Here is a 142,941-nt window from a genome sequence, read left to right on the forward strand (position 1 = left end):
GACCATCAGAAATATGTGTTTTCTAATGGTCTTTGGCGACCCCTCTGACACCCCCTTGCGACCCCCTCAGGGGTCCCGACCCCCAGGTTGAGAAACACTGATCTATGATATCAACCAGGATTTTAGGGGTCTTTGCCAGGAGGCAAAGACCGGTCAGACCCACCAAAGAGAGTCCGGTAGCCCTGGCGAGACAAAGAGAAGCACCCCAAAAAATTCCCCTGATTTTTCCCAATAAAAGTCTCACCAAGTTGAAAAAAAAGCCACCGAGTTGTTTTTATTTCATCCCAGGCTGGTACGGATGTCAAACTGCAATCCTTTGCCAAAGCTAATATGCTTGGCAGGGCAAAACAGTACATATTTATAGAGATACAGAACTGTCAAATTCAAACTTCCCGCCCTTGCCCCCTCTTACCGGCTTCACGCTGATTGGTTGGAGTCATCAGCTGGAGGGGAGGCACAGCTGGCTTAGGCGCACCTTAGCCAATGGGAAAGCCAGTGCCGCTTTGGCTTCTCAACCAATGAGGAGCGAGGAGGCGGTACAAGTGGGAAACAATAAACCGGCAGGAAAAATGAGTGGATTAATGTAACTTAATGTTTGTCCGATTGCCAGCGATAATCTGAAGATTCCTCAAGCTAGCCTTGTATTGTTCCATGGGGCAGAAATATACAAAAGTGGCTGGCGCGGATGCCAAGCCCTGGTAGTCCTGGCTATGGGATCAATTGATGTTATCTGGTCTTTGGTTTCGGCCAAGGGTATGAAGACAATGGGTGAGTCAGTTGGGGCACCCAGATCCTCCTGAAGGCAGGTTGTCCCCTTTGTTGAAGAGTGATAGAATCTCCATAGGATACTTCCTTCAGGTGGCCATGCTCCGAGGCCTGAGGATGTACCATTGTTCCTGTTCATGCAATAAGTCTTTGTTGAGTCCTTGTTAATTAAGGGGAGAATCCATCTCAGGAAATGAAAAAGGCTTTCCTAAGATTTTGGTATGCTGGGGTCACGAAAATGTGGCATTTCATATTTTTATAGACACTTATATGGGATTTATAAGGCATACATTCATAAAGAGGGAAAAGAAATTCATATCAGCCCATCGCACCCACCAAGAGTTTATTTAAATTCTAAATGAAATCCATGAGGTTTGGGGAAGAAAAAAAGTTTCTAAAAAGTTTCCAAAAGTTTTAAAAGTTGATAAAAGTTCAAGAAACATTGCAGAATCCATGGGGGCAAACTGGGGAAGGTTCCCCGGAGTCCATTGGGTCCTTTTAGAAGTGATTGTGAGCGCTGGAGGTCGAGATCCACGTCGAGAAATGAAGAAACTATAGATCCCATCTCGTCAAGGACCAGGATGGCCCGTCAGTTTCCTGAAGGTGGATTTTGAGGGGAATTAACTTGGACATTTTGGAGTTGTACGTACTTTGATTTGTAGTTTACTTGCAATCAATGAGCACTCTGAACACCACCAAAGATTCAGTGTACATTACAGACAAGGAATTAGACCAAACTTGGCACACAGAGCCCCCATGACCACAAAAAAATACTGGGGGTCTTTGGGGAAAATTCACCTTGATTTGGGGGAGTTGTAGTTCAATCCAGAAAGCACTATATACCCAATTTCCAATGGATCTGGACCAAACTTGCCACACATACCAGATAGGCTGAATTTTTATTCCTGGAGTGGTTTGGGAGGAACTGACCTTCCTTTCTGGGAGTTGTAGTTCACCCACAACCAGAGAAACTGTGACCTCCACCAATGATGGACCTGGACCAAACGTGGTACACAGAACCCCCATGACTAGCTCAACTTACTGGAGGGGTTTGGGAGACTGACTCACCATAGTGGGACTTGTAGTTTACCCTACAGCCAGAGAGCACACTGAACCCCACTGATGATGCATCCAGAGCAAACTTGCCCAACATAACAAACTTTAAGTACTGATGGAGTTTCCCAGGGTGAATCTGGCATGATGGGAGTTGTAGTTCACCCACAACCTTATGCATTTTGTACAATTAAAAATGGACTTTTCCAAATAACCCAGGCTATGCCGGGTTTCCAAGCTAGTAGTAGAAGTATAAGTAGAAATAATAATTATTATAATACTATATTTGTAGACTGCCCTATCTCCCCAAAGAGACTCAAGGCGGTTTCCAAGATATATGGCAAACATTCAATGCCATATTCAGTTCAATACATATACACATATTTTGTGTTTTATATAGATAGACAGATAGATTTTCCCTCTTTTCCTTCCTCCTTCGACTTTCCCAAGCGTTATTGAGTGAGTCTCGCTGTCCCCTAAAATTATATGATACTTTCGAAATAGGATTATTTTCAGTGTACATTACAGATAAGGTCACTTTTGGACACGTGGATGGACAAAGGCTCAAATTTCAAACACGGCATTAGGAAAGACAGCCATCCTCTTAATATTTGGATCCTAATCTTTGCCTGGATGGGCTCACCTTCATGTGTGTCCAGACAGGTGACTTCAGAAATATTATTTTACTTGTCAACATCTGAAGGAAGTGCTCGGGTTGGATTATATTTAATGTCAACATTGCGTGAAACTGAGAAGGGATTTTATACAACATTTTTACTAGTTAGGGCAAACTACCCTCAAACTACTCATTCTGGAAGCTAAGCAGAGCCAGCCCTGGTTGGCACTTGGAGGGGAGACCACCAACAAATCTCAATGCTGCAATGTTTTTGTTTTTGTTTGTTTTTTTTGCAAAAGGGTCTCTTTTATAACTGTATTTTTAAATTACTCTCCCACTTTCATACATTATCAAACATCCAAAGGAGTGGTTTGATGAACTCCCGGTGTACAGATCTTTCCCTCCCAGCGAATATCCATATTTTTGCATTCTATTATTTATCTTCTTTGGTGTCTTTCAAGGTTGTCATAAGAGCCAAGATTTTTTGGGCTTCAAGGCCGTCGCCTTAAGACGAGAGAGTCTCAACGAGCAGCTGTAAAAAAAACAACAACACACCTTCCTATGAATTTTTTTTGAGTAGCATGATCAGCAGCTGGTCTTTGAGGATGATCATCTGTCAGGAGGGTTTTGTGGGTCCCTGTGTTGTCAAGCATGGACCCCCCCCCCAAGTCAAAATATTAAATTGATAAATTGGTACTGTTCTGGTACGGCTGTACCAGGAGCTCCAATGTTATTTGCTTTGTATTAAATGTTTGCTTGCAGTCCAAGGTTTCAGGGACTCTGCAGATAGGTGGCTTCCTTTGGTTGCAGTCATAGGGCAGGCTTCCTGTCCATCATTGTTAAGTTTTGGTCCCACCCCTTCCTCAGGGCAATTGGGAAGGGAAGGGAGCCATTTTTAGTTAGTCTCAGCAAGGAAAACTAATGTACAGGTCGTGTGCAAGCTTCCCCTGTACAAAAGCTTCAACCCTTAAGACTTTCCATGGGAAAACAGTCTTAAGAGCATCCAAGACTTTCCGGGGGGAAACAGTCTTAAGAGTCTCCAAAGATTTCCAGGAAAACAGCCCTAAAGATCAAAGAACTCCAGCTGGACAACATCTAAGCCTTTACTGGTAGGTCCACTCAGTGCTTCGAGATGCAGTTCAACCCGGTAGCGGAGCCCACATCAGTAAAGGTTAGATTACAGTCAGCCTGGGAGAAGTTAAAAAGGGGATTTTCCATTTAAAGTAAAGAAGAAGTTATTGAAGACAGATGCCTGTCCTTTGTGGGCAAGATTAGGAAGTCACCAGTTGCATAAAGCCTGGAAGCATTGGTTTAGCTTTATTGAAGCATTAATAAAGGACTTTGTTATACTTCACAAGCCATCTAAAGATCATTTGTGGTGGAAACCCTTTGAGAACTTCTCCTTGGGCCCCCTGGCTTCCCGCTGGGCAACGGTTGCACGTCCTGTTCTAAAGGAAATTCTTTACAGGCCCAGTGCACGACAGAACAGGTACCACAGTGGAAAGTTCTACAAGTAGTGGGAGCCTGAAGTTCTGCAAATTGGCTTTGTGGACATATGGAGGAGCCTAGCAGCAGCTACCATCATCCGGGATGGCTACTGAATCAGTATTTCCCTTTTTGCTAGTTATATTGTTTCCCCAAACTTTAATAAGTGTGCACCCAGCTGCGTTATCCTCTACTTCTTTGTCTCTCCTTTCATCTACTGAGTCTTTTTCTCCAGCTTTCGCCCTCCACAGCCGGCCTGGTGGCCCTCTGGACCACCTGACCCTCGCAGCCCCCATGGCCCTCCACAGCCCATACAATGGGGATCATTCTCTCCCTTTTTGTTGTACACCAGAGCAGGAACACCTCTGGCTTTAAACACCACATGAGCTTGGCAAAATCAGCAAGCAGTTTATAGAATATATATAGGCAAAGCAGTAAAAAATAGCAAAACAGTAAAGGTCCAATATAAAAATAGTTCATAAGCTTCAAAGGAAAACAAAATCCATGAGTACATAAAATTCATGAAACTAGGCATTTGAATCCATGAAACAAGACAGCAGGAAAATCTCAGACAAATCTAAAGCTTGGCAAAAACTTGGTACGTGAAACTCAGAGCACTTGAAAGCAAGATCGTGATAAAATAACAATGGTGACCTGACTGAGGCAATTATCTCCCATGAATCATTATAAAGCTTTTTCAGATACCAAATCTGAAAGGAAATCATTTTTCTTGACCTTCCTACCAGATAAAGGTTTGTTATCTCTTTTTTGCTGTAGACAAACTGATCGTCTCCGTGTCTGAAGACTTTGTCTCCGTTTACTAAACCTGTCATTTTCTTCTTCCTCAACTTCTGCACCTGACAAATCATTTTCAGACAGTTGTTCTAAGAAAAGCTGTGAAGGATCTCTCCCAAGAATGTGGCCTCTCTTCTGAGCTTAACTCAGGCCCAAGCTAACCATCCCCAATGCCAACAGACCCAGGCCCACCATCAGGAACAGCATCCCATTCCCATCATGAACATCATTCCCTTCATGAACTTCAACATGAACATCAGACACTATCACAGGCTGACATACAACACTTTCCCCCATATTAACCACCCTCCCATCTCCCCGAACCTGTTTTGCTAACCTCTGCCCTCCAGAATTGTCCGGTTCCCCTTGATTTCTCTGGACCCCCTGTGTACGGGCCCTCCTACCCCGTGGATACCAGGCCATGAGAATCATCAGGTCCCCCTCAATATCCACAGGGTCTCATGTGTGTTTTAGTTTAATATTTCCTATTTTATGTCTTGATATAAAACTTTGGAGAACGAAGCCTCCTTCTCAAATAATATGCTGTGTCCAGGTTGGTTCATCAGGTGCTCTGCTATGGCTGACTTCTCTAGTTGAAGTAGTCTGCAGTGCCTTTCATGTTCCTTGATTTGTGTTTGGGCAATGCTGTGTTTGGTGGGCCCTATGTAGACTTGTCCACAGCTGCATGGTATACGGTAGACTCCTGCCGAAGTGAGAGTTCTTTCTGTTGAGAACACAGAAATGCTGGACCACTCTCACAACCACCATGTCAGACTACACAGAGAAGCCATTGAAATCCACAAGCATGTGGACAATTTCAACAGAAAGGAGGAAACCATGAAAATGAACAAAATCTGGCTACCAGTATTAAAAAAACTCTAAAACTACAACAGCAAAACAACAGAGAGGAAACAATCTGGGACATCTAATCACCTCTCAACAAAAGATTGTGCCAGGCACTGCCAGGCCATCAAATGCTAATCAAGGTGGTCAATTGAAACATTTACATCTAGCTCCAGCAAACAAGAGTCCTTTGTCCCATCCTGGTCATTCCACAGATATATTGAAAGGGTCTTTGAATGAAATATGCAAATGCTAAGCAAGGGGCTTTGAATGAAATTAACAGCAAAAGAGAAACACACCCTTTCTCTGTAGAAAAAGAGCAACACGGAAGAAAATGTTTTTAAGATGTGACATGTAGGTCGGAAGTTGTATTGTGGTTAAGTTCAAAGGTTGTGGTTAAGCGCAGAGTCTGCAGGTACAAGAAGGTACTTTCCATCAAAAGGTCAAGGGAGGGGGCTGGAAAGAGAGTACTTTTCATGACAAAAAAATGTTCTTGTTTACTTGAAGTTATATATCGGTGGTCAAAAAGCCAAGGGGACGCAGCAGTCACTTGAAGGGTAGCATCTGCGTATGCTGTCAGGCTGTCCATCTTCTTCATGAAGAAACTAAAATAAACCTTGTTTTTTGATCTTTTTTTGGGTCTGTCTCCTTCCTTTCGTGCTCCCGTGATGTGGACCTAAGAAGACCCAATTTAGGGTCTCTAACATAATAAACCCCTTTTCCTAGTTCCAACAGACCTCACTACCTCTGAAGATGCTTGCCACAGATGCAGGTGAAATGTCAGGAGAGAATGCCTCTAGAACATGGCCATATAGCCAAAAAAAACCTACAACAACCCAGATTATTTATTTATTTATTTATTTATTATTTAGTTATTTATTTATTTGGGAACATTGGAATAGCTTCTTTGTCTCACCAGGCCTAGAGCTCACTATCCACAATCGGTCTAAATTGCTCTATTTCACCTGCTTGACAGAAGAGGGTTGGACTGTATGGCTTTTGGGGGGTCCCTTCCAACTCTATATTTATTTGAAACTAGCCATCCCCTGCCACGCATTGCTGTGGCCCGGTCTCGTGAGCTGGAAAATAAAGTAATGAGAAAGTGTTGGTTTCTAATATATGTAATGTCTTTCTGCTTGTGGGTAAACAGTATTTCTTGCTGTTTCTTTGTCAGTGTTGATGTGGAGAGTGTCTGGTTTGCCTACTTTGGCACATGCAATATATAATTATCCTTCTTTGGGGGTCCCTTTCAAATCTAGGATACTATATCTGTGTTTGTGTGAATCATGTATATATATATATATCTATATCTGTGGCTGGATGGCTCTTTGTCAGGAGGGCTTTGATTATGTTTTCTTGCCCTGGTGAAGGGAGTTGGACTGGATGGCTTTAAGTATTTTCTGTTGGTCATGGGGATTCTGTGTGGGAAGTTTGCCCCAATTCTGTCATTGGTGATTGTCAATGAACTATAAATCCCAGTAACTACAACTCACAAATGTCAAGGTCTATTTCCCCCAAACTCCATCTGTGCTCATATTTGGGCATATTGAGTATTCGTGCCAAGTTTGGTCCAGATCCATCATTGTTTGAGTCCACAGTGCTCTCTAGATGTAGGTGAACTACAACTCCAAAACTCAAGATCAATGCCCACCAAACCCTTCTAGTGTTTTCTGTTGGTCAGGGGAGTCCTGTGTGCCAAGTTTGGTTCAATTCCATCGTTGGTGGAGTTCAGAATGCTCCTTGATTATAGGTGAACTATAAATCCCAGAAACTACAACTCCCAAATGACAAAATCTTTTTTTTTTTTTGAGTGAAGGACATACATTGGGTTGTTAGGTGTCTTGTGTCCAAATTTTGTGTCAATTCGTCCAGTGGTTTTTGAGTTCTGTGAATACCACAAACGAACATTACATTTTTATTTATATAGATGGTCCCAAGGCATTCTAGGATACACTAAACATAGTACCTGACGCAATGGCTTCAGCTGGGGAAACGTTAGGTCAGTTGCTTGGGACTGGCATGATCAGCTGCCTTCTTAAGACATACATATTTTCACTTTTATTATGTGTATAGATTATTATTATTACGTATGTTGGTTGGTTTGCAGCACAAAGGCTCCTATATGGCTTAGGGAAGGGAGGAATAGAAAAAAGAAAGAGAAAGAAGGGATGGAGGAAGGGAAGAAGGGAAGAAAGAATAAGAGGCGAAGATATAGGAAGGGAATAAAGAAAGGATGGAGGAAGGGAGGAGAAGAAGGAAAGAAAGGATGGAGGAAGGAAGGATGAGAGAAAAGGAAGAGGAAAAAAGGGGTCAGGGAAGGGAGGGAAGAGAGAAAAAGAAGGGAAGGGAAAGGAAGGGAAGAAAAAATGGAAGAAGAAAGTGAGGGAAGAGAGAGAAAAGGGAAGAGAAAGGAAGGGATGAAGGAAGAGCAAAAAAGAAAAAGGATGAAAGAGTGCAAGAAGCAAGGGAAGGAAGAAAAAAGAAGTGAAAGGAAAGGAAGGGAAGAAGGGAAGAAAGAATAAGAGGCGAAGAGATAGGAAGGGAATAAAGAAAGGACGGAGGAAGAGAGGAAAAGAAGGAAAGAAAGGATGGAGGAAGGAGGGATGAGAGAAAAGGAAGAGGAAAGAAGGGATCAGGGAAGGGAGGGAAGAGAGAAAAAGAAGGGAAGAGAAAGGAAGTGAAGAAAAAATGGAAGAAGAAAGTGAGGGAAGAGAGAGAAAAGGGAAGAGAAAGGAAGGGATGAAGGAAGAGCAAAAAAGAAAAAGGATGAAAGAATGCAAGAAGCAAGGGAAGGAAGAAAAAGAAGCGAAAGGAAAGGAAGGGAAGAAAGAAAGGACAAAGGAAAGGAGAGGAGATAAAGGAAGAGAGGGAAGAGAGAAAAAGAAGGGGTGAAAGAAAGAAGGAAGATAGGGAGGGAAGGGAGAAAAATAAAGGAAGAGAAAGGAAAGGGAGAAGGAAATGGAAGAGAGAGAAAGAAGAGAACAGAAAGAGAGGGAAGGAAGGAAGAAACGGAAGGAAAGAGAAAGTAGAAAGAGATAAGGAAAGAAAGAAGAGAAGGGAGGTGGATGAGAAAAATCAATGGAAAGGAAAGGAAGAAAAGAGAGGTTCTTCACAGTGTCTCCTGCAACATCACTCGGGAGCTCCTCAATATATAGATTATAATATAATATAGGCAATCCCTTGTTGTCCGAGTAGGATAGTCTTCCAAGATCAGTGTACTAACAGTGGGTCAGTGGAGCCCTATTCTTGATCTGCATCTTCTCCCGCAGTGAGGGCATTGGTTTCCAGGTGGAAGGCGATCCCGGTCGGGGTTAGCTTGACACGCTTTCCTCTTGGCGCATTTCTCTCTTTTGCCCTCCATTCGTGCCTCTTCAAATTCTACAGCACTGCTGGTCACAGCTGACCTCCAGCTGGAGTGCTCAAGGGCCAGGGCTTCCCAGTTCTCAGTGTCTATGCCAGAGTTTTTAAGGTTGGCTTTGAGCCCATCTTTAAATCTCTTTTCGTGTCTTCCAACATTCTGTTTTCCATTCTTGAGTTCGGAGTAGAGCAACTGCTTTGGGAGACGGTGGTCGGGCATCCGGACAAAGTGGCCGGTCCAGCAGAGTTGATGGCAGAGACCATCGCTTCAATGCTGCTGGTCTTTGCTTCTTCCAGCACGCTGATATTTGTTCACTTATCTTCCCAAGAGATTTGCAGGGTTTTCCGGAGGCAACACAGATATCGAGCACATTATTGTTATTTTCCTTTTTGTGACAGATCTGTTTTTCCTCCTCGTTGTGAATGTTTGGGTCCAGATGGACAAAAGTTCTCCCAAGTTTGGCATGTTTTTGATTTTAGGTCGGGTTGCAGGCGGCAGATGAAGCAGAGAAAGGTCAGGGATAGAGCCTTAATTAATTATTCTGGAGTTGTTTTGAGTAATTAGAAACCAAAGGTATTAAAAAAGGAGGTGGTGGGGAACATGTGATGCTTCCTCGTTGGCCTTCACCCTTCCTTGATCCACGCATCCCACATCCTTTGCCCCGTGCTGGGCATCCTGTCTCACCACGTCAACTGCCTCCCACAATAACCGGTTCTCTCCAGCCAAAGGCAGGAAGCATAGGCCTGGGAGAAGAAGAAGAATTGCATTTAATTTTTCACCCTCTCTGATTCACCCCTTCAGTTCAGGTCTGTGTCCACATACTGATATCCCACTTTTAGTCTGCTTCAGCGGCAGTGGTTCCATGGGTGCAGCTACACTGTAGAATTTGCCTCGGTATTATCAAAGGCTATCATAAGCAGCATCACTGGGTTGTTGTAGGTTTTTCGGGCTGTATGGCCATGTTCTAGAAGCATTCTCTCCTGATGTTTCGCCTACATCTATGGCAGGCATCCTCAGAGGTTGTGATGTCTGTTGGAAACTAGGAAAATTGGGTCTATATATGTGTGGAATGTCCAGGGTGGGAGAAATAACTCTTCTTTCTCCCACCTCAGCAAGCGTGAGTCCAAAAGAGGCAGGCTAAAACACCTCAGGTTTCAGTCTGCCAGTTTTGGACTCTCAATGCTGAGTTCTGTCTCCTACCCTGGACATTATTCCACAGATATATAAACCTAATTTTCATAGTTTCCAACCTCTGAGGATGCCTGCCATAGATGCAGGCAAAACATCAGGAGAGAATGCTTCTAGAACATGGCCATACAGCTCAAAAAATCGACAACAGCCCAGTTTGCCTCTGCTTTGACTTCCATGACTCAATGCTATTTATTTGTTTATCGTGTCAGAAGCGAATTGAGAATACAATTATAATGTATAGAAAAACCACAAACAAAGTTAAAACTTGGCATTGTATTAAACGTCCTTTGAACAGAAGCTGGCCACTTGGAGTGCCTCTGGTGTCACTGTGAAAAAGTCTGCCATTGTGCATGTGGCAGGGCTCAGGCTGCATTGTAGTAAGTGGTCTGTGGTTTGCTCTTCTCCACACTCAAATGTCGTGGATTCCACTTTGCAGCCCCATTTCTTAAGGCTGGCTCTGGATCTCATTATGCCAGAGTGCATAATGAGATCTTCAGCGCCTTCCATGTTGTCCAGTCTTATGGGAGCCCAGGAGGAAGTTTCTCATCCTGTCTCAGCCACTCATTGAGATTCCGGGTTTTAGCCTGCCACTTTTGGACTCTCACTTGCTGAGGTGTTCCTGCAAGTGTCTCTATAGATCTTAGGAAGATATTTCTTGATTTAAGTCATTAGCATGCTGGCTGATATCCAAACAGAGGATGGGCCGGAGATGTCACTGCCTTGGTCCTTTCATTACTGGCTACTACTTCCTGACGGATGTCAGGTGGTGCAATACCGGCTAAACAGTGTAATTTCTTCAGCGGTGTAGGGCATACACACCCTGTGATAATGCGGCATGTCTCATGAAGAGTCACGTTCACTATTTTAACATGGTGAGATGTATTCCACCCTGGGCATGCGTATTCAGCAGCATAGTAACAAAGCGCAAGGGCAGATGTCTTCACTGTGTCTGGTTGTGATCCCCAGGTTGTGCCAGTCAGCTTTTGTAAGATATTATTTCTAGCACCCACTTTTTGCTTGTGCTTCTTGTAAGTCAGAGCACAGTCCAGATGACTCCCTGGTATTTGGGTGTGCTGCAGTGCTCCAGTGGGATTCCTTCCCATGTAATCCTCAGAGCTTGAGATGCTTGTCTATTCTTCAGATGAAAAGCACACGTCTGTGTTTTAGATGGATGAGGAATCAGCTGTTTCTTTCCTGTAATAGGCAGTAAGAGCACCTAAACCTTTGGAGAGCTTCTGTTCAACCATTTCAAAGCTCCCTGCTTGAGTGGTGATGGCACGATCGTCAGCATAGATGAAACTCTCAATCAAGACAGAAGAGTGGAGCATAAATATAAAAATATAACAACAATTCTTCTTCTTATTATTCCAATTAACTAATATCTGCTTTGGATCTTGATCAAGAACTATCATCATCATCATTCTCATTGTTTTATAATTTTTATTAGCTATTTTGTGGTTTGATGAGTATGTCTTATGCTATGATATTGTTGTATTTGTTATGCTGTTGTTTTATTGAGGGCCTTGGCCTTTGTAAGGTGCACCGAGTCCTTCGGGAGATGCTAGCAGGGTACAAATAAAGATAATAATAATAATAATAATAATAATAATAATAATAATATGTTTTTGTTTGCATGTTGTTCGTCGCTTGGAGTCCCGATCCGGGAGAAAAGCGTGATAGAAATAAATAAATAAATAAATAAACAAATAAACAAATAAATACACTTAACTAATATCTGCTTTGGGTCATGATCAAGGGAGAAAAGTGGGGTATAAATAAGTATAACAGCAATTCTCAACCTGGGGGTCGGGACCCCTGGAGGGGTTGCGAAGGGGTTTCAGAGGGGTCGCCAAAGACCATCAGAAAACACAGGATTTTCTGTTGGTCATGGGGGTTTGTGTAGACAGTTTGGCCCAATTCTATCGTTGGTGGGGTTCAGAATGCTCTTTGATTGTAGGTGAACTATAAATCCCAGCAACTACAACTCCCAAATGTCAAGCTCTATTTCTCCCAAATTCTACCAGTGTTCACATTTGGAAATATTGAGGATCTGTGTCAAGTTTAGTCCAGATCCATCATTATTTCAGTCCACAGTGCTTTCTGGATTTAGGTGAACTACAACTCCAAAACTCAAGGTCAATGCCCACCAAATCCTTCTCGTATTTTCTGTTGGTCATGGGAGTTCTGTGTGCCAAGTTTAGTTCAATTCTATCATTGGTGGAGTTCAGAATGCTCTTTGATTGTAGGTGTACTATAAATCCCAGCAACTACAACTCCCAAATGACAAAATCAATACATCCCCCTCCCCCTGCAACCTCATCAGGTATTTGTGCCACATTTGGTCCATTAAATGAAAATACATTCTGCAAATCAGATATTTACACAACGAGCCATAACAGTAGCAAAATTACAGTTTTGCAGTAGAAATGAAAATAATTTTAAGGTTGGGGGTCACCACAACATGAGGAACTGTATTAAGGGGTTGCGGCATTAGGAAGGTTGAGAAACACTGAAGTATAACAAGAAACTTTTCCCATCTTTTTTTTTTTTTACGATAGAACCAATTAGGAAATGACATCAATCCACCAGGAACAAAAATCGTGCTGCAACTTGTTGTTATTATGTCATTAACAATCAGTTCAAGTCGCACCGGTCACTTCAACCTAAGCGAAGGATGCTTTGACACAAATGGATTCAATCAGTGTCGAGAGGCAAACGGCACATCTCCAGAAAAGCACATCTCTGGCCAGAAGAGCACATTTACGGACAGAGACGTGCGTCGGAACAAAGGGCCGTGATTGTTGCCTCTGGTCTGATAAGGTTTTATTCAGCATGCACGGCCATGGCCTGCAAAACGAGTAAGTGTGCACGTGTGTGAGCGCACACACAGACCCCATTAGGCTCTCATGAGGGCTGGGAGATGCAGGTGAAATATCATTTCTGGTTGTTTGAAAGTGACTCTGAACAATTGGCCTAAGACTTTGCTCTGCCATACTACACTAAACTTTATTTTGATACCCCACCTTCATCTCCCCGAAGAGACTCGGGACGGCTTACATGGGGCCAAGCCCAAACACATACAGTTAAAAACATAGCAAATAAAACAGTAAAACAACATAAAAATAACATTATAACAATAGTAAGACAAGCATCATAAGCAACAACCAGAAATACTGCAAGTCTCATTTGGGCGGGGGGGGGGGGGGGGGGGCTGGTGTGCAAACAAGTTAGAAAAAAGGCTATCTATTGTCAATTATCTATCTATTCCAGCCAAGGTCCAGTCCCTCTATTTATCTGTTTCCGTCTATCTATCTATGGGGTTGGACTGGATGGCCTCTGGGGGTCTCTTCCAACTCTGTCTGTCTGTCTGTTCAAGCCAAGGATCAATCGATCGGGCAGTTAGTCTGCCTATCTATCCATCCATCCATCCATCCATCCAAACCAAGGGTCGGTTGGTTGGTCAGTCTGTCTGTCTGTCTATCTATCTATTCAAGCCAAGGGTCTGTCTGTCTGTCTGTCTGTCTGTCTATCTGTCTATCTATCTATCTGAGTCGAGCTAAGGATGGGCCTGCCTGCCTATTGATCTATTGACCCTATCTATCTATCCATCTATCTATTCAAGCCAAGAGTTTATCTATCTGTATGCTATCTATCTATCTATATGCTATCTATCTATCTATCTATCTATCTATCTATCTAGGATCAGTCTGTCTGTCTATCTATCTATCTATCTATCTATCTATCTATCTGTCATCTATCTACTCAAGCCAAGGATCGGTCAGTCTATCTATCTATCTATCTATCTATCTGAGCCGAGCTAAGGGTGGGCCTGCCTGCCTATTGATGTATTGACCATATCTATCTATCTATCTATCTATCTATCTATCTATCTATCTAAGCCGAGCTAAGGGTGGGCCTGCCTGCCTATTGATGTATTGACCATATCTATCTATCTATCTATCTATCTATCTATCTATCTATCTATCTGTCATCTATCTACTCAAGCCAAGGATCGGTCAGTCTATCTATCTATCTATCTATCTATCTATCTATCTATCTGAGCCGAGCTAAGGGTGGGCCTGCCTGCCTATTGATGTATTGACCATATCTATCTGTCTGTCTGTCTATCTATCTATCTATCTATCTATCTATCTATCTATCTAGGGTCTGTCTATCTATCTATCTATCTATCTATCTATCTATCTATCTGTCATCTATCTATTCAAGCCAAGGATCGGTCTATCTATCTATCTATCTATCTATCTATCTATCTATCAATCATCTGTCAAGGGTCAGTCTGTCTGTCTGTCTATCTATCTATCTATCTATCTATCTATCTGAGCCAAGCTAGCCAAACCAAGGGTGGGTCTACCTATCTCTCTCTATCAGGAGTCAGTCTGTCTATCTGTCTTTCTGCCTATCTGTCTTTCTGCCTGTCTGTCTTTCTGCCTATCTATCTATCTATCTATCTATCTATCTATCTGAGCTGAACCGAGCTGAGCTGAACCAAGGGTGGGTGTGCCTATCAATCTATATTTATCTGTCTCTCTGTCTGTCTGTCTATCAAGGGTCTGTCCGTCCGTCCGTCCACCTACCTACCTACCTACCTACCTATTGTATTGTCGAAGGCTTTGTATTGTTGAAGGCTTTCATGGCTGGAATCACTGGGTTGTTGTAGGTTTTTCGGGCTGTATGGCATGTTCTATCAACCTATTAATCTATCTGTCTGGCCGAGCCCACCAAAGGTGGGCTGGCCTGCCTGCCTGCCTGCCTGCCTGCCTGCCTGCCTGCCTGCCTCTCTATCTATCTATCTATCTATCTATCTATCTATCTCTATCTATCTATTCAATCCAAGGGCAAGTCAGTCTGTCTGTCCATCCATCTATCAAGCTAAGGGTAAGTCGGTCTGCCTGTGTGTCTGTCTGCCCATCCATCCATTCATCTATTCAAGCCAAGGGTCAGTTGGTTCGTCTGTTGGTCGATCTATCTATCTATCTATCTATCTATCTATCTATCTATCTATCCATCCATCCATCCATATATATTTATCTATAAATATGTATGTATGCATGTATGTATGTAAGTACACACATAATATGTACATATACATACATACATACAGGCTTAAGGGCAACTTTCCAGCCATTCCTTTGTAACCCTCTACCTGATTTTGGAGGAAAGGGTTTTGATGGTGTCCAAATCACAATTTTTCTTTCTCAATTTTTTTTTAAAAAAAATATTGCTAATGCCTTGCTCCTTGCTCCGATTGTGCCAAGACTGCCAAACGACATGTTACTGAGACATTTGTGCCTCATGGTTCGTTCCTAGCCACTCTGACATTAGCATCTGCCTTCATGTTGGAGCGGGGGAATAAAAAAAATATATAGGAAGAATGGAGACAATAGTTTAAAGTAGCTGCCATTTCCCTGCTGGAGTGCCATCATGATCCTGTGCTCACATGGAGATGAGGCCATTACCATAATGAACCCAGCGAGAGAGAAAGGGGGGGGGGGATAAAATAAAAGGGTGCTTCAGCTCAACGCCCAAGACATGTTTGTTTGATATTTTCCCCTCCCTTGCATCTTGCAGCCTCTCTCTCTCTCACCAACCAACCATCCATCCATATATCCATCCATCCCAGCAGCCTTGCTTAGACATGCCTAGCATAATCTATCTATCTATCTATCTATCTATCTATCTAGTAGCTGCCATTTCCCTGCTGGAGTGCCATCATGATCCTGTGCTCACATGGAGATGAGGCCATTACCATAATGAACCCAGCGAGAGAGAAAGGGGGGGGGGGGGATAAAATAAAAGGGTGCTTCAGCTCAACGCCCAAGACATGTTTGTTTGATATTTTCCCCTCCCTTGCATCTTGCAGCCTCTCTCTCTCTCACCAACCAACCATCCATCCATATATCCATCCATCCCAGCAGCCTTGCTTAGACATGCCTAGCATAATCTATCTATCTATCTATCTATCTATCTATCTATCTATCTTGTATAGCTCCATCTTCTAACTATCCATGTTGCATCTATCCATCCTTCCATCTATCTTGAATCCATCCTGTATCCATGCATCCTGTATCTAGCCATCCATCTTCAATCTACCTACCCACCTCTCTCTGCCATCTTGGTGGGTGGTCAGTCAGTCTGTCTATCACAGTGGTTCTCAACCTTTGGGTCCCTAGATGTTTGGAAAAAACTGCACACTGCAATTCACAATTTCTATATTACAGGAAATCCTTCATTAAACGTAACGTGGGAACAATAACATGATTGATTAGTAATTGTTTATAAATGAAAGGTTGCTTATCAATATTCTGTAAACACAATTAAACTTAAGCTTCCAAAATAACGATTACTATATACCAGGAGATTCTTCATAAATACATGATGTCAGGAATAGTCTCTCAATTATTGTTAAATGCAAGGTTACTTGTCAATATTTTTAGAATATGATTTCAGCTTCCAAAATAACAATTTCAATGTCGTAGAAGGTTCTTCATCAAAACAGAAAGTCAGGAACAGTAACACAACAAGGTCTCCCGGGTTGTTTCCCTTGTTTCGTAATATCTTCTTCAGGTGTTATTCTTATCTATGATGTTTCAATGTACTAAATAAGAAATAAAGCAACATACAGATAATAGATATACTAAAATCCCCAAATTGACATAGTTTTGAAAAAGTTATTGATGCACACATTTGACTACTTACATTCTAATTAGTAGCTACTGGCTCTGTTGTAGGTGCCTGTCTGCATTTATAGCCTTTAGATCCACTCAATAGGAAATAAACAATATACAAACAAAAAAGGTATATTAAAGTGCCCAAACACCCCGATGTTTAAGGGGATTTTCAAAACCCATGTTAGTCTACTTACATTCCTGTGAATAGCTTAGGCTCTGTAGTGAGAGGAGTTCTGTAAGGAGCAATTGTGATGGTAACAGGGTGACTCTTAAGTAAGACTGAGTGTTACTGGAAGCAAGTGTAATCTATTCTATCATTAAGCCCTTGGGGGATAAGTGTTTGTAGTTTGAAAATCCAAAATGACTCTCTCTGTAACATGTACCTTTTAACATCAGCATTAGGTTAAGATGGTACCTTCTCCAAAGCACAAAATTTAAAGCTAAGGCAAGTGTGTGCCTTTTCTTGGAAATGTGCATATAAAGAAGAGTCAGTGGATCCATTTCTTATGAGAGAGCGGTGTTCACTAATTCTGATTTTCAGGGGTCTGGTGGACATCCCAACATATAGTAATTTGCATGGACATTGAAGTACGTAAACTATATTGTCCGTAGAGCATGTAGTAAAATGCTGTAAGGTGATGTGGATGTTTAATGTGGGATGTGAGAATGTCTTGCCTTTCAAGATCCCTAGATGTTTGGACCTACAACTCCCAGAAATCCCAGCCAGTTCACCAGCTGTTAGGATTTCTGGGAGTTGAAGGCCAAAATATCTGGGGACCCACAGTTTGAGAACTGTTAATCTATCACCTAGTTTTGGTAAACACAGAATAATCTGTCCTGTCTATCTTGTATACATCCATCCTCTATCTATCTGTCTGTCTATCCATCCATCCATCCATCTCAAACATCCTCTATCTGTCTGTCTATCTATCTATCTATCTATCTATCTATCTATCTATCTATCATCATCCATCCATCCATCAATTCTTAGAAGATTTGGTAAACAATTCCAGAATTATCTGCCTGTCCATTTCGTACACATCCATACACTATCCTCTCTCTGTCCATCTGGCTATCAATCCACCTTAGTTATCTTAGAGAGTGGATGGCCTATCTATCACCATCCATCCTAGCAGATTTGATAAACACTTCCAGAATAATCTGTCTGTCTGTCTTGTATGCATCCATCCTCTATTATCTATCTATCTATCTATCTATCTATCTATCTATCTACCCATCCATCCATCCATCCATCCATCCATCCATTTGATGAAGGCATGATGAAAATACATGATACACATATTGCAAAATATATATATGATGTAACCATATAGGAATTAGAAAATATACAGGATGTATGTATGCATGAACTTCACTTCACTTGGCTTCTTAAAAGCTGCAGAATTGGATGCCTCAAAGAGGCCGGGGTCTAGGAAAGGGATGTCAAGAGGCCTCTGGCAAATTTCAAGAGACTCTATTTTGGTACCAGGCGAGGCTTATCATAAGATTCATGAGCTGGCCATCAAGAGGCTTCAGGAAGAACTTATCTCAAGATGGATGGAAGCTCTTGCTATCAGTAGCCTAGAAGACATTCTGGCGCAATGGTCCTCATTAATAGCAGCTCCTTAGATAAAGATGTTTAAATGAAGATTAACAGGTGTTGAAGTTAAAATATGCCATTGAAGTCAATGTAAAAGTAGAATTTTGTGATGCACATTGTGATGTCTGTATGATGCATGCATATTATTTTAAAGGGTATATAAACCAAGGTGTTTCTTTGTTTGGTACCCTGTTTCTGGATTACCAGCAGAGTCTATATCTGGTTGGCGCCAACCGAAAATAAACCGGGCTTTTACAGACCTCAGGAACTCTCTTTGTCTCTTTTCCTCAAACCTTCTCCCTGCCATTTCATTTTGGGAGCCAGCCAGGAGATTTGAAAGAGGTTTGCAGAAAAGGAGACTACAGAAAGGGGCTTTTTGGGAGGCCTGGAAGATTCCTTGGGGCAGCAGTCCGGCTGCATCAGTTCGACAGCTACCCTTACTGGCTGGCAGTGCCCTCGAAAAGATGGAGACAGGCTGCTGCTTCTGATGAAATTCCATCCTTTCACCTAAGAGGCTGTGAAAATCACGGATCAGGTGAGTATGAATTGCATTTTAGAAGAGTGTAGACGTCAGGAGAAGCCTTAGCACCTTGCTGAAGGCCCCAGGAGTAATTAACTTGGAAAAAGACAGTCCCTAGTAGACTTTTTGTGGTTTGTTTTTGCTTTGTTGTGCCAGAAAAGGGAAACCTGCTGCCTAGAGAAATAAGGAAAAGCATTGGGGAGATAAGTACCTTGTGGTGAATGCATGTGTGAGTGAATGTTTGTATAAAAGGGCCAAGAGGCTGGTCACAGGGGATCACAGAATCCCAGACTGGTGAGCGAAGGGAAGTGTGGTCCAAGTCCGCCTCTTGGAGTTGACATTCCTTCTAAAGGAATTCTTCGCATTTCCTTTTGATGGGCGACTGTCGAGGCTAAAGATTGGGCGCATGTGTAGTTAGCTCCCGAAACTCCCCTTCCCCTCTTTTGTGTATTCGTTGTCTATTTGTCTGACACGGGAGGGTCTGTTATCAGCAAGCCTAAAACCCCTTTAGAGCTCATGTTAGCAAACTTTGACAAAAGCTTTGGAAAGGTAGATTATGGAGAACCACTGAGGCCCAGCAGGTTGAAAACTTTGTGTGAGAGGGAGTGGGTTAGATTCCAAGTAGGTTGGCCAGAAGAGGGCACTCTTGATCAAAAAATCATTGCTAGTGTATATGATAGAGCAAGAGGAGCAAATTAGGGCTGGGTAACCACGGAAAAATTTGTTTCTAAACTCGATTCGTTTTTAGGGGGTTTTTGCGTTTCGTTTTTTAAAAGAATTCCAAAATTTTTCTTTTAAAAAGTTCAAAATATACGCAATTTCATAAATTACGAAACAATTACGAATCGATTCGTTAATGGCAGACGCAATTGCGCAATATGCAAAAAAACCCCTCCAAATGGGACAGGGGGAACTTCTGAAGCTTCCCTCTCCCTCTGTTGTTGACTGTTGGTGTGATAATTTATTTTTTATCACTGATAAAACAAACAACAACCCTAAAACTTGCACCAGACATACGGAAAGAATTTCGAAACAATTACGAAATAAATTGAAAAATTTGTTTCGATTTTAAATTGCTCCTGCATGGCTCAATATCGGATCATAAGCTAATTTAAATACGAATTAATAACGAATTATGAAATTAACGAACGAAACCGCCCAGCCCTAGAGCAAATCCTTTTGAGGGAAGTTATCCCACACATGTCCCATATATCCTAGCATGGGGAGATGTGGTGCGCCAAATGCCAGGATGGCCGAAGCCTTGTGCTTTAGCACATTGTAAAACTGGCCTAGCACAGAAAACTAAAGTTCCTATTCTGCCTTGCCTTGTTGAGGAAGAAATAAATGCACCACCTTCTAATTCAACTGGGGAGCTCATAGTTCCCCAGGCCCCTGCAAATCCAGCCCTCAATTCAGCAACAGTAAGCCCCCCAACGCATCCTATGGCCCCAGGGCAAATATACCCAGATCTCCCTGAAGATTTAGATGATGACACAGACTCTACTCTGACTGAGTCTTCTTCAACTCCTTCCCCTGAAAAAGAATCCCTACAGACAAAGGCAACTCTGAAAGCAGCAAAAGGCCATGACCATAACTTAAGGAATATGGACAAGGCAAACAAGAAATTGGTTAAAGTAATGCCCCTTCCTCAAGTGAGAGAGTTCGTAGGAACTCAAGTTGAGGGTAGACAACTTGTGCCATTTACCAGCTCAGATCTTTTCAATTGGAAAACACACACCACCCCGTTCTCCACAGTTCCAGGACCAATGACAGATGTTTTCACTAATATTGTCAACACACATGACCCTACATGGCAGGACTGTCAGCAGCTGATGATGTCCCTCCTTACTACGCCTTAAGCAGCTATGGAGCGACAGACTGAAGCTAGGAGAAATGCTGCTGTTAACCAAGTTGACCACATGAGGGAGAACTGTCCAGAGACTATCCACATTGGGATCCTAATAACAAATAGTTATAATTAATAGAAATGTACTACATGCACGGATAACAGGAGCGAAGAATATACAAAAGGAAAAATTGGTTGACAAATTAATAGCGTGTGCACAAATTGTTTTAGTGAGGGGTTGGAAAGACAAAACAAAATGGACAGTGATTAATTGGTATAACTATATAGTTAATATGTTAAATGTGGAAATAACAAATTGCAAATGGAATAATATAGATAAAATTGGAAACGTTACAATAACTAAGAGGATGTGGGAACCAGTTAGGAATTATTTAGTTAATGTGCTAAGATGTGGAGTGGAAAAATTAAGATTGAGACTGATATTTCAAATGTAACTTCTGTAGTTTGATGTATAAATTGCATGTACAAGGAGGGGAGGGTGGGAGTGGGAAAAATCAATAAAACAATTAAAAAAATAAACCAAGGCGTTTCTTTGTTCGGTACCCTGTTTCTGGACTACCAGCAGGGTCCATATCCGGTTGGCGCCAACCGAGAATAAACCGTGCTTTTACAGACCTCAGGAACTCTCTTTGTCTCTTTTCCTCAAACCTTCTCCCTGCCATTTCACATTCACCCACCCACCCACCCACCCACCCTACAACACAGCAACAAAATAAAATCAGAATATAAACATTAAAGAGGGAGAAAGAAAGATAGGAAACAGAGAGGGAAGGAAGAAAAGCAAGAAAGAGAGAAAGAAAACTAGGAAGATAGGAAAAAGAGGAAAGGAAGAAAAGTAAGAAAGAGAGAAAGGAAGGTAGGAAATAGAGAGGGAAGAAAGGAAGAGAGAAAGGAAGGCAGGCAGGAAAGAGAGGGAAGGAAGAAACACAAGAAATAGAAAAAAGTTAGGTAGGAAAAAAGAGAAGGGAGAAAAGTGAGAAAGAAAGGTAGGAAAAGGAGAGATAGGGAAGAGAGAGAAAGGAAGGTAGGAAAGAGGGAAGGAAGAAAAGCAAGAAAGGAAGGCAGGAAAAAGAGAAGGAAGAAAAGCGAGAAAGAAAGGTAGGAAGAAGAGAGGGAAGGAAGAGATTAAGGAAGGAAGGAAAGAGGGAAGGAAGAAAGGAAGGTAGGAAGGAAGGTAGGAAAAAGACATATAAGGAAGAAAGAGAAAAAGAAAGGTGGGAAAGAGAGGGAAGGAAGAAAGAGAGAAAGGGAGGCAGGAAGAGAGGGAAGGGAGAAAGGGGAAGAAAGATGAAAAGGAAGGTAGAAAAAAGAGAAGGAAGGAAGAAACAAAGGTAGGAAAGAGAGGGGAGGAAGAAAGAGGAAAAAGAAGGAATGTAGGAAAAAGAAAGGGAAGGAAGAAAGAGAAAAAGGAAGGCAGGAAAGAAAGGGAAGGAAGAAAAGCAAGAAAGGGAGAAAGAAAGGGAGGTAGGAAAGAGAGAGGGAGGAAAGAAAGAGAAAGGAAAACAGTAAAGAGAGGGAAGGAAGAAAAGAGAGAAAGGAAGGCAGGAAAGAGGAGGTAGAAAAGGAAGGAAAGAAGGAAAAAGGAAACAAAGGGAGAAAGGAAGGCAGGAAAGAGAGGGATGGAAGAAAGAGGGAAAGCAAGGAAGATATGAAAAAGAGAGAAGGAAGAAAGCAAGAAAGAAAGGTAGGAAGAAGAGAGGGAAGGAAGAGATTAAGGAAGGAAGGAAAGAGGGAAGGAAGAAAGGAAGATAGGAAGGAAGGTAGGAAAAAGACATATAAGGAAGAAAGAGAAAAAGAAAGGTAGGAAAGAGGGAAGGAAGGAAGAGAGAAAGGGAGGCAGGAAGAGAGGTAAGGGAGAAAGGGGAAGAAAGATGAAAAGGAAGGTAGAAAAAAGAGAAGGAAGGAAGAAACAGAAAGGTAGGGAAGAGAGGGAAGGAAGAAAAAGGAAAAAGAAGGAATGTAGGAAAAAGAAAGGGAAGGAAGAAAGAGAAAAAGGAAGGCAGGAAAGAAGGGGAAGGAAGAAAAGCAAGAAAGGGAGAAAGAAAGGGAGGTAGGAAAGAGAGAGGGAGGGAAGAAAGAGAAAGGAAAACAGTAAAGAGAGGGATGGAAGAAAGAGGGAAAGCAAGGAAGATATGAAAAAGAGAGAAGGAAGCAAGCGAGAATGAAAGGTAGGAAGAAGAGAGGAAAGGAAGAGATTAAGGAAGGAAGGAAAGAGGGAGGGAAGAAAGGAAGATAGGAAGGAAGGTAGGAAAAAGACATTTAAGGAAGAAAGAGAAAAAGAAAGGTAGGAAAGAGAGGGAAGGAAGAAAGAGAGAAAGGGAGGCAGGAAGAGAGGGAAGGGAGAAAGGGGAAGAAAGATGAAAAGGAAGGTAGAAAAAAGAGAATGAAGGAAGAAACAGAAAGGTAGGGAAGAGAGGGAAGGAAGAAAGAGGAAAAAGAAGGAATGTAGGAAAAAGAAAGGGAAGGAAGAAAGAGAAAAAGGAAGGCAGGAAAGAAAGGGAAGGAAAAAAAGCAGGAAAGGGAGAAAGAAAGGGAGGTAGGAAAGAGAGAGGGGGGAAGAAAGAGAAAGGAAAACAGTAAAGAGAGGGAAGGAAGAAAAGAGAGAAAGGAAGGCAGGAAAGAGGAGGAAGAAAAGGAAGGAAGGAAAAAGGAAACAAAGGGAGAAAGGAAGGCAGGAAAGAGAGGGATGGAAGAAAGAGGGAAAGCAAGGAAGATATGAAAAAGAGAGAAGGAAGAAAGAGAGAAAGGACAGCAAGAAAAAGAGGGAAGAAAAAAAGGTGAAAGAAAGGAAGGTAGGAAAGAGAGGGAAGAAAGAAAGAGAAAGGAAGAGAGGAAGGTGAAAAAAGAGAGGGAAGGAAGAAAGAAAGAAAGGGTAAAAAGCATGTAAATAGGAAAAAGAGAGGGAAGGAAGAAAAGCAAGAAATGGAGAGAGAAAGGTAGAAAAAAGAGTGAGGAAAGAAAAAGAAGGAAGCAAAGAAAAGAGAGGGATGGAAGAAAAGAAAGGCACATTGCATATGTATATATTTTCAGAATTTGGATAGATTATGGAATTATTCTTATTTATACCCCACCTGTCTCTCCATGGGGACTCAAGGCGGGTAACAATCTGCACTAGACAAACAAAGCCAGTTTAAAATCAATTCAAGAGTAACAGTGTGGTAAAAACAGACTGAAAATACAATAAATACACTACCATGGCCTTTAAAACTCATATTATCCCACAGGAATGAAGATTACCTGTGTGTCCCCTGACCTCTGCTGGCAAAATCGGAATTGTTAACGCTTGACATCATAAAACACACAGAAATATGACTAAAATCTGAATATGAAAGAGAGCTATTATCCAGTGTATGAAGAAAACACAGGGGGAGGTCCCCAATAGGTGGGTTTCCGTAGTGTAGCGGTTATCACGTTCGCCTCACACGCGAAAGGTCCCCGGTTCGATCCCGGGCGGAAACACAACTATATCTTGTTTTAAATAGAATTACAGTTCGATTTAACACATATGTCTTCCTGTACATATTATATTGTATCCTATTATTTTTTAGGTTTATAAGCAAATGTTTCTGAGCGGGAGGCCAGCCTTGGATTGCACTGGTTCTCCAACCAACTCCTCCAGCTTGGTATCTTCAATGGATATTAATGTATCTATATCTAAAAAAATATTCTATATAGCATTTTTCTTAATTTATCTATTCTTTAATCTGTCATGAAAAACTATCTTTTGCGTTGGCCGGGAATCGAACCCGGGTCAACTGCTTGGAAGGCAGCTATGCTAACCACTATACCACCAACGCCCTCGTGGTGGGAGGCCTCCGTCCGGGCTTTTTGAAAAGAGCGTTTCCAATGGATCATACCATTACAACATTCAAGTGAGGGGGGGAGGAAGAATAATTGGAAATGGTAACACTTTCAAATATGGGAAACGTAGGTACGGTGTAGAAAAGACAACGGAAAAAATTACAATTCAATGTATTGTCGACAATACAATACATATTACAATTCGCTTTGCCATCTTCTACTTCTTTTCTGTTAAAGATTCTCCCCCTTTTGTTTTCGAAATTGGTTCCCTCCAGCCAACAGATGACGTAATTAACTCCTCCCTTTTCTCTGTGCTTTCTAGAAACGCACCTCCCTACTCTGACGAAGTTGGTTCCTTCCTCGTTGCCACAGCAACGATTTGCCAATTTCCTCACATCTCGCGAGACTTGACACCTCCTCCCCGTTTCCCTCAGACTACTGCTCAGAGCAGACTACTGCTCAGAGCCCCGCCCCTTTTCGCATCATCTCGCGGGTTCCTGAGGCCCCGCCCACTACCGATAAACTCTCGCGAGACTACGAAAGAATACGCCACACCCCCGAAAAGCTTATGTTTCCGGGGGAAAGAGCGTCGTGGGAGCTTCCTGAAGGGAAATGGAGCGGGAGTGAAGCCGCCGCGGGATCTCCGGCACCCCCTTCCCTTTCCCCTCCCCATTTCCCCGCAAAGGAGAACCGGAGCCGGCCGAAAAGTGAGTCGAATGACTAAGCATTGCATGGGGGCGGGGCTGAAGGGGTTGCAACCACGCCCCTTTTGGGGGAGCCGAATGCGTCCTCTGTGGGGAGGGGAGGGGCTTATAAGCGGCCACGCCCCTAAGGCTGGTGGCCACGCCCCTTGGAAATCAAGCTCCAAGCGAGGGAAAGCTTGGCCACGCCCACTTTGCACCAGCCACGCCTCTAAATCCGAGGGGTGGGAGGAGCCTCTTTAGGCCACGCCCTATCTCATTCTGCCCCCGCCCCCTTGTTTTCTCCTCTTGGGTAGTGCCATTGTTCTATATACCAGGCAGGGAGTAAAGATGGAGTTGCTGCTTTTCTCTGGAGATCAGAATCACCCCAAAACTCTACATCTGAGGGGGCTGAGAGAGTGGCCCCTGGGCTTAGTTACATACGTCATCTATTTTCTTTATAAATAAAATTTTATTTATTTATTTATTTATTTACTGCGCTTATATACCGCCATTCTCAGCCCTTTAAGGGCGACTCATTGCGGTGTACAACATGAAAAAACAAGTGCAAATTACAAAACATAGTGCAAAATAATCCACATCATTATCAGAAAAACATCTTATCAAAACATCAACATTACTACAAAATTTCTACTACATTCCGAATCGTCTCATTGTCAACCCACAATCCAATATAATTTCCGTTGTTCCATTCCTATGGTCAAATTACCAGTCATTGCACTTCTTGGTCAAATGCCTTCTTAAATAGTCAGGTCTTTAACTTCCTGCGGAATATCAACAGGGAGGGGGCTAGCCTGATGTCCACGGGAAGGGTGTTCCATAGCCGAGGAGCCACCACCGAGAAGACCCTATCTCTCGTCCCCGCCATCCGTGCCTGTGACGCCGGCGGGATCGAGAGCAGGGCCTCCCCGGAAGATCTCAAAGTCCTCGTGGGCTCATAGGCCGAGAGGCGGTCAGTCAGGTATCTTGGGCCGGAACCGTTTAGGGCTTTATAGGCCAAAGCCAGCACCTTGAATTGAGCCCGGTAGCAGATCAGCAGCCAGTGGAGTTGGTACAGCAGGGGAGTTGTATGCTCCCTGCGTCCCGCTCCTGTTAGTATCATGGCTGCCGCACGTTGGACTAGTTGGAACTTCCGGGCCGTCTTCAAAGGCAACCCCACAAAGAGAGCGTTGCAGTAGTCTAAGCGGGATGTAACCAGAGCGTGGATTACCGTGGCCAAGTCAGACTTTCCAAGGTACGGGCGCAGCTGGCACACGAGCCTAAGCTGTGCAAATGCTCCCCTGGTCACCGCCGAGACCTGGGGCTCCAGGCTCAGCGATGAATCCAGGATCACACCCAAGCTGCGAACCTGCGCCTTCAAGGGGAGTGCGACCCCATCCAGCACGGGCTGTAACCCTATACCCTGTTCGGCCTTGCGACTGACCAGGAGTACCTCTGTCTTGTCTGGATTCAATTTCAATCCCAAAAATGTAATGTTCATTTGTGGGATTAACATAACTCAAAAACCACTGGACTAATTGACACCAAATTTGGACACAATACACTTATCAGGCCAATGAGTGACCATTACTCATAAAAACAGTGAAAAACACAGCGGAAGGGACTTAAAAAGCCAAAACAAGCAAAAGGACGCTGCAGCGCATGCGCAAAACGAGCCCTCTGGCAAACAACTCAAACAATAGCATATCTACACTCTCTCTGGAGGTGGTTGCAAAGAGCGGTCAACCCTCCTATTTAAACAGCTCCACTGGCTTCCAGTAAGTTTCCGGTCCTAATTCAAGGTGCAGGTCATCACCTATAAAGCCCTAAACGGTTCGGGACCTGCTTATCTTCACGATTGCATCTTTCCCTATGAACCAGTGCATACCTTGAGATCTTCTGGGGAGGCACTGCTCTCTCTCCCACCCGCCGTCACATTCGTGGTTGATGGGGACGAGGGAGAGATCCTTCTTGGTGGTGGCCCCCTGGCTCTGGACCTCCTCTCTAGGGAGATCAGACAGGTTCCCACCTTGTCCTCCTTTCGTAGTCAACTAAAAACCTGGATGTTCTGGTGCACTTTTGACTAAACAGGTCACCAATCAGTTTCTTGTCCCTACTTGAAGTTCCACACTTTACACCGGCCTGCGTTTTACACTGGTGTACGTCCTACTTCAACATGTGCTTGACCGGATTTCCTGGCCAGTTTACTGTATTGTTGCACTTTCCTGCGCTCCTGTAAAAATGTATTGCACTAATTGAATCTGGACCTCAGCTATGTTTCTTTCAGCCGTATTGTTTTTATATTGCTTTCAATTGTGTTGCTATTTGTTTTATCTGATGTTTTAATTGGTTAAAGTGTTTTGCATGTGTGTTTTAATTGTAATCTTGGGTGTGTCCCTTGTAAGCGGCCCCGAGTCCCCTAGGGGAGATGGTTGGCAGAGTAGTACCTCTGAGGATGCTTGCCATAGATGCAGGCGAAATGTCAGGAGAAAATGCCTCTAGAACATGGCCATATAGCCTGGAAAAACCTACAACAACCCAGTGATTCCGGCCATGAAAGCCTTTGACAATACATTTATTTATTTATTTATTTATTTATTGTTTGTACGTATATGCCGCCACTCCCCTGGGGCTCGGAGCGGCTTACAAGAACAGGCTAAATTTAACACAATTTAAAACAATTTAAAAACAATCAGATCGAAGGCCCGTCGAAATAGATATGTCTTACATGCCCTGCGGAAAGCTGATAAATCCCACAAGGCACGGACTTCAGGTGGCAGAGTATTCCAGAGTGATGGTGCCACTGCTGTGAAGGCTCTGCGTCTGGTTGCTGTTAGACGCAAGGTCTTGACACTGGGAATTTCCAATAGATCTTGGTCCTCAGAACGGAGGGATCTCTGGGGTTAGTAGGGGGTGAGGCGGTCTCTCAGGTACATCGGCCCCAGACCATGCAAGGCCTTAAAGGTGAGTACCATCACTTTGAAAGTGATCCGGTGCTCAATTGGAAACCAATGCAGCTGCAGTAAAATTGGTGTTATGTGGCATCTCATCGGAGTTCCCGCAAGAAGCCGAGCAGCTGCGTTTTGTACCAGCTTGAGCTTGCCCCCAAAACCTTCCTTTGATTTATACATGAGCATATATGGTTGAATATATGAACTTTCAGATCATGAGCCACACAAAACCACTTTTTTGGATTCCCCTTCTGCCACGTATAATGTAAGGCACAATTTCTTATACAGAGGAAGGCCAATGTAGAGGGCGTTACAGTAGTCCAATCTTGAGATGACCGTAGCCTGGATCACTGTAGCTTTCCGCAGGGCATGTAAGACATATCTATTTTGACGGGCCTTTGATCTCTGATTGTTTTTAAATTGTTTTAAATTGTGTTCGATTTTAGCCTGTTCTTGTTCTTATTTTTATACATATAAAAATAAAATTATTATTATTATTATTACGGACTACATCTCCCAGCATCCCCTAGACCAGGCCCTTTAGGAGAGGAGGATGATCCAAATGCACTGCTTCCAAGCTGCAAGCTTTCTTCTCCTTGGATTTCTTTGAGAGCATCCCAATCCCTACATATTTCCAGTTTCCTATTCCTGGACTGCAATTCTCAGCAATCCTCCAGATAGATAGTTTAGATAGAGATAGATAGATAGATAGATAGATAGATAGATAGAACGAACAGGAGGACTGTGGGACTTGCAGTCCAAGAATAGGTAGAGAAGGAATAAAGGAGAGAAAGAGGAAAGGAAAGAGGGGGGGGGGTGGAGGAAGGGAAGAGGAAGAGAAGGAAGGAAATAGAGAAAGAAAAAAAGGGAAGGAAGGAGAGAAAGAGGGAGGGAAGGTTGGCCACAACAACGCGTGGCAGGTACAGCTTGTGTGTGTGTGTGTAGGTATGTATGTATGTATGTGTATATATATACACACACACATATATATATCTGTTTGGAGTGACATCATGACTCAAAAACCACTGACTAATTGGCCAAATTTGGCCACAAGAGACCTCCTAACCCAAGGAGTAATCATCACTCAAAAAAATTGTCATTTGAGAGTTATAGTTGCTGGGATTTATAGTTCACCTACAATCAAAGAGCATTCTGAACTCCATCAATGATGGAATCGAACCAAAATTGGCACACAGAAAGCACCAGAAGGTTTGACCATGAGTTTTGGAGTTGTAGTTCATCTGCTTCCAGAGAGCACTGTAGACACAATCAAAGAAGGATCTAGACCAAACTTGGCACAAATACTCAATATGCCCAAATATGAACACAGATGGAGTTTGGGGGAAATAGACCTTGACATTTGGGAGTTGTAGTTACTAGGATTTATAGTTCACCTACAATCAAAGAGCATTCTGAACCACACCGACGATAGAATTGGGCCAAACTTCCCACATAGAGCCTCCATGACCAACAGAAAATGCTATGTGTTTTCTGGTAGTCTTTGGCGACCCTTCTGACACTTCCTCATGACACCCAGTGGGAGCACTCCCGGAAGGTGCTGAGAAATGCTGCCTTAAGACCATCCAGTCTTAACTCCCTTCACCAGGGCAAAAAAACATAATCAAAGCCCTCCTGACAAAGAGCCATCCAGCCATAGGTATAGATAGATCTATACGATTCACACACACACTTATATATGTATATTACAGATATAGTATCATATATTTGAAAGGGACCCTTAAAGAAGGACAATTATATGTTGCATGTTCCAAAGTAAGCAAACCAGACAATCTCTACATCAACACTGACAAAGAAACAACAAGAAATACAGTTTACCCGCAAGCATAAAGAAATTACATATATTAGAAACCAACACTTTTTCATTACTTTATTTTCCAGATCACCAGACTGGGTCACAGCAACGCGTGGCAGGGGACAACTAGACAACTAGTATTTATATATACTTATATGGAGATAATCATGGCTTCTGCTTTTTCCCCGCCAGGTTTCGTGCCCTGTCCCCAAGGCTCGCCGAGCAGTTGATGCGGAAAATCAAGAGGGTCCGGCTGGAAAACGAAAGCCCAGGAAGTTGGAGAAGGTAACTTTGGGGTCTGGGGGCACCATCCAAGCCTTACCAACAGATGACCATCCTGCATCTGCTTAATAATAATAGAAACAGAGTTAGAAGGCACCCTAGCGGCTCTCCAGTCTAACCATGTTCATACCAAGCAATAAGGCACCATCAAAGCCCTCTCAAGAGATGACCACCCAGCCTCTGCTTAATAATAATATTAATAATACAATCCTATAGTTGAAAGAGACCTCAAGGACCCTCCAGTCAAACCCTATTCAGGTCAGATAGGAAGTCGCCACAAAGCCCTCCCGATAGATAGTCACCCAACCTTTGAATAAAAACTTCCAGAAAAGGAAGGAGACTCCACCAGGCTGTATGTGACTATGCAAGTCAAGAGTCAGACTGTGTATCTGTTCAAGCCAAGGGTTGGTCTATTTTTTTGTATCTATGTGTGGGTATCCATTTATCTATTCAGTCAAATGGTCTGTCTATGTATCAACCAATCCATATATATCTATGTTTATATATATATATATATAGAGAGAGAGAGAGATGGGGTAAATGTCCCTGTTACGACTTACAAACAAATGCAGCTTAAGGACAAACCTACTGAACCTCTGTTGTTTGTAACGTGGGGGCAGCCTTTATTGAAACCTGGCTCTGGTGTCGCCTTTTCTCCTCCCAGCTCAACCTTTTTTAGCTCTCCTGCTGATCTCTCTTTGTATCTGTGCTCCCTTCTCTCTCAGTCCCTTGAGCGGTTCAGGTGCCCAGCCCAGGATGACGGCAGTGGAAGCACTCCCGGAAGGTGCTGAGGCAGTGGAGATGGAGGACCCGGCGGCCAGCCGTTTCCAGGTGGAGAAGCATTCCTGGGAAGGGCTGCGGGACATCATCCACGGCAGCCGCAAGTACACCGGGATGATAGTCAACAAAGCGCCCCACGACTTCCAGTTCGTCCGGAAGACTGAGGAGACCAGCCCACACTCCCACCGACTCTATTACCTCGGTGAGCTGCTTGGCTGCTTTTGCATCTCTCTCTCACTGTTGGTTTTCTAAGAATGGTGTAGCCTTCCAATGGTTGTCACTCCCAGCATCCCTAATAAGGTTAGCCAAAGATGGGAAATACTGGGAGTTGTAATAATGATAATAAGACTATTAATTACATGTATATGTGTGTGTGTGTGTATAAAATAACAATGTGACACAATATAAAATTATGTGATATATTATCCAATGGTAACATTATATAATGGTAATATGCAATAGTACTATCATATAACGGTAACATTATGCGATACGACTATTATATAGTGGTGATACATGATGTTATTCTATTATAGTAATACTAGCTGTCTCCTGCCACGCTTTGCTGTGGCCCAGTCTGTTGATCTGGAAAATAAAGTAATGAGAAAGTGTTGGTTTCTAATATTTGTAATGTCTTTATGCTTGTGGGTAAACAGTATTTCTTGCTGTTTCTTTGTCAGTGTTGATGTGGAGAGTGTCTGGTTTGCCCACCCTGGAACATGCACGATATCATTGTACTTCTTTAAGGGTCCCTTTCAAATCTTTGATACTATATCTGTGTGTGTGTGAATCATATCTGTCTGTCTGTCTATCTATCAATATCTATGGTTGGATGGCTCTTCGTCAGGAGGGCTTTAATTACGTTTCCTTGCCCTGATGAAGGTAGTTAGATTGGATGGCCTTAAGTATTTTATGTTGGTCATGGAGGTTCTGTGTGGGAAGTTTGCCCCGATTCTGTTGTTCGTGGGGTTCAGAATGCTCTTTGATTGTAGGTGAACTGTGAATCCCAGTGACTACAACTCCCAAATGACAAAATCATAATTTTTGAGTGATGGTCACTCCTTGTGTTGTGAAATGTTTTGTTGCCAAATTTGGTGTGATTTCATTCATTGGTTGTTTTGTTTTTAAAGTACTCATTATACAGAGCATTTTTATATACATATATAGACTAGCTGTACCCACCACACGTTGCTGTGGCCAACCTTCCCTCCCTCTTTCTCTCCTTCCTTCCCTCTTTTTCTTTCCCTTCCTATTTATCTTCTTCTTTCTTCCATCTCTACCTGTTTCTTTCCTCCCTTTTTTTGCTCTTTGGTTACATCCTTCCTTCCCTGTATTTTTCCTTTCACTTTTTTATTTACTTCTCTCCTTGCTTGCTTCTCTACCTTTCTTTCTTTTCTTCCTTCTTTCCCTCCCTCCTTCTCTCCTTACCGCTTTCCCGCCTTCATTCCTTCGCCCTTTCCCTCCTCTCGTTACTTCTTGACTGTCCCTTCCAACTCTATTCTGTAAGTCTATTTAATTTGTATTATGTAGTTATATATAATAGTAACATATTATATAGTAATTTATATAACAATATATAAAATATTGTATTTATATCTTACATAGAAAGAAGGAAATGAAGGAAGGAAGGAAAAAGGGAGGGAGGGGAGGAGGGAACGAAGGGAAGGAAGGAAAGGAAAGAAGGAAGAGGGAAAGGAAGGAGTGGGATGAAGAAAGGAGGGAGGGAAGGAAAGTAAGGGGAAGGAAATGAAGAAAGGGAAAGAAGGAGGGAAGGGAGGAAGGAAAGGAAGAATGGATAGGAAGGAAGGGAAGGAGGGAAAGAAGAAAAGGAAGGGTAACGAAGGGAAGGAAGGAGGGAGGGACAGGAAGAAAGGAGGGGGGAAGGAAAGGAAGGGGAAGGAAGGAAGAAAAGGAAAGAAAGGGATGAAAGAAGAGAAGGGAGTGAGGGAGAGAAGGAGTGGAGTGTGGCAGAGGCAGCTACCTAATGGTCTGGATTAGGGAGGAGAGGGGGGGGGGAGAGAGAGTGTGTGTTAAATGTGTGCTCGTGTTGCCAGAGACAACCGAGCATATTACGGATGGAGGCAAGAAAGAGTTGGCGAAGAAGGGAACCGTCTCTCTCCCCTGCTCCCTCCCTCCTGCCTGCTGCTTCTACCGGGGCATCTTGGAGGAAGAGGAGGCGATGAAAGGGAGGGGGGACAGCCAAGAGGAAAAAGGCTGCTGCTTCTGCTGGTGAGGGAGGGACTTTAGGAGCCCATCCACTGTCCTCCTCCTCCTTTTCCTCACTCCCATGATGCCCACTCTTGCTTGTGTGTGCGCGTGTGTGTGTGGCTGTGCACGCACGCCTAGCTTCTAAGGCTTTAACGGCCAGCTGTTTCTCCACAAGGAGGAGGAGGGGGCATGGCCATGGGTCTCTTTGTAGACATGCAGTTTCTCCTTTGTGGACATGCAGTTCAGAAGTGCCTTCTGCTTTTTGTTTTTGTGGGGTTTTTTTGAGTGGAGAACATACATTGGGTTGTTAGGTGTATCGTGTCCAAATTTGGTGCCAATTGCCCCAGTGGTTTTTGCGTTCTGTGAATACCACAAACGAACATTACATTTTTATTTATATAGACTAGCTGTACCCGCCACGTGTTGCTGTGGCCAACCTTCCCTCCCTCTTTCTCTCCTTCCTTCCCTCTTTCCTTCCTTTCCTCTTTTTCTTTCCCTATCTCTCATCTTTCTTCCACCTCTACCTGTTTCTTTCCTCCCTTTCTTTGCTCTTTGGTTACATCCTTCCTTCCATCCTTCCTTCCTTCCTTCCTTCCCTATCTTTTTCCTTTCACTTTTTTATTTCCTTCTCTCCTTCCTTGCTTCTCTATCTTTCTCTCTTTCCTTCTTTCCCTCCCTGCTTCTCTCCTTCCTTCCTTCCCCTTTTCCCTCCTTCTCTCGTTACTTCTTGACTGTCCCTTCCATTTAATATTGTATTTATATCTTAGAAAGAAGGAAAGGAAGAAGGAAGGAAGGAGGGACAGGAAGGAAGGAAAAGAAAGAAGGAGGGACAGGAAGGGAGGGAGGGAGGAAAGAAGGAGGAAGGAAGGAGGGAAAGAAAGGAGGGGGATGAAGAAAGGAGGGAGGGAAGGAAATGAAAGGGAAGGAAATGAAGAAAGGGAAAGAAGGAGGAAAGGGAGGGAGGAAGGAAAAGAAGAAGGAAGGAGGGACAGGAAGAAAGGAAAAAGGGAGGGAGGGAAAGAAAGAAGGGAAGGTAGGGAAAAAGGAGGAACAGGAAGGGAGGGAGGAAGGAGAAGGAAGGAAAGAGGAAGGAAGGAGGGAAAGAAAGGAGGGGGATGGAGAAAGGATGGAGGGAAGGAAATGAAGGGGAAGAAAATGAAGAAAGGGAAAGAAGGAGGAAAGGGAGGGAGGGAGGAGGGACAGGAAGGAAGGAAAAAGGAAGGGAGGGATGGAAAGAAGGGAAGGTAGGGAAAAAAAGAAGGAGGGACAGGAAGGGAGGGAGGAAGGCGAAGGAGGGAAAGAAAGGAGGGGGATGAAGAAAGGAGGGAGGAAAGGAAATGAAGGGGAAGGAAATGAAGAAAGGGAAAGAGGGAGGAAAGGGAGGGAGGGAGGGAGGAAAAGAAGAAAGGAAGAAGGAAGGAGGGACAGGAAGGAAGGGAAGGAGGGCAAGAAGGAAAGGAAGGAGAAGGAAGGAAGAAAAAGGAAGGAAGGAAAGGGAGGAAAGAAGGGAAGGGAGGGAGAGAAGGAAGGTCCTTCATTCAAGCACTGTGGACCTTCCTCGCCTCCTCCCCCCCCTCCTCCCCTTCTTCCTTGCGTGGATGCTCCGTTGTGGCTGCCGTTGCTGCTGCTTTCCCAATAGGGAAAGGAGGAGGAGGAGACTGCTCTCCTCACATAAGAGGGAAAGAGAAGGGGCTGCATGCGGCGCGCCTCCACCTCCACCTCCACTCCACTCACTTGTGTGTGTGTGTGTGTGTGTGGCCGTGCACGCACGCCTGGCTTTAATGGCCGGCTGTTTCCCCGCGAGGAGGGGGGGGGGCGTGGCCATGGGTCTCTGTAGACATGCAGTTTCCCCTTTGTGGACATGCAGTTTAGAAGTCCTTTCTGCTTTTTGTTTTCCTTGTTTTTTTGAGTGGAGAACATACATTGGGTTGTTAGGGACATAGTGTCCAAATTTCGTGACAATTGCCCCAGTGGTTTCTGAGTTCTGTGAATAGCACAAACGAACATTACATTTTTATTCATATAGATTTTTATGAGATAGTCCTGTCATGTAATGGTACATGTACTACTATCATGCAATGGTGACATGCCGTAGTACTATTCTATTATGGTATTATTATTCAATAGTGCTGTCATATGATAGTAATATTATGTAATAGCGCTAATATAATAGTGACAGGCGGTAGTATTATTCTATTGTAATATTATGCAATGGTGCTATCATATAATGGTAATATTATGCAATAGTATTGTTCTATTTTGCCCAGTTTACCTGTCCTAATGCATCCCCCTTTACAAACCACTGCGGAAACTAAGATCTTCTGGGGAGGCCCTGCTCTCAGTTCCGCCACCACAGGCCCGTTTGGCGATGATGAGAGACAGGGCCTTCTCAGTGAGTGTTATGGAACTCCCTTCCTGGCAATATTAGATCAGCCCTCCTTCACCTCCTGGATGGTGAAGACCTGGCTGTGGGACCAATCCTTTGGGGCAGTGCAGTGAGGCAAAATGGTGTCTTGAGATGGTTTTTACGCAACTTTTAATGTGGCTATAAGTGATTTTAATGTTTGTATACATTTATGGTTTTATGTCCCAGAATTGAATGTTTGCCTTGTATATGTTGTGCTCCACCCTGAGTCCCCTGTGGGGTGAGAAGGGCGGAATATAAATGTAAAAAATAAATAAACAATAGTCCTCTCATGTAATGGTAATATTATGCTTCACTACTATTATATAATGGTGACATGCGGTAGTACTATTCTATTATGGTAATATTATGCAATAGTGCTATTCTGTAATGGTAATATTATGTTTTGCTGCTATTATATAATGGTGATAGGCTATAGTACTATTCTATTATGGTAATGTTACGCTATAGTACTATTATAAAAAGGCCCCCCTGGTGATGCAGCAGGTTAAACCACTGACCTGCTGAACTTGCTGGCCGAAAGGTTGGCAGTTTGAATCTGTGGAGCGGGATGACCTCCCACTGTTAGCCCCCAGCTTCTGCCAACGTAGCAGTTCCAAAACATGCAAATGTGAGTAGATCAATAGGTACTGCTTTGGCGGGAAGGTAATAGTGCACCATGCAGTCATGCGGCCACATGACCTTGGAGGTGTCTATGGACAACGCTGCCTCTTCAGCTTAGAAATTAAGATGAGCACCACCCCCCAGAGTCGGACTCGACTAGGCTTAATGTTGAGGGGAAAACCTTTATCTTTACTTATAATGGTAATATTATGTGATACTGCTAATATAATTGTGATATGCAATAGTACTATTCTATTACTGTAATATTATGCGATAGTACTGTTTAATAATAATAATAATAAATTATGAATTATGATTTTATGCTGATGACTTGGCCTTATGTAATTATATGATTGTATTTTAATGTGTTTTTATAGAGTTTTATAGGATGTGATGTTTTAACTATTGTGTATGAACTTCTCTGTTGTAAACTGGCCTGAGTCCCTCGTCGGAGGTGAGAAGACCAGTATATAAAAGTTCTAAATAAATAATAAAATAAATAAATAATAATAGTAATAGTAATGGTCAGTAGCAGATGCAACAGGATTCAAACAGTGATAAAACACTGTGTTTTGCAATTCCCCTAAAATATTGAGTTTTTAAATAAAATTACTTTCTGTACATTTCCCTGCTGGTAGCTCGACAGAAAATTATACTTTATACCTAGCAACAGTTTTGGGTGGAAGGTCAAAGAGATTTTGTATTTCCCCTAAAAGTATTTGAGTTACGATGCATTTACTCCCTCCCTCCTTCCTTCCTTCCTTCCTTCCTTCCTTTTCTTCTTTTGCTTCTCCAATAGGAATGCCATACGGCAGTAGAGAGAACTCCCTCCTCTACTCCGAGATCCCCAAAAAGGTACGGAAGGAAGCCCTGCTCTTGTTGTCATGGAAACAGATGCTGGATCACTTCCAGGTGAGCGAGGACAGAGGGTGGACTTCCTGGTGCCCTCCTCCGCTGTGGGAATGAGATCCCGATCCCGCTTTGTAGGGTGGGTGCGTTCCCAATGGGGACACGGCAGAGACCAACATTGATGCGTGACTCACGCCCCACTCCCTGTCCCTTTCCCTCGTTGACTCCCGCTGCCCCCCGCCAGGCCACCCCCCACCACGGGATGTACTCCAGGGAGGAGGAGCTGCTGCGGGAACGGAAGCGGCTGGGCGTCTTTGGCATCACCTCCTACGACTTTCACAGTGAGAGCGGCCTCTTCCTCTTCCAGGCCAGCAACAGCCTCTTCCACTGCCGGGACGGAGGCAAGAACGGCTTCATGGTGAGTGAGTTCGGATCAGGACGGTGGAGATGGTGCCTCTCTCAACACCAGCAAGGCCTTGAAAACAGTCATCAAGTTGTCAGAGAACATGTAGTCCAACCCCCTTCTTCGATGCAAGAACAGCACAATCAAAACACCCCCGATAGATGGCCATTCAGCAGCTTTAAAAGCCTCCAAAGAAGGAGATTTTACCAGACTCTGAGGCTAGAGTCCCACTGTTGAAGAGCTCTCCTTACAGAGGAGAAAGCTTTTCCTAATGTTCAAGTAAAATCTCCTTTCCTGTCATTTCAACCCAGGGCTCTTGTCATGAATCCCCTCTGAGACTTCAAAGGGATGACCCCAGAGGAATCCATGCCACAGCTGGAAATTTCCAACTGACTGTATCATCAAGGTTGAGAAAAAAGATGCAGTCATAACAGTTGAAGTCCTGGGGTTTGATGTAGATAGCTGGGAACTTAGAGGCCTGGGAATATGTAAACGTAAACAAAGTAGGCCGAGCCAAGAGGAAAGAGGGCTTATTTTTCATGTCAGAAGTGAATTGAGGGTACAAACAACATTAAAAACTTGGCATGGTACTAAATGTCCTTTGACCAGAAGCTGGCCACTTGGAGTGCCTCTGGTGTTGCTGTGAGGAGGTCCTCCATTGTGCATGTGGCAGGGCTCAGGTTGCATTTTAGTAAGTGGTCTGTCGTTCGCTCTCCTCCACACTTGCATGTCGTGGACTCCACTTTGTGACCCCATTTCTTAAGGTTGGCTCTGAATCAGTCCAGCACCCAGCCTTCTGTGTGCCCATGAGGGATTTTCTGATCCAGTCTCAGCCACTGATTCAGATGCTGGGTTTTAACCTGCAACTCTTGGACTCTCGCTTGCTGAGGTGTTCCTGCGAGTTTCTTTTTGAATCTTAGGAAGCTATTACTTGATTTAAGTCATTGGCATACTGGCTGATACTCAAACGGGATGGGCCAGAGATGTCACTGCCTTGATCCTTTCATTACAGGCTGCTACTTCCCGGCGGATGCCAGGTGGTGCAATACTGGTGAAACAGTGTAATTTCTCCAGTGGTGTGGGGCGTAGACATCCTGTGATAATGTGGCATGCCTCATTAAGAGCTAAATCCACTGTTTTAACGTGGTTAGATGAATTTCATACTGGGCATGCATACTCAGCAGCAGAGTAGCGTAGCTCAAGGTCAGAAGTCTTCACTGTGTCTGGTTGTGATCCCCAGGTTGTGCCAGTCAGCTTTTTGTATGATATTATTTCTGTCGCCCACTTTTTGCTTGATAGTCAAGCAGTGCTTCTTGTAAGTCAGAGTGACTCCCAGGTATTTGGGTGTGCTGCAATGCTCCAGTGGGATTCCTTCCCAGCTAATCCTCAGAGCTTGAGATGCTTGTCTGTTCTTAAGGTGAAAAGCACAAGACTGTGTTTTAGATGGATTAAGAATCATCTGGTTTTCTCTGTAATAGGCAGTGAGAGCACCTAAAGCTTCGAAGAGCTTCTGTTCGACCATTTCAAAGCTCCCTGCTTTGGTGGTGATGGCATAATCGTCATCATAGATGAAACTCTGTCCCTTATAACAGTGGCTGATCATTTGTGTAAATGTTAAACATTGATGGAGCAAACATGCTCCCCTGAGGCAGATCGTTCTTTTGTCTTCACCATCTGCTTCTCTGGCCCCGGAACTCAACAAAAAAGCTCCTGTTTTGTAGCAGATTTCATATGGAGAGGGTGAGGTGGTGATTCGAAAAATCATCACCACAGCAGTCAAAAGTGCTGGGGTTTGATGTAAATAGCTGGGAACTTAAAGGCATGAGAATATGTAAACATAAACAAAGTCGGCTGGGCTGAGAGAAAGGAGGGCTGTTACCTGCAGATAGATCAGTGTCTTTCGCGCCAAAAGCTCAGAAGTAACTTGTTCTCTAACCTGTAATGATTTGGAATAAAGGAATCTGTTTCAAGCTTTGGCAGTGAGTAGATTTTGTCCTAGAGATCTACAGGCCAAGGCAGCTCCATTGAGTCCAAGTCTCCAGGGCAGCAGAAAACCAGCCTGCTCCCTCTCCCTTTGGACAGTATTTAAACATGGCTCTCATGTTTCCTCTCAGCCTTCTCTTCTGAAGGCTAAACAGACCCAGATCTTTCAGCCGCTCCTCCTCATGGGGTCCTCTTTTGAATGGATCCTATTTGGTGTTGGAATGATGATGAAGAAGAAGGGCTAACTTGATGTAGTAGTTTGAGCGTCTGTCTGATATTATGGGCACCTTCTTGGCCTCCAAGGAAGGCAAAGGTGAACCCATCTGGGGCAATCTTTGCCAATCATTGGTTTGCCATAAGGACTTGAAAAAAATTTCCCTTTTTCTCGTATCCGTCTTCTATTGGGCAGGTCTCTCCCATGAAACCGCTGGAGATCAAGACACAGTGCTCCGGCCCCCGGATGGATCCCAAGATCTGCCCGGCAGATCCCTCATTCTTTGCTTTCATCAATAACAATGATCTTTGGGTGGCAAACATTGAGACCCGGGAGGAGCGACGAATGACGTTTTGCCAGAAAGGTAAAACGTGAAAGAGGAAAACACAACGAAAGGTCGAGATGCTGGGTGGGGAGGCTCCTTTCCATTTCCTAGCTGTAACGCCCCCCCCCCCCCAATTCTCTTCTTCTAAAGGGTTGTCTAGCGTCCTTGACGACCCCAAATCAGCTGGTGTGGCCACCTTTGTCATCCAGGAAGAGTTTGACCGGTTTACAGGGTACTGGTGGTGTCCCACGGCTTCCCAAGAAGGTGAGTTTTGCGGACAGGTATTCAAGGCCAGACGCCCCCGCTTAAAAGGCCCTGCCTTGTTTGTACTCAGGTGAGGAGGTAGATGGATTCAGACTTTAAGAGGTCCCACCTAATCATTACGAAGACCCTTCTGGCTGTTAGAGCAGTTTAGCAACAGAATATATAATGATGATGATGATGGTGATGGTGATGGTGATGGAGAATTGCAAGAGCTGCAAAACAAACCTCTATACAACTTGGATTGATTACAAAAAAAAAACCATTTGACTCACTGCCACATTGTTGGATCATCAAATGTCGAGATGTCATTGAGGTTTGTGAACATATTAGAAAGTTCACTGAAAATGCAATAAAACAATGGAAAACTGAGTTGTTTGTGGGCAATGAAAGCTATGGAATTGTTAACATCAAGAGAGGAATTTTCCAGGGTGACTCACTGTCATCACTGTTGTTAATCATTGCAAATATTTATTGATTTATTTACAATATTTATATGCCACCCTTCTCACCCCGAAGGGGACTCAGAGCAGCTTTCAAGATATATATACATACAATATATTATATTATTAGCATAGCACAATATCAGACTTAACCATATTGGAACCTGCTTCGAGCCCCAAGGGGAGGCAGATAATCAACAATAATAGTAATAATAATAGTATTAATTAATTTTATTCAAGGCCCAGAGGGCTGGAAGACGTTACGGATTCTGTACGAGGAGGTAGACGAGTCGGAGGTAGAAGTGATCCACGTTCCTTCCCCAGCTTTGGAAGAGCGGAAGACTGATTCCTATAGATATCCCAGAACAGGTCAGTGGGAAGAGACCTGAGAAGGCTGCTGTTGAAGACCGCAAGGCTCGATCTTGCATTGCCTGGGGTCCTAATCTTGGACTCAAACCAGCAGAGGCTGGATGGCCATCTATCTGGAGGGCTTGGATGGTGTCCAAGCCCTCCAGGGAGAAGGGGGGATGGGCTAGATGACCCTTGGAGGTCCCTTCTAACTCTAGGGTTCTAAATAAACATAGTCATCACCATAATTTGCCCTCTTATTTCAGGTAGCAAGAACCCCAAGATCTCCCTCAAGATGGCAGAGTTCCAAGCTGACTCTGAGGGGAAGGTAAGCTCGGCTTTGCTGGATTGTCTTGCTCTATATTGTCTTTATAATTTGCGGAAATAGAGCAGCAGCACACAAAGGTAGAGGCGGGAGAAGATTCCTTGAGTAAAGAATGAATCATAGCCTTTGTTGCTGTTGTTTGTAGATTGTCTGCGCCCAGGACAAGGAGCTGGTACACCCCTTTGAGACCATGTTCCCAAACGTGGAGTACATCGCTCGGGCCGGGTGGACACGCGACGGACGATAGTAAGTTCCTTTGAAGCTTAGTTGCGGGCAGAGAGAAGCTCCAGCCAGAATCCACTGGCCTCCCTCGGCCTCTCAGAGACACGTCTCAGGATGGGCGGTTTGGGCACTGAATGAGACAGAGAGACCTTGGATGGGAAGTGATGGCTTGCAACTTTGATTTCCATGTTTGGTTCATTTGTTTACATTTCACTTCCATTGCCTTCCTTTTCTCTCTTCATCCTTTTTTCTTCCTCCCTCCTCCTTTTTCTTCTTCCTGCTTTCTCTAACCCCTACCACCTTCTTCTCACTCTTCTTCCTCTCTTCCTCCTCCTCTCCTCTTGTCGCTCCCTCTTCTCCCTCTTCTCCATTCTCTTCCTCCTTTCCTTCCTCCTTTCTTCCATTTGATGCTGTCCTCTTCCACCTTTCTTCCCTCTCTCTTCCTTCCGCTTGTGCTGCCCTTCTCTCCTTCTTTCTTTTGCTTGTCACTGTCCTTCACTCCTTCCTCTCCTCTCTCTCCTTCTTTGTCACTTCCCTTCTATCCCTCCTTTCCTCTCTCTCTCCTTCCTTCCATCTGTTGCTGCCCTTCTCTTCCTCCTTTCCTGCCTCCTCTCTTCCTTCCGTTTGTCATTGCCCTTCTCTCCTTGCTTTTCCTTGTTACTTCCCTTCTGGCCCTCGTTTCCTCCCTCTCTCATCCTTTTCATCTGTTGCTGCCCTTCTTTTCCTCCCTCTCTCTTCCTTATGCTTGTCACTGCCCTTCTCTCCTTCCTTTTCTTTGTCACTTCCCTTCTGCCCCTCCTTTCCTCCCTCTCTCCTTCCTTCCATTTGGTGCTGCCCTTCTTTTCCTCCTTTCTTCCCTCTCTCTTCCTTCCTTCCACTTGTCGCTGCTCTTCTCTCCCCCCTTCTTCCTTTCCTCTTTCTTCTCTCTGCTTGTCTTCTCTCCCTCTCTTCTCCCTCTTTCTTTCCTTCTTTCCTTTCCAGTGCTTGGGCCATGTTCCTGGACAGGCCTCAGCAGCACCTCCAGCTCATCCTTTTCCCTCCCGCGCTCTTCATCCCGGTCCCGGAGAGCGAGGAGCAGCGCCGAGAGTTGGCCAAAGCCGTGCCTGATAGCGTCCACCCCTTCGTCATCTACGAAGAAGTCACCGATATCTGGATAAACGTAAGAGCAGGCCAGTTCCCAGCTCTGGACTCCCTCATCATTCACATGGTGTTCTATGGAATACAGCTCTATCTGTTCTATACTACTCCTTATTCTAGTGTCATCCATTCCATATAATTGCTGGAATGTATTTTCTTTCTTGGCATATTTCTACAAAATGTTATTGAGCCCAAGAGGCCTTTGGTGACCATCGAGCCATGTCTGGCATGCATCCGTAGACAGGTCTTGGAATGGTTCGCTCATGGCTGACTGCGTCCTTGTTTCCTCGCCCAGGTCCACGACATCTTCTACCCTTTTGCCCAAACGGAGGGGGAAGAGGAGGAGGAGCTTCATTTCATCCGGGCCAACGAGTGCAAGACGGGCTTTTGCCACCTCTACCGGGTCACGGCCCTCCTGCAGCGGGGCAGCTACGACTGGACCCAGTCCTATGTCCCCAGCAAAGGTGGGAATCCCCTGATGAGTGGTGAGAGGGTTCTTCTTATAAGATGACGGGGTCTTCCTTTGAGATTTGCCAAGAGGGTTTCCTTGACGCAGACCTGAATCCTGTCACTGGGGTGTTGTTGATTTCTCCCCATCGGTCTCAAGCCAAAGCATCTCTCCAAACACTAGATTGGGCTTCTGTTCTAATTCCTTATATTTTCATCTTAATGTCCCCCCAACGTTTTCCTTTTAATTGAATCTCTAGGAGACTTCAAATGCCCTCTCAAGGAGGAAGTTGCTCTCACGAACGGAGAATGGGAAGTTCTCGCACGACACGGCTATAAGGTATTGTTGTATGATACATGTATAGTAAAAATAATATTTGAATCTGTATATGCGTTAGGTTTTAATTCACACACTGTTGTGGTTTTTAGTGTTACCTGCTTTGAGTCTCCTTTGGTGGAGTTAAAATGGGGCATAAATATCTCTATCTATTCTATTCTATACACATAATAAAAGTGAAAAATGTGTATGTGTGTATGTGGCGGAGATGTCCACTTACACAGACAGCCTCCGGCCTCCACAAACAGGCTATAGTTCCAAGTGCTTAGAAGCCTCTAAAACAGTGGTTCTCAACCTGTGGGTCCCCAGGTGTTTTAGCCTACAACTCCCAGAAATCCCAGCCAGTTTATCAGCTGTTAGGATTTCTGGGAGTTGTAGGCCAAAACATCTGGGGACCCACAGATTGAGAACCACTGTTCTAAAGGGACTCTCACCACAGACATTGCAGGTTAGAGCGAGCGCCATGAACATGTAGCCCAAACGCTGCCAATGTCCTCTCCAAACACTACGGCCTACCACCCAAGGAATGCTTTCAATTGGGGAGAATTTAATCCTAGATTTGACATGTTTCCTCCACCACAAACAGGCATCCCAGGGTTCCTTGTGTGGATTTTGACCCTGACCACTGTCTCTCCCTTAACCCTTTCCTACCCTTTCCTATGGCACACAGCAAACACAGAGGAATTGATCAGCAACTGAACGGACTGGAGGGGTCCGACAGTGGACTGGGATCAAACTTGGCACAGAGAAGCCCCATGACCAACTGAAAATATTGCAGGGGTTTGGGGGGAAAATGACATTGATTTTGGGAGATGTAGTTCACTTGCATCCCAAGAGCACTCAACCCAGCTGATGACTGATCTGGACCACACTTGGCACACAGACCCAACATGGCCAACTGTAAATATTGGCTGGGTTTGGGGGCAATTGCCCTAGGAATCTGGTAGTTGTAGTTCACCCTTATCCAGAGAGCACTGAACCCAGCTGACGACAGATCTGGACCAAATTTGGTACACAGATCCAACATGGCCAACTGTGCATACAGGCCTGGTTTGGGGAGGATTGACCTATGATTCTGGGAATTGCAGTTCACACACATCGTTATGTATTTTCTAATGGGAGAATTCATAAAAACTGAAATCAAACTCAAAATCAACCTCCCCCAACCCCACCAGTATTCAAATTTGGGCACCTTGGGTATTTGTGTCAAATGTGACCCAGTGAATGAAAATACATCATGCATATCAGATATTTACATTACGATTCATAATAGTAGCAAAATTACAGTTCTGAAGTAGCAACCAAAATAATGTTATGGTTGGGGGTCACCACAACGTGAGGAACTTTATTGAGGGGTCGCAGCAATAGGAAGGTTGAGAACCACTGAACTAGAGCATTGAAAGGATCACCTACCGAAGTGGTGGGAAACTCCACAAGAACTGTCAGGAATCTGTCCCGATCCATCAGCCTCCTGGGACGGACCATCTTAATTGGTCCTCTACCCCTGCGGAGGTTAAGAGGCGCAGATCAGGTGATGGTCTTTTGATGTTTAATAGAATCCTAGAGTTGGAAGGGACTCCCAAAGGTCATCCAGTCCAACCGTCTTTTGCCAGGCAGGAAGACTACAAGAAAGGAGATTCCATCTGAACATTAGGAAGAACTTCCTGACAGTGATAGCAGTGGACTCTCTGCCCCAGAGTGTGGTGGAGGCTCCTTCTTTGGAGGCTTTTAAACAGAGGCTGGATAGCCATCTTTCTGGGATGCTTTGAATGCGATTTTCCTGTTTCTTGGCAGGGGGTTGGACTGGATGGCCCATGAGGTCTCTTCCAACAATGATTCTATTATTCTAAGACACACTCCAAGCCCTCTTGACCTACAACAGGACCGACTCTCTTTGTGATCCTATCAAAACGTTTATTTGCCCGTCTCTCCTCCCACTGCAGATTTGGGTGAACGAAGAAACCAAGCTGGTGTACTTCCAGGGCACGAAGGACACTCCTCTGGAGCATCATCTCTACGTGGTCAGCTACGAATCACCCGGTGAAGTGGTCCGGCTCACCACCTTGGGCTTCTCCCACAGCTGCTCCTTGAGCCAGGTATGTTGGGTGGGACATCAACTTAAGAGCACCTCAACTTAAGAGTATTTTGAGTTAAGAGCCATCACTTGGCCTTGGTTTCATTTTGACATAAGAGTGTTATGAATAATGTATTGTCGAAGGCTTTCGTGGCTGGAATCACTGGGTTGTTGTAGGTTTTTCCGGGCTATATGGCCATGTTCTGGAGGCATTTTCTCCTGACGTTTCGCCTGCATCTATGGCAAGCATCCTCAGAGGTAGTGAGGTAGTCTACCTCTGAGGATGCTTGCCATAGATGCAGGCGAAACGTCAGGAGAAAATGCCTCCAGAACATGGCCATATAGCCCGGAAAAACCTACAACAACCCAGTGTTATGAATAACTTTTCAACAAAGCATAGGTTCTTTTTATTGTAATGTTCAGTAGGAGGAAGGGTATCAGGACTTTTACACAAAGAATAACATTGGACATCCAGACATACAGATTCCATGTAATTACATTGAATACACAAACAACCTACAGTTACCTCAGCTAACAAACAAAGGGGAATTACATTTTTATGCAACATTCACATTACATATACACATTCATTTATCCTGAGTCATACAAGTATTACAATAACCTTTTTCACTCCTTGGAGAAGCACCTGCTTAGGCCAGACACTACTTTCTCTGCAGCCTGCCAACACACAGTTCCAAAATGCATCCTCTTTTACTAAGAACAATGCCAAGGACTAGATCCCTGTTTTCCTACAGCAGAAACTGATTCCCTGCAAACATATAATGACTACAAAATAAGAGTGTTCTCTTCCCTTGAGAAAAGAAGGCAAATGTCCAGAAACCTGCTTTCCCATAGCAGATCTGCTGCTCCCAAAGGTACCCCATCTCTCCCCTTCCCATGGAGCAGAGCATGGCAGGTGGGCCAGACTCCTCCAGTCTGGCACAATTTTGGAATATTAGAAGGTCTCTTATATAGCAATATTCTTGCTGATGTTGTTCCAAAGCTGTAAATGAATGGTAGATGTTTTTACATCCTAGCTTTATCTCAGTTCCTGGCAGATGTTGACTCTTCTTAATTGGTGTTGGTAAACATAAGGAGCCTTGTGTTGACTTCCTTCTTAATGTAAGGAACCTTGTAAACATTTCCTTAACTTAGAGCCATTTTCTCTCATAATGTAAACAAAGATAATTTCCTTTAGAGTTAATCTGTTTTCTGGTCAGCAAATGTTGACGGATGTAAACAGATGTAAACATTTCTCTTATCACTGTCACAGTTCTTATCACAGTTTACTATGACAGGTCAACCATTTCAGTTTTAATTAGCAGGTTTTAATTACAGTTCAGCAAGCAGATAGTTAATGGTTTAAGTCATTGCAGGCCTTAGTCTTCAGAATGGTGTCTCCAAAATTATTAGCTTTCATTCATTCATTCCTTTCATTCCGTTCATTCATACCCACACATATTAAATCCACATTTATCAAATCTGCATATCATTTTAATATGACATGAGCAGCGTTTTGGGTTTTAGGTTCGCTTTGAGGAACTTCGGGGTAGTGGATTTTGTGTGCTTTTTATTCCTTGTATGTTTGGTTTCATGAAGAGAGGGGGGAGGAATGGAGGGAGTCTGGAATGAGTACAGTGAGAAGAAAATAATAATAATAATAATAATAATAATAATAATAATAATAATTTATTTATATCCCGCCACGAGAGAACTCAGAGCGGCTTACAACAATGTGAACAATGCAAGCAATAAACAGTAATATAACAAACAATTAAAATTAAAACAACAAAAAAACCACAAAGGCGATATGAAGTGAAAACAAACATATATCACTCGGGAGCCATTCTGACTTGTGTCTTTTTCCACCCCCTGCAGAACTTTGACATGTTTATCAGCCATTACAGCAGCGTGAGCACCCCTCCCTGTGTCCATGTTTACAAGCTGAGTGGCTCCGATGAGGACCCCCTCCACAAGCAGCCCAGGTTTTGGGCTAGCATGATGGAAGCCGCCAGTGAGTTTCCGTCTCTCTTGCTTCTCATCTCCTTGAGTTCTTTCCCTCCCCAAAAGTCACTGTTCAAACGTGTTTACAAATACAATAGTATCAACGTTGAGCCAACAATGTGATGCAGCAGCATCAAAAGGATTCTAGGGTCTAGATCAAGGGAAGTCATGGTGCCCCTCTCTTCTGCTTTCGTCAAACCACTGGAATAAACCTGTGTCTAATTCTGGGCCCCACAATTTAAGAAAGATATTGATAATGTGGAAGGAGTCCAGGGAAGGGCAACTAAAATTATCAAAGGTCTAGAGACCATGAATGATCCCTCTGAGGAGTGGCTGAAAGAGCTGGGCACCGCAGAAGGTTGAGAGGAGGGCGCCTGCAGAAGGTTGAGAGGAGACTTGATAGCCATGTATATAAGGAAGAGGAATGAGACTTGTTTTCTGCAACCCTGGAAACTAGGTCTCTATGGAGCCATGTGTTCAAATGACAGAGGAGGAGATTCCACTTGAACATTAGGAAGAGCTTCCTGACTGTAAGAGCTGTTCAGCAATGGAATTTTCTGCCTCAAAGTCTCGTAGAAGCTCCTTCCTTGGAAAATTTTAAACAGAGACTGGATGGCCATCTGTCAGGGTTATTTTGATTGTGCTTTTCCTGCATGGCAGGGGGTTGGACTAGATAGCTCGTGCAGTCTCCTCCAACTCTATTATTCTAACATTAGCAATATAGACCGAATCACAAGAAAGAGGTCATCCCTAGGGAAGGACTTTCAGAGCCCAAACACAGCTCTTACGTTCCTATCATTGGCGTCTACGAAGGTGGTGGGATTCAGAGAAGAGCCTCTCCTGAAGATCTCAGAGCTCAAGCAGGGTCATATAAGGACATCACGATACCCCATGTTTGTAATTTGAGTACGTCTTGCACCTGGATCCCCCGGCTGACGTTTTCCTCCTCCTCCCTTTGGCCTTTGTGTAGGCTGCCCTGCCGACTACATCCCACCGGAGATCTTTCACTTCCGCACCCAGTCGGATGTGGAGCTGTATGGGATGGTGTACAAACCTCATGACCTCCAGCCGGGAAGGAAGCACCCCACAGTCCTCTTCGTGTACGGAGGACCTCAGGTAGAACATGATGGGTGCAGCGCCCAAGCTTAAGTGACCTAAAGTCAACCCAGAACTATTAGAGTGCAGTTTCGAAGGAAGGGAGGGCCTTTTGGCCATAACTTGCACGCTGGGAGGGCAAACCAATCACAGGGATCTATTTCTGATAGCAAAATGGAACTGCCATCTACCTTAGACTACTATTCATTTATTTATCGTGTCAGAAGCAAATTGAGAATACAGTTATAATGTATAGAAAAACCATACAGTTAAAAACTTGGCATGATACTAAATGTCCTTTGACCAGAAGCTGACCACTTGGAGTGCCTCGGGTGTCACTGTGAGAAGGTCCTCCGTTGTGCATGTGGCAGGGTTCAGGCTGCATTGTAGTAGGTGGTCTGTGGTTTGCTCTTCTCCACACTCGCATGTCGTGGACTCCACTTTGAAGCCCAATTTCCTAAGGTTAGCTCTGCATCTCATGGTGCCAGAGCGCAGACTGTTCAGTGCCTTCCAAGTCATCCAGCCTTTGGTGTACCCAGGAGTGAGTTTCTCATCCAGTCTCAGCCACTGATTGAGGTTCTGGGTTTTAACCTGCCACTTTTGGACTTTTCGCTTGCTAAGGTATTCCAGTTAGTATCTCTGCAGATCTTGGGAAGCTATTTCTTGATTAAAGGTGTTGACTTGCTGGCTGATATTCAAACAGAGGATAGGCCGGAGATGTCACTGACTTGGTCCTTTCATTATTGGCTGCTACTTCCCAATTGATGTCATGTGGTGCATTAACGGCTAAACAGAATAATTTCTCCAGCGACATAGGGTGTAGATGTTCTGTGATAATGCGGCATTTCTCATTCAGAGCCACATCCACTGTTTTAATGTGGTGGGATGTATTCCACACTGGGCATGCATATTTAGCAGCAGAGTGGCAAAGCGCAAGGGCAGATGCCTTCACCGTGTCTGGTTGTGATCCCCAGGTTGTGCCAGTCAGCTTTCGTATGATACTATTTTTAGCACCCACTTTTTGCTTCATATTCTAGCAGTGCTTCTTGTAAGTGAGAGCACGATCCAGAGTAATTCCCAGGTATTTGCGTGTGCTGCAATGCTCCAATGCGATTCCTTCCCAGGTAATCCTCAGAGCTTGAGATGCTTGTCTGTTCTTAAGGTGAAAAGCACATGTCTGCATTTTAGATAGATTAGGAATCAGCTGGTTTCTTCTGTAATAGGCAGTAAGAGCTTTGGAGAGCTTCTGTTCAACCGTTTCAAAGCTGCCTGTTTGAGCGGTGATGACACGATTATCAGCATAGACAAAATTATCTCTTCCTTCTGGCATTTGCTGGCCATTTGTGTAAATGTTGAACACTGATGGAGCAAGCACGCTCGCTCCCCTGAGGCAGGCCGTTCTCCTGTCTTCGCCATCTGCTTCTCTGGCCCTGGAACTCAACAAAAAAGCTCCTGTTTTGTAGCAGATTTCCTTTGAAACGGGTGGGGTTGTAGTCTTTTGTGATATTCTGATAGCAAAATGGAACTGCCATCTACCTTAGACTACTGGATGCCTTGGATTAAAATTCCAGCTGTAGAAACCATGACCTTTGGTGATTCAGTAGGCAATTTCACACGATACAAATCTAGATCTGTGGTTCCATGTTAATTGGGAATCTCCAACTACATTTCGACCTACTTCAACCACTATAGTTCTATCACGCTAAATCTTGGGAGTTGCACTGTAGGTACAACTTCCAGGATTCAATGTGATAGAACTATAGCGGTTGAAGTAGGTCGAAATATAGTGCGATAATTGTGCAGCGTGAAGCAGCTCATGCTCTCTCAGGATTCAGAGAAAAGCAGTGGCAGACCTCTGAATCAATCTTGCCAAGTAAGCCCCATTTTCAAGGTTATCGTAAGTCAGAGTCAACTTGCAGATATATAACAGCCACAACAAATATGAAACGCCAGTTGCCATGGTTCCCTTCTTAAAGGGTTTCTCAAATGATAGAAATATCTACCAAGGTAGGGAGGAATGATCTCTGGAGAATACCGATTTTCCTTTATTTCTCTGATTGCCCTTCCTCTGCTCTTTGCAGGTCCAGTTAGTGAATAACTCCTTCAAAGGCATCAAGTACCTACGGCTCAATACGCTGGCCTCCCTCGGCTACGCTGTGGTGGTGATCGATGGCCGGGGCTCCTGCCAACGAGGCCTTAAGTTCGAAGGCGCCCTCAAGAACCAGATGGTGAGTTGCTCCTCCTTGCAATCCCCATTGCGATAAGAAAAGTTGCCTCCTTTCCTATGGAAATCATGCGTGCTTGGAGGAGGGAAAGACCAGTCTATGTTTCCTTGAGCAATCTGATTGATAGCAAAATGTGTTGATCGAAATATTTATATCCTGCTTTGTGCTTGAAGATCTTAGGGCAGCAGATAACCAAATCTAACAAACTTAAAATAGTATAAATTTATTTATTGTGTCAGAAGCGAATTGAGAATACAGTTATAATGTATAGAAAAACCACAAAGTTAAAAAATTGGCATTATGTTAAATGTCCTTTGACCAGAAGCTGGCCACTCGGAGTGCTTTTGGTGTCCTCCATTGTGCATGTGGCAGGGCTCAGGCTGCATTGTAATAGGTGGTCTGTTGGTTTGCTCTTCCCCACACTTGCATGTCGTGGACTCCACTTTCTGGCCCCATTTCCGAAGAGTGGCTTTGTATCTCGTGGTGCAGAGCGCAGTCTGTTCAGTGCCTTCCAAGTCGCCTCATCTTCTGTGTGCCCAGGAGAAGCAACTGATTGAGGTTCCAAGTCTTAGCCTGCCACTTTTGGACTCTCGATTGCTGAGGTGTTTGTGCGAGTGTTTGTGCAAGCTGTTTCTTGATTTAAGGCATTGGCATGTTTGCTGATATCTGAACAGAAGATTACTGGCTGCTACTTCCTGGCAGATATCAGGTGGTGCAATTCCGGCTAAGCAGTATAATTTCTTCAGTGGTGAGGGGTGTAGACATCCTTTGACAGTGAGGAATGTCTCATTAAGAGCCACATCTACTGTTGTAACATGGAGAGATTTCTTCCACACTGAACATGTGTATTCAGCAGCTGAGTAGCAAAGCGCAAGGACAAATGTCTTCACTGTGTCTGGTTGTGATCCCCAGGTTGTGCCAGTCAGCTTTCATATGATACTAGCTGTCCCCTGCCACGCGTTGCTGTGGCCCAGTCTGTTGATCTGGAAAATAAAGTAATGAGAAAGTGTTGGTTTCTAATATATGTAATTTCTTTATGCTTGTGGGTAAACAGTATTTCTTGCTGTTTCTTTGTCAGTGTTGATGTGGAGAGTGCCTAGTTTGCCCACCCTGGAACATGCAACATATCATTGTCCTTCTTTAAGGGTCCCTTTCAAATCTATGATACTATATGTGTGTGTGTGTGTGTGAAACATATCTATCTATCTATCATCTATATCTATGGCTGGATGGCTCTTTGTCAGGAGGACTTTGATTACGTTTTCTTGCCCTGATGAAGGGAGTTGGATTGGATGGCCTTAAGTATTTTGCGATGGTCATGGGGGTTCTGTGTAGGAAGTTTGCCCTGATTCTGTCGTTCGTGGGGTTCAGAATGCTCTTTGATTGTAGGTGAACTGTGAATCCCAGTGACTACAACTCCCAAATGTCAAGGTCAATTTTCCCCAAACTCCATCTGTGTTCATATTTGGGCGTATTGAGTGCTTGTGCTAAGTTTGGTCCAGATCCATCATTGTTTGAGTCCACAGTGCTCTCTGGATGCAGGTGAACTACAACTCCCAAACTCCAGGTCAATGCCCACCCTTCCAGTATTTTCTGTTGGTCATGGGAGTTCTGTGTGCCAAGTTTGGTTCAATTCCATCGTTGATGGAGTTCAGAATGCTCTTTGATTGTAGGTGAAGTATAAATCCCAGCAACTACAACTCCCAAATGACAAAATCATAATTTTTGAGTGATGGTCACTCCTTGTGTTGTGAGACATTTTGTTGCCAAATTTGGTGTGATTTCGTTCATTGGTTCTTTTGTTTTTAAGGTACTCATTATGCACAGAGCATTTTTATCTATATGTATTGCTTCTAGCACCCATTTTTTGCTTACAAGCAGTGCCTCTTGTAAGTCGGAGCACGGTTCAGGGTAACTCCGGGACATGGAACTGAGACAGCCATGGTCGCCTTAGTGGATGTTCTCCGCAGAGAGCTCGACAGGGGGAGTGTGTCCCTGTTGGTTCTCCTGGACCTCTCAGCGGCTTTCGATACCCATAGACCACAGTATCCTTCTGGAGCACCTCATGGGGATGGGTCTTGGAGGTACTGTTCTGCAGTGGCTCCAGTCCTTCCTGGAGGGTCGTGCCCAGAAGGTGTTGCTGGGGGACTCCTTCTCGGCCCCACAGCCATTGTCCTGTGGGGTCCCGCAGGGCTCAGTATTGTCCCCCATGTTGTTTATCATCTACATGAAGCCGCTGGGTGAGATCATCCGGAGTTTTGGAGTTTGATGCCATCTGTATGCAGATGACGTCCAACTCTATCAATCATTTCCACCAGATGCTAAGGAGGCTGTCCAAGTCCTGAACCGGTGCCTGGCTGCTGTGACGGTCTGGATGAGGGCAAGCAAATTGAAGTTAAATCCAGACAAGACAGAGGTCCTCCTGATCAGTCGCAAGGCCGAACAGGGTATAGGGTCGCAACCTGTGCTGGATGGGGGTCACACTCCCCTTGAAGGCACAGGTTCACAGCTTGGGGGTCCTGCTGGACTCATCACTGAGCCTGGAATCCCAGGTTGCAGCTGTGGCCAGGGGAGTGTTCGCACAATTAAAACTAGTGCGCCAGCTGCGCCCGTACCTTGGGAAGTCAGACTTGACCATGGTGGTCCACGCTCTCGTTACATCTAGGATAGACTACTGCAATGCACTCTATGTGGGGTTGCCTTTGAAGACTGCTCGGAAGCTTCAAATAGTCCAATAAGAGGCAGCCAGGTTAATAACTGGGGCGGCATACAGGGAGCATACAACTCCCATGTTACGCTAGCTCCACTGGCTGCCAGTTTGCTACCGGGCTCAATTCAAAGTGCTGGCTTTGGCCTATAAAGCCCTAAACGGCCCTGACCCAAATTACCTGTCCGAACGCATCTCCCCCTATGAACCATCGCGGAGATTAAGATCCTCCGGGGAGTCCCTGCTTTCTGTCCCGCCATTGTCACAGGCACAATTGGTGGGGACGAGACAGGGCCTTCTCAGTGATTGCTCCCTGGCTTTGGAACTCCCTTCCCGGTGAGATCAGGTCGGCCCCCTCCCTCCTGTCCTTTAGAAGGATGGTAAAAACTTGGCTGTGGGACCAAGCTTTCGGGACAGGGCAATAAAGCAGCAATAGGAAAGATTACCAGGCCAATTAGATTTGGCGCAGATGACTAGGACGGTTTTAAATAGTGTATTTTAATATTTTGATAAATGTTTTTTAATGTTTATGTATTTTATGTGAATCTGTGTCCCGGCATTGAATGTTTGCCGTGTATATGCTGTGCTCCGCCCTGAGTCCCCTTCGGGGTGAGAAGGGCAGAATATAAATGTTTTAAATAAATAAATAAATAACTCCCGGGTATTTTGGTGTGCTGCAATGCTCCTGTGGGATTCCTTCCCAGGTCATCCTCAGAGTATGAAGTGCTTGTCTTTTTCATAAGGTGAAAAACACACATCTGCATTTTAGATGGATTAGGAATCGGCTCGTTTTCCCTGTAATATTTATTTATTTACTTACTACATTTACATACCTCTTTTCTCCTCCTAAGGGAACTCAAAGTGGTTTCCAACATTATAAAGTTGAAATTCAATGCCATACATACATGTGAAAACCAAAAAAATAATAGGAAGACAACAGCATATAATACTAAATTAACCAAACTAAAGCATAAACATAATATATATATATATGTAAAGCCTTAGAAAAATTAAACATTGATAATATAATAACATTTATATTAAAACCCTAAAGCTTTGGAGAGCTTCTGTTCAACCCTTTCAAAGCTCCTTGCTTGAGCAGTGATGGCACGATCGTCAGCATAGATAAAACTCTCTGTGCCTTCTGGTAGCAACTGGTCATTTGTGTAAATGTGAAACATTGGTGGAGCAAGTACACTTCCCTAAGGCAGGCCAAAGAGGAGCTCCAGGTGCAGTTCCTGAAGCAGCTTCCACTTTTGGTCAATACTAAGATGACCCTATTATGGGTATCTAATGTGCACCCTAATTTTGGCAAGTTGGTTTAGCCCCAAAAGGTGAGTGTTAGTTTCGAGTCAATACAGGAACTAAAACAATCTGAATTGTACCTGGGTTGTTTTGGTGGTACGGACAACCCCACAGTCTTTCGGTTAGATTTGATTAGGATGGTGCTTCTCTTGCCAGGATGGCAATGAGCTAGACATGAAGCCATTCAAGCAGGCTGATTTTCTCTCCCTTCTGCCATTTTCCTCCCAGGGTCAAGTGGAGATTGAAGACCAGGTGGAAGGTTTACATTATGTGGCGGAGAAATACGGGTTTGTGGACCTGGCCCGCGTTGCCATCCATGGCTGGTCCTACGGAGGCTTCCTCTCCCTCATGGGCCTCATCTGCAAACCTCATGTCTTCAAGGTAAGCCTCCAGGTCGCTTCCGCCCAGCCATTGCCATAAAGAACTCTTTCCCGTTCCTCCTGTGACGCAGAAGAATAGTCATTCCTATTGAATACTATATTGAATAAATTATTGAATGGAAACAGTTCACATACAGTCAGTCCCTGATTGCTGGGGTTTTTTGGGTTTTTTACTCCGCAAAAGTAGGAAAAAACACAAATTAAAAAATTACTTCTCAACCTTCTCAACCTCTGAGGATGCTTGCCATAGATGCAGGCAAAACGTCAGGAGAAATGCCTCTAGAACATGGCTCTATAGCCCGAAAAAACCCACAAGAACCTAGTGATTCCAGCCATGAAAGCCTTCGACAATACATTAAAAAATTACTGTTTTTATCAACTTCTCTAGGAATCACCGAATCCTCCAACATTTATTATTAATGGTTCGGTTGTCATATATAATAATAATAACAACTAGCTTGGGTCCCTGATGTTGCCCGGGTTATTTGAAAAAGTCATTTTTTTAATTGTACAAAATACATAAGGTTGTGAGTGAACTATTTATTTATTTACTGTATTTGTATACCGCCTTTCTCAGCCAATTGGCGACACAAGGCGGTTTCCAACAAATCAGTATACATAAAACATAATATGTCTCACCCTGGTCATTCCACAGATATATAAACCCTTTTGCCTAGTTCCAATAGACCTCACTACCTCTGAGGATGCTTGCCATAGATGCAGGTGAAACGTCAGGAGAGAATGCCTCTAGACCATGGCCATACAGCCCGAAAAAACCTACAACAACCCAGTGATTCTGGCCATGAAAGCCTTCGACAACACATAAAACATAATAGATAAAAAACATTAAACAGTATAAGCAATAAAAGCAACAGTAGTCCATTATTAATAGTTTGTTTTTGCATGGATTATATTTTTCTGCTATTTTGTGAGGCACTCTGACATTTTCCAAACTGGAATGTGATATATAAATCATAAGCAAAGAAAAACCTGAAACAACTATGTTCCTTATATTGTCGAAGGCTTTCATGGCTGGAATCACTAGGTTCTTGTGGGGTTTTTTCGGGCTATAGGGCCATGTTCTAGAGGAATTTCTAGAGGAGAAATGCCTCTAGAACATGGCCCTATAGCCCGAAAAAACCCACAAGAACCTAACTATGTTCCTTTGTTGTCACTCAGAGTATTTGGCATTGCTTTTAACTCTGGCACTACAGAATTATTAATGCGTGTTTACAATACACTTCACATTTTATCCAACAAGTAAGTTCATATTTTAAATACTAGATGGCAGTAAGTCATAAAGGAAAACTAAACATAGAAAAATCAGAATCCTTGATGAATGAAAAGGTCCCAGTATCTGAAATGGGGAGAGGTCTTTTCATTTAAATTTTATATATGAATCTGTCTAAATATGTCCCTATATAAACAAGGGGGCAATTTGGAAAGAGAGGATGATTGTGGGATACAATTTTTACATTAAAATGTAAATGAAAACTTTTATTTCAGGGATTCAGTGATGAAGAAGGGGTCTTGCAAAATGCAAATACTGTATTTCCTTTGTTTTTCCTTCAATCTTATATGAAGCTCAGCATTTTTCCACTGTGAGATTGCAAGATGTCATTAAAAATAAAACCACTAAAAGCTTACATTTCATAATTAGAAACTACAACTCACATCATGCCAGGTTCACCCCGAGAAACTCAATCAGGACTTGAAGTTAGTTATGTTGGGCAAGTTTGCTCTAGATTCATCCTTGGTGGTGTTCAGTGTGCTCCCTGGCTGTAGGGTGAACTACAACTCCCACTATGGTGAGTCAGTCCTCTTAAAGCCCTCCAGTAGATTGAGTTCGTCATGGGGGTTCTGTGTTCCAAGTGTAATCCAGGTCCATCACCTGTGGAGGTTACAGTTTCTCTGGTTTTGGGCAAACTACAACTCCCAGAAAGGAAGGTCATTTTCCCCAGACCCCTCCAGTAATCAAATTTTGGCATATCACTTCTGTGTGCCAAGTTTGGTCCAGATCCATCGGTGTTTGGGTTCACAGTGCTGTCTGGATGTAGGTGAACTACAACTCTCCCAAATCAAGGTGAATTTTCCCCAAAGGCCTCTAGTATTTTTTGCTGGTCATGGGGGCTCTGTGTGCCAAGTTTGGTCCAATTCCATCTTTGGTGGAGTTCAGAGGGCTCATTGAGTGCAGGTGAACTATAAATCCCAGTACCTAAAACTCCAAAATGCCCAGGCCAATTCCCCTCAAAACTTTCCAGTATTCAAATTTGGGCATATCGGGCATTAATGCCAAGTTTGGTCCAGATCCATCGTTGGTTGGGTTCATAGTGTGCTCTGGATGAAGGTGAACTACAAGTCCTAGAAATCCCTCCAAATCCCTCCAGTATGTTTGGTGGTCATTGGGCTTCTGTGTGCCAAGATAGTTCCAGGTTCATCGTTGGTGGAGTTCAGAGTGCTCTTAGATTGCAGGTGAACTATACATCCCAGGACCTACAACTCCTATAAACTATGGTGAATTCTCCCAAACCTATTTAGTAAGTTCAGTTGCTGATCAATTCCTCTGTTTGCTGTGTGCCATAGAAAAGAGTAGGAAAGGTCAAGGGAGAGGCAGTGGGCAGGGTCTCTGCAAATTCCACACCAATGGAGAGAGTCAGAAACACAGGGATGTCTGTGGTGGAGGAAACACATAAAATCTAGGATGGAATTGTCTCCGTATGAAAACCTTCCCTTCGGTGTTGGGCAGTATGGCATTTGAGGAGGACATTGGCAGGGTTCTTGGACATGTTCATGGCGCTCACTATAACATGCAGTGTCATTGGAGGGAGGGCCATCGGTGTCTCCTGAGTAGTTGGAGCTCTAGCAGTTTGTGGAGGCAAGAGCCTGTCTGTGTAAGTAGACACCCCAGCCACACACACACATACAGATTTTCACTTTTATTATGTGTATAGATATAATATTATAAATAATACATATATCAGGAATAGGCAAGGTTTTGGATGCATTGTGTTTTACAATTTGACAGGCCAGTGGCAAATGGATGGAGAGTGTTTGTGTGAAATCATTAAAAAAATATGAACATATATGGAAAAAAATCTCGTTTGTAGTGCAAAAGAAAGAAAGATCAATACAGAATTTAAAATCAAGAACGATTTTAACAGCATTTCGGTGGAAATACAGTTGATGACCACTCAGCCCTTGAAATAATAATAATAATAATAATAATAATAATAATGAAACCAGTTCTTTAACCCATGCTAATCCTGCCTTCTTCCATGAAATTCATTTGACATTTCCTGGTCCCAATACTTCCCTTCAGGTGGCCATTGCCGGGGCCCCCGTCACCGTCTGGATGGCTTATGACACGGGATACACGGAGCGGTACATGGATGTCCCCGAGAACAACCAGCAAGGCTACGAAGCGGGGTCGGTGGCACTGCATGTCGAGAAACTCCCCAACGAGTAAGTGCTCTTGACGGGGGATCCAACAGGGCGAGAGACAGAGACGCACAGGCCTTCTTCCTCGCGTCTTCAAACTCTCTCAGTCTCAAAGATGGCGTAAAATCATTTCGAGGGCTGGTCAGGCACCAAAGTCTATATCCCGAGGCACTAAATGTGTGTTAGGAAGCCGACTTTGGTCTCTGAAAGCTTATCCTTCCCACTTTCTCCTCTCATTTCATCTCAGAGCTGCTCTGAGATTACTTTAAACAAATATTTTAATTTTTATTTTAATCATTATTTTTTGTGTGTCATTAGCGAATTGAGAATACAGTTATAATGTATAGTAAAACCACAAACAACGTTAAAAACTTGGCATTATACCAAATGTCCTTTGACCAGAAGCTGGCCACTTGGAGTGCCTCTGGTATCGCTGTAAGAAGGTCCTCCATTGTGCATATGGCAGGGCTCAGGCTGCATTGTAGTAAGTGGTCTGTGGTTTCCTCTCCTCCACACTCGCATGTTGTGAGCTCCACTTTGTAGCCCCATTTCTTAAGGTTAGCTCTACATCTCGCGGTGCCAGAGCGCAGTCTGTTCAGTGCCTTCCAAGTCGCCCAGTCTTCTGTGTGCCTAGGAGGGAGTCTCTCATCCAGTCTCAGCCACTGATTGAAGTTCCAGGTTTTAGCCTGCCACTTTTGGACTCTTGCTTGCTGAAGTCTTCCTGCAAGTATCTCTGTAGGTCTTAGGAAGCTATTTCTTGATTTATGTCATTAGCATTCTGGCTTATATCTGAACGGAGGATGGGCCGGAGATGTCACTGTCTTGGTCCTTTCATTATTGGCTGCTACTTCCTGGCGGATGTCAGGTGGTGCAATACCAGCTTAGCAGCTTTAGTGGTGTAAGGCAGAGACATCCTGTGATAATGCGGCGGGTCTCATTAAGGGCCACATCCACTCTTTTAATGTGGTGAGATGTGTTCCACACTGGGCATGCATATTCAGCAGCAGAGTAGCAAAGCTCAAGGGCAAATGTCTTCACTGTGTCTGGTTGTGATCCCCAGGTTGTGCCAGTCAGCTTTCATATGACATTATTTCTAGCATCCACTTTTTGCTTGATAGTCAGGTAGTGCTTCTTATAAGTCAGAGCAGGGTAACTCCTAGGTATTTGGGTGTCCTGCAGTGCTCCAGTGGGATTCTTTCCCACGTATTCCTCAGAACTTGAGATTCTTGTCTGTTCTTAAGGTGAAAAGCACACATCTGTGTTTTACATGGATTAGGAATCAGTGGGTTTTCCCTGTAATAGGCAGTAAGAGCACCTAAAGCTTCGGAGAGCTTCTGTTCGACCATTTCAAGGCTCCCTGCTTGAGTGGTGATGGCACAATCATCAGCATAGATGAGACTCTCTGTCCCTTCTGGCAGTGGCTGATCATTTGTGTAAATGTTAAACATGGATGGAGCAAGCACTCTCCCCTGAAGCAGGCCGTTCTTCTGTCTTCAACACTTTCTTCTCTGGCCCTGGAACTCAACAAAAAACTCCTGTTTTGTAACAGATTTCCTTTTAAGTGGGTGAGGAGGTAGTCCTTTGTGATATTATATAGTTTTTTTCAGGAGGAAGCAATGATTTACAATGTCATAAGCTGCTGACAGGTCTATGAAGACAGCTTCTGTAATCTGCTATCTTTCAAAACATCTTCTATGTGCTGAATCAGGTTTAGCACTTGTGATGTGCAACTTTTCCCTTTCCTGAAACCAGCTTTTCCCTTTCATGGAGCCAAAAAATTGTATACTTTGAAAGGAAAGCAAAAGCTGCTCCGAGATCCCTAATCCAGACCAACACTGCTGTGGGCATTGATATCTAGCTCAATAGTATTATCCCAGAGGTTGAGTTTCCGATGTTTTGGTTTGGACTCCCATCAAAGACAGTTCTTGAAATGTGGGAATCATAGTCCCAACAAAATCCCAAGGGCTGTAGGTTCTCCACACCTGACGTGTTCCACTTTTGTCTCCCACGCAGGCCCAACCGCTTGCTGATCCTCCATGGGTTTCTGGATGAAAACGTGCACTTTTTCCACACCAATTTCCTGATCTCCCAGCTCATCCGGGCTGGGAAGCCCTATCAGCTACAGGTCTGTATTTGTTTTAAATGGGTATTTGTTGTGTGGTTGTGAGCCCTTTGGGAAGGAAAAAGGCAGAATATCAATGAAGATAATAATAATAATAATAATAATAATAATAATAATAATAATAATAGGACGGTATTCAAGGCGAATTAGAGTTCAGGATCCCCACGGGGAGGAGAAAGGTGGGATATAAATAAGGATAATAATAATAATAATAATAATAATAATAATAATAATGTATTGTCGAAGGCTTGCATGGCCGGAATCACTGGGTTGTTGTAGGTTTTTTCGGGCTATATGGCCATGTTCTAGAGGCATTCTCCTGACGTTTCGCCTGCATCTATGGCAAGCATCCTCAGAGGAAGTCACCTCATTACCTCTGAGGATGCTCGCCATAGATACAGGTGAAACATCAGGAGAGAATGCCTCTAGAACATGGCCATATAGCCCGAAAAAACCTACAACAACCCAGTGATTCCGGTCATGAAAGCCTTCGACAACCCTTGTCTGCTGGAGCTAGGTGTGAATGTTTCAACTAACCACCTTGTTTAGCATTTGATGGCCTAGCATTGCTAGTGTGGCTTGCTAGTGCCTGGGGGAATTTTTTGTTGAGAGGGGATTAGCTGTCCCTGATTGTTTCCTCTCTGTTGTTTTGCTGTTGTAGTTTTAGAGGGTTTTTTTTAAATACTGGTAGCCAAATTTTGTTCATTTTCATGATTTCCTTCTTTCTGTTGAAATTGTCCACATGCTTATGGATTTCAATGGCTTCTCTGTGTAGTCTGTCATGGTTGTTGTGAGAGTGGTCCAGCATTTCTGTGTTCTCAAATAATATGCTGTGTCCAGGCTGGTTCATCAGGTGCTCTGCTATGGCTGACTTCTCTGGTTGAATTAGTCTGCAGCGCCTTTCATGTTCCTTGATTCGTGTTTGGGCAATGCTGCGTTTGGTGGTCCCAATGTAGACTTGTCCACAGCTGCATGGTACATGGTAGACTCCTGCAGAGGTGAGAGGATCCCTCTTGTCATTTGCTGAACGTAGCATTTGTTGGATTTTCTTGGTGGGTCTGTAGGTGGTTTGTATGCTGTGTTTCCTCATCAGCTTCCCTATGCGGTCAGTGGTTCCCTTGATGTATGGCAAGAACACTTTTCCTCTGGGTGGATCTTTGTCTTGACCCTTGTGGCTTGTTCTCGGTCTTGCGGCTCTTCTGATGTCTGCGGTGGAGTCTCCTTTGGCCTGTAGAGCCCAGTTTAGGTGGTTCAGTTCATCTTGGAGGAGGAGGGGTTTGCAGATTCTTTTTGCATGGTCTGCCAAGGCTTTAATGGTGCTTCTTTTTTGACTTGGGTGATGGTTGGAGTTTTTATGTAGGTATCTATCAATGTTTGTAAGTTTCTGTAAACTGTGTGGCCCAATTGTTGATCTAGTTTGCGGATGACTAGGACATCTAGAAAAGGCAGTCTTCCTTCATTTTCTTTTTCCATGGTGAATTGGATGTTTGGGTGGATGCTGTTGAGATGGTCCAGGAACCTGTTTAGTTCTTCTTCTCCATAGCTCCAAATGGTGAAGGTGTCATCCACATATCTGAACCGTATAGTGGGCTTTTTTGTTGCTGTTTCCAGGGCTTGTTTTTCAAAGTGTTCCATGTAGAAATTAGCTATGACCAGGCTGAGAGGGCTCCCCATAGCTACTCCATCTTTCATAGAATCATAGAATCAAAGAGTTGGAAGAGACCAACAGATGGCCATCCAGCCTCTGTTTAAAAGCTTCCAAAGAAGGAACCTCCACCACACTCCGGGGCAGAGAGTTCCACTGCTGAACGGCTCTCACAGTCAGGAAGTTCTTCCTCATGTTCAGATGGAATCTCCTTTCTTGTAGTTTGAAGCCATTGTTCCGCATCCTAGTCTCCAAGGAAGCAGAAAACAAGCTTGCTCCGTCCTCTCTGTTGCTTCCTCTCACATATTTATACAAGGCTATCATATCTCCTCTCAGCCTTCTCTTCTTCAGGCTAAACATGCCCAGCTCCTTAAGCCACTCCTCATAGGGCTTGTTCTCCAGGTCCTTGATCATTTTAGTCGCCGTCCTCTGGACACATTCCAGCTTGTCAATATCTCTCTTGACTTGTGGTGCCCAGAATTGGACACAATATTCCAGGTGTGGTCTAACCAAAGCAGAATAGAGGGGTAGCATTACTTCCCTAGATCTAGACACTATGCTCCTATTGATGCAGGCCAAAATCCCATTGGCTTTTTTTTGCCACCACATCACATTGTTGGCTCATGTTTAACTTGTTGTCCACGAGGACTCCAAGATCTTTCTGTTCATAGAATTCATTGTCCCACTGAAAGTAGCTGGTGGTGAGGCAATGGTGAAACAGAGCCGTGATGTCTTCTGGGAACTTCTGGTTGATTAGTGCAATGGTGTCTGCTTCCGGGACCTTGGTAAATAGAGACACCACATCGAAGCTGATCGGTTTGTTGTTGGTATTTAGCTTGAGATTGCTGATTTTTTCTATGAAGTAGGCTGAGTCCTTGATGTAGTGTGTAGTGAGCCCAATATGGGTTTGTAACTGTGCAGCCAGAAATGTTGGTAAGTCGTACGTGGGGGATCCAGTGGCACTCACGATGGGTCTGAGTGGGGTGGAGTCCTTATGGATTTTTGGGAGTCCATAAAGCCTAGGTGGAAGGGCTTCCGATTTGCATAGTTGTTGTCGTATGTCGAGGAGTTCTTAATCAGAATGTTGGTTTTTCTCGTTATTTTGGAAGTTGGGTCTTGTTTAAGTTTTCTGTATATAGTAGGATCCAGGATTTTTCTGATCTTCTCCTTGTGTTGTTTCGTATCCATGATTACTGTGGCATACCCCTTGACTGCTGGGAGAATGATGATATCAGGATCTGAGTTGAGATCTCTGGTGGCTTGTCTTTCCTTCCTTGTAACGTTACTGGAGGGAAGCTTTGCCTTTTTTAGGACCCTTGCTGTTTCCCCTCTTACTTCTTCTGCTTCTTCCTCGGGGAGGCGATAAATTGCTGATTCGACATTGGCAATGATGTTTTCTACTGGGATCCTGGTGGTGGTGACAGCAAAATTTCCTCCTTTCGCTAGTATGGATACTTGGTCTTCAGAGAGTTGTCTGTCTGTCAGGTTGATGATGGTCCGTGATGTATCCAGTTCTGGTTTCGGCTGTTGCTTTTGGCATTTGTGGAATTTTTGTTTTTGTCTGTTGGTCTGGACAGCCATGTTTTTTTTTTCTGTAAGTGAGGTTGTCTATTTTGTCCCCGATATTCAGAGACAAATCCCAGACACTTGGACCTAATGTGGATGTGTGCTGTGTTGCTATGTAGAAATAAATAAATAATAAGAATAAGAATAATATAATATGTGGCTGATATTTGGGACAAAGATGGAGGAATCCCTACGACAAGAAGAAAGAGGGGGGATATAAATAAAGGTAATAATAATAGTAATAGATGGAATGGAAGAATGCAAGTGCCTGTAGGACCAGATAAGGTAAATCACGATAGTCAGGAAATAATCATAATAATTTAAATAGATGGGATGGAAGTGTGCAAGCATCCACGGGCCCAGCTCAAGTAAATCACCTTCGTCAGGATATAATGATAATGATGATAATGGTGGTGGAAGTCTTCATGGGCACCGTGAACTACAACTCACATCATGCCAGGTTAACCCCCTGAAACTCCAGCAGTAGTTAAAGTTTGTCATGTTGAGCAAGTTTGCTCTAGATGCATCATTGGTGGGTTGCAGTGTGATCTCTGTCTGCAGGATAAACTACAGCTCCCAACATGGTGGGTCAGTCCCCTCAAATCCCTCCAGTGCAGAGTACTCTTTGATTGCAGTTAAACTATACATCCCAGTACCTACAAAGTCTATAAATCAAGGTGAATTCCCCCCAAACCTCTTCAGTATTTTTCTTTGGTCATGGGGCTTGTGTGTGTCAAATGTAGTCCAGATCTGTCATCGGTGGTGGTCACAGTGTCTCTGGATGTAAGTGAACTACAACTTCCAGAAAGGAAGGTCAGTTCCCCCGAAACCCCTCCAGTATTTTCAATTGGTCGTGGTGATTCTGTGTGCCAGGTTAGGTCCAGGGCCATCATTGGTGAGGTCCAGAGCGGTCTTTGATTGCAGTTGAACTATACATCCCAGTATCATATTAATACCAATAATAATAAAATTAACGCTGGAAGTGTTCATTTTCCGTTGTTAAATTGTGAGGCATTTAAAACAATCATAATGCAGTAGAGTTTCGCTTATCTGACATGAACAGGTCAGCAGAATGTCAGATAAACAAAAATGTCGGATAATACGGAGTCTCCTCCTGTTACCCTCCGACGTGGCGCTAGACACCTAGAATACTAGCAACAGGGACTCAAAGAGTTCAGGCAAGGCAATGCCTCGTGGTTAGAGCGGCCCAGCAGGATGTGCCCGGATGCGGAAGAGGAGCATGGAAATCACAGAGGGAAGGAGAGAGGACGCTACCGCTTCCGGTCCTGCCTCTTTCCTCCCTCCTCCTCCTCCTTGTCTTGCTTTTTTCACTTATTGAGAATGGAGAGAGAGTTGGGGAGCGCTCCTTTAATTGAAGGGGAAATGCTGGAGGAAAAGGGAGGCGTTGGATAAGAGCGTCGGATAAGACGGAATGTCGGATAAGCGAGACTCTACTGTAACAACAACAACAATACATGGCTTGTATTCAGGATGAAGATGGAGGATGAACAGGTCCAGGGTCCCAGTGGGGAGGAGAAAGATAGGGGATATAAACAAAGCTAACTTTGGTTGCATCCAGATTGGATTACTGCAATTTGCTCTATGTGGGGCTGTATTTGAAGACAGCCCAGAAATTCCAACTAGTACAACGGGCGGCAGCCAGGCTCCTAACTGGAGCTAACTATAGGGAGCGCACAACGTCTCTATTGAAACAGCTTCCCTGGCTGCTGATAAGTTGCTGAGTCCAATTCAAAGTGTGGGCTATTTATTTATTTATTTACAGCTTTTATATTCCGCCCTTCTCACCCCACAGGGGACTCAGGGCGGATTACAGTGTACACATATATGGCAAACATTCAATGGCAATTTTTGACATACAAACATATACAGACATAAACAGAGGCTATTTAACTTTTTCTGGCCTCCAGGGGAGCTGTCGCTTTCATCGTCCATCTGCGACGCTGATGAAGCACTTCCACATTCCCCGCATGCTTCCCCGCTGGAATGCTTTGCTGGAGTCTTCTTTATGGCCTCATAAATGAGTTAATTTAGCCTCCCCACACTTTAAGGTGGTACCTTATTTTCCTACTTGATGCAACTGTCTTTCGGGTTGCAAAGGTCGACAACAGGCTACACACAATTGGTTGGAAACCCACTCCAACCCGGGCTGGCTTCGAACTCATGACCTTTTTGGTCAGAGTGATCTTAATGCAGCTGACACTCAGCCAGCTGCGCCACAATCCCCAAATGACCTATAAAGCCTAAATGGTTTGGGCCCCGCCTACCTGCGCGATTGCTCTCCCCCTATAAACAGGCGCAGACTCTTAGATCTACCGGGGAGGCCCTCCTCTCGCTCCCACCACCATCCTAAGCGCCATTGGTGGGGACTAGGGAGAGGGTCTTTTCGGTGGTGGCTCCCTGCCTCTGGAATGCCCTCCCCAGAGAGATAAGACAAGACCCATCACTCTCCTCTTTCCGCAGGGACCTGAAGACTTGGTGGTTCCATCAGGCCTTTGAAAACTATTAGTCTCAGGCCCCAGGCCATCAGTTAGGACCTGACCTTGCACTTTACCCACTCCCCTAGTCCTTTGTCTTCTTGTGGTACTAGCCCTGGCCCATACCTTTTTTTTATAGTTGTTCAGTAGGTTCTGGAAATGAGTAGCCCCAGGCCCCACTATGGCCATTAGTTAGGATTATTCTTTGGACTTTACGCATTCCCGGGTCCTGCATTACCACTGCACTAGCTCAGCCCTTTCAAACTGCCTGGGCTCACTTTGAAATTCTGGCCATTGGTAGCTTACTTTGCACGATAGTGTTGGAATTGGTTTTTTAATGTATAGGATTGTGTTAATAGTTTTATGTTTATGTTTTAAACGGCTACTTTGTATGTTTTTGTGTTGCTTTTGTGCTGCCCTGAGTCCACTAGGCAGGCCCGTAGCCAGGATTTCGTTTCGGGGGGGGGCTAAAAAATTTTCAGGGGGGGTTTCGGGGGGGGCTGAGTTTCGGGGGGGGCTGAGTCTGAGTGAAAGAGGGTCTAGCCTAGCAAACCTTTTGTATCATTACCCGAATACCCCCATGCATATGGGATATATTGAGTATGGTGATCAGATCATGATATCAATAAACATAACAGTTTAAATAATGCACCAGTAAGGCCTTTTCGCGAACCACCATGAGAATTTCGGGGGGGGGGGGGGGCTGAAGCCCCCCGAGCCCCCCCCCCTGGCTACATGCCTGCCACTAGGGGAGATAGAGCTGTATACAAATAAAGATTATTATTATTATTATTATTATTATTATTATTATTATTATTATTCTATTATAACAACAACACTATGATAGGAATTGTGGGAGTTGAAGTCCAAAACCCCTGGAGGGCCGTAGTTTGCCCATGCCTGATCTAGACTGACCCTATCCCTGCCGTACAATCAAAGCACTCCTGAAAGATGCTCTTCCAAGCTCTCCTTTCCTCTCCTTGCAGATCTACCCCAACGAGCGACACAGTATTCGCTGCCCGGAGTCAGGGGAGCACTACGAAATCACGCTGCTGCACTTTCTTCAAGAATACCTCTGAGGGGGCAGAGATACCCCCCCCCCAAAAAAAACCCAACCCTATGACAAACCCCCAGTTTCCCCTTTCCTTTCGAGTCTCGTCTCTGAACCTTGGCTTCGTCTTGCCCGTTTGCCTCTCTCTTTCTCTCTTTCTCTCTGTGTTTTCCTCTCTCTTTCTCTCTGTGTTTTCCTCTCCTCCTCCGGTGCTGGGCACAACGTCCAGAGCAAACGAGGGGAGCCGAGACTGTGCCACCCCCCTTTCCGTGCCTGCCGCCGACTCCTTTCCCGGCCCCTTGTGCCTCCCTCCTTCTCGTCCTCCCTCGAACGATGTTGCTGCTACTCTGGAATAAATGGCAGGCTCTCCCTTTCCTTCTGTGTGCATCTCTCCCCTCGCTGTCCTCTTGGAGATAAAGAAGCTCCCCCCAAAAACAGTGCGGAGAGAGCAGACAGAGACGTGTCATGGATCTCTTCCGAGGTCTGATTCCCATTGACAGAAGGTGGGGCTCCATTGGAGTGGTCGCGGTGAGATGTACCCTTCTCCGGAGCCCCGAACCGCTTGTCTCCATCTCCGCCGGCTCTTCAGTCCTCTCCAGGTTAGCGATTGTGTCCCCGATTTGCCCCGCTTTCTTCCCCTGCCCCTTTCTCCCTCTCGGAATTGGCCTCTCTTCGAATTGGTAGCTTTTATGGGGGTGGGATGTCGCCGCAGAAACACCCCTGAATGTCCCCAAACACACCTCCGAGGGACGTTTTCCCGTCCCATTGATCAGTTCCTCTTGTTCCAGTTTCCAATCCACATCTATATTTCAACAAGACCTTTCTGATTTGGTCTCTTAAGGAGCCTCGCAAGCCACAAAGGTCTTCTTTATGAACTCTGAGAATCCCCAAAGGCCACAAAACCTTTCATTTCTGACCTCTGAGAGTCCCTACACATCACAAAACTTATTTTGAAATTTTGGGGTTCCTCAAGGATCAGAAAACCCTTCTTTTGGACCTTTGGGGTTCCTCAAGGGCTGGAAAAACGTTACTTTTAGACCTTTTTTGGTTCCTCAAGGGCCGGAAATCCTTACTTTTGACCTTTGGGGTTCCTCAAGGACCGGAAAACTCTTCTTTTGGAAGTTTGTGGTTCCTCAAGGGCTGGAAAACTTTACTTTTGGACCTTTGGGGGGTTCCCCAAGGACCGGACTTTACTTTTAAACCTTTGGGGGTCCTTAAGGGCCAGAAAATCTAGTATTTCTGACCTCTGAGAATCCCTGCAGGCCACATAACCCTTCTTTTGGACCTTTGGGGTTCCTCAAGGACTGGAAAACCTTACTTTTGGACCTTTGGGGCTCCTCAAGGGCAAGAAAACATTACTTTTAGACCTTTGGGGGTCCTCAAGAGCTGGAAAATCTAATATTTCTGACTTCTGAGGGTCCTCAAAGACCACAAAACCCTTCATTTCGGACCTCTGAAGGTCCCTGATGGCACACAAAACCCTTCTTTTGGACCTTTTGGGCTAAGGGCCAGAAAAACTTACTTTTGGACCTTTGGGGGTCCTTAAGGGCTGGAAAATCTAGTATACCACAAAAACCCTTCTTTTGGAACTTTGGGACTACTCAAGGACTAGTAAACCCTTCTTTTGGACCTTTGAGGTTCCTCAAGGACCAGAAAACCATTTTTGGACCTTTGGGAGTCCTCAAGGGTCAGAAAATCTAGTATTTCTAACCATTGAGGATCTCCAAAGGCCAGAAATCATTTCTTTTCTGACCTCTGGGGGTCTCTGAGGGCCACAAAACCCTTCTTTTAGACCATTGGGGCTCCTCAAGGATCACAAAAACTTACCTTTGGGCCTTTGGGGTTCCTCACGGACCAGAAAACCCTAGTTTTGGACCTCTGGGGGTCTTCTAGGGACAGAAAATCCAATGTTGCTGACCTCTGAGGGTCATCAAGGGCTACCAAACCCTTCTTTTGGACTTCTGAGGGACTAGAAGTTCCACCACTTTAAGTCAAAAGGCAATTTGGAAGGGGTTTTTGGAGGGAAAGGGGCCATGTTTGCACCCACTCTTCTTTTTCACCCTTCCCTCTTTCCTTTGCCCCCGCTTTTTCCTCGGGGTTCGGGGCTCTGCCATTTCATGCCAGAAGATGCTTCGGGAGGGAAGCGAGGAAAGCCGGCCCACCGGACAACCGCAGCCCCCGTGAACCACAAATGACTCCCCCCCCCCCCCATTATACTTTTAAGTGCGTATTATGAAAAGAAAATATTTTTATGGATTCTTATTCTTTTATAATTATGAGTGGTAAGATGTAGTGACGCATTAAAACTATGGGAAACCAGCGGCTTGCGTCCGGTGTGGTTTTTCTTATCGGTTTCCTTTCATGTTTAAATAAGGTTTTGCATTTCACCGAGTCAGCTGCTGTTTGCATTTCCTGTTGTAGGAAGACAACTCTTTCCCAGCTCAAGCATCATCATTATTATGATTCATAGTAGTAGTAGTAGTAGTAGTAGTAGTAGTAGTACCCACTTTCCTGTCTTGAGAGTGCCATTGTCACCCTCTCATGCCAGTGCTGCTAAAAAGCTTATGCTTAAACAGAGGACGAGAAGAGGAATATGTATCTTTCCCAGCTCAAGCATCATCTTTATTATGACTAGCTTGGGTAACCGACGTTGCCCGGGTAATTTGGAAACGTCAGCTATTTAATTGTACAAAGTTGTGTATGAGTTACAACTCCCATCATGCCAGGTTAACTCCGTGAAGCACCGTCAGTACTTAAAGTTGGTTATGTTGGGCAAATTTGCTCTAGATGCATCATCAGTGGAGTTCAGTGTGCTCCCTGGCTGTAGAGTAAACTCCACTTCCACTTTGGTCAGCCAGTCCTCTCAAACCCCTCCAGTATGTTGAATTGATCATGGTTCTGTGTGCCAAGTTTGGTCCAGGCCCATCATCGGTGGAAGTACTGGTTCTCTGGTTGTGGATGAACTACAAGTCCTAGGAAGGAAGGTCAGTCCTCCCCCCCCCCCAAAAAAAAAAAGAAAAGAAAAGAAAAGAAACTTCTCCAGGAATCAAATTTCGGCATATCAGGGATGTGTGCCAAGTTTGGTCCAGATCCATGAGTATTTGGGTTCACAGTGCTCTCTGGATGTAGTTGAACTACAACTCCCCCAAATCAAGGTAAATTATCCCCAAAGACCTCCAGTATTTTTTTGCTAGTCTTGGGGGCTCTATGTGCCAAGTTTGGCCCAATTCCATCTTTGGTGGAGTTGAGAGTGCTCATTGATTGCAGGTGAACTATAAATCCCAGTACCTACAACTCCAAAATGTCTAGGCGCAACTCCCCTCAAAGCCCAACAGTGTTCAAATTTGAGCATATCAGGTATGCATACAAAGCTTGGTCCCGATCCATCATTGTTTGAATTCACAGTGCGCTCTAGATGTAGGTGAACTACAACTCCTTTGAATCTCTCCACAGACGTGCAGTATGTTTTGTCGGTCATGGGGGTTCTGTGTGCCAAGTGAGTCCATCGTTGGTGGAGTTCAGAGTGCTTTTAGATGGCAGGTGAACTATACATCCCAGTACGTACAACTCCTATAAATCATGGTAAATTCTCCCCAAACTTCTCTAGTATGTTCCGTTGCTGATCAATTCCTCTGTTGGCTGTGCGCCATAGAAAAGAATAGGAAAGGGTTAAGGGAGAGGCAGTGGGTGAAGTCATGCAAATTCCACACCAATGGAGGGAGAAACACTGGGATGCCTATGGTGGAAGAAAAAATAGAAAATCTAGGAGGACATTGTTCCTGTATGAAAGCCTGGGCAGGATGGTGTTGGTGGAGGACATTGGCAGGGCTCTTGGACATGTTCATGGTGCTCATGATAACCTGCAATTTCATTGGAGGGAGGGCCTTTGGTGTCTCCTGAGGAGTGGGAGCTGGAGCTGTTTATGGAGGCGGGAGCTTGTCTGTGTAAGTGGGCAGCCCAGTCACACACACACACATATTTTCACTCATCTATGTGTATAGATGAGTCATCATAATACCCGCTTTCCTGTCTTAAAGTGCCATTGTCACCGTCCAATGCCAATACTACTAAAAAGCTTCCATGGAAACAGAGGATGAGGAAAGCAATATCGATTTTTCCCAGCTAAAGCATCATCATCATTATCATCATCATTATCCTGCTTTCTTCTCTTTATCGAGATCCAAAGTGCCGTTGTCACCCTCCAATGCCAATGCCGCTCAAAAGTTTCCGCCTAAACAGAGGATGAGGAGGAGAAAGACATGGAAGCTTTTAAAGGCTTAAAAGGCATGTTCCATCTCTCTCAAAGGCTGTGCATATAATCATTATCGCAAGGTATGGAAACTGATGTCAACCTGTGGTTTTTAAGCTTTTCCCCCGGAAACCCGAATTGCGCAAAATGTGTGTTCTTCGGAACGGAAACCGTGTGACTTGTGGCAGTTTCTTCACAAAGAAAGAGACTAGGGCGACTTCTCCCTTTCAGAGACTGAGAGAACAAGAAGGAAGCAAGGTCTTTCCCTTTCCTTATCTGCAAAGAGAAAAAGGTAAGTTTGCTCTTTCTTGGGGGGAAAAGGATAATAATTAACCCTGAGAAACTCCATCTGTACTTAAAGTTTGTTATGTTGGGCAAGTTTGATCTAGACCCATCATTGGTGGGGTTCAGTGTCCTCTCTGTCTGCAGGGTAAACTATAACTCCCACTATGCTGAGCCAGTCTCCTCTCACCCCTCCAGTAGGTTAAATCAGTCATGGGGGTTCTGTGTGCCAATTGTGGTCCAGGTCCATCATTAGTGGAGGTTGCAGTTTCCCTGGTTGTGGGTGAACTACAACTCCCCGAAATGAAAGTCAGTTCCACCCAAGCCCCTCCAGTAATCAAATTTCAGCCTATCGTGTGTGTGTGCCTAATTTGGTTCGGATCCATCGATGTTTGGGTTCACAGTGCTGTCTGGATGTAGGTGAACTACAACTTCCCCAAATCAAGGTAAATTTTCCCCAAAGACCTCCAGTATTTTTTTGCTAGTCATATGGGGGCTCTATGTGCAAAGTTTGGTCCAATTCCATCTTTGGTGGAGTTCAGAGTGCTCATTGATTGTAGGTGAACTATAAATCCCAGTACCTACATCTCCAAAATGCTCAGGCTAATTCCCCTCAAAACCCGTCAGTAATCAAATTTGGGCATATCAGGTAGGTGTGCCAAGTTTGGGTCCAGATCCATCATTGTTTGGGTTCATAGTGCGCTCTGGATGTAGATGAACTACAACTCCTGTAAATCCCTCCAAAGACCTCCAGTATGTTTTGTTGGTCATGGGGTTTCTCCGTGCCTAGTTAGTTCCAGGTTTATCATTGGTGGAGTTCAGAGTGCTATTAGATTGCAGATATACATCCCAGTATCTACAACTTTTCTAAATCATGGTGAATTCTCCCTTAACCTCTTTAGTATGTTTAGTTGGTGATCGATTCCTCTGTTTGCTGTGTGCCATAGAAAGAATAGGAAAGGGTTAAGGGAAAGGCAGTGGGTGGGGTCATGCAAATTCCACACCTGTGGAGAGAGTAAGAAACACTGGGATGTCTGTGGTGGAGGAAACACATAAAATCTAGGATGGAATTGTCCTGGTATGAAAGCCTTCACTTGGGTGGTGGGCAGTGTGCTGGATTAGATAGATACATAGATAAATATCAGATAGATAGATAAATATTATATGGATAGACAGGTATCAGACAGAGAGACAGGTATATCAGAGACATACCAGGTAGGGAGATAGATATCACATAGATAGGTATCAGATAAATACATAGGTAGGTATAACGTAGACAGGTATCAGATTGATACATAAACAGAGATGTATCAGATGGACAGATAGATAAATGATAAATAGATAAGTATCAGATAGATACCACATAAATAGACAGGGACTGACACCAGCCGAACCCTCCCTGCAGATGGCCATCGTGATCTGCTGAAGATGTTCTCTGCCCCACAGAGAGATGGGTCCCCTCTTCTTGGCCGCCGTTATGGCCACCATGGCGTCCTTATCCAGCGCAGCGGATCTGGCCTTGGAAGGAGCCTGGAGAGGATGGAAGGGCCTCCACCGCAAGGAATACCTCGAGGTGGGTCTGCTTTGGGGGGAAATGGGACGTGCAATCCGCATAATACCAGAATGGGACTCCAATAGGGCTCCAAGGGGACTTGTAATCCAGATAGGACTGAATGGGACTCCAATAGGGCTCCAATGGGACCATAATGGGAATTCTTTGCTGCCCTCGAGTGGACACATTGAGCAATGCACCCTCTTGGTATTCTGCCTTTCCATTAGAACCACAGAGGTCCCTTTTGCTCAGGACTCCTGAGTGTAATCTTTTGCCGCCCTCTAGTGGATACATGGAGCATTGCATCCTCTTGGTATTCTGCCCATCCATTAGAACCACAGAGGTCCCTTTTGGCCAGGTCTCCTATGTGTAGTAGTAGTAATAATAATAATAATAATAATAATAAATATATTGTCGAAGGCTTTCATGGCCGAAATCACTGGGTTGTTGTAGGTTTTTTCGGGCTGTATTTATTATTTATTTTATTTGCTGCATTTATTAATTTATTTATTTTTTGCTGCATGTATGGCCATGGTCTAGAGGCATTCTCTCCTGACGTTTCACCTGCTAGCTATCATCCTCAGAGGTAGTGAGGTCTGTTGGAACTAGGAAAATGGGTTTATATATCTGTGGAAAGACCAGGGTGGGACAAAGGACTCTTGTCTGCTGGAACTAGGTGTGAATGTTTCAACTGATCACCTTGATTAGCATTTGATTGCCTGGCAGTGCCTGGAGCAATCTTTTCTTGAGAGGTGAGTAGATGTCCTTGTTTGTTTCCTCTCTGTTGTTGTGCTGTTCTAATTTTAGAGTTTTTTTAATACTGGTAGCCAGATTTTGTTCATTTTCATGGTTTCCTCCTTTCTGTTGAAACTGTCCACATACTTGTGGATTTCAATGGCTTCTCTGTGTAGTCTGACATGGTGGTTGTGAGAGTGGTCCAGCATTTCTGTGTTCTCAAATAATATGCTGTGTCCAGGCTGGTTCATCAGGTGCTCTGCTATGGCTGACTTCTCTGGTTGAAGTAGTCTGCGGTGCCTTTCATGTTCCTTTATTCGTGTTTGGGCAATGCTGCATTTGGTGGTCCCTCTGTAAACTTCTTGTCCACAGCTGCATGGTACATGGTAGACTCCTGCAGAGGTGAGAGGATCCCTCTTGTCCTTTGCTGAACATAGCATTTGTCGGATTTTCTTGGTGGGTCTGTAGATAGTTTGTATGTTGTAACCCAAACATCCAATTCACCATGGAAAAAGAAAATGAAGGAAGACTGCCTTTTCTAGATGTCCTGGTCATCCGCAAACCAGATCAACAATTGGGTCACACTGTTTACAGAAAACCCACACACACAGATAGATATCTACAAAAAAACTCCAACCACCACCCAAGTCAAAAAAGAAGCACCATTAAAGCCTTGGCAGACCGTGCAAAAGGAACCTGCGAACCCCACCTCCTCCAAGATGAACTGAACCACCTAAAGTAGGCTCTACAGGCCAATGGATACTCCACCGCAGACATCAGAAGAGCTGCAAGACCGAGAACAAGCCACAAGAGTCAAGACAAGGATCCACCCAGAGGAAAAGTGTTCTTGCCATACATCAAGGGAACCACTGACCGCATAGGGAAGCTGATGAAGAAACACAACATACAAACTATCTACAGACCCACCAAGAAAATCCGACAAATGCTACGTTCGGCAAAGGACAAGAGGGATCCTCTCACCTCTGCAGGAGTCTACCATGTACCATGCAGCTGTGGACAAGTCTACATAGGGACCACCAAATGCAGCATTGCCCAAACAAGAATCCAGGAACATGAAAGGCGCTGCAGACTACTCCAACCAGAGAAGTCAGCCATAGCAGAGCACCTGGTGAACCAACCTGGACACAGCATATTATTTGAGAACACAGAAATGCTGGACCACTCTCACAACCACCATGTCAGGCTACACAGAGAAGCCACTGAAATCCACAAGCATGTGGACAATTTCAACAGAAAGGAGGAAACCATGAAAATGAACAAAATCTGGCTACCAGTATTAAAAAACTCTAAAATTACAACAGCACAACAACAGAGAGGAAACAATCAGGGACATCTACGAGAGATATTGACAAGGTGGAATGTGTCCAGAAGAGGGCGACTAAAATGATCAAGGGTCTGGAGAACAAGCCCTATGAGGAGCGGCTTAAGGAGCTGGGCATGTTTAGCCTGAAGAAGAGAAGGCTGAGAGGAGATATGATAGCCATGTATAAATATGTGAGAGGAAGCCACAGGGAGGAGGGAGCAAGCTTGTTTTCTGCTTCCTTGGAGACTAGGACGAGGAACAATGGCTTCAAATGACAAGAGAGGAGATTCCATCTGAACATGAGGAAGAACTTCCTGACTGTGAGAGCCGTTCAGCAGTGGAACTCTCTGCCCTGGAGTGTGGTGGAGGTTCCTTCTTTGGAAGCTTTTAAACAGAGGCTGGATGGCCATCTGTCAGGGGTGATTTGAATGCAATATTCCTGCTTCTTGGCAGGGGGTTGGACTGGATGGCCGATGAGGTCTCTTCCAACTCTTTGATTCTATGATTCTATGATTCTATAATCACCTCTCAACAAAAGATTGCTCCAGGCACTGCCAGGCAATCAAATGCTAATCAAGGTGATCAGTTGAAACATTCACACCTAGTTCCAACAGACAAGAGTCCTTTGTCCCACCCTGGTCTTTCCACAGATATATAAACCCTTTTTCCTAGTTCCAACAGACCTCACTACCTCTGAGGATGCTTGCCATAGATGCAGGCGAAACGTCAGGAGAGAATGCCTCTAGAACATGGCCATATAGCCCGAAAAAACCTACAACAACCCAATAATAATAAACTTTATTTATACCCTGCCACCATCTCCCCAAAGGGGACTCGGAGAGGCTTACATGAGGCCAAGCCCCATGATACATTAAAGCAAAATAAAATATAAACAACAAAAATAACATCACAATAAAATAAATAAGCTATTCAAGCAAAATAACATAACAAAAATCAAACACAGTGGGCAGGCCAAATGCACAACATAAAATGATAAATCTCTGGATGAGAGAGCAATCAAATCAAATCAAAACATTTATTTCGGTCATTGACCAGCACAGGAAATAGTGTCACGTTTCCTTACAAACCTGGCATGTTTGGTACATTAAAAATATAAATACAACTACTAAAAACACAATATGGGTGAGGGAGCAGAAGGGGAAACAGGGTAAAAACATACAATGAGAGAGCAATGAAAAAGGTATATTTGTGGGGGAAGAGTGGTGTTAGACTTTCGATAAGGTGGAGGGAAGAGCAATATGAGGAAAACATACCGCGCCCGTACTTTGGGAAGTCTGACTTGGCCACGGTAGTCCACGCTCTGGTTACATCCCGTTTAGACTACTGCAACGCTCTCTACGTGAGGTTGCCTTTGAAGACAGCTCGGAAGCTCCAACTAGTCCAACGCTCGGCAGCCATGATTTTAACAGGAGCGGAGCGCAGGGAGCATACAACCCCCCTGTTGCGCCAACTCCACTGGCTACCGATCTGCTACCGGGCTGAATTCAAAGTGCTGGCGTTGGCCTTTAAAGCCCTAAACGGTTCCGGCCCAAGCTACCTATCTGACCGCATCTCTGCCTATGAACCCACCAGGAGTTTGAGATCTTCCGGGGAGGCCCTGCTCTCGATCCCGCCTGCTTCTCAAGCTCGGCTGGCGGGGACGAGAAATAGGGCCTTCTCGGTGGTGGCTCCTCGGCTGTGGAACACCCTTCCTACGGACATTAGACTAGCACCATCTCTAATGGTATTCCGCAAAAAGGTGAAGACCTGGATGTTTGTGCAGGCGTTTGAGTAATTTAGTGCAATCTGGTAATGGAACATAGGAATGGAACAATGGACGACGAACCTGGACTACGCTTGGATGATGGGAAGATTGGGTACGGTTGTTTTTCGTAATAATTGTGCATTGTAATTGCTTATTGGTAATTTATGGATAATGTGTTAAGTCTATTGTTATATGTTGTATGGAACCACTGCTGTTTCTACTGTTTTTACTGTTTGTGAACCGCTGTGAGTCGCCTTCGGGCTTGAGATACAGCGGTATATAAGCAAAGTAAATAAATAAATAATAAATAAATAAAACAGTGTGGATGAAAAACAACAGGAATGGAATACATGGTCACTCGCCAAAAGCACATCGGAAATTGCCAGGCTGGTAGCACAACTGGTTAATCAGTTGCGATAAATCACTACCAACCAAAAGGTGGCAAGTTCGAAGCCCGAATCGACATTCAGCGTCAGACTGTTTACAGCTGCAAAAATAAAAAAGCTGTAAAAAAAATGCACAGCTCACTGTCGACCTAAGCAGTTCAAAAACAGCTATGAGCTGTCAGTAGAGAAATTATGGACCACTTAAAGCGGGGAGGCTAATAATTTATGACACCATAAAAATGCCGGAGAGCAAGGAGGAAATACTACGATCAAAAAGGCTCGACATCATAGTGGACGAAGCGACAGCTCCCCAGCTTCCCCGTGGCTGAATCGAGCAGGCCTCTATCTGTCTGTATGTCTTGTACGTCAAAAACGGCCTTGAATGTTTGCCGTGTATATGTACATTGTGATCCCCCTTCGGAGTGAGAATGGCGGAATATAAATACTGTAAATACATAAATAAATACATAATAAAAGCCAAGTTTTTAGATCTTTCTTAAAGGCGGCTAGAGTGGGGTGCCCTTTGCTGCCCTCTAGTGGACACATCGAGCATTGCACCCTCTTGGTATTCTGCCTTTCCATGATTAGAGCCTCAGAGGCCGCTTTTCTCCAGGACGCCTATGTGTAATCTTTTGCCGCCCTCTTGTGGACACATCGACCATTGCATCCTCTTGGTATTCTGCCCATTCATTAGAACAGGAATCCTCAAACTAAGGCCTGAGGGCCTCTCTGAAAAGCCAGTTGAAAGTAGATGTTGTGGGTTATTGTGCCTAGATATTGTGCCTAGATAGCTACCTATCCGAACGTATCTCTGCCTATGAACCCACCAGGACTCTAAGATCTTCTGGGGAGGCCCTGCTCTCGATCCCGCCTGCATCGCAAGTACGGCTGGCGGGGACAAGTGACAGGGCCTTCTCTGTGGTGGCCCCTCGGCTATGGAACGCCCTTCCCATGAACATTAGATCAGCCCCTTCGTTAATGGTGTTTCGAAGAAAACTAAAAACCTGGCTGTTTGAACAGGCGTTCAGATAAATAGTGCAATTGAAGGATGAATATAGGAAACGGAATTATGGATGACGAATTGGATCACGATTTTAGTTACGAGACGTTAATGTGTTGTTATTGATGTGGCATTATTTTGTATATTATGCGGTTAATGGTTTTAAATATTGTATGTTGTACGATGGACTTTTTTGCTCTCGTTGTGAACCGCGTTGAGTCGCCTACGGGCTGAAAAACTCTAGTATACAAGCAAAGTAAATAAATAAATAATAAAATAAATATTTTGGTTATAGGGCTGTGTGGAAGGGCCCTGGTTTATCTGAGTCTACACTGCCATATATTCCATATGAAAGGTGTTAATGTGGGGTTTTGATCAGGTATGTCGAAGGGGCCTTAGAAATGCAACCAAAGAGCAAACCTAGAAAACGGATCTTGTTTGTAGGTTGAAGACTGCCTGTAATTCTACAGGGGTGTCTCTTCCTTTCCCTTCGTAAAAGACCTCAAGGGCTGTAAAGTTGCCCCCACCAACACTCACCACTCTCCTGAGGCACTCTGTTGATGCTCACGGGTGGCCTTGACCTGCCAGGCTCATCCTCCTCCTCCTGCTGCTGCTGGAAGGATTTCCTTTCTCTCTCCCTGTGGTGGTGGGGGGGGGGGGGGGGGTTCAGTGGCCTGCTCACCTTCTTGTCTCTGTGCCAAGCAGGGATCCCTTTGGCGGTGACACCAAGCCCAGAAGAGAAGTGATGGGATAGGAAGGGAGGAAAGAGACCTCCAAGGGCCATCTAGTCCAGCCCCTTCTACCTTATAGGAGAAGCACAACCAAAGCACTCCTGACAGAGGGCCATTCAGACTTTGGTTAAGAATAGAGTAGTAGGGTAGAAAGAGACCTCCAAAGGCCATCCAGTCCAGCCCCTTCTGCCAGGGCCGTAGCCAGAAAATCTTTTTGGGAGGGGTTGAAATTTTCGGGGGGGGGGTTGAAAATTTCGCAGGGGGGGTGTTGAAACCTGCCTCCTAGCTCACTCTGAAGCAAAGAGCAGAGCAGGGGGCAGAGCAGCCTTCAATAGCCGGCAGGTCCGCCCTTGTCAACCACCTCCACCAAGTCTGGCCTCCTTAATGAGAGCATTCAACATCCCCCCCCCCCCGCCCCAAACTTGGTTGCTTCACTACTGTTCTGTTGTGCACTGGGCCTGTAAATAATTGTCTTTAGAACAGGATGTGCAACCTTTGCCCAGCGGGAAGCCAGGGGGCCTAAAGAGAAGTTCTCAGAGGTTTCCACCACAAACAGTCTTTAGATGGCTTGAGAAGTACAACAAAGTCTTTTATTAATGAAGAATCAAACAGAAACTTCTCTTGTCTTCAGTAAAGTTAAGCAAATGATACCAAACTTTTAGGCAACTGGTGAATTCCTAATCTTGCCCACGAAGGACAGGCAACTGTCTTCAATAACTTCTTCTTTAAAGGAAAATCCCCTTTTTAACTTCTTCTTTAAAGGAAAATCCCCGTTTTAACTTCTCCCAGGCTGACTGTAATCTAACCCTTACTGATGTGGGCTCTGCTACCGGGTCGAACTGCGTCTCGAACGCCGAGTGGACCTACCAGCAAGGCAGTAGATGTTCTCCAGCTGGAGTTCTTTGGTCTTTAGGGCTGTTTTCCTGGAAATTCTTTGGAGACTCTTAAGACCTTTCTCCCCCGGAAGGTCTTAAGGGTTGAAGCTTTTGTACAGGGGAAGCTTGCACACATCCTATACATAAGCTTACCTTACTGAGACTGACTAAAAATGGCTCCCTTCCCTTCCCAATTGCCCCGAGCAAGGGGCGGGACCAAAACTTAACAATGATGGACAGGTGACTTGCCCTATGACTGCAACCAAAGAAGCCACCTATCTGCAGAGTCCCTGAAACCTAAGACTGCAAGCAAACATTTAATACAAAGCAAATAAAGTTGGAGCTCCTGGTAAAGCTGTACCAGAACAACTACATCGGCTATTGCTGCAAGTAATGACAGTGTGAATAAATTGCTTGAGATAGTGCTTGCAGTTCTGGAGGGACTCTTGATTTTTTGCATCTCATAGACTTAGCATGGGGGTTTGGTTAACCAGTTAAAATTCATGAGTAAACCAGGTTTTTTAAAAAAATCTGAAACATTTCGGGGGGGGGGGGTTGAACCCCTAACCCACCCCCCTCGCTACGGCCTGCCTTCTGCCATATGGGAGAAGCACAACCAAACCACTCCTGACAGATGGCCAGCCTCAGCTTCATAATAATCTGTATCAGGCACATGCACACACACCTTTACCAGCAAAGGGAGTGGGAGTGCTCAATTTGGTGCGGCTGCTCGAGGCCCACTTCTCCCCAAAACGACTCCTTCCTGCACTGTTGGAGCTGCCAGCAATGTACACAGAGGTCTGCCCTCACTGCCAGTAGCACAGCAGCCCCCTGTGGGGCTCCCTCCTTCCTTCCCTCCCTCCCTCTGAGCAGCGGGGCTTCTCCCCGCCTCCATCCCTATCTCCCTTCCCTGCCGGCTGCTGCTTTTTTCGGCGATGAGGAGGAGAAGCCAATGGGGGTGGGGAAAGCAAGTGGCCAGAACAAGGAGGACTGTTTCGCCGAGGTGAGAGAGAGAGGCGATGGAGGAGCTCTCCTGCGTGCGTGCACCCTCCCCACCCCTGTGCGCATGCTCCGTGTTGTCCTCTCCTTTTTTTAGAATTTGTTAGTTTTTTTGGTGCTTTCTTTTAATTTTTATGATTGTTGGTCATACCTTGGGGTATGAGGGTTTTCGAGGCCAAATTTGGTGATATTTGGACCTGTATTTTTTTCGTTTTTAACCCACTCACGATGACAACAACATTTTAATATATATAGATAATAATACACCACTCTGATGGCCGAAAGCGAGGAGGAGCTGAGGAGCCTTCTAATCAAGGTGAAGGAAGAAAGCGCAAAAGCTGGGTTGCAGCTAAACATCAAAAAAACCAAGATTATGGCAACAAGAATGACTGACAAATGGGAAACAGAGGGAGAAAACGTGGAGGCCGTGACAGACTTTGTATTTCTAGGTGCAAAGATGACTGCAGATGCAGACTGTGGCCACGAAATCAGAAGACGCTTACTTTTTGGGAGGAGAGCAATGTCCAGTCTCGATAAAATAGTGAAGAGTAGAGACATCAGACTGGCAACAAAGATCCGCCTAGTCAAAGCCATGGTATTTCCTGTAGTAACCTACGGATGTGAGAGCTGGACCTTAGGAAAGGCTGAGCGAAGGAAGATCGATGCTTTTGAGCTGTGGCGTTGGAGGAAAGTGCTGAGAGTGCCTTGGACTGCGAGAAGATCCAACCAGTCCATCCTCCAGGAAATAAAGCCCGACTGCTCATTGGAGGGAAGGATACTAGAGACAAAGTTGAAGTCCTTTGGCCACATCATGAGGAGACAGCAAAGCCTGGAGAAGACAATTATGCTGGGGAAAGTGGAAGGCAAAAGGAAGAGGGGCCGACCAAGGGCAAGATGGATGGATGGCATCCTTGGAGTGACTGGACTGACCTTGAAGGAGCTGGGGGTGGTGACGGCTGAGAGGGAGCTCTGGCGTGGGCTGGTCCATGAAGTCACGAAGAGTCGGAGACGACTGAACGAATGAACAAGATAATAATAATAATAATAATAATAATAATAATAAACTTTATTTATACCCCGCTACCATTTCCCAAGGGACTCGGTGTGGCTTACATGAGCTCTCAATACATCAGCAAAAAACAACAACAGCAGTAATACAAAACAATAAAATAAAGCTCATAAACAAAAAATAGGCAGTAACATCGACAATAACACAATAACATTTAAAAACCAATGGCTGGGCCAAATGTAATAGTTAAAATTTTAAAAATAATGCTGGACAAGACCAGGTGAAATATAACTAGGATAGAATTTCGGAAAAGAATGGGGTGTACAGACAGTTCTAGATTACTAATAAGGTGCAATTATTTATTATTTATTTATTTATTTACAGCTTTTATATTCCGCCCTTCTCACCCCGCAGGGGACTGAGGGCGGATTACAGTGTACACATATATGGCAAACATTCAATGCCAATTTTTGACATACAAACATATACAGACACACACAGAGGCTATTTTACTGTTTTATTGTTTGCTTGAGGTTTATTATTTGCTTATGAGTTTTATTTTATTTTTTAGTGTGTATTGTATGTTGTTGTTGTCGGTGGCCTTGGCCTTTGTAAGCCGCATCGAGTCCTTCGGGAGATTTTGCGTGGTATAAATAAAGTTAATAATAATAATAATAATAATTAACTTTTTCTGGCTTCCAGGGAGCTGTCGCTTTCATTGTCCATCTGCGACGCTGATGAAGCACTTCCGCATTCCCCGCATGCTTCCCTCCTGGAATGCTTTGCTGGAGTCTTCTTTATGACCTCATAAATCAGTTAATTTAGCCTCCCCACACATTTTTAAGGTGGTACCTTGTTTTCCTACTTGACAGATGCAACTGTCTTTCGGGTTGCAAAGGTCGACAACAGGCTACACATAATTGGTTGGAAACCCACTCCAACCCAGGCTGGCTTCGAACTCATGACCTTTTGGTCAGAGTGATCTTAATGCAGCTGACACTCAGCCTGCTGCGCCACAATCCCGGTGGACATCTTGCTGGGAGTTTCCTTACTCTGGGAAGGCACACTGGAACAACCATGTTTTCAAGCTCCTCCTAAAAATTGCCAAAGTTGGGACATGCCTGATATCCTTGGGGAGTGAGTTCCAGAGTCAGGGGGGCCACCACCGAGAAGGCCCTCTCCCTCGTCTCCACCAATCGTGCCTGCGATGGAGGTGGGAGCGCGAGTAGAGCCTCTCCAGATGATTGAAGAGATCGTGTGGGTTCGTATACAGAAATGCGGTCACGCAGGTAGGCGTTCAGGGCTTTGTAGGTAAGAACCTGCACCTTGAATTGGGACTGGAAGATGAACGGCAGCCAGTGGAGCTCCTTAAATCCCTTATTATATTGTTTTTAAGTGTCTTTTGCACTACAAATAAGATATGTGCAGTGTGAATAGGAATTCATTCATGCTTTCTTCAAATCATAATCCAGTGCTCCAACACATCTATCATAGATGTGTAGCCCTTTGCCGCCCTCCAGTGGCCACATCGAGCATTGCATCCTTTAATTAGGTATGGCTCTATTCAAGCCACTGAGCCATAAGCACCTCTTTGTCGCCATCCAGTGGTCACATCGGGATAATGCACCCCTTTTTCTATTTTCCTTCATTTGGGGAAGAAGTAAAGAAGGAAGGCACAGTAAAGAAGGGAAAGAAAACAAGAAAGGAAAGAAAGGATGAAGGGGGGAAGACGGAATGGGAGAAAGGAAAGAACAAAAGAGAAAGAACAATAAAAGAGGTCAGTAGAAAGTGAGTGAGGAAGGAAGGAAGGAAGGAAGGAAGGAAGGAGAAAAGCAAAGTGGAAGGAAGCAGGAAGGAAGGAACAATCCAATGTTCTCTATTCTTGGTGGGACTCAAATTGATCTCTAGGTAGGCCTGAATGGGGACTTTGAATCCACATAGGACCAAAGGTGGACTTTTCTAATCCGGATTGGGATCTTTGCAGGAGGAGGATGCTTTCCGCCGCTCCGTCTGGGAGAAGAACTGGCAGCGGATCGCTCAGCACAACATGGAGGCTTCCCTGGGGAGACATAGTTTTCGCCTAGCTATGAACCACTTAGGAGACTTGGTAATAATCCGCCCTTCCAGATTGGCCGAGCTTCTGTGATGTCACAGAAGAACTGGGGGTGGTGTGGCTTAGAGCCCCTGCTTTGCATTTCTGCAGTTAAAGTGGTGTCAAACTGCATTAATTCCACAGTGTAGCTGCATCTCAGGCTGGAACCCTCTCTTCTCCCTCCCCAGACAGACGAAGAGTTCAACGAGAGGCTCAATGGCTTCTATCCAGATCCAGCCCCGAAGTACGGCAAGGGAGTTGCTGTTTTCCAAGGGCCGTCCATCCAGGAGATTCCCAAAGAGGTGGACTGGCGTCTCAAAGGCTATGTCACACCAGTGAAAAACCAGGTGAGCTGAAAGCCGATGGAGTTTGGCTCCACTTGAACGGCTAGGGGATCCTGGAAGTTTATTTGTTTATTGATTTACAGTATTTGTATTCTGCTCTTCTCACCCAAAGGGTGCTCAGGGATGGTCACAGAACATGTATACAGCAAACATACAATGTCGTTATACACTGACAAGACAGACAATTGTACATAGATAGAGGTATATACATAGGCTTTTCCCATCTTTGGCATCTTGGAGGCTGTGCTCAGTTCTGGCCACGGGGGCGGGGGAGGGTGAGGGGCATGCTGTCACTCCACTTTCCTTGCTGAAGAACTTTGTTTGTAAACCACCTCCTCGATCGAATCGCCAGTATTTTTCTGGGTGCCTTAAATACCTCCTTTAAGTGGTACCTATTTATCTACTCACATTGCTGTTTTTGAAACTGCTAGGTAGGCAGAAGCTGGGCTAAAGGCCAGGAGCTCACTCCGGCCTGGGCTTCAAACTGGCGGTAAACCTGCTGTGCTAAAGCCCGGCCCTTGTAGTCTGACAAGGTCTTTCACCTTCTCTGCCAAAGACTGCCATCTACCACGCTCAGGATGGCTTGAGAGACAGATGACAGACTGATAGATACATACAGTAATGTCTCACTTATCCGACCTTGGCTTATCCGACATTCTGTCATATCCGACACTCTTATCCGATGCCCCCCTTTTCCTCCAGTATTTCCCCTTCAATTAAAGGAGTGTTCCCAATTCTCTCTCCATTTCCAATATGTGAAAAAGGCAAGACAAGGATGAGGAGAGCGGAAAAGGGGAAAAGAGGGAGGACCAGAAGCTAAAGCGTCCTCCCTCCTTCCCTCTATGATTTCCATGCTCCTCTTCCGCATCCGGACTCTACCTGCTGGACCGCTCTAGCCCTGAGGCATTGCCTTCCCTTAATCCATTGAGCCCCTGTTGCTAGTATTCTAGGTATCTGGCGCTGCGTCGGATGGCTAACAGTAGGAGACTCCCTATTATCTGACATTTTCATTTTTCCAATGGTCTGCTGGCCTGTTTATGTCAGATAAGTGAGACTTTACTGTGGATAGATAGACAGACAGACCACCCAGCAAGGATGCTAAGATCATAGACAGATGCTAGATAAATATATAAATAGATAGATAGAATAAAAGATGGATAGATGTATGCATAAAAATAGAGAAGGATTATTCTGGGCATGTCACCCAAATTTCCTAGGACAGGTGGATGGTGATAGATGGATGGATGGATGGATAGATAGATAGATAGATAGATAGATAGATAGATAGATAGGCAATTCTGCTGAGAGAGAGACTAGATAGATAGATAGATAGATAGATAGATAGATAGATGATGGATGGATGGATGCAAGATGAGAGCTGGAAGGATGGGTAGATGCAACATGGATAGAAGATGGATGTGTATACAAGATAGATAGATAGATAGATAGATAGATAGATAGATAGATAGATAGATGTTGGGTGGATACAGGATGGATGCAAGACAGACGAAAAGATGGATAGATGCAACATGAATAGATAGAAGATATGTGTATACAAGATGGACAATAGTTTGCCAAAACGGGGAGGTTGCCCTCGTCTTCCCCTGAGGTTCAGAGAGGGTGCCTTGCCCAAGGTTAACCAATGAGTGTCTCTAGCCAAGCAAAGGCTAGCGCTTAACCAAAGTGCAACTCCCATGATCACGGAGCTGTGGCACTTCAAATGGTGCTAAATTGTGTTAAGCCTACAGTTTAGAAGCCCCCTTGTTTTCTATCTCTGGTGCCAGGGTCATTGTGGGGCATGTTGGGCATTCAGCGCCACGGGAGCCTTGGAGGGTCTACTCTTCAACAAGACGGGGAAGTTGGTGCCACTGAGTGAGCAAAACCTTATTGATTGCTCCTCGAAAATGGGGAACCATGGATGCCGAGGAGGATACATCACCAAGGCCTTTGAGTACGTCAGTGAGAATGGAGGCATTGACTCGGAGCAGGACTATCCCTACCTGGAGCAGGTGAGAGGGACTATCTCATTTTCCTAGGATGTTATTATTGATAACTAGCTTGGGTACCCGGCGTTGCCCGGAGTGCTCATTGATTGCAGGTGAACTATACATCCCAGTAACCACAACTCCTAGAAATCATGGTGAATTCTCCCGAAACCTCTCTAGTATGTTCAGTTGCTGGTCAATTCCTCTGTGTAGTGCATAACCCATCAAAATGAATAGGACAGCGCTCTCACATTTTTCCCCGTCCTCCAGGAGGCATCGGGATGCCGTTACAATGCTCAGACGCGGGTGGCCAACTGCAGCTCCTTGGTACGAATCCAATCCGGCAGCGAAGAGGCCCTGGAACACGCCGTGGCCACCGTTGGGCCTGTTTCCATCGCGGTGGACGCCCAGAGCTTCTTTTTCCATTTCTACAAATCTGGTGAGGTCCAGTGGTTGCATCTACACTGTTGATTCAACATATCCCCCCCCCCCCTCCACTTGGAGTATGGTGGAGTCCCCTTCTCTGGCGGTTTCGAAGCATGACCCACTGTCAGGCGGAATTGGATGGTGCCTTCCTTCCTTGCAGAATGGGGTTGGACTGGATGGTCCTTGGGGTCTCTTCCGACTCAAGGATTCAATTATTCTATTTAAAACAGTGGTTCTCAACCTGTGGTCCGTGGACCACCAGTGGTCCCCAAGAACGAAAATATGTTCCGTGGCCTCACCATTACTACAATATTGCCTCGAAACCACACGGCAATGAGAGCAACTGGTCTCGCAAAACCCTCTTATAGGGCCAAGGCAATGGGGATGTTGGGAGGGGAGAGGCTGACTATCCATGAAAGATTACTACTACCATATCAGCTCTAGATGATTAAATATGGTTTTCTGAGGGTGAGCCGATGCTAACTACTGGATGGCATATGTCCTAGAGCTGATGTGGTCTATCCAATCAGCACCACAAATAACTACAGCTGATGTGGTCTATCCAATCAGGACCCTAAATAACTAAAATTGACCAAAAACTGATTCATAACTAATGTTGGAGAGTGGTCCCTGGTTACAGTGGTCCCTAGTCAAGTGGTCAAAAAAAAGGTTGGGAACCACTGACTTAAAAGGATTCATGTCGCTCCCCATTTATTGCCTTTGGTTCCCCTTTTCCTGTATCTTTTCTAGGAGTCTTTTCCAGCAGCTGGTGCAGCCAATGGGTGAACCATGCCATGTTGGCAGTTGGCTACGGCACAATCCAGGACGGAGGAGCAAATACTGATTACTGGATCCTGAAGAACAGGTGAGGATCGGAACTTGCGATCTTTATGGATCGACGCACGTCTTTCCATCCCAATGCGGAGTCACGTGATCCATTCGCCTCCAAAATGAGAGGGTTGAACAAATGTCTCGTGGCCAAAGAGACGAGGTGAACAAACTGCAATGGCTCCATGCCATGAGTTACCATTTCACAACAACAACAACACTTTATTTATATTCTGTTCTATCTACCTATTGATCATGTTTTTGAACTGCTAGGTTAGCAGGAGCTGGAGTTGACAGATGGGAGCTCACTCCATCTTGCGAATTCGAACTGCCAACCTAGCACTTCTTTGCCCTTCTCTGCCAAATTACAACTCCCAGGATTCCGGCCCTTAAAGCACATTAATCCAATAGTGCAGATACTCCCTAACCAAAACTTTCCTCCTTTCTCTTCTGCAGCTGGACGGAGAACTGGGGCGAAGGGGGCTACATGCGATTGGTCAAAGGAGCCGGCAATCACTGTGGTGTGGCCAATCAGGCCAGTTACCCCACCCTCTAATGGGGAAAAGGCTGGAGCCAAGAACTTGGTTTTGTTTGGGTTTTTAAAAAACTTTCTTCCAAGCTTTGGAGACTGAAACAATATCTATCTATCTATCTATCTATCTATCTATCTATCTATCTATCTATCTATTGTCGAAGGCTTTCATGGCCGGAATCACTGGGTTGTAGGTTTTTTCAGGCTATATGGCCATGGTCTAGAGGCATTCTCTCCTGATGTTTCGCCTGCATCTATGGCAAGCATCTTCAGAGGTAGTGAGTATCTATCTATCTATCTATCTATCTGTTTAAAAATTGTGGCCACTTGCATCAGAAATAAAAATATTGAGAAAACTCTTGTGTTTGGCTTGGTTTTCATCTCCCAGCTTCCTTTCCGGCCCCATGTTTCATGATAAGATGATGATGATGATGATGATGATGATGATGATGATGATGATGATGATGATCGTTGTCATCATCATCACCATCATCATCATCATAATCTGTATCTATATTCTATATCCATAATAAAAGTGAATAGTGAAAGTATGTGTGTATGTGGCTGGGATGCCCACTTACACAGGCAAGCTTTTGCCTCCACAAACAGCTCTAGCTCCCACTACTCAGGAGACACCAATGGCCCTCCCTCCAATCACATTGCAGGTTAAACTGGGCGCCATGTACATGTTCAAGAGCCCTGCCAATGTCCTCCACAAATACCATGCTGCCCGCCACCCAAGTAAAGGCTTTCATATGGTGACAATGTCATCCTAGATTTTATGTGTTTCCTCCACCATAGGCATCCCAGTGTTTCTGAGTCTCTCAATTGGTGTGGAATTTGCATGATTCCCGTAACCCTCTCCCATAACCCTTTCCTATTATTTTCTATGGCACAGCAAGCAGAGGAATTGATCAGCAACTGAACATACTAGAGATGTTTGGGACGAAATCACCATGATTTATAGGAATTGTAGGTCTTAGGATGTATAGTTTACCTGCAATCTAAGAGCACTCTGAACTGCACCAATGATGGACCTGGAACTCACTTGGTACATAGAGCCTTCATGACCAGCAAAAAATACTGGAGGTCTTTGGGGACAATTTACCTTGATTTGGGGGAATTGTATTTCACCGACATCTAGAGAGGACTGTGAATCCAAACACCCATGGATCTGGACCAAGCTTGGCACACATACCTGATATGCTGAAATTTGATAACTGGAGCGGTTTGGGGGAACTGACCTTTCCTTTGGGGAGTTGTAGTTCACCCACAACCAGAGAAATGGTCCTCCTGGATTCAGCGCTGACGCTTGATGCGCAGGTGTCGGCGGTGGCCGGGAGGCCCTTTGCACAGTTAAGACTTGTGCGCCAGCTGCAACCATACCTCGAGAAGTCTCATTTGACCATGGTGGTCCATGCCTTAGTTACCTCAAGATTAGACTACTGTAATGAACTCTACGTAGGGCTGCCCTTGAAGACGGTTCGGAAACTACAGCTGTTGCAAAGATCGGCAGCCAGATTGTTAACTGGAGCAAGTTACAGTGAGTGGTCAACCCTCCTGTTTAAAAAGCTCCACTGGTTGCCGATAAGTTTCCGGCTCCAATACAAGGTTATCACATCAAAATCATCCAGGCGTCCCCTGGGCAATGTCCTTGCAGACAGCCAATTCTCTCACAACAGGACACTCCTGACACAACCAAAAAAACCCTATAAAGCTCCAAACGGTTCAGGACCTGCCTATCTGCATGACCGCCTCCTCCCTTACGAGCCCACGCGGTCCTTAAGATCTTCCGGGGATGCCCTTCTCTCACTCCCGCCCCCGTCTCAGGCATGGTTGGTGAGGATGAGAGAGGGGGCATTCTCGGTGGTGGCCCCCCGTCTCTGGAACTCCCTCCCCAGGGAGATTAGGCTGGCACCCTCCCTAGCCACATTCCGTAAGGAATTAAAGACGTAGATGTTTCGTCGTGCTTTCGATTGACAACTCCTATGACAAATGGCCTGTATCATGACTTGAATCGTCATTCAATCTGATGTCCTATATTATATTAACTAATCCTGTTAATTTGCTCTGTTTCCATGATTTTTCTCATGCCGTTATTCATGGTCATCCACCTTACTAAACCACTTTATCCTAGTTCACATAGTGGTTTTCCTCCCCCCTCCAAAATTAGTCTGCTGTTATTGTTGTTTTATGGTTCAGGACCTTCATATCTATTTTTGTTATGTTGTTTTATGCTGTTTTTATGTTGTTTTAATTGGTATTGCTTTATTTTAATTGTATTCTGCCTGCCCTTGGGCCCCATGTAAGCCGCCCCGAGTCCCTTCGGGGAGATGGAGGTGGGGTAGAAAAATAAAGTTCTTCTTCTTCTTCCTGTGGTTATATACAGCATGACAACATCTTAGCTCTGTGCCATTAAAAGCACCAATTTTTGCACAAGGCTATCCTTCTGTGGATATATACAGCATGACAACATCTTAGCTCTGTGCCCATTAAAAGGAGCAATTTCTGCACAAGGCTGCCCCTTGTGGATATATACAGCATGACAAGATTTTAGCTCTGTGCCCATATATTTTATTTATCGTATCATCCGCAACCAGACCATTGTATTACATTTCTAACAGAACAAAACAAATAAACAGATAAAAAAACCCACAAAATTTGCAAACTTGGTAGCTGATTAAATGTCCTTTGACCAGTATCTGGCCACTTGGAGTGCCTCTGGTGTTGCCGCAAGAAGGTCCTCCATTGTGCATGTAGCAGGGCTCAGGTTGCATTGCAGCAGGTGGTCAGTGGTTTGCTCTTCTCCACACTCGCATGTTGTGGATTCCACTTTGTAGCCCCATTTCTGAAGGTTGTCTCTGCATCTCGTGGTGCCAGAGCGCAGTCTGTTCAGCGCCTTCCAAGTCGCCCAGTCCTCTGTGTGCCCAGGGGGGAGTATCTCATTTGGTATCAGCCATTGGTTGAGGTTCTGGGTTTGAGCCTGCCACTTTTGGACTCTCGCTTGCTGAGGTGTTCCAGTGAGTGTCTCTGTAGATCTTGGAAAACTATTTCTTGATTTAAGTTGTTGACGTGCTGGCTGATACCCAAACAAGGGGTGAGCTGGAGATGTCTCTGCCTTGGTCCTTTCACTATTGGCTGCAACTTCCCGGCGGATGTCAGGTGGTGCAATACCAGCTAAGCAGTGTAATTTCTCCAGTGGTGTAGGGCGCAGACACCCCATGATAATGCGGCATGTCTCATTAAGAGCCACATCCACTGTTTTAGTGTGGTGAGATGTGTTCCACACTGGGCATGCATACTCAGCAGCAGAGTAGCATAGCGCAAGGGCAGATGTCTTCACTGTATCTGGTTGTGATCCCCAGGTTGTGCCAGTCAGCTTTCGTATGATATTGTTTCTAGCACCCACTTTTTGTTTGATGTTCAGGCAGTGCTTCTTGTAGGTCAGAGCATGGTCCAGAGTGACTCCCAGGTATTTGGGTGCGCTGCAATGCTCCAGTGGGATTCCTTCTCAGGTAATCCTCAGAGCTCGTGATGCTTGTCTGTTCTTAAGCTGAAAGGCACATGTCTATGTTTTAGATGGATTAGGGATCAGTTGGTTTTCTCTGTGATAGGCAGTTAGAGCACCTAGAGCTTGGAAGAGCTTCTGTTCGACCATCTCAAAGCTCCCTGCTTGAGCGGTATGGCACGATCATCAGCATAGATGAAACTCTCAGCATGACAACATCTTAGCTCTGTGCCCATTAAAAGGAGCAATTTCTGCACAAGGCTGCCCCCTGTGGATATATACAGCATGACAACATTTTAGCTCTGTGCCTATTGAAAGGAGCAATTTCTGCACAAGGCTGCCCCCTGTGGATATATACAGCATGTACATGTCCATATATACATGTGTATGTATATGTATATATGTACATGTATATATGTATAAATCAACCTCTGTACATGGCATTCATTGACCTTGCAAAGGCATTCGACACAGTGAATCGCAGTGCTCTCTGGACCATCCTCCAAAAAATCGGGTGCCCAAACAAATTTGTGAACATCCTGCGGCTCCTCCACGATAACATGATGGCAACAGTCCTGGACAGCAATGGCTCCCAAAGTGACCCATTTAAGGTGGAATCGGGTGTCAAACAGGGATGTGTTATTGCCCCAACTCTATTCTCCATCTTCATTGCCATGATACTTCACCTTGTTGACGGGAAACTTCCCACCGGAGTGGAAATCATCTATCGGACCGATGGCAAGCTGTTTAACCTCAGCTGACTGAAAGCCAAAACCAAGGTTACAACAACATCTGTTATAGAACTCCAGTATGCAGATGACAATGTCGTCTGTGCGCATTCAGAAGATGATTTACAAGCACTCTCAACACCTTCACAGAAGCATACATGAAGCTTGGCTCAGGCATGTAGCCGGGGGGGGGGGGGGGGCTCGGGAGGCTTCAGCCCCCCCCCCGAAATTCTCATGGTTGTTCGCGAAAAGGCCTTACTGGTGCATTATTTAAACTGTTATGTTTATTCATATCATGATCTGATCACCATACTCAATATATCCCATATGCATGGGGGTATTGGGGTAATGATACAAAAGGTTTGCTAGGCTAGACCCTCTTTCACTCAGACTCAGCCCCCCCCGAAACTCAGCCCCCCCCGAAACCCCCCTGAAATTTTTTTAGCCCCCCCCCCCCCCGAAACGAAATCCTGGCTACGGGCCTGGCTTGGCCTGTCACTGAACATTGAAAAAACCAAAGTGCTGTTCCAGCAGACACCAGCCAACCCCTCCCCAATGCCAGAGATAAAGCTTAATGGTTGACCATTTCTGCTACCTTGGCAGCCACCTCTCCATCAAAGTCAACATCGACCCCAAAATACAACACCGCCTGAGCTCTGTGAGTGCAGTATTTTCCCAAATGAAGCAGAGAGCGTTTGAGGACCGGGACATCCGTAGGGATACCAAGGTGCTTGTTCATAAGGCTATTTTCCTCCCAACCCTGCTATATGCCTGCAAAACGTGGACTGTCTACAGATGTCACATGGAAGTCCTGGAACAATTCCATCAGCGCTGCCTCCGGAAAATCCTGCAAATCTCTTGGGAAGACAAGCGGACAAACGTCAGCGTGCTGGAAGAAGCAAAGACCACCAGCACTGAAGCGATGCTCCTCTGCCATCAACTCCACTGGGCCGGCCACGTTGTCCGGATGCCCGACCACCGTCTCCCAAAGCAGTTGCTCTACTCTGAACTTAAGAACGGAAAACGGAATGTTTGTGGACAGGAAAAGAGATTTAAAGATGGGCTCAAAGCCAACCTTAAAAACTCTGGCATAGACACTGAGAACTGGGAAGCCCTAGCCCTTGAGCGCTCCAGCTGGAGGTCAGCTGTGACCAGCAGTGCTGCAGAATTCGAGGAGGCACGAGTGGAGGGTGAAAGAGAGAAACGTGCCAAGAGGAAGGCGCGTCAAGCCAACCCCGACCAGGATCGCATTCCACCTGGACACCAATGCCTTCACTGTGGGAGAAGATGTGGGTCAAGAATAGGGCTCCACAGCCACCTACGAATCCACAAGGAAACCCATCATGGAAGACCATCTTACTCGTCCAACGAGGGATCGCCTAAGTAAGAAAGTAAGTAAGTAATACAGCATGTCAACATCTTAGTTCTGTGCTCATTGAAAGGAGCAGTTTCTGCACAGGGCTGCCCTCCTGTGTATATATACAGCATGACAAAATCTTAGCTCTGTGCCCATTAAAAGCACCAATTCCTGCACAAGGCTGCCTCCTGTGGATATATACAGAAGGACAACATCTTATTTAAAATGTTGTCATGCTATATATATATCCACAGGGGGCAGCCTTGTGCAGAAACTGGTCCTTTCAATGAGCACAGAGCTAAGATGTTGTCATGCTGTATATATCTACAGGAGGGCAGCCCTGTGCTCCTTTTAATGGGCACAGAGCTAAGATGTTGTCATAAGAATGGCCATCAGACTGGAAAAAATCAACTTATATCCCCATACCAAAAAAGGGAAATGCGAAAGACTGCTCAAACTTTTGTACAGTAGCACTTATGTCACATGTGAGTAAGGTAATGCTCAAGATCCTGCAAGGAAGACTCCAGCAATACATAGAGCGAGCGTTGTCAGATGTACAAGCTGGCTTTAGAAAAGGCAGAGGAACGAGAGACCATACTGCCCTCCTGTGTATAAATACAGCATGGCAACATCTTAGTTCTGTGCCTATTGAAAGGACGAATTTCTGCACGGCTTCCACCCTCCTGTGGATGTATATAGCATGACAACATCTTAGCTCTGTGCCCATTAAAAGGAGCAATTTCTGCACAAGGCTGCCCCCTGTGGATATATACAGCATAACAACATTTTAGCTCTGTGCCCATCAAAAGGAGCAATTTCTGCACAAGCCTGCCCCCTGTGGATATATACAGCATGACAACATCTTAGCTCTGTACCCATTACAAGGAGCAATTTCTGCACAAGCCTGCCCCCTGTGGATATATACAGCATGACAACATCTTAGTTCTGTGTCCATCAAAGGACCAATTTCTGCACAAGGCTGCCCCCTGCGGATATATACAGCATGACAACATCTTAGCTCTGTGCCTATTGAAAGAAGCTATTTCTGCTCAAGGCTGCCCCCTGTGGATATATACAGCATGACAACATCTTAGCTCTAAACATTACAAGGACCAATATCTGCACAAGGCTGCCCCCTGTGGATATATACAGCATGACAACATAGCTCTGTGCCTATTGAAAGGAGCAATTTCTGCACAAGGCTGCCCCCTGTGGATATATACAGCATGACAACATAGCTCTGTGCCTATTGAAAGGAGCAATTTCTGCACAAGGCTGCCCCCTGTGGATATATACAGCATGACAACATAGCTCTGTGCCTATTGAAAGGAGCAATTTCTGCTCAAGGCTGCCCCCTGTGGATATATACAGCATGACAACATAGCTCTGTGCCTATTGAAAGGAGCAATTTCTGCTCAAGGCTGCCCCCTGTGGATATATACAGCATGACAACATCTTAGCTCTAAACATTACAAGGACCAATATCTGCACAAGGCTGCCCCCTGTGGATATATACAGCATGACAACATAGCTCTGTGCCTATTGAAAGGAGCAATTTCTGCTCAAGGCTGCCCCCTGTGGATATATACAGCATGACAACATAGCTCTGTGCCTATTGAAAGGAGCAATTTCTGCACAAGGCTGCCCCCTGTGGATATATACAGCATGACAACATCTTAGCTCTGTGCCCATTAAAAGGAGCAATTTCTGCTCAAGGCTGCCCCCTGTGGATATATACAGCATGACAACATCTTAGCTCTGTGTCTATTGAAAGGAGCAATTTCTGCTCAAGGCTGCCCCCTGTGGATATATACAGCATGACAACATCTTAGCTCTGTGTACATAGGACCACAAATGTACTCCAATAGGGCTCCAATGGGACTACAATGGGAATTCTTTGCTGCCCTCCAGTGGCCACATTGAGCACTGCGCCCTCTTGGTGTTCTACCCAATACCATCCATTAGAACCTCAGAGGCTCCCTTTGCCCAGGACTCCTATGTATAGTCCTTTGCCCCCCTCTTGTGGACACATCGAGCATTGCACCCTCTTGGTATTCTGCCCTTCCATTAGAACAGTGGTTGTCAAGCTTTCTAATGCCGTGACCCCTTAATGCAGTTCCTCATGTTGTGGTGACCCCTAACCATAAAATTATTTTCGTTGCTACTTCCTGAGTGTAAGTTTCCTACAGTTACGAATTGTAATGTACATATCTGATATGCAGGCTGCATTTTCATTATTACAAATTGAACAAAATTAAAGCATAGTGATTAATCACAAAAACAATATGTTTGGGGAAGTATGGACAACGGATGATGGGATTTGCAGTACCTTCAATCGATTCAGCTCTGACTTCCACAGATGACTGAAATCCCTATGAATGACAGTCCTGAACCAAACTTGGCACCCAGAACCCTCATAGCCAACAGAAAATATGGAGAGGTTTGGGAGAAATTGACAGTGATTTAGGGGAAATGTAGTTCACCTACATCTGGAGAACACTGTGAACCCAAGCTACTATGGATCAGTACCAAACTTGCTACAAATACTTAATATGCCCAAATTTGAACACTGGTGGAGTTTGAAGAAAACAGACCTTGATATTTGGGAGTTGTAGTTGTTTGAATTTATAATTCACCTACAATCAAAGAGCATTCTGAACTCCACCAACAATGGAATTGAACCAAACTTGGCACACAGAACTCCCACAACCAACAAAAAATACTGGAAGCATTTTATTGCTCCTGCAGTCACTCCAGGAGATTATTCTTAAATGTTTTTATTATTATTAGACTCGGTTGGAATTGAGCCCCAAAGGTCATCCAGTCCAGCCCCCTTCTGCCAGGCACGAAGATAGAATTACTATTACATTACTAATCATTATTATTGTTATAAGACTCAGACCATTGGAAGAGCATCCAAAGGTCATCTAATCCAGCCCCTTTTTCTGCCAGGAAGGAAGATAGAATTACTATTATATTATTAGGCATTATTACTATTGCTATAAGACTCAACACCAGTTGGAAGGGAACCCCAAAGGTAGAATTATTATTATTATTATTATTATCATTATTGTTAATTTACTGACACAAAGCACAGTATGTCACAGCAAACGAGATCTATAGGCTGGATTTCGTATCAAAAAATCACAAGTTGAACACTTCCCAAGCGTCTAGGACTGTGTGATGTATTTCCGAATGATGCGCGCAGATCCAAGTAAGGTGGCCTTTTGCAATTGATAGATTGTGATTTTGTCAATGTTTATTGTCTCCAAATGCCGACTGAGATCTTTTGGCACGGCACCCAGTGTGCCGATAACCACTGGGACCACCTCTACTGGCTTGTGCCCAAGCATGTAGCCGGGGGGGGGGGGGGGGGCTTGAGGGGTTTCACCCCCCCCCCCCCGGAAATTCTCAGGGTGGTCTGCGAGAAGGCCTTACTTAATCTGTTACGTTTATTCATATCATGATCTGATCACCATGCTTAATATATCCCATATGCATGAGGGTATTGGGGTAACGATACAAAAGGTTTGCTAGGGTAGACCCTTTTTCACTCAGACTCAGCCCCCCCCCCCCCCACCCGAATCAAACTCAGCTCCCTCTGAATCAAAATCCTGGCTACGGGCCTGCTTGTGCCAGAGTTGTTGCAGTTCGATCTTTAAATCCTCATATTGTGTCAGCTTTTCCAGTTGTTTCTCTGCAATCCTGCTGTCACCTGGGATTGTGACATTGACGATCCATACTTTGTTTTTTAACACGATCGTGAGGTCAGGAGTATTATGCTCCAAAACTCTGTCTGAATCCAAAAGTCCCAGAGTAGTTTGGCGAGTTCATTCTCTGTAACTCTTTCTGGCTTGTGATCCCACCAGTTCTTTGTTTCAGGCAGATGATATTTGTGGCACGAGTTCCATTGAATCATCTGAACAACGGTGTTGTGCCTCTGCTTGTAGTCTGTCTGTGCGATCTACTTGCAGCAGCTGAGGATGTGATCTATTGTTTCATCTGCTTCCTTGCAGAGTCTACATTTGGGATCTGTTGTCAACTTTTCAATCCAGGCTTTGATGGCATTGGTTCTAATGGCTTGTTCTTGGGCTGCCAGAATCAGGCCCTCCGTCTCCTTTTTCAAAGTTCCACTTGTGAGCCATAGCCATGTTTTTTCTTTGTCAATTTGGCTCTCAATTTTCCCCAGGAACTGTCCATGGAGAGCCTTCTTTTGCCAGTTTTCTCTTCTGCTCTGGATTGTGTGTTTATGGTATTCCCTCTTTGTCTTTTGCACTTTAAGCAGTTTACTACTATTGACTTCCCTCAATATTGGTTCTTGACTGCCTTTTACATAATCTGCCAGTGCGTGTTTCTCTTCTTCTACTGTTTGTTTCACTTGCAGAAGCCCCTCTCTCTGCCTCCTGATTTTCTGGGCAGGTCAAGTCTGTCGACATCACTACGCGGATGTAATGAGTAGTGGATTGTCACCAGTTTTCTTGTTTTTCTGTCCAGATCATCCAGCTCTGCTTGTGTCCAGTTTACAATCCCATCAGTGTATCTGATGACAGAGATGGCCCAGGTGTTGAGAGCCTTGATCGTATTTCCACCATTTAATTTGCTCTTCTTCTTCTTCTTCTTCTTCTTATTATTATTATTATTATTATTATTATTATTGGGATGAATTGTCGAAGGCTTTCATGGCTGGAATCACTAGGTTCTTGTAGGTTTTTTCGGGCTATAGGGCCATGTTCTAGAGGCATTTCTCCTGACGTTTCGCCTGCATCTATGGCAAGCATCCTCAGAGGTAGTGAAGTCTGTTGGAAATAGGAAAATGGGTTTATATATCTGTGGAATGGCTGGGGTGGGGCAAAGAGCTCTTCTCTGCTGAAGCTAGGTGTGAATGTTTCAGCTGACCACCTTCATTAGCATTTGAAGGCTTGGCTGAGCCTGGGAAAATGTTCTGTTGGGAGGTGTTAAGATGTGCCTGGTTGTTTCCTATCTGCTGTTTTGCTGTAGCAATTTTAGAGTTTTTTTTAATACTGGTAGCCAGATTTTGTTCATTTTCATGGTTTCCTCCTTTCTGTTGAAATTGTCCACATGCTTGTGGATTTCAATGGCTTCTCTGTGTAGTCTGACATGGTGGTTGCTGGAGTGGTCCAGCATTTCTGTGTTCTCAAATAATATGCTGTGTCCAGGCTGGTTCATCAGGTGCTCTGCTATGGCTGACTTCTCTGGTTGAAGTAGTCTGCAGTGCCTTTCATGTTCCTTGATTCATGTTTGGGCAATGCTGCGTTTGGTGGTCCCTATGTAGACTTGTCCACAGCTGCATGGTATACAGTAGACTCCTGCAGAGGTGAGAGGATCCCTCTTGTCCTTTGCTGAACGTAGCATTTGTTGGATTTTCTTGGTGGGTTTGTAGGTGGTTTGTATGTTGTGTTTCCTCATCAGCTTCCCTATGCGGTCAGTGGTTCCCTTGATGTATGGCAGGAACACTTTCCCTCTGGGTGGATCTTCATCTTGACTCTCGTGGCTTGTTCTTGGTCTTGCAGCTCTTCTGATGTCTGAGGTGGAGTCTCCATTGGCCTGGAGAGCCCAGTTGAGGTGGTCCAGTCCATCTTGGAGGAGGTGGGGTTATTGGGATGGCTCGATGTCTCCACTGGAGGGCGACAAAGGATTACACATAGGCATCCTGGACCAAAGGGGCCTCTGAGGTTCAAATGGAAGGGCAGAAGAGGGTGCAATGCTCGATGTGTCCACTGGATGGCGGCAATAGGGAGCCTGCTTCCCGGCTTGCGCCACCTCCAATCACAACGGAGGACGAGAGCCACGTGACCCAGGCTTCCAGGCAGGTCCTCGCCTGCCTGGGATTGGTAGGTGCAGGATCAATGACGTTTCTGGTTGCTTGAGAGTTTGGTCCAGGTTCATCATTGGTGGAGGTCACAGCTTCTCTGGTTGTGGGTGAATCCAAATTCTGATGGATCTGGACCAAATTTGGCACACTTACCTGATATGACGAAATTTGATTACTGGAGCAGTTTGGGGCAACTGAGCTTTCTTTCTGGGAGTTGTAGTTCACCCACAACCAGAGAAATGGTGACTTCCACCGATGATGGAACTGGACCAAAGTTGGCACATAAAACCCCCATAACTGACTCAATCTACTCAATCTCACCAGATTAGGAATTGTAGTTTACCCTACATCAGAGAGCACACTGAACCCCACCCGTGATGTATCTAGAGCAAACTTGGCCAACATAACAAACTTGAAGCACTGATGAAGTTTCTGAGGGTTCACCTGGCATGACTTTTTCAAATAACCCGGGCAATGTCAGGTACCCAAGCTAGTAGTAGTAGTAGTAGCAGCAGGCCCGTAGCCAGGATTTCGTTTCTAAGAAAATTTCAGGGGGGGGGGTTTCGGGGGGGCTGAGTTTCGGGGGGGCTGAGTCTGAGTGAAAGAGGGTCTACCCTAGCAAACCTTTTGTATCATTACCCCAATACCCCCATGCATATGGGATAATTGAGTATGGTGATCAGACCACCATGAGAATTTCGGGGGGGGGGGGTGAAGCCCCCGAGCCCCCCCCCCCCCGGCTACATGCCTGAGTAGTAGTAGTAATAATAATAATAATAAGTATTTAGAAAATTCATTTTGCAAAAACCATTGTGTCCCTATGGCATCAAGGCCCGTGAAGTGCGTTGGGTTCTCTCTGGCAAGGCTCAGACGTACTTTGCCAATTCTTTCCTCTGGAATGGAGCCTTTACAGAACCTGGTATTCGTCAATGGTCTTCCATCCAAATACTAACCAGGGCTGATCCTTCTTAGCTTCCAAATCGCATGGGATTTGCTGCCTTGTTGGTCCAATTGTACATTAAAACATAGGTGATCAGAAAATACTCCTCTCAAATCCAGGTTGTTGTTGTTGTTGTTGTTATTTTTATTCCCTGGTGTATCTCTCTTGAAGGCGACTCTAACCAGCACAGAGGCTACAAACTCTTTAGAGCAGTGGTTCTCAACCTGTGGGTCCCCAGATGTTTTGGCCTTCAACTCCCAGAAATCCTAACAGCTGGTAAACTAGCTAGGATTTCTGGGAGTTGCAGGCCAAAACACCTGGAGACCCACAGATTGAGAATCACTGCTTTAGAGAGAGGACCTGAGCTGACACAACAACTCCACCAGCTCATAGAAAAAGTGTGGGTGACCGAGAAAATCCCAGCAGATTTCAAGAATGCCACCATCATCACCCTCTTTAAAAAAGGGGAAAGAACAGACTGCAGAAACTATCGAGGTATCTCCCTCCTAACCTCCGCTGGTAAAATCCTTGCAAGAATACTTGCAAATTGCCTTCTACCCCTCTCAGAAGACACCCTCCAAGAATCCCAGAACAGCTTCCGCCCCTCCAGAGGAAAAGTGGACAGGATCTTCACTGCACGACAGCTCCAAGAAAAAGGCAGGGAACAAAACTAACCTCTGTACATGGTATTCATCGACCTTGCAAAGGCATTCGACACAGTGAATTGCAGTGCTCTCTGGACCATCCTCCAAAAAATTGGGTGCCCAAACAAATTTGTGAACATCCTGCGGCTCCTCCATGATGACATGATGGCAACAGTCTTGGACAGCAATGGCTCCCAAAGTGACCCATTTAAGGTGGAATCGGGTGTCAAACAGGGATGTGTTATTGCCCCAACTTTATTCTCCATCTTCATCACTATGATACTTCACCTTGTTGATGGGAAGCTTCCCCCCGGAGTGGAAATCATCTATCAGACAGATGGCAAGCTGTTTAACCTCAGCAGACTGAAAGCCAAAACCAAGGTTACAACAACATCTGTTATAGAACTCCAGTATGCCGATGACAACGTCATCAGTGCACATTCAGAAGACCTACAAGCCACTCTAAACACCTTTGCAGAAGCATACAAGAAGCTTGGCCTGTCATTGAACATCGAGAAAACCAAACTGCTCTTCCAGCAGTCACCGGCCAATCCCTCTCCTAATGTCAATGGTGTAACATTAGAAGATGTTGACCATTTCCACTCTCTTGGCAGCCACCTCTCCACCAAAGTCAACATCGACACCGAAATACAACACTGCCTGAGCTCTGTGAGTGCAGCTTTTTTTCTGAATGAAGCAGAGAGTGTTTGAAGACTGGGACATCCGTAGGGATACCAAGGTACTTGTTTATAGAGCTATTGTCCTCCCAACCCTGCTATATGCCTGCGAAACGTGGACAGTCTACAGACGTCACATGCAACTCCTGGAATGATTCCATCAGCGCTGCCTCCAGAAAACCCTGCAAATCTCTTGGGAAGACAAGCAGACAAATGTCAGCATGCTGGAAGAAGCAAAGACCACCAGCATTGAAGTGATGGTCCTCTGCTATCAGCTCCGCTAGAACCGGCTACATTGACCAGGTGCCCGACCACCATCTCTCAAAGCAGTTGCTCTACTCCGAACTCAAGAACGGAAAACGGAATATTGGTGGACAGGAAAAGAGATTTAAAGATGGGCTCAAAGCCAACCTTAAGAACTGGGAAGCCCTGGCCCTTGAAAGGCAGGGAGTTTCAGAAAAACATCTATTTCTGCTTTATTAACTATTCTAAAACCTTTGACTGTGTGGATCATAATAAATGGTGGCAAATTCTTGGTGGTCTGGGGAGACCAAGCCAGCTTGCCTGCCTCCTGAGGAATCTATATATAACAACCAAGTAGCAACACTAAGAACAGACCATGGAACAACAGACTGGTTCAAGATTGGGAAAGGCATATGGCAGGGCTGTCTACTCTAGCTAAAAGTGGTCTCAAACAGTGTTGATGCAGCCTGTATATTCCTATATTACATGCCTTTGTTATCATGGCAGTGATGCAGGGAGGGCAAAGTCCTTGGACGCATTTGGACCCGTGCCTTAAGGTTGTGTCATTCCGGATATCCACTCAGGGGGAATGGCTTTGTGTGTGCATTGTGACAGCAAAGGAAATTCCAAGGCTGCAGCTGATCTTTGGGAATTGTCCCTCCTGATGGGAAAGGAAGGGACTTTTTGAGCCCGGCTTGGAGGATGTGAGAAAACACGACATGATCAGTTCTTGTCAGGGCGAAAGAGACAGCCGCTTCTTCTCCTTCCTTGCCTGGGATGGGGAACGCATCCTTTCAAGTGAGTTTTTAATTGTGTCTTTATCAATGACGGCTTGGATGAGGGCACAGATGGCATGCTGCTCACAATGCAAAGGAAACCCAAATTGGGAAGGAGAACTTAGATCCCTCCCCGCTGTAAGACAGTATCAGGGTTCCAAAAGAACTTTCCTAGATTACAGAGTGGGGCCGAGAATCATGCAATGCATTGCAACAGGGAGAAATGCAAGTCAGAAAACAGTGAACTTGGTAGGTATAGGATGGGTGACCCCTGGCTTGAAAAGTCCATGGGAAAAGGACCTGAACACGAGACAAGAGCGTGATGTGGCAGCAAAAAAGGCCAATGTGATTCTAAGCATCTAGGCATCAATAGGAGTTGATAGAAGTCATAGCTGTATTGTCGAAGGCTTTCATGGCCGGAATCCATGGGTTGTTGTAGTTTTTTCCGGGTTATATGGCCATGTTCTGGAGGCAATTTTTCTCCTGACGTTTCGCCTGCATCTATGCCTTGCCTGAGGATCTATGCCTGCATCTATGGCTTGTCTGAGGATGCTTGCCATAGATGCAGGCGAAACGTCAGGAGAAAAATTGCCTCCAGAACATGGCCATATAGCCCGGAAAAACCTACAACAACCCACAGTCATAGCTGTGTTCTTTTCTGCCTTGGTTACCTAGAAGGTAGATGTAGACATAGGTATATAGGTATGGAAACTATGAATTCCTATGAGGGGTGGCCATCTGTCAGGAGGAATTGGATGGTGTCTTCCTGTCTTATAGAAAAGGGGTTGGACTGGATGGCCTGTGGGGGTCACTTCCAACTCTCGGATTCTATGATTCTATAGTTCTATTTCTCCATGGATTTCTCTACGATGTTGGATGGCCATCTGTCGGGAGTGCTTTGATAGTGCCTCCCCGTAACGGGGTTGGACTGGATCCCCTTTGGGGACCCTTCCACAGCTCTATTTTTCTTTTTATTTATCGTGTCAGAAGCAAATTGAGAATACAGTTACAATGCATACAAAAACCACAAACAAAGTTATAAACTTAGCATTATACTAAATGTCTTTTGACCGTAAGCTGGCCACTTGGAGTGCCTCTGGTGTCGCTGTAAGAAGATCCTCTGTTGTGCATGTGGCAGGGCTCAGGCTGCATTGTAGTATTTATTTATTTATTTATTTTGGATATTTATACCCCGCCCTTCTCAACCCCCTGCAGGGGGGACTCAGGGCGGTCTGTGGTTTCCTCTTCTCCACACTCGCATGTAATAGACTCCACTTTGTAGTCCCATTTCTTAAGGTTGTCTTTGCAACTTGTGGTGCCAGCGCAGTCTGTTCAGCGCCTTCCAAGTTGACCAGCCTTCTGTGTGCCCAGGAGGGGGTTTCTCATCTGGTATCAGTCACTGTTTGAGGTTCCGGGTTTTAGCCTGTCACTTTTGGACTCTCGCTTGCTGATGGGTTCCTATACTCCTGTACTGTTAGGAAGCTATTTCTTGATTTGAGGCTTTGGCTTGCTGGCTGATATCCGAACAGAGGATGGTCCAGAGATGTTGATGCATTGGTCCTTTCATACTGGCTGCTACTTCCTGACGAATGTCAGGTGGTTCAGTACTGGCTAAACAGTATAATTTCTCCAATGGTGTAGAGTGTTGACATCCTGTGATAATGAGGCATCCTGTGATAATAATGTCTCATTAAGAACCACATCCACTGTTTTAACGTGGTGAGATGTGTTCCACATTGGGCATGCGTATTCAGCAGCAGAGTAGCAAAGTGCAAGAGCAAATGCCTTCACTGTGTCTGGTTGTGATCCCTAGGTTGTGCCAGTCAGCTTTCATATGATATTATTTCTAGTACCCACTTTTTGCTTGATGTTCAGGCAGTGCTTCTTGTAGGTAAGAGCATGGTCCAGAGTGACTCCCAGGTATTTGGGTGTGCTGCAATCCTCAAGTGGGATTCCTTCCCAGGTAATTCTCAGAGTTTGAGGTGCTTGTCTGTTCTTAACATCTGTGTTTTAGGAATCAGCTGGTTTTTCCTGTAATAGGCAGTAAGAGCACCTAAAGCTCCAGAGAGCTTCTGTTCAACCATTTCAAAGCTCCCTGCTTGAGCGGTGATGGCACAATTGTCAGCATAGAAGAAACTCTCTGTCCCTTCTGGCAGTGGCTGATCTTTGGGTAAATGTTAAACATGGATGGAGCAAGCACGCTCCCCTGAGTCAGGCCATTCTACTGTTTTCGCCATCTGCTTCTCTGACCCTGGAACTCAACAAAAAAGCTCCTGTTTTGTAGCAGGTTTCCTATGACATAGCTCTCTGATTCCATGCGATTTTCTACCTGAAAGTATGACATCTGGCAACTCTTTCTCCATTTATCTCAAAGATGCTGTGGATGTTGGTGCTTGCAGTCCTATCAACCTGTTCGTGTGAAGATGCTGCTGTGCTCAAGGAAGAGAGAGGTATGAAAAGGGGGTGGTGGAATATGTTGCTCTCATATCAACCATTTAACGGAGAGTCTATTTAATAAGGCTATTCTTTGGGGTTAACAGGGACCGCGGATGGCTTGGTATCCCAGCGTTATGTCAGCCTTGGGGCCCCCAAAGTGATCCTGTCCTGCTCCATATCGGGAAACACATCTGCAGTGCAATGGGCTCTAAATGGCAAACCAGTGCCCAAAGCGGCGAGGAAGGATGGCAGCTTAATCCTGCAGAATGTGACTTTGGCACAAGGAGGGGAATACAGTTGCCACGACTCAGAGGCTGGACCACCCCTGAGAAGGATCCATCTGAAGCTGGGCTGTGAGTCCAAACATTAGGAAACACCTGGGTGCATCTACACTGTAGAATGAATGCAGTTTGACATCACTTTCACTACCATGGCTCTGTGCATTGACATCCTGGCAGTGGCCCTTTGACAAGGTCTAGAGCCAGTTGCTATAGAAGTCACTTGGGAAAATGGATCCAGGACCTGAGTCACCAGACAAGTAAATAGCAAACAAAGCCAGGAAATAAATAAGATGGATAGACAGACAGACAGATAGATGTTCTCTCTCTCTCTCTTTCACTAGCTGGCTAGATTGTCTATCTATCTATCTATCTATCTATCATCTATCTATCTATCTATCTATCTATCTATCTATCTCGTATCTATCTATGTCATCTTTGTATCCTTCTACCTGTTTCTCTATATCACTATCTATCTCTCTATCTTTCATCTTCTCTCTATCATCTATCTGATAGATAAATTATAGGGATGGTTAGGTAAATAGATAAATAGAAGATTGATAGAGGAAATGTGATAAAGAGATAAAGAGATTAATAGTTGGCATAGAGAGCTAACCCGATAGATAATATATAGAGAGATGTTTGATATTGGTAGGCAAGATAAATAGATAGATAGAAAAAGAAATTCCTGTTAGAGAAATAAATAGATAAGAGGGAGATTTTTGATAAAGAGGTAGGTAGAGAGAGAGAGAGAGAGAGGGTGATAGATGATGGATGGACAGCTAGATAGATAGATAGATAGATAGATAGATAGATAGATAGATAGATGATAAGAGGTAGCTAAATGTTAGAGAAATAGAAGTAGGTAGGTAGATGAAAGAAATAGATGATAGAGGCAGATGGATGGATGGATGGATAGATAGATAGATAGATAGATAGATAGATAGATAGATGATTGATAGAGATATGACAGATGATAGAGGGATAAATAAATTATAAATGATGGAAGATCGATAGATGATTGATAGAGGCAAATAGAGAGAAAGATGGTAGATGGATGGCTAGGTAAATAGACAGACAGACAGATAGAATATAGATAGATAATAGAGATACATACATACATACATAGATGATAGAGAGATAAATAGATGATAGATCAATGATAGAGATAGATGATAGACAGGGATAAATAAATGATAGATGATGGTAGATATAGATGATTGATGGAGAGCTAAATAAATATAGATGAAAGGGACAGATAGAGAGAGATGATTTATAGAGGTAAAGAGAGATGATAGATGATGGATAAATAATGATAATAATAATAATAATAATAACATACTTTATTTATATTCTGCTCTATCTCCCCGAGGGGACTCAGGGCGGATTACAGTACACATATCCAGCAAACATTCAATGCCGTTATACAATTAACAAGGTCACACGGTACATAAACAGAGGCAAAGGCTTCCCATCCTTTTCCATCTCTGGCATCTGGAGGCTGTGCTTGACTCCAGCCACAGGGGGTGCTGTTGCTCCATCTTCCATGCTGAGGAGCTTTGTTGTCTCCCGATTGAATTGCCAGCAAGTCTGCATGGATGCCTTTTATTACATCCCCGCCAAAGCGGTACCTATTTATTTACTCACATTACTGTTTTCAAACTGCTAGGTGAGCAGAGGCTGGGCTGATGAATGGGAGCTCACCCCAACCCAGGCTTGAACTATTGACCTTTCAGTTGGCAAGATTTTCTGCAGCTGGTAGTTTAACCCGCTGTGCTAAAGCCCGGTCCTTATTTACTGACCTGATTTTAGAGACCACCTGGAATTCAACCTCTTACAACAGGGCAGTTCACCTGCAAAGAACTTGCCAACACAGACAAGGACCAGTATTTAAAAACTCTAAAATCAGGACAGTAAATAAAGAACAACACTCAAAAAACAGGGGAATTCCAGACAGGAAACAATCAGGGCCAAGTAACACCTCCCAGCAAAGGATTCTCCCAGGCAGCAACAGCCGGGCTTTGAAGCTGCAAGGTTATTTAATTATAATCAAGCTGGCCAAACGCAACATTCACACTTGCCTCAAGCAGACAAGAGTTTTTTTCTCCCACCCTGGACATTATTCCACAGTTATATAAATCCCACTTGCCTAGTTTCCAACAGACCTCATGATCTCTGAGGATGCCTGCCGTAGATGTGGGCCAAACCTCAGGAGAGAATGCTTTTGGAACATGGCCAGACTGCCCAGAAAACTCACAGCAACCCTGTGATTCCAGCCATGAAAGTTTTTGACAACACAATGTCCTTTCTGTCTCTTTTTTCTCAGACCCACCTGAGAAGCCTGATGTCCAATGCTGGTCGGCCAGTTACCCAGTGGCCAATTGCACCTGGACTCTGCCAACCGAGACGCACCTTCCCACTGTTTTCTTCTCCAGTTACAGGTATTATGATTGAGTTTGTGCCTCCTTTTCTGCCCCAAAGTGGTGATGGAACCCCAGTTATGCCAGTGTCGGGGCAGGAAATGCCATTCTAACCCTGCGCCTCTCTGTGCACTAGGCACGGCCTGGAAGGCCAAGCGCATGAATGCATCCCGCCCGTCGCTGAGACCAACCTCTGCTCCATCCCCAACATCCAGATGTTCACCATTGATCCCTATGTGCTCAATGTGACGGCCACAAATCCTTTGGGGTCGGCGACTCGCCTCTTTCCCATCTTCCTGGAGCAGATCCGTGAGTTGTTTTACTTTGGGTGGATTCGACAATGTTGGATGAGTTTGAATGGGTTTGTTATCACCTTAACTGCCTGGCTCAATGCTACAGCATCCTGGGAGTTGTAGTTCTACCAGGTCTTTAGCTAAAGATGGCTAATCCTAAATGTGCATCAATGTAGCTCACTGTGACAATGTCTTTTCCCTGTTTTTGGTACTTTGTGGAAGAAAGGGGAATACATTGAATCTGCTTAACAAAGGAAAAACTTCCCAGAGTTATTTTTTTTACCCGATTGGGGTCAAAATGTAAACAAACAAGCAAAAGAGCTAATGAAGTACAGTAGAGTCTCACTTATCCGACATAAACAGGCTGGCAGAACGTCGGATAAACGAAAATGTCGGATAATATGGAGTCTCCTGCTGTTACCCATTCGACGCGGTGCTAGACACCTAGAATACTAACAAGAGGAACTCAAAGAGCCGTACCTGCTATTGCTGTTAGCCTGTTATAGCACTGTTCTTAATTCCCAGCCCCCTCATGTTTTGAGTTTGTACTAGCCTTGGCCCGGCTTTTAATTGCTCTGAATATGCAGGATTGTTTTTAATATACATGTGTTATTGTGATAATTTTATGCTTATGTTGTTTTGTTAATTTTATGTTATGCTGTTTACTTTGTATGTTTCGGTGATGTACTTGGAAACCGCCCTGAGTCCCCCTCGGGGAGATAGAGCAGTATATAAATAACGTTTTTTAAATTATTTATTATTATATGTTTTAATGGTTTTTGTATGGATTTTATAATGTTGTTTTAAATGTTTTCATTGTATATTGTGGATTGTTATGGCGTCAAATTGCTCCCACCCCTTGAGTCGCCTTCGGGCTTGAGAAAGGTGGGATAGAAATATCGTAAATAAATAAGCAATAATATTTCTTTCTTTATTTTAAAAAGCTAGTTGTAACAATAAGAACCAAATGAGCCACCCTTTTAGCCCCTATTCTGTTCTTATGTTTTGTAACAGGTGTGTGGTTCCTGAAATCTGAAATTTTAGGGACTGGAGGAAAAATTCATTGAGAAATATATTTTTATTTGGGGGCCATCTTGTCCTCTTCTGTCCCATACTGTTTTTTTCCTTTATTCCGGTTCTTCCTAGTCAAACCTGACCCTCCGGAAGGGGTGACAGTCTCCTCAATCCGAGGCGAGAAGAAGAAACTCCTTTTGGAATGGAAGCCGCCAGTTTCATGGCTCTTTCCCGAATATTTCCCTTTGAAATACATGATCCGTTATTGGAAGGAGGGATCTCACAGCCGCAAGACGGTGAGAAAAAGCACTCCCTTGTTGAGTTAGTTCAGATTTTGGGCATTTGAAAGCCATTCGCAGCAAGGGAAGTAAGCTGAGGACAAAGGGGTAAAGAGAGAAACTGGGACGTTTTAACATCAGCAGAGAAAGTGGGAAGGCAGAGGAATTATTTAGGTATGGAAGCATCTGAGATGCAATTTTCATTGATTGAGATTAGTCCAAGCTGGAAAGTATCTGCAGAAATGTGACCAAAATGATCCAATGTCAGAAAGATATGAATCTCTTTGAGTCTCCTTTGATGGAGATTTTGAAGCAGAAGCTAGATGGCCATCTATTGCAAGGGCTTTGATGGTGTCTTCAAACATAGCAGTGGTTGGACTGGATGACCATCTGTCAGGATCGTTTTCGTGATATTTTCCTACATAGCAGGGCATTGGACTGAAGGAACCAAAGTTAGAAAAAGCAGGAATACCTCCTCCCATTCGGGAAGGAGCAGCACATATTGTGTCTTTTTGTTTGTCTTTTGTAGTGCCTATTTTGGTAGAATGCAGAGGTGAGCTTAAGCCAATGAAAGAGGAGGATTTAATAGTATGACCAAATATGGGAAACTTGACCTAGGCAGAACTGTGACCTGAGATGTAGATATAAAAGCTCTCTGAGTTACATCTTCACAATTGTGAATAAAGAAATCTATCTGTTCGCGCTGTTTGAGACTGTTTTTGGGTATGCCAGAATGAGCTGAAAACCCAGGACAGTGACGGATGGTCTCAGGGCCATAAATCTGCCACTTCAGGACTGGATGGCCATCTGTTGGGAGGTCTTCAATGGTGTCATGACAGAATTGGGTTGGTCTGGATTGCCCTTGGGGTCTCTTCCAGCTCTAAGATTCTATGATTTCATAATTCTAATATCCCATTTAAAGACCACATGTCATGGCTTGCTGCCTTATACATTTGAAAGCAAGTAAATAATCCATAGTTCTGTTCCCTGTGACCTTTTCAGATCAGACCGACTGAGCAAACCTCTTTTGTCTTGACTGGGATTCGTTCTGGAACAACATATTATGTCCAAGTGGCAGCCAAAGATTTCCTTGATAACGGCGAATACAGCACTTGGAGTTTTCCAGCCACTGGAACAGCTTGGAGTGATGGATCTTAAACTATGCTGCCTTGGGAGTCCATTCAAGCCTCCTTCTCGGGAGGTTTTAAAGCAGAGACTGGGTGTTTCCCTACCTAGAAGAATGGTGTTGGACTGGATGACCTTTGGGGGTCTCTTCCAACTCTATAATTCTATAGCCCTGTATCTCCATGAACCTATGAGGTTGGATGGCCATTTATCGGGAAGGATCAGATGGTGTCTACCGGACTGGCAGAAAAGCGTTGGATTGGATGGCCTTTTAATGATTTTATGTTATGTATTTTAGCTATGTTGTACCCCACCTTGAGGAGAGGAGGCTATCAAATAAAATTTATTATTGTTATTGCTGTTGTTATGATGACAATGATAATAATGGTCATGGCTATTATTATTATTATTATTATTATTATTATTATTATTATTACACACACAACAAGATTAGTACACAGCAAACAAGATCACTATGCCGGCTTTTGTATTGGATCACACGTAGGACACTTCCCTAGTGTCTAGGTCTATGTGATGTATCGTCATATAATGTGTGCAGATCCGAGTTGGGTGGCCTTTTGCAACTGACAGATGGTAATTTTGTCAGGGCCGATTGTTTTTCAGTGCAGGCCAAGGTGTTTAGGCACTATACCTTAAAAGTCCATCAACCTGGGTATGATTGGCATACCCAGTGTGCCAATCACCACTGGGACCACCTTGACTGGCTTGTGCAGTTTGATCTTTAAATCCTCGTATCGTGTCAGCTTTTCCAGTTGCTTCTCATCAACTCTGCTGCCGCCTGTCGTACTTCAGAGCAGGATCACCTCTGACATTAAACACCACACCAGCTGGGTAAAATCAGCAAGCAGTTTATTTAAGAATATAAAAAGTCAAAGCAGTAAAAAAAATCCACAGTAAAAAGTAATCCAAATAATTTAAAAGATGACAGGAACAAAGGGTCCAAATAAATCCATGAAACTAGGCACTTGAATTCATAGACAAAACAACAGCAAACACACTTGAATCCATGAACAGAACAAAGGCATATTCCATAGCATAACCAAGACCATGACACTAGGAACTTGACATGAATCTGGCATTGCTTCAACTGAAACAATATTTCTCACTAGTCACTTGGCCTAATTCCCAAACAGCTAGAAATGGATTCTTTCTTAATGTTGGTTTCACTTCCAACTTCTGTTGGAGTCTAGTCGAGCACCTTAATTGTTGTACTGACGGTCTTTGTTGACTGAAACATCTTTTCCTGTCCAAGGCCTCATTAACTTCTGCACCTGGTAGCTAGGATAACTGATCAGAGAACTGTGGCACAAAGCCTTTCTCAGGCTTGAGACCTTGAGAATCTTACAGCAACTCAGGCCTCTCTGACCTGTCTTTCAAACTCCATTCAGGCCCTTGTAGCAACTTGGCCTCTCATCCCCAGACCCTGGCCCAGAAACCGAATCAACATCCCCATCCCCGTCATGCAAAACAACATGAACATCAGACACAATCACAGGCTGAACAGGCTGACATACAAAATCGCCTGGGATTGCAACATCGACAATCCACACTGAAGTTAACGTTCAGTTTCAGCCAGCCAGGATATGACACAATGGATGAGGCCTGGTCCTCGTAGATAGAGAATCACCCTTTGTGTTAGGTGATTCATAAGTCCATAGGCCTTATCTTTCCAGATGGTCTAGCTTTTGCCCTCCGAGATCTGGTAGGATAAGAACCATTTATTTATTGTCCATGCAAATGTGTTTTGGTTGAGTCCTTTGTCTTTGGATTTACTGGCTCAGGAAATTGGGAAAGCTTTCTGGAGCCATGAGGCACTGGATTCATGAAAAAGGTGGCTTTTCCCTTCAATTTTCAAAATATAGACATACATACATATAAGGCATGGGAAATGGTAGAGGAACATACAAGGAATCCATTAGGGGAAGTCATGCAAAATATAAGGGGAAACCCTGTCAGCCTTCCCTCCCTCCAAAGTCCATTAAAAGTCCATAAAGGTTTGTGAAAATCATAAAAATCCATAGAGGTTTGGCAAAGGGTTCCCAAGACTTCCAAAGTTCTTCAAAAGTTGATAAAAGTTCCAAAAAGTTCATGAAAGTTGGGGAAAGTTCATAAAGGTCCTTGGGAAGTTCATAAGAGTCCATGGAGAGCACATTGGAATCAATGGGAGTGCTGAGGTGTCAGAATTCATTCATTGAAGAGGAGAAAACTATAAATCCAATTTCATCAAAGGAGCAGAATGGCCTGCGAGGGGTCTGGGGTCCCAAGGGGTGACCACAGAAGGTTCCCCGGGGCTGACAGGCTTCTGGACATGCATGAGATGGAGGCACAAACGTAATTGCAGCATGGAGCCAGGGATTGAAGTCAGCTGGTCCCATGAGGTTTTTGAAATAAAAATGATTTTCCCAGGACGCAGGGGTCCATAATGCAAAAAGTGAGATAGCAAATAGTCTTAACATTAGTCTAGGAGAAAAATGGCACAGGTTTGGAGTTGATCCATTGACCTGCGGATACAGGGGCCCAATGGGTCTCTGAATCCGCAGTTCAGAGGAACGTAGTTTCGGCCGCCCCGGGACGCTGTAATAGCGTCCTGGGCGAGTCAGCAGTGATCACAATGTATCACTATTGAGAGGAAAAGTTGCAAGGAAAAGATACTTTTTATTGGGAGATTTACATTGACAGGGTAAGCTCAGTCAGCAGAGAAAGGAGAAAGGAAAAGTTCCCTGTGTTGAAGCTGCTGCTGGAGCTGCAGTCCCTTAGCTTCCATCCAGTTCACGATCCCAGGAACTGTGGAACTCCCTGCTGCGATTCAAATCAGCTTGAAAGCTTGTGAGCTTGTCCTCAATCCATCGTTTCATCTGCTTCCTTGCAGAATCTGCTGTCGACTTTCTAATTCTGGCTTTGATGGCATTGGTTCTAAAGGCTTGTTCTTGGGCTGCAAGAATTGTGCTCTTTGTCATGAGTAGTGGATTGGCATCAGTTTTTTTGTTTTTTTGTCCAGATCATCCAGTTCCGCTTGCGTCCGGTTCATAATTCCAGCAGTGTATCTGATGACGAGGATGTCCCAGGTGTTGATAGCTTTGATCATATTTCCACAATTTAATTTGCTCACTGGCACTCCAGAACTCTGCATGATGTCAGGAGTCCCCTTGGGCTCAAGAGGGGTTGATTGAGGTTGGTGTGCCGTTGCTACTCCATTTGGCATCTCTATGCCCTCACTGTGAACACATTATTATTATTATTATTATTATTATTATTATTATTACTTTATTTGTACCCCGCTAGCATCTCCCGCAGGACTCGATGCGGCTTACATAGGCCAAGGCCTCAAACACAATACAACAATACAATACATAGAGCAAATTAAAAACAGATTAAGCAAAAATAAACAACAATAACAATACATAGAGACATCAAAAACAATATAAAAATGGGCCGGGCCAGAGTGATGGGTACAGGATTAAAAGTGCTGATGTGGCAGGGGGTATGTAGGATTATAAATTAAGTGCAGAGTGCGGTGTGCAACGGCCATTAGTTTAACTAAAGTGCTTCTAGGACTTGGTATTGGGGTTCCTAATCTGAGAAGGCACATCGGAACAGCCAGGTCTTCAAGTTCTTTCTGAAGACTGCCAATGAAGGGGCCTGTCTGAGATCTTTTGGGAGGGCGTTCCAGAGTCGGGGGGCCACCACAGAAAAGGCCCTGCCTCAAGTCCCCGCCAAACGCGCCTGCGACGCGGGCGGGATCACGAGCAGGGCCTCTCCAGATGACCGGAGTGAACGTGTGGGTTCATAGACGGAGATGCGATTTTGTCTATCTTTAATGCCACTTTGACGCATTTGTCTAGGCCACATTATTATTATTATTGCTGCTGTTGTTGTTATTATTCACTGAGGAACATCTTCACACATAGAAAACCCCACTCCTTTTTACCCCGGAACCAAAGGCGCGGTGGCTTTCGTTACACCATGGGACCGCTTTTAAAGAGGACACGTCGTCTTACGCACAGTAGAAGCTTCCGTAGTTGAGAAAGGAGCTTACGCTTTTGACAGACGCTCTTCTCAGCCAATAAAATGTGGAGAGGAGTAACAGACCGCCGTATCAACCAATAGAGACGTGGGGAGAAGACCCGGCAGCCAATAGGGAGAGAGGAGGCGGGGCGGAGTTGTAAAAGAGCGAAAGTCGCCGTGGGGAGAAGAGCGAGGAGTGGCGGAGAGGCAAAATGTCGGAGAGAAAAGTGTTAAATGTTAGTAGAGGGGAAAAAGGGGGCGGAATGGGGGCGAGGGCGGCTATTGTGGCTTGGAGGGGCGAAGGGGGCGGCGGCTATTGTGGTTTGGAGGGGCGGAAGCCATAGCGGCCTCCCTCGCAGGATTGTTGTGAGGCCAAAATGACGGCAGGGAGTAAGCCATGGCTCCAGGATTACACTTCCCATCACTCCCGTGGGGCTGGTCCCAATCTGTTGGGAGCAGAAGGTGGTTGGTTGGCATTTAAATGCAGGGAGAGCGAGGGAAAGCCCTGCCAGCCCTTCCTTCGCCAATTTAGATGGGAAAAGCATATCAATCCTGGGAAATGACTTGGACTACAAGGACGTTGCCCAGGGGACGCCTCGGCAATAGGGCCCCTTCCACACAGCTGAATAAAATCCCACAATATCTGCTTTGAACTGGAATATATGGCAGTGTGGACCCAGTTCAAAGCAGATATTGTGGGGGTTTTTGTCTTGATATTTTGGGTTATATGGGCCCTCCCACACAGCCATTTAACCCAGAATATCAAGACAGATAATCCCCAATATCTGCTTTGAACTGGAATATATGGCGGTGTGGACTCAGATAACTCAGGGCCCTTCCAGACAGCCATATAAACCAGAGTATCTAGGTCAGTGGTTCTCAACCTTCTTAATGCCACAACCCCTTAAAACAGTTCCTCATGTGGTGGTGACCCTCAACCGTAACATTATTTTCGTTGCTACTTCATAACTGTAATTTTGCTACTGTTATGAATTGTAATGTAAATATCTGATATGCACGATGTATTTTCAAATCCCAAATACCTGATATGCCCAAATTTGAATACTGGTGGGATGGGAGTGATTGATTTTGTAATTTGGGAATGTTGGAGTTGCTGGGATTTATAGTTCACCTAAAATCAAAGAGCCTTCTGAACGCCATCAATGATGGAATTGAATCAAACTTGGCACACAGAATTCCCATGAGCAAGAGAAAATACTGGGAGGGTCTGGTGGACATTGACCTTGAGTTTTTGGAGTTGTAGTTCACCTACACCCAGAGAACACTCTGGATTCAAACAATGGTGGATCTGGACCAAACTTGGCACCCATACTCAATATGCCCAAATGTGAACACTGGTGGAGTTTGGGGAAAATAGACCTTGCCATTTGGGAGTTGTAGTTGTTGGGATTTATAGTTCACCCACAATGAAATAGCATTCTGAACCCCACCAACGATAGAATTGGACCAAACTTCCCACACAGAACCCCCATCACCAACAGAAAATACTATATTTTCTGATGGTCATTGGTGACCCCTCTGACACCCCCTTGCGACCCCCACAGGGGTCCGGACCCCCAGGTTGAGAAACACTGATCTAGGTAGAAAAAATCCCACAATATGTCATGACCTTATTTCCTGGTTTTGTGTGAAACCAGGAAATTAGACCATGCCTTAGACCTGGCCTGTGTATATTTGAAACAAGGGAGATGGTTTCCATGGAAATGGGAGCAATGAAGTGGTGGGACAGGGTATGGGATAGGAGGCATGAGGGAAATAAACTGTCATTTGGAATTTTGTTTCGTGACCCAATGTATGCTTTTAGAAATAAAGCCTTTCCACTTTGTTCATGAGGTGATTTCTTTGCCAGAAAGCTACAGATCCAGACACAATATTTGCTTTGAACCGGGTTATCTGAGTCCACACTGCCATATATTCCAGTTCAAAACAGATATTGTGGGTTTTTCTACCTTGGTATTCTGGGTTATATGACTGTGTAGAAGAGCCATAGGAAGATGGTATGACACGAATCTATTGTGCAGCCACGTTTTGGCAAAGTAATTCAGCCCAAAAAGCTGAGCATTAGATTTGAGTAAGTGCGGTATGCTGCCAAAACATATTTTGACATCTGTAATGAAATATTATTCAAACAGATGCTGTTTCTCTTTCTCCTAGAAATACTACCCTCCGGACTTTGATCCGTCGAAAATCCCGAAGCTCAAACTCCCTAAGGACAGGCAATATGTGGTCCGGTTGATGGCCCCTTTCAACATGAGGTAAGAGAGAAGAAGAGCCAAGGGATGGTTGCTTTCTATAATTTGTTCGGACTTCATTGTTTGAATGTTTTAAACTAGGCAAGCTTTCTAACTTGGGGGCTGCATGGCCAGCCGAAGCGGGGTGTATGGGCCCGGAGGGAGGGGGTTCTCTCCAAGCCTCCTCCCAGCCTTTTCCTACCCTTTCTCTTTTGGAGGCAGTAAGTGAAGGAAAGTCAGGAAACATTTGGATCCCAAAAGGGTTGACCTTTTGGTCAGGATGAGATGGTGGATGGGAGAGAAAAAGTGTATCCATTAGACCCCATTTTGCCTACTCCTGACATAGAATCCTAGAGCTGGAAGAGACCCCCAAGGGTCATCTAGTCCAACCCCCTGCCATGCAAGAAGGCACATTCAAAACATTCCTAATAGACAGATTTTGTGGAAAAGCCTCCAGAGAAGGAGACTCCACCACACTCCAAGGCAACCTGTGCTACTCTCCAACAGCTCTTACTTTCGGGAAGTTCTTCCTAATCTTTTCAGTCCAATCTCTTTGCCATTTGAACCCATTACTTCCTTGTGCCCTGGTCTCTAGAGCAGCAAAAAGTCATTTTTGTCCTTCCTCCTCAATGGGACACCCTTTGGAATCTTGGTTCTCATGTTCCCTGTCTACCTTCTCCCAGATAACCATTCCCCAAGAGAAAAGGATAAAGGAAAAAGAGAAGGAAGGGAAGAAAGGAAGCGTGGAAGATCTTCTGGGGAGGCCCTCCTCTCGGTCCCACTACCGTCTCAAGCGCGGTTGGTGGGGATGAGAGGGGGGGCCTTCTCAGTGGTGGCCCCCGTCTCTTCCAAGGGAAATAAGACAGGCCCCATTCCTCCCCTCCTTTCGTAAGATCTTGAAAACCTGGTGGTTTCAAGAAGCCTTTGAAAATGACCAGTTCTAACTCAGCCCCACACATTGTCTAATACGGCCTTATTCTTCCTACCAGTTACCCAGATTCTTTCCTCTAATCGGCTCCGGAATGAACAGCCACAGACCTGTACCTAATATGATGGTTGCTTGCCATAGCTTTGCACTTAATTCCCGGCCCCCCTAGAATGTTTGGGCGTGCATAAATCTTGGCCCGGCCTTTTACATTTTTAATTGCCTTGAACAGGCAGGATTACTTTTACTATATGTGTGTTGTGGTGACAATTTTTATGGTTATATTTTGTTTGTTAATTTTATGGTTATGTTGTTTTTATTCTGTATGTTTTGTGATATTACTTGGGAACCGCTCTGAGTCCCCCCGGGAAATGGAGCGGTATATAAATAAATTATTATTATTATTATTATTATGGAGTGAGGGAGGAAAGAGAGAAGAAAGGAAAGAACAAAGGGACGGAAGGAAGGAAGGCAGTAGAAAGAGAGAGGGAAGGAAGGAGGAAAGAGGAAAGGAAGAAGGGAAAGGTGGAAAGAGGAAGGAAGGAGGGAGAAAGAGTGAGGTAAGAGAGGGAGGAAGGAAAGAGAGAAGGAAGGAAAGATAGGATGGTCAGAGAGATGAGGACTTGAGAAAAGAGCCCAAGGGGCCACATCTGATTCCCCGGGCCTGGTTTGCTCATGCCTGTTTTAAACTGTGGATCTTTTAAACCGTATAGGTGCAAGACATGCGGCGAATACATCTACAAGGGCAAGAAGTTCAACGCCCGGAAGGAGACGGTCCAAAACGAATCGTACCTGGGACTCCCCATCTTCCGTTTTTACATCAAATGCACCCGCTGCCTTGCAGAGATCACCTTCAAAGTAAAGGGCTCTTTTTGTCTTTTGTCTCCTCTCTTGTGCAAAGAAGGAAAAGATTAATCTATTAGGCCTGCTTGGTCAATTTGACCTTGTGAATTTTAACCTGTGTTTCATTCGTGAATTTTAATCTGCATTTTATCTGTGTCTATCTTACTATTTGTACTTTAACAGCATTGTGTTGTATCTCGCTGTTTGAACCATGTTGTGCCCTGCCTTGAGCCACAAGGAGAGGCGTGTAATAATAATTCATTAATAACTAACCTTGGTATCCAGCATTGCCTGGGTTATTTGAAAAAGTCAATTTTTAATTGTCCAATTTGCATAACATTGTGGGTGAACTCTCATATCAGGTTAACCCGAGTTTGTGATGTAGGGCCACTTTGCTCTAAATGCATCATTGGTGGGGTTCAGTGTGCTCTCTGGCTGCAGGGCAAACTACAGCTCCCAACTTGGTGAGTCAGACACCTCAAACCCCTCCAGTACGTTGAGTTAATCATGGGGTTTCTGTGTGCCCAGTGTGGTCCAGGTCCATCATTGGTGGAAGTCACTGTTTCTCTGGTTGTGGGTGAACTACAACTCCCAGAAAAGAAGGTCGATTCCCACCAAACCCCTCCAGTAATCAAATTTCAGCATATCAGATATGTGTACTAAGTTTGGCCCAGATCCATCTGTGTTTGGGTTCACAGTGCTGTCTGGATGTAGGTGAACTACGACTCCTCCAAATCAAGGTGAATTTCCCCAAAGACCTCCAGTATTTTTTGCTGGTCATGGGGGCTTTGTGTGCCAAGTTTGGTCCAATTTCATCTTTGGTGGAGTTCAGTGCACATTGATTGCAGGTGAACTATAAATCCCAGTACCTACAACTCCAAAATGCCCTGGCCAATTCTCCTCAAAAGCCATCAGTATTCAAATGTGGGCATATTAGATATGCATGCCAAGTTTGGTCCAGATCCATCATTGTTTGGGTTCATAGTGCACTCTGGGTGTAGGTGAACTACAGCTCCTCTAAATCCCTCCAAAGACTTCCAGTATTTTTTGTTGGTCATGGGGACTCTGTGTGCCAAGTTACTTCCAGGTCCATCGTTGGTGGAGTCAGAGTGCTCTTAGATTGCAAGTGAACTATACATCCCAATACCTACAACTTCTATAAATCATGGCAAATTCTCCTCAAACCTCTCCTCAGTTGCTGATAATTTCCTCTGTTTTTTGTGTGCCATAGCAAAGAACAGGAAAGGGTTATGAGAGAGGCAGGGGCAGGGTCATACAAGTTCCACAGCAATGTAGAGTGTCAGAAACTTGGATGTCTGTGGTGGAGGAAAAACAGAAAATCTAGGATGAAATTGTCCCTGTATGAAAACCTTCACTTGGGGGGTGGGCAGTTATGGTTTTTGCAGAGGACAGTGGCAGGGCCCTTGGGCATGTTCATGGCACTCGCTATAACCTGCAATGTCATTAGAGGGAGGGCCATTGGTGGGAGCTATAGCAGGAGCTTGCCTGTGTAAGTGGACATCCCAGTCACACATATGCGTACATATTTTCATTTATATTATGTGATGCCAGAAAACACAAATGTCAAAACAATGACAGGAATCAGTAAATTGGCAGAAAAACAATGCATTGGGCAGGGGCAGGGTCTTGTGTAAAAAGAGCTTGATTATGATGACTATAAAATCTTACTGAAGGAACTAGAAATTCCTAGAAAGACTGTTGCTCAATTTCTAGTGGATCTAGAGATTCCCAGACAGAACATTTTTAAAGAATCATGAGAGTTGAAAGAGGCCACATAGGCCATCTAGTCCAACTCCCTTCTGCCATGCAGGAGCACAATCAGAACACCTCTGACAGATGGCCATACAGCTCATGTTTAAAAGCCTCCAAAGGAGGAGCCTCCACCGGACTCTGAGGCAGAGAGTTCCTTGTGGTCAGAAAGTTCTTCCTAATAATGTTCAAGTGGGATCTCCTGACATTCATCCCTTTGTGTGTCTCCTCAGACAGACCCTGAGAACACGGACTATGCCATGGAGCATGGGGCCACCCGGAACTTCCAGGCCGAGAAGCTGCTGGAAGAGGAAGAGAAGCGCTTGCAGAAAGAGCGAGAAGACGAAGAGCTCAACAATCCCATGAAGGTATTTCTACAATTTGGAAAGGAGGTGGGGTGGGGGTGGGGCTTGCCCAAAAATTATGCCAAAATCTTTCAAAGTTTGGTGGAGTTGGTTGCTAACTTTGGGTGGCCACAAAAATGGAGGGAGGGGTCCTATAATACCAGGTTTCCATCACATAATATCCCTGGCTGTTGTGAATAACTTTTCAATAACTTTAAAGCATTGGTTTTTTCATTGCAATTTTCCAGTAAGAGAAAGGGTGTCAGGACTTTTAAAGAACAACATTAAGACATATAGACATACAGATTCTATGTAACTATATTGAATCCACAAACCTACAGTTACATTGGCTAACAAACAAACAAAGAGAGGGTGTTACTTTTTTAGCGGGGTACAAATAAAGTATTATTATTATTACTCAGCATTCACATTGACTCATCCTTATACATTCAAATATTACCATATCTGGGTTGTTGTAGGTTTTCCGGGCTATATGGCCATGTTCTAGAGGCATTTTCTCCTGACATTTCGCCTGCATCTATGGCAACCCTCACTACCTCTGAGGATGCTTGCCATAGATGCAGGCGAAACGTCAGGAGAAAATGCCTCTAGAACATGGCCATATAGCCCAGAAAACCTATAACAACCCAGTGATTCCGGCCATGAAAGCCTTCGACTATTACCATATCCTTTCTCCCTCCTGGAGAAGAACAGACCCTGCTTTCCTGTAGCCTGCCAACCCACTGTTCTAAAATGCCAAAATTTCCAAAACTTTTCCTAAACGCACTCCTTCCAACCTGAGAAGGAGACAGAGACAAGATTCTGCATTCAATTGCAGATCTGACACTCCCAAGGTACATCGTCTCTCCTCTTCCCAAAGAGCAGAGCATGGTGGGTGAGCAGCAGAACTGTCTGTCACTGTTTTTGGATTGTAATAAGGTCTCTTATATAGCAATATTTCTTGCTGTAAATAAATGATAGATTTTTTTTCCAGCCTGAAACATCCTATCTTCATCTCAGTTCTTAGACAGATCTTGACTCATCTTAATTGGTGTTGGTAAACATAAGCCTTGTGTTGACTTCCTCCTTGCAAGCATTTCTTTAACTTAGAGCCATTGTCTCTGATTAATGTCATCATGTTGTTTTCCCCCAAAAGTTCAACAGTTAATCAGTGTCATAGTTCATCGATGTTAGCAGTTCAACAACTTTTAATTACAATTCAGTAAGCAAGTAGTTAATGATTTGGTCATTGCAGGCCATAATCTTCAGAATGGTGTCTCCAAAATTATTAGCTCTCATTCGTTTATCTTTCATACAATTCCATTGAAACCATATATCATATTTATCCATGACATCACCTCCTTGGAAGAGAGCTATCCAGATGTTGCCTTAAGAGTGAAGGAGGGCCCAATGCTTTCAAGTATTCAGTAACATTGTTCTTGCTTTTGTTGTGAGCTGCTTTGAGTTTTCTTTTAGAGAGCGAGAAAGCTGGATAATCATCATCATCATCATCATCATCTTAAAAACAATCAGCGCTGACAAAATTGCCAGGTACAGAGCCTGAAGACCTTGGCCTGCACTTAAACACAATCGCTGCTGACAAAATTACTATCTGTCAGCTGCAAAAGGCCACCCTACTTTGATCTGCACACATTATTCGTTGATACATCACACAGTCCTAGACGCTTGGGAAGTGTCCGACTTGTGATCAAATACAAAAGTCAGCATAGTGATCTTGTTTGCTGTGTACCAATCTTGTTGTGTATCAAATAATAATAATATTAATAATTAACAATAATAATAATAATAATGGACTCTTTAAGTCTTTTTTTATAGAGAAAGCCTGATGATGATGATGATGATGATGATGATATAATAATAATAATAGCTTCTTTGAGTCTTTTTTAAGAGAGAAAGCTGGATAATAATAATAATAATAATAATAATAATAATAATACAGAGCATCAATCCACATGCTGCAGAAGGCAGCACTTCTTGGAACTGCACACATTCTGCGAAAATACCAATAATATCCTAGGCCCTTGGGAAGAACCCAATATTCAGAGATGAATCCCAGACACTTAGACCTAATATGTATGTGTGCTGTGTTGTTATGTACAAAATCTATAATAATAATAATAATAATAATAATAATAATAATAATAATAGCCTCTTTTAATCTTTTCTTTTTGAGAGGGAAAGCTAGATGATGATACTAATAATAGTTTAAAAAGAAAGGGCGGTTAAAAACCTGCCTACATTTCGAATAGGTAAGCTCTTCCAAGTAAACAGCTATTTGTTGGTTGAATGCACATTGATGCGACTTGGCTTTCTCAACTCTTTTAAACTCTGCTAATCATGCTGTTTCCTCCCCTTGTCTGCACAAGGTTTTGGAGAACAGGACCAAAGATTCCAAGCTGGAGATGGAAGTCCTGGAGAACCTTCAGGAGCTGAAGGAGCTCAACCAGCGCCAGGCTGATGTGGATTTTGAAGCCATGCTCCAGCAGTACAAGGACAGCGAAGAGCGGCGGAAACAGTGGGAGGCCGAGGAGGACGAGCTGGAAATGAAGTGAGGTTCCTGCAGTGCTTGTTTTTTTCTTTGGAGCCCCTGAACCGTTTCTCCTGGAACACAGTTGCCTCAGCTTGCCTTAAAAGAGAGAGAAGGGAGGGGGACAGAGGAAGAGTGGGCTTCATTAGGGACCCCGACCACCTGCTTTTGGTCTATGGGGTGGGAGGGGGAAGCACTCCTCCAACCAGTAAATGTGCCTGGGATTTCTCTTCCCGTCTTCTGGGTTTTGTGGGTCTTTCCCTCGCCTCCTATATGTGGTGGTCTTCCCTTCCAGTCTTGGGAATCCATGGGGTCTCTCCTTCCCTTCTCATCTTGGAACTCCCCAAATTTTCCTTCCCAAATTGGGAGTCTGGTTTTTGCTCTTTCCTTTCCGGTCTCCTTTCTCCTTTCACCTTTCCTTTCTTTTCCTTGGTCTTCTTTTGCTTTACTTGCCATTCCTTTACTTCCCTTTCTCCTTTCCTTTCCTTTCCTTTGCTTTCCTTCTTTCCTTTCTTTTGTTTTGCTTTGCTTTCCATTCTGTTACTTTCCTTTCCTTTCTTCTTTCCTTTCTGTTACTTTTTCCTTTCCCTTCCTTTCTTCTTTTCTTTCTCTTTTCCTTTCCTTTCCTGTCTCCTTTCTTTTCCTTTCAATTACTTTCCCTTCCCTCCCTTCTTTTCTTTTTCCTTTCCTGCTTCCTTGCCTTTGCTTTCCTTCTTTCCTTTCTTTTGTTTTGCTTTTCTTTCCATTCTGCTACTTTTCTTTCCTTTCTTCTTTCCGTTCTGTTACTTTCTTTGCTCTTTTCCTTTCCCTTTCCTTCCTTTCTTTTTTTCTTTCTCTTTTCCTTTCCTTTCCTGCCCTTTCCTGCCTCCTTTCCTTTCCTATACTTTCCATTACTTTCCCTTCCCTTACTTTCTTTTCTCCTTTTCCTTTTCTGTCTTCTTTCCTTTCTCTTTTATTTTCCTTTCCTATTTCCTTTCTCCTTTCCTTTCCTTCCCATCTTGGGAGCGTGGGGCGGGGGAGTCTCTCTCTCCATCTTCCTTCCCCATCCTGTTGGGAGGTCTAGAGTCTAGACTGGATTTGTCCTCTTCTCTTTCCCCCTTTTTGCCTCCCGACTCCAGCATCCCACTTGGGCTGCATGCACCTCTCTTCCTCAATGCCTCAAATGATATGTCTGCTATGAGAATCTCTTTCCCTCTGGATTCTTTCTCAGAGGAGGAGAGATATTGCTTGAAAAAAAAACCCCAAACTGATTCATAATACATTTATGATTCATTATCCCTACCTATTCTATGTATCCAGGATCATGTATAAGCTGTAGAGATGTGAGGAACAGGAAAATAGTGGGAATCCAAGTGTCATGTTGTTTATTTTTTGGAATTTGTCAGTACAAGGAGAGGAGGACATGGAATTTATTTACAGAACTTTCCCATATTATTATCACCCTTTCCTGGGAGGGCCAAATTGGCTCCTTCGCCCGTCTGCAGTGTTGCATCTTAACGCTTTTCTTCTGCTCTCTCATGACCAGAGAGATGCTGGAGCAAGCACAGAGCAGGCGGTTGCTGGAAGACTCTGATTCAGACGAGGACCGGGCTCCAGTGCCTGCGAAACCACTGACGAAAGCAAAGCCAACAGATATCTTACAGGAGGTACGTGCTAAGTTCCTAGAGGCACCCCAAAATTTTGGGTTTTTTTTTTACTGGTTTGTTTGTCTAGCCTTGCTGGCGAGTATTCTGTTCAAAGTTGTGTTTTTACTCTGCACATGTAGACAAGGGCCAAGATCCTGAGTTATAGGCTACAACTGGTAGAACCATAGAGCTAAGAGAGACTCCAACATTCTCCTCCAACATTCTCCTTGATGACCTCTTTTTAATCGATGCAGTTGCTGAAGGTTAAGACGTGGGCTTCTTGTTCTCTATAGTACCTCTTTTAGGTGATCTCCTCTTGTCCGAGTCTGATGGCCTTCCAAGTGCAGTGTCTTGGCGGCAGATGCGTAGGTGACTGTGCAGCCCTATTCTTTACCCGCATGTTCTTCCACAGAGAGGACATAGGTTTCCAGGAGGAAGGCGGTCCTGGTCAGAGTTGGCTTGACACGCCTTCTTCCTCTTGGCACATTTCTCCCTTTCACCCTCAGTTTGTGCCTCTCTGAATTCCACAGCACTGCTGGTCACAGCTGACCTCCAGTTAGAGCACTCAAGAGCCAGGGCTTCCCAGTTCTCAGTGTCTATGCCAAAGTTTTTAAGGTTGGCTTTGAGCCCATCTTTAAATCTCTTTTCCTGTCGTCCAAGATTCCGTTTTCCGTTCTTGAGTTCGGAGTAGAGCAACTGCTTTGGGAGACGGTGGTAAGGCATCCGGACAACGTGGCCAGACCAGCGGAGTTGATGGCGGAGGACCATCGCTTCAATGCTGGTGGTCTTTGCTTCTTCCAGTACACTGATGTTTGTCCGCTTGTCTACCCAAGAGATTTGCAGGATTTTCCAGAGGCAATGCTGATGGAATTGTTGCAGGAGATGTGTATGACATCTGTAGACAGTCCATGTTTCGCAGGCATATAACAGGGTTGGGAGGATAGTGGCTTTATCAACAAGCACCTTGGTCTCCATACGGATGTCCCAATCCTCAAACACTCTCTGCTTCATTTGGAAAAATGCTTCACTTGCAGAGCTTAGGTGGTGTTGTATTTCAATGTCAATGTTGACGTTTGTGGAGAGGTGGCTGCCAAGGGAGCAGAAATGGTCAACATTTTCTAATGTTACACCATTAAGGTGTATTTCTGGCATTGCAGAGGGATTGGCTGGTGCCTGCTGGAAGAGCACTTTGGTTTTCTTGATGTTTAATGAGACCGAGCTTCTCGTATGCTTCTGCAAAGGGGCTTAGACTGGCTTATAGTTCTTCTCCTGAATGTGCACAGACTACGTTATCATCAGCATATTGGAGTTCTATAACAGATGTTGTGGCCTTGGTTTTGGCTTTCAGTCTGCCGAGGTTAAATAGCTTGCCATCTGTCTGATAAATGATTTCCACTCTGGTGGGAAGCTTCCCATCAACAAGATGAGGTATAGTGATGAAGATGGAAAATAAGGCTGGGGCAATAACACATCCCTGTTTGACTCCCGATCCCATCTTAAATGGGTCACTTTGGGAGCCATTGCTGTCCAAGACTGTTGCCATCATGTCATCGTGGAGTAGCCACGGGATGTTCACAAATTTGTTAGGGTATCCGATTTTTTGGATGATTGTCCAGAGAGCACTGCGATTCACTGTGTCAAATGACTTTGCAAGGTCAATGAAGGCGCATAGTACCAAGGGGAGACTCAAAGCAGCTTGCAATGAAACACACACAATACAGTTTCCAACCTACAAACATGCAGACATTAAAATAGAATTAAACGAGAAATTCAAAGGAGTGGCCTTGGGCCTCATGTGCTTGTCTGTTTTGGGAGATTGCTGTCTGGTTTATTCTTGTCTGCTTGGAGGAATTTTGGGTTAGTTGATTGTGTGTGGTTTTAATTCCTGGCCTGTTTGGCTTCATGAAGAGAGAGAGAGAGATTGAGAGAGAGAGCAAGAGGGGGGGGGGGAAGCTGGAATGAGGATAGTAAGAAGAAGAATAGAATGCTTCTACCATTTTAAAGTTCATATTTCTTTTTTTATTGTTCTACTAACTTGGACAACCAGCGTTGCCCGACTTATTTGAAAAAATAATTTTTTAATTGAACAAAATGCATAAGGTTGTGGGTGAACTACAACTCACATCATGCCAGGTTCACCCCAAAAAACTCCATCAGTACTTAAAGTTTGTTATGTTGGGGAAATTTGCTTTAGATGTGTCATTGGTGGGGTTCAATGTGCTCTCTGGCTGTAGGGTAGACTACAGCTTCCACTATGGTGACTAACTCCGGTAGGGGTTCTGTGTGCCAAGTTTGGTCCAAGTACATCATTGGTGGAGGTCACAGTTTCCCTGGTTGTGGGTGAACTACAACTCCCAGAAGGGAAGGTCACTTCCCCCCAAATCCCTCCAGTAATCAAATTTCAGCATATCAGGAATGTGTGCTAAGTTTGTTCGAGATCCATCGGTATTTGGGTTCATGGTGCTCTCTGGATGTATGTGAACTACAACTCCCCCAAATCAGGCTGAATTTTCCCCAGAGTCTTCCAGTAGTTTTTTTTACTGGTTATGGAGGCTTTGTGTGCCAAGTTTGGTCCAGTTCCATCTTTGGTGGAGTTCAGATTACTCATTGATTGCAGGTGAACTATAATTCCCAATACCTACAACTCCAAAATGTCGAGGGCAATTCCCCTCAAAACCAACCAGTATTCAAATTTGGGCATATTGGGTATGCATACCAAGTTTGGTCCAGATCCATCATTGTTTGGGTTCATTGTGTGCTCTGGATATTGGTGAACTGCAACTCCTATGAATTCCTCCAAAGACCTCTAAGTATTTTTATTGGTCATGGGGCTTCTGTATGCCGTTAGCTCCAGGTCCCTCATTGGTGAAGTTCAGAGTGCTCTTTGATTGCAGGTTAATTATACATTCCAGGACACTGGGATGTCTGTGGTGGAGGGAACACATAAAATCTAGGATGGAATTGTTCCCGTATGAAAGCCTTCTTTTGAGTGGTGGACAGTATGCCGTTTGTGGGGGACTTTGGTAGAGCTCTTGGACATGTTCATGGTGCTTGCTCTAACCCGCAATGTCATTGGAGGGAGGGCCTTTGGTGTCTCCTGCCATTATGTGTAATAATAATAATAATAATAATAATAATCATCATCATCATCATCATCATCATCATCTTTATTTATACCCCATCACCATCTCCCTAAAGGGGACTTGGAGTGGCTTACATGAGAAATACATTACAGTAAAATAAAATTTAAACAACAAAAATAACATCACAATAAAATAAATAAGCCATTCAAGTAAAATAAACAGTGCAAAATAACATAATGGAAAATCAAACACAGTTGGCGGGCCAAATGGCACAACATAAAATGATAAATCTCTGGATGAGAGAGCAATGAAAAAGGTATATTTGTGGGGGAAGAGTGGAGTTAGACTTTCAATAAGGTGGGGGGAAGTGCAGTATGAGGAAAACAGTGTGGATGAAAAACAACAGGAATGGAATACATGGTCACTCTCCAAAGGCACATTGGAAAAGCCAATTTTTTAGATCTTTCTTAAAGGCTGCTAGTGTGAGGTGTCCTTTGCCCCCCTCCAGTGGACACATTGAGCATTGCACCCTCTTGGTATTTGCCTTTCCATTTCCCTTGCCCTTCTCCTCTGGGGTCTTCCTCTTCCTCCTCTCTGTTTGGGGATCTCCAAATGGAGAGGAGGAGGAGGAGGAGGAGGAGGACCCTGGAGGAGAAGTAGGAGGGCAATTTATTTATTTACAGCTTTTATATTCCGCCCTTCTCACCCCACAGGGGACTCAGGGCGGATTACAGTGTACACATATATGGCAAACATTCAATGTCAATTTTAACATACAACATATACAGACATACACAGAGGCTATTAACTTTTTCTGGCCGCCAGGGGAGCTGTCGCTTTCATCGTCCATCTGCGACACTGATGAAGTACTTCCGCATTCCCCGCATGCTTTTTGCTGGAGTGCTTTGCTGGAGTCTTTTTTATGGCCTCATAAATTAGTTAATTTAGCCTCCCCACATTTTAAGGTGGTACCTAATTTTCCTACTTGACAGATGCAACTGTCTTTCGGGTTGCAACAGGCTACACAATTGGTTGGAAACCCAATCCAACCCGGGCTGGCTTCGAACTCATGACCTTTTGGTCAGAGTGATCTTAATGCAGCTGACACTCAGCCAGCTGCGCCACAATCCCGGTGGTGCTGTCCCCCGTGCACCCTCTTCTTGCTGCCCTTCGAGGCTTCCGCTGCTGCTGGAAGCCTTGAAAAGCGGCGAGAGGAGCATGGGGTAGCAGCAAGGCTTGCCTTCGACCTTCTCCTCTGGGGTCTTCCTCCTCCTCCTCCTCCTCCTCCTCTCCGTTTGGGGATCTCCAAATGGAGAGGAGGGGGAGGAATACCCTGGAGGAGAAGGAAGAGGGCAGGCCTCGTTGGTGCTGCCCCCTGTGCACCCTCTTCTTGCTGCCCTTCGAGGCCTCCGCTGCTGCTGGAAGCCTCAAAATGCTGCGAGAGGAGTGTAGGGTAGCAGCGAGCCTTTCCCTTGCCCTTTTCCTCTGGGGTCTTCCTCCTCCTCCTCTCTGTTTGAGGATATCCAAATGGAGAGGAGGAGGAGGAGAAGAAAGAATCTGGAGGAGAAGGAGGGCAAGCCTTGCTGGTGCTGCCCCCCGTGCACCCTCTTCTCTCTGCCCTTTGAGGCCTCTGCTGCTGCTGCAAGCCTCGAAAAGCGGCGAGAGGAGCGTTGGGTAGCAGTGAGGCTTCCCTTCGCCCTTCTCCTCCGGGGTCTTCTCCTCCTCCTCTCCATTTGGGGATCTCCAAACGGAGAGGAGGAGGAGGAGGAGAAGAAAGAATCTGGAGGAGAAGGAAGAGGGCAAGCTTCGCTGGTGCAGCCCCCCGTGCACCCTCTTCTCGCTGCCCTTTGAGGCCTTCGTTGCTGCTGGAAGCCTCCCAAAGCGGCGAGAGGAGTGTGGGGTAGCAGCGAGGCTTGCCCTTGCCCTTCTCTGGGGTCTTCCTCCTCCTCTCCGTTTGGAGATCTCCAAATGGAGAGGAGGAGGAGGAGGAGGAGGAGGAGGAGGAGGAGGAAGACCCTGAAGGAGAAGGAGGGCAGGCCTCGCTTCTGTGTCCCACATCGTGCTTTTCTCGCCGCTCTTTGAGTCCTCCGAAGCCTCAAAGAGTGACAAGAGGAGCACAGGGCAGCAGCAGTGTGGCCTGCCCTTTTACTCTGTGCTCTTCTTCCTCCTCCTCTTCGATCTGTTCCCATGGTGCTTCCAAACAGGAGAAGGATGGGGACAGGCCATGCTGTTGCTGCCAAAGAATCCACCACAACCAACCTATCAGATATTTCACAGCGCTCTCCAGATTGTCAGTTTCTCCCAAACCTCTCCAGTATTTTCTGTCGGTCATGGGAGTTATATAAAATATCCCTACTACAACAGGATCTGGTCTTACTACCTAGAGCCTCTGCTGGAGAATCATACATATTTAGAGAATAAGGAGAAATTGCACATCCTCCTACAGGGTGCAGATAAAAACTCTATTTTAAAATTGACCTTTTTTACGCAAAAAGCACTGGCCATCGCGAGAAGATGGAAGCAGAGAGAGGTGACCTTGCTGCCATCAACAAAATTCAAACTTAAAAACTTAATATGGACATGCCACTAGTTTTACCTACCCGCGCCCCTGTCCAAACCCTACTTTAAGGTATTAATCAATTTTTAATCTTTTAATTGTTTATCTTGTAGTTGCACAATCATTTAGGAATGGGTTGACAGGCCAGTAGGCCGGGATGCCTTGGATTTATATATGGTTTTACTGTATGTATGGGCAAGTGTGTATGTTTTGTATGTTTTGCATGTTTTGATATGGTCAAAATTGACTAATCAATAAAGAATTGTTGTTGAGATATATATCCCAAATTTGGTTCAATTCCATTGTTGTTGGTGTTCAGAATACTCTTTGATGGCAGATGAACTATAACTATAACTGCAACTCCCAAATGTAAGGATCTATTTTCCTTAAACTCCACCAGTGTTCAAATTTAGGCATATTGAGTATTCGTGCCAGGTTTGCTCCAGATCCATAGTTGTTTAGGTTCTCAGTTCTCTCCGGATGTAGGTGAACCACATCTCCCCTAAATCACTGCCAATTCCTTCCAAACCCCTCCAGTATTTTCTGTTGGTCATGTGCCAAGTTTGGTCCAGTTCTGTAATTTGTGGGGGTCTAAGTGGTCTGTGGAAGTCAGAGCTGAATCGGTTGAAGGTACTGCAGATCCCATTATCCATTGTCCATACTCCCCCAAACATATTGTTTTTCTAATTAATCACTATGCTTTAATTAGGTTCAATTTATAACAATAAAAATACATCCTGGATATCAGGTATTTACATTAGATTAATAAAAGAAGCAAAATTACGGTTCTAATGTAGGAATTAAAATAATTTTATGGTTACCCCCAACCATAAAATTATTTTAATTGCTACATTAGAACCGTAATTTTGCTTCTTTTATGAGGAACAGTGTTTAGGGGTCACGGTTTTAGAAAGGTTCAGAACCACTGCATTAGAACCTCAGAGGCCCCTTTTGTCCAGGACTCCTAAGTGTAATCCTTTGCCGCCCTCCAGTGGAGACATTGAGCGTTGCACCCTGTTGGTTTTCTGCCTTTCCATGAGAACCTCAGAGGCCCGTTTTGTCCAGGTCGCCTATGTGTAATCCTTTGCCGCCCTCCAGTGGAGACATTGAGCATTGCACCCTCTTGGTGTTCTGCCCCTTCTTGAGAACCTCAGAGGCCCCCTTTGTCTAGCTGGCCTATGTGTAATCCTTTGCCGCCCTCCAGTGGAGACATTAGGCATTGCACCGTCTTGGTATTCTGCCCCTCCATGAGAACCTCAAAGGTCCCTTTTGTCCAGCTGGCCTATTTGTAATCTTTTGCTGCTTCCAGTGGAGACATCAAGCATTGCACCCTCTTGGTATTCTGTCCCTCCATGAGAACCTCAGAGGCCCTTTAGTCCAGGTGGCCCATGTGTAATTCTTTGCTGCCTCCAGTGGAGACATAGAGCATTGCACCCTCTTGGTATTCTGTCCCTCCATGAGAACCTCAGAGGCACCTTTTGTCCAGCTGGCCTATGTGTAATCCTTTGCCGCCCTCTAGTGGAGAAATTAGGCATTGCACCGTCTTGGTATTCTGCCCCTCCATGTGAACATCAGAGGCCCCTTTTGCCCAGGTCGCCTATGTGTAATCTTTTGCTGCCTCCAGTGGAGACATAGAGCATTGCACCCTCTTGGTATTCCACCCCTCCATGTGAACCTCAGAGGCACCTTTTGTCCAGGTGGTCTATGTGTAATCTTTTGCTGCCTCCAGTGGAGACATAGAGCATTGCACCCTCTTGGTATTCTGCCCCTCCATGAGAACCTCAGAGGCACCTTTTGTCCAGGTGGTCTATGTGTAATCCTTTGCTGCCTCCAGTGGAGACATTGAGCATTGCACCCTCTTAGTATTCTACCCCGCGCCCCATTAGAACCTCAGAGGCCCCTTCTGCCCAGGACGCCTATGTGTAGTCCCTTCCCGCCCTCCAGTGGAGGCATTGATCATTGGTGTACTTTTTCTCCATTAGAACCTCAGAGGCCCCTTTTTTCCAGGACGCCTATGTGTAATCCTTTGCTTCCCTGCAGTGGAGACATCGAGCATTGCACCCTCCTGGTATTCTGCCCCTCCAAGAGAACTTCAGAGGCCCCTTTTGCCCAGGTTGCCTATATGTAATCCTTTGCCGCCTCCAATGGAGAAATTGAGCATTGCACCCTCTTAGTATTCTGCCCCACCCCCCTACCCCCATTCGAACCTCAGAGGCCCCTTCTGCCCAGAACTCCTATGTGTAGTCCTTTCCCGCTGTCCAGTGGAGCCATTGAGCATTGGTGTTCATTTCTCCATTAGAAACTCAGAGGCCCCTTTTGCCCAGGTTGCCTATGTGTGATCCTTTGCCGCCTCCAGTGGAGACATCGAGCATAACACCCTCCTGATATTCTGCCCCTCCACGAGAACCTCAGAGGCCCTTTTGGCTTATGTGCAATCCTTTGCTGCCTCCAGTGGAGACATTGAGCATTGCATCCTCTTAATATTCTGCCCCGCGCACCATTAGAACCACCGAGGCCCTTTCTGCCCAGGACTCCTATGTGTAGTCCTTTCCCGCCATGCAGTGGAGGCATTGAGCATTGGTGTTCATTTCTCCATTAGAAACGCAGAGGCCCCTTTTGCCCAGGTCGCCTATGTGTAATCCTTTGCCGCCCTCTAGTGGAGATATTAGGCATTGCACCGTCTTGGTATTCTGCCCCTCCATGTGAACATCAGAGGCCCTTTTGCCTGGGTCGCCTATGTCTAATCTTTTGCTGCCTCCAGTGGAGACATAGAGCATTGCACCCTCTTGGTATTCCACCCCTCCATATGAACCTCAGAGGCACCTTTTGTCCAGGTGGTCTATGTGTAATCCTTTGCTGCCTCCAGTGGAGACATAGAGCATTGCACCCTCTTGGTATTCTGCCCCTCCATGTGAACCTCAGAGGCACCTTTTGTCCAGGTGGTCTATGTGTAATCCTTTGCTGCCTCCATTGGAGACATCGAGCATTGCACCCTCTTGGTATTCTGCCCCTCCATGAGAACCTTAGAGGCCCTTTTTTGCATCCTCTTAGGATTCTGCCCCGCGCACCATTAGAACCACCAAGGCCCTTTCTGCCCAGGACTCCTATGTGTAATCCTTTCCCGCCGTGCAGTGGAGGCATTGAGCATTGGTGTTCTTTTTCTCCATTAGAAACTCATAGGCCTCTTTTTTCCAGGACGCCTATGTGTGATCCTTTTTCCGCCTTCAGTGGAGACATAGAGCATTGCACCCTCTTGGTATTCTGTCCCTCCATGAGAACCTCTGAGGCCCTTTTGTCCAGGTGGCCTTTGTGTAATCCTTTGCTGCCACCAGTGGAGACATTGAGCATTGCACCCTCTTAGTATTCTGCCCCTTCTTGAGAACCTCAGAGGCCCATTTTGTCAAGGTCGTCTATGTGGAATCCTTTGCCGCCCTCCAGTGGAGACATTAGGCATTGCACCGTCTTGGTATTCTGCCCCTTCTTGAGAACCTCAGAGGCCCTTTAGTCCAGGTGGCCTATGTGTAGCCCTTTCCCGCGCTCCAGTGGAGGCATCGAGCATTGGTGTTCTTTTTCTCCATTAGAAACTCAGAGGCCCCTTTTGTCCAGCTGGCCTATGTGTAATCCTTTGCCGCACTCCAGTGGAGACATCGAGCATTGCACCCCCTTGGTGTTCTGCCCCTCCATGAGATCTTCAGAGGCCCCTTTTGTCCAGGACGCCTATGTCTAATCCTTTGCTGCCTCCAGTGGAGACATAAAGCATTGCACCCTCTTGGTATTCTGCCCCCCCCCCCCATTCGAACCTCAGAGGCCGCTTCAGCCCAGGACTCCTATGTGTAGTCCCTTCCCGCCCTCCAGTGGAGGCATTGAGCATTGGTGTTCATTTCTCCATTAGAAACTCAGAGGCCCATTTTGTCCAGGTCGTCTATGTGTGATCCTTTGCCGCCCTCCAGTGGAGACATTAGGCATTGCACCCTCTTGGTATTCTGCCCCTCCATGAGAACCTCAGAGACCCCTTCTGCCCAGGACGCCTATGTGTAATCCTTTGCCGCCTCTAGTGGAGACATCGAGCATTACACCCTCTTAGTATTCTGCCTTTCTGTTAGAACTCCAGAGGCCCTTTTTTCCAGGACGCCTATGTCTAATCCTTTGCTGCCCTGCAGTGGAGACATAGAGCATTGCACCCTCTTGGTATTCTGCCCCTCCATTAGAACCTAATAGGCCACTTTTGTCCAGGATGTCTATGTGTAATCCTTTGCTGCCCTGCAGTGGAGACATAGAGCATTGCACCCTCTTGGCAATCCGCCCCTCCATTAGAACCTCAGAGGCCCCTTTTCCCGAGGACGCCTATGTGTAATCCTTTGCTGCCTCCACTGGAGACATTGAGCATTGCATCCTCTTAGAATTCTGCCCCGCGCCCCATTAGAACCACAGAGGCCCCTTCTGCCCAGGACTCCTATGTGTAGTCCTTTCCCGCCCTCCAGTGGAGACATTGAGCATTGCACCCTCTTAGTATTCTGCCCCCCCCCCCCCCCTCGCCCATTGGAACCTCAGAGGCCCCTTCTGCCCAGGACTCCTATGTGTACTTTTCCCCGCCCTCCAGTGGAGACATTGAGCATTGCACCGTCTTGGTATTCTGCCCCTCCATGTGAACCTCAGAGGCCCTTTTGTCCAGGTGGCCTATGTGTAATCCTTTGCTGCCTCCAGTGGAGACATCGTGCATTGCACCCATAGTATTCTTCCCCTCCATGAGAACCATAGAGACCCTTTTGTCTAGGCGGCCTATGTGTAATACTTTGCCGCCTCCCGGGGAGACATTAGGCATTGCACCCTGTTGGTATTCTGCCCCTCCATGAGAACCTCAGAGGCCCCTTTTGTCCAGGTTGTCTATGGGTAATCCTTTGCCGCCTCCAGTGGAGACATTGAGCATAGCACCCTCCTAGTATTCCGCCCCCCCCCATTAGAACCACAGAGGCCCCTTCTGCCCAGGACTCCTATGTGTAGTCCTTTCCCGCCGTGGAGTGGAGGGATTGAGCATTGGTGTTCTTTTTCTCCATTAGAAACTCATAGGCCTCTTTTGTCCAGGTCGCCTATGTGTGATCCTTTGCCGCCTCCAGTGGAGACATTGAGCATTACACCCTCTTGGCAATCCGCCCCTCCATTGGAACCTCAGAGGCCCCTTTTGCCGAGGACGCCTATGTGTAATCCTTTGCTGCCTCCAGTGGAGACATTGAGCATTACACCCTCTTGGCAATCCGCCCCTCCATTGGAACCTCAGAGGCCCCTTTTGCCGAGGACGCCTATGTGTAATCCTTTGCTGCCTCCAGTGGAGACATTGAGCATTACACCCTCTTGGCAATCCGCCCCTCCATTGGAACCTCAGAGGCCCCTTTTGCCGAGGACGCCTATGTGTAATCCTTTGCTGCCTCCAGTGGAGACATCGAGCATGGCAGCCTCTTGGTATTCTGCCCCTCCATTAGAACATCACAGGCCCCTTGTCCAGGACGCCTCCGTGTAATCCTTTTCCGCCCTGCAGTGCAGACATTGAGCATTGCATCCTCTTAGTATTCTGCCCCCCCCCCCCCATTCGAACATCAGAATCCCCTTCTGCCCAGGACTCCTATGTGTAGCCCTTTCCTGCCCTCCAGTGGAGACATTGAGTATTGCACCCTCTTAGTATTCTGCCCCCCCCCCCCGCCCATTAAAACCTCAGAGGCCCCTTCTGTCCAGGACTCCTATGTGTACTTTTCCCCGCCCTCCAGTGGAGACATTGAGCATTGCACCGTCTTGGTATTCTGCCCCTCCATGTGAACCTCAGAGGCCCTTTTGTCCAGGTGGTCTATGTGTAATCCTTTGCTGCCACCAGTGGAGACATTGAGCATTGCACCCTCTTGGTATTCTGCCCCTCCATGAGAACCATAGAGACCCTTTTGTCTAGGCGGCCTATGTGTAATACTTTGCCGCCTCCCAGGGAGACATTAGGCATTGCACCCTGTTGGTATTCTGCCCCTCCATGAGAACCTCAGAGGCCCCTTTTGTCCAGGTTGTCTATGGGTAATCCTTTGCCGCCTCCAGTGGAGACATTGAGCATAGCACCCTCCTAGTATTCCGCCCCCCCCCCCCCATTAGAACCACAGAGGCCCCTTCTGCCCAGGACTCCTATGTGTAGTCCTTTCCCGCCGTGGAGTGGAGGGATTGAGCATTGGTGTTCTTTTTCTCCATTAGAAACTCATAGGCCTCTTTTGTCCAGGTCGCCTATGTGTGATCCTTTGCTGCCTCCAGTGGAGACATTGAGCATTACACCCTCTTGGCAATCCGCCCCTCCATTGGAACCTCAGAGGCCCCTTTTGCCGAGGACACCTATGTGTAATCCTTTGCTGCCTCCAGTGGAGACATTGAGCATTACACCCTCTTGGCAATCCGCCCCTCCATTGGAACCTCAGAGGCCCCTTTTGCCGAGGACGCCTATGTGTAATCCTTTGCTGCCTCCAGTGGAGACATCGAGCATGGCAGCCTCTTGGTATTCTGCCCCTCCATTAGAACATCACAGGCCCCTTGTCCAGGACGCCTCCGTGTAATCCTTTTCCGCCCTGCAGTGCAGACATTGAGCATTGCATCCTCTTAGTATTCTGCCCCCCCCCCCCCCATTCGAACATCAGAATCCCCTTCTGCCCAGGACTCCTATGTGTAGCCCTTTCCTGCCCTCCAGTGGAGACATTGAGTATTGCACCCTCTTAGTATTCTGTCCCCCCCCCCCCCCCCGCCCATTAAAACCTCAGAGGCCCCTTCTGTCCAGGACTCCTATGTGTACTTTTCCCCGCCCTCCAGTGGAGACATTGAGCATTGCACCGTCTTGGTATTCTGCCCCTCCATGTGAACCTCAGAGGCCCTTTTGTCCAGGTGGTCTATGTGTAATCCTTTGCTGCCACCAGTGGAGACATTGAGCATTGCACCCTCTTGGTATTCTGCCCCTCCATTGGAACCTCAGAGGCCCCTTTTGCCGAGGACGCCTATGTGTAATCCTTTGCTGCCTCCAGTGGAGACATCGAGCATGGCAGCCTCTTGGTATTCTGCCCCTCCATTAGAACATCACAGGCCCCTTGTCCAGGACGCCTCCGTGTAATCCTTTGCCGCCCTGCAGTGCAGACATTGAGCATTGCACCCTATTAGTATTCTGCCCCCCCCCCCTTCGAACATCAGAATCCCCTTCTGCCCAGGACTCCTATGTGTAGCCCTTTCCTGCCCTCCAGTGGAGACATTGAGCATTGCACCCTCTTAGTATTCTGCCCCCCCCCCCGCCCATTAAAACCTCAGAGGCCCCTTTTGCCGAGGACGCCTATGTGTAATCCTTTGCTGCCTCCAGTGGAGACATTGAGCATTGCACCCTCTTGGTATTCTGCCCCTCCATTGGAACCTCAGAGGCCCCTTTTGCCGAGGACGCCTATGTGTAATCCTTTGCTGCCTCCAGTGGAGACATTGAGCATTCCACCCTCTTAGTATTCTGCCCCTCCATGTGAACCTCAGAGGCACCTTTTGTCCAGGTGGCCTATGTGTAATCCTTTGCTGCCTCCAGTGGAGACATCGTGCATTGCACCCATAGTATTCTGCCCCTCCATGAGAACCATAGAGACCCTTTTGTCTAGGCGACCTATGTGTAATCCTTTGCCGCCTCCCGGGGAGACATTAGGCATTGCACCCTGTTGGTATTCTGCCCCTCCATGAGAACCTCAGAGGCCCCTTTTGTCCAGGTTGTCTATGGGTAATCCTTTGCCACCTCCAGTGGAGACATTGAGCATTGCACCCTCTTGGTATTCTGTCCCTCCATGAGAACCTCAGAGGCCCCTTTTGTCCAGGACGCCTATTTGTAATCCTTTGCTGCCCTGCAGTACAGACATTGAGCATTGCACCCTCTTACTATTCTGCTCCCCCCCCCCCCCGATTCGAACATCAGAAGCCCCTTCTGCCCAGGACTTCTATGTGTACTTTTCCCCGCCCTCCAGTGGAGACATTGAGCATTGCACGGTCTTGGTATTCTCCATGTGAACCTCAGAGGCCCTTTAGTCCAGGTGGCCTATGTGTAATCCTTTGCTGCCTCCAGTGGAGAAATAGAGCATTGCACCCTCTTGGTATTCCGCCTCACCATTAGAACCTTAGAGGCCCTTTTGTCCAGGATGCCTATGTGTAATCCTTGCTGCCTCCAGTGGAGACATCATGCATTGCACCCTCTTAGTATTCTGCCCCTCCATGAAAACCATAGAGACCCTTTTGTCTAGGTGGCCTATGTGTAATCCTTTGCCGCCTCCCGTGGAGACATTAGGCATTGCACCCTCTTGGTATTCTGCCCCTCCATGAGAACCTCAGAGGCCCTTTTGTCCAGGTGGCCTATGTGTAATCCTTTGCCGCCTCCAGTGGAGACATTGATAGATAGATACCTTTTATTGATTGGCCTATTGGCCGTATCAAAACATTTAACACATAACACAATTAACACATAGTCATACATAGTCATACATACAACATACAACCCTCGGTATAAAAGAAGTTAAAATAAACAAGCTGTTAACAAGATCTGGTTCAGGTCAAATGTCTGTGTCACCTCCACAGTTTACCCCAATTGATTCTAAATGTGCAATTCTCAGCTGTGTTGCTTTGAATAGAAAAAGGGCTGTTTTGTGTGTTATTTTAGGGTTCTGGCCGGCCAAAAAAAATGAGGTTTTAATATATGGGTCCCAGTGGAGACATTGAGTATTGCACCCTCTTGGTATTCTGCCCCCCCCCCCACACATTAGAACCTCAGAGGCCCCTTCTGCCCAGGAGTCCTATGTGTAGTTTTTTCCCGCCCTCCAGTGGAGACATCGAGCATTGCACCCTCTTAGTATTCTCCCTCTCCATGAGAACCTTAGAGGCCACTTTTGTCGAGGACGCCTCTGTGTAATCCTTTGCCGCCTCCAGTGGAGACATCGAGCATAACACCCTCTTGGTATTCCACCCCTCCATGTGAACCTCAGAGGCCCTTTTGTCCAGGTGGCCTATGTGTAATCCTTTGCTGCCTCCAGTGGAGACATTGAGCATTGCACCCTCTTAGAATTCTGCCCCGCGCCCCATTAGAACCACAGAGGCCCCTTCTGCCCAGGACTCCTATGTGTAGTCCTTTCCCGCCGTCCAGTGGAGACATTGAGCATTGGTGTTCTTTTTCTCCATTAGAAACTCATAGGCCTCTTTTGTCCAGGACGCCTATGTGTGATCCTTTGCCGCCTCCAGTGGAGACATTGAGCATTACACCCTCTTGGTGTTCTGCCCCTTCTTGAGAACCTCAGAGGCCCTTTTGTCCAGGATGCCTATGTGTAATCCTTTGCTGCCTCCAGTGGAGACATTGAGCATAGCACCCTCCTAGTATTCTGCCCCCCCCCCCCATTAGAACCTCAGAGGCCCCTTTTGCCCAGGACTCCTATGTGTAGTTTTTTCCCGTCCTCCAGTGGAGACATTGAGCATTGCACCCTCTTAGTATTCTGCCCCTCCATGTGAACCTCAGAGGCCACTTTTGTCCAGGATGCCTCTGTGTAATCCTTTGCCGCTTCCAGTGGAGACATTGAGCATTGCATCCTCTTATTATTATTATTATTATTAATTATTATTATTAAAATTTATTTGTACCCCGCTAGCATCTCCCGAGGGACTCGATGCGGCTTACAAAGGCCAAGGCCTCAACACACAATATACAATATAAAACCTAAAGCAAATTAAAACAAATAAAACAATATAAACAACAGGCAATAAACAATACACAAAGACACAATAAAACTGGGCCGGCCATAGTAATGGGGTATACGATTAAAAGTGCTGATGTGACAGGTGGTATATAAGGCATATATGGCAAGTGCAGTGTGCGGCGTGCAGTAATCTCAATACTAGTAAAGTGCGTCTGGGACTTGGTATTGGAGATTTCCTAATCTTAGGATTCTGCCCCGCGCCCCATTAGAACCACAGAGGAGCTATTTAAATCATCAAAATATAGAGGTCGTCCCCTGAGAACTACCAATATAGAACAAAAATAACTGTACCACAGGAAAGCATATTGAACTATTTGAAATGAAAGTTTTTCTCTTTTTTTTTGTCACAATTCATCCACAGACTAAGGATTTGGATATTATTTCCTTTTCCATTTTTTTATTCTTTCCAATATAGATATAGATCTTCAAAGAACAGATGGAAGTCCACCAATTTTTGTTTTTAACCCCCCCCCCTTTTTTTGTGTTTGTTTTTGTTTGTTTTTTTGTTTTTTTTTTGTTTTTCGCTGTTGTTGTTGTTTTGTTTGTGTGTAGACCTTTTTTCTACACAACACTCTATATTTACTATTACTTCTTACTTTACTATCTCCTTCACAATTATTCCCCCACTTTCCTTGTAACTACAAAAAAATGCAATAAAAAAATTAAAAAAAAAAAGAACCACAGAGGCCCCTTCTGCCCAGGACTCCTATGTGTAGTCCTTTCCCGCCGTCCAGTGGAGACATTGAGCATTGGTGTTCTTTTTCTCCATTAGAAACCCATAGGCCTCTTTTGTCCAGGACGCCTATGTGTGATCCTTTGCCGCCTCCAGTGGAGACATTGAGCATTGCACCCTCTTGCTGTTCTGCCCCTTCTTGAGAACCTCAGAGGCCCTTTTGTCCAGGATGCCTATGTGTAATCCTTTGCTGCCTCCAGTGGAGACATTGAGCATAGCACCCTCCTAGTATTCTGCCCCCCCCCCCCATTAGAACCTCAGAGGCTCCTTCTGCCCAGGACTCCTATGTGTAGTCCTTTCCCGCCGTCCAGTGGAGACATTGAGCATTGGTGTTCTTTTTCTCCATTAGAAACTCATAGGCCCCTTTTATCCAGGACGCCTATGTGTAATCCTTTGCTGCCTCCAGTGGAGACATCGAGCATTGCAGCCTCTTGGTATTCTGCCCCTCCATGAGAACCTTTGTTGTTCATTCGTTCAGTCGTCTCCAACTCTTCGTGACGTCATGGACCAGCCCACGCCAGAGCTCCCTGTCGGCTGTCACCTCCCCCAGCTCCTTCAAGATCAGTCCAGTCACTTCAAGGATGCCATCCTTCCATCTTGCCCTTGGTCGGCCCCTCTTCCTTTTACCTTCCACCTTCCCCAGAATAATTGTCTTCTCCAGGCTTTGCTGTCTCCTCATGATGTGGCCAAAGTACTTCAACTTTGTCTCCAATATCCTTCCCTCCAATGAGCAGTCGGGCTTTATTTCCTGGAGGATGGACTGGTTGGATCTTCTCGCAGTCCAAGGCACTCTCAGCACTTTCCTCCAGCACCACAGCTCAAAAGCATCTATCTTCCTTTGCTCAGCCTTCCCTAAGGTCCAGCTCTCACATCCGTAGGTGACTACAGGGAATACCATGGCTTTGACTATGCGGATCTTTGTTGCCAGTGTGATGTCTCTATTCTTTACGATTTTATCGAGACTGGACTCATTGCTCTCCTCCCAAGAGCAATGAGAACCTTAGAGGCCCCTTTTGTCCAGGACGCCTATGTGTAATGCTTTGCTGCCCTCCAGTGGAGACATTGAGTATTGCACCCT

The 142,941-nt window shown here is 45.1% G+C and overlaps 4 protein-coding genes and 2 non-coding genes across 9 annotated transcripts in view; 5 read left to right on the forward strand and 1 right to left on the reverse strand.

Annotated features, from left to right (window-relative positions):
• Positions 1–24,168: 24,168 nt before the first annotated feature.
• On the forward strand, positions 24,169–24,241 carry TRNAV-CAC (transfer RNA valine (anticodon CAC)). Its single transcript has one exon. It is a non-coding gene; the product is annotated as a tRNA-Val (tRNA).
• Positions 24,242–24,507: 266 nt separating this feature from the next.
• TRNAG-UCC (transfer RNA glycine (anticodon UCC)) lies at positions 24,508–24,579 on the reverse strand. Its single transcript has one exon. It is a non-coding gene; the product is annotated as a tRNA-Gly (tRNA).
• Positions 24,580–25,142: 563 nt separating this feature from the next.
• DPP9 (dipeptidyl peptidase 9) lies at positions 25,143–70,045 on the forward strand. Its single transcript, XM_060784963.2, has 21 exons — positions 25,143–25,290; positions 30,220–30,312; positions 31,035–31,291; positions 37,125–37,237; positions 37,419–37,592; positions 39,970–40,138; positions 40,250–40,363; positions 41,044–41,172; positions 41,418–41,479; positions 41,622–41,722; positions 42,680–42,857; positions 43,131–43,299; positions 43,543–43,622; positions 45,563–45,715; positions 47,572–47,707; positions 48,668–48,813; positions 50,874–51,020; positions 55,258–55,410; positions 58,729–58,871; positions 60,861–60,972; positions 67,662–70,045. Exons 2-21 carry the CDS (start codon positions 30,257–30,259, stop codon positions 67,752–67,754), a joined length of 2,685 nt encoding a protein of 894 aa, XP_060640946.2. The 5' UTR covers positions 25,143–25,290; positions 30,220–30,256; the 3' UTR covers positions 67,755–70,045.
• A 2,190-nt stretch (positions 70,046–72,235) lies between these two features.
• LOC132781038 (procathepsin L-like) lies at positions 72,236–89,196 on the forward strand. 4 transcript variants are annotated; one of them, XM_060784960.2, is made up of 8 exons: positions 72,236–72,267; positions 73,704–73,830; positions 84,618–84,740; positions 84,914–85,072; positions 86,854–87,078; positions 87,325–87,493; positions 88,231–88,345; positions 88,765–89,196. In XM_060784960.2, the coding sequence occupies exons 2-8, from the start codon at positions 73,708–73,710 to the stop codon at positions 88,862–88,864; spliced, it is 1,014 nt and encodes a 337-aa protein (XP_060640943.2). In that variant the 5' UTR covers positions 72,236–72,267; positions 73,704–73,707; the 3' UTR covers positions 88,865–89,196. The 4 variants fall into 4 exon arrangements, with proteins under 4 accessions (XP_060640943.2, XP_060640941.2, XP_060640942.2 ...); XM_060784958.2 differs by lacking the exons at positions 72,236–72,267; positions 73,704–73,830 and adding an exon at positions 81,373–81,628; XM_060784959.2 differs by lacking the exons at positions 72,236–72,267; positions 73,704–73,830 and adding an exon at positions 84,068–84,410.
• A 14,180-nt stretch (positions 89,197–103,376) lies between these two features.
• Positions 103,377–111,745, forward strand: EBI3 (Epstein-Barr virus induced 3). Its single transcript, XM_060783928.2, has 7 exons — positions 103,377–103,568; positions 105,921–105,996; positions 106,087–106,335; positions 108,587–108,701; positions 108,817–108,989; positions 110,120–110,283; positions 111,268–111,745. The coding sequence occupies exons 1-7, from the start codon at positions 103,548–103,550 to the stop codon at positions 111,421–111,423; spliced, it is 954 nt and encodes a 317-aa protein (XP_060639911.2). The 5' UTR covers positions 103,377–103,547; the 3' UTR covers positions 111,424–111,745.
• Positions 111,746–115,546: 3,801 nt separating this feature from the next.
• The window catches only part of YJU2 (YJU2 splicing factor homolog), a 36,133-nt gene continuing 8,738 nt past the window's right edge, over positions 115,547–142,941 (forward strand). The window contains exons 1-6 of the mRNA XM_060784957.2: positions 115,547–115,652; positions 117,592–117,692; positions 119,307–119,451; positions 121,440–121,574; positions 123,938–124,119; positions 125,624–125,744. Coding sequence (XP_060640940.1) covers positions 115,629–115,652; positions 117,592–117,692; positions 119,307–119,451; positions 121,440–121,574; positions 123,938–124,119; positions 125,624–125,744 — 708 coding nt within the window. The 5' untranslated portion in view covers positions 115,547–115,628. The remainder of the gene's footprint in view (positions 115,653–117,591; positions 117,693–119,306; positions 119,452–121,439; positions 121,575–123,937; positions 124,120–125,623; positions 125,745–142,941) is intronic.

The sequence above is a fragment of the Anolis sagrei genome, chromosome X (assembly GCF_037176765.1).
Source record: "Anolis sagrei isolate rAnoSag1 chromosome X, rAnoSag1.mat, whole genome shotgun sequence".
Classification (NCBI taxonomy): Eukaryota; Metazoa; Chordata; class Lepidosauria; order Squamata; family Dactyloidae; genus Anolis; species Anolis sagrei.

Bases quoted from the DNA above. Each gene is read 5' to 3' on its own strand.
- EBI3 (XM_060783928.2), top strand. From the start codon at position 103,548: ATGGGGAACGCATCCTTTCAA. The intron at 103,569-105,920 runs GTGAGTTTTTAA...TTTATCTCAAAG, and splicing joins TGGGGAACGCATCCTTTCAA to ATGCTGTGGATGTTGGTGCT. The intron at 110,284-111,267 runs GTGAGAAAAAGC...TGACCTTTTCAG, and splicing joins GATCTCACAGCCGCAAGACG to ATCAGACCGACTGAGCAAAC.
- LOC132781038 (XM_060784959.2), top strand. From the start codon at position 84,255: ATGCACCCCTTTTTCTATTTTCCTTCATTTGGGGAAGAAGTAAAGAAG. The intron at 84,741-84,913 runs GTAATAATCCGC...CTCCCTCCCCAG, and splicing joins TGAACCACTTAGGAGACTTG to ACAGACGAAGAGTTCAACGA. The intron at 88,346-88,764 runs GTGAGGATCGGA...TCTCTTCTGCAG, and splicing joins TACTGGATCCTGAAGAACAG to CTGGACGGAGAACTGGGGCG.
- DPP9 (XM_060784963.2), top strand. From the start codon at position 30,257: ATGCGGAAAATCAAGAGGGTCCGGCTGGAAAACGAAAGCCCAGGAAGT. The intron at 30,313-31,034 runs GTAACTTTGGGG...CTTCTCTCTCAG, and splicing joins AGCCCAGGAAGTTGGAGAAG to TCCCTTGAGCGGTTCAGGTG. The intron at 41,173-41,417 runs GTCAGTGGGAAG...CTCTTATTTCAG, and splicing joins CTATAGATATCCCAGAACAG to GTAGCAAGAACCCCAAGATC.